Source organism: Grus americana, chromosome 3 (genome assembly GCF_028858705.1).
Source record: "Grus americana isolate bGruAme1 chromosome 3, bGruAme1.mat, whole genome shotgun sequence".
In the NCBI taxonomy this organism is placed as follows: Eukaryota; Metazoa; Chordata; class Aves; order Gruiformes; family Gruidae; genus Grus; species Grus americana.
This window is the reverse complement of record NC_072854.1, coordinates 125,306,628-125,447,674: the sequence shown is the minus strand read 5'-3', so window position 1 is coordinate 125,447,674 and position 141,047 is coordinate 125,306,628. Positions and strand designations below refer to the sequence as shown.

The following is a 141,047-nucleotide window of genomic DNA, read 5'->3' as shown; positions in this document are numbered from 1 at the left end:
GGGTTTTTTTTGCAAAAAGTCATAATTCCCTTTTGCGAAGTAATCATTCCCTTTTGCCTGCCGATGCCATGGGTGCGAGCGTGGCACCGCAAAAAACGGCAAAATTTACCACCTGGCTTAAAACCGGTGGGTAAGTCATCGTATTTTCTCCCCATCTGTTCCCTTAAAGCCCCGGTCTTTGGGACAGAGGCAGCGTAATACCACGTTTCCATAGAGCACCAACCACCGCAGGGATCTCGGTCTCATTTGGAGTCATTTATGCATCCGCATTAGACAATCATTCATTAAACCACAACATAAATAACGCCGTAAGAGACACGGGGAGAGCCCGTGACCTCATTAAGCCCGTGGAAGTTTCTGCCGTTGACCTCGACGAAGCCAGGATTTTAATCAGCGGTCTGGTTTTTTTAAAGTCTTCGGGAGTTGGTCAGGCTCGGATACAATGGGCGATTAAAAGAAAAGAATTACAAAATTTTAATTGCAATTTGGCAGCGCCGTCGCAGCGCCTATTGCAATTACATTGCCGTGCCTTTGCACAGCCGGAGCCTGGGCCAGCGCCCGCCGGAGTGAATGGAGATGTCCCCTCGGGATGCGGGTGAGGGTTTTAGGCTTCGTGTTTGTTTTTTCAGGCGGCGTTTCAGTAAGTGTTTGACAAAATAAGGCTCTGGGGAAGACACCCACAAACCTCCCATGGTCAATGAAAAGTCATCTCCGCGTTTGAATGGGAGGGCAGATCCTCCCAAGCCATGAGATGCCGGCGATGCTACGGGGAGCGGCTGTCTCCAGAGGGGGTGGGATGCTGCGAAGAGGGGGGGGGAAGAAAAAAAAAAAAAAAGAAAAAAGAACCGCCTATTGATGGAAATCAGGTTTATTTGTAGAAAAGATTAATACTTAATACAGTTTATCCTCAAAAGGTCACTATAACCTCGCGAACATCCTGCAAATCTCCTGACTCGTTGCTGAATTGCATCTATTGTAGTTGATGTTTTAAATATTTCACAGAAAGTATTATGTCTCTTATATGGAGAGACAAGTTTTGGGTTTGGTTTTTTTTTAAATTGTAAAAAAAAAAAACCCCTATTTCTTCAGCCAGGAATATGATTTACAGAGTGAAAAAGTTAAACCCATGATATATGTGAAATAGGGAATTGATAAATCATAAAACGGGTTGAGTAGAAGATGGAAAAATACTTAAGCTGGATGAATTCTCCCGAATTAAACCAGGCTATTAAATTGCCTAGCATCCTGCTTAATAAAACTGATATGCTGTTTCATGCTGCACATTTGCAGTGGTAGATGGCTTCCCAGAGCGGAATGCATTTCATCTGCTCGAGAACCTGACGCAAGGCGAAATTAAAATCTTGCTCTAAGGTCTGCAGGCTTTCGTGAAGATGGGTACCGAAACGCTGAATCCTCTGCCCGCAGCTTGACGACACAGCCAGAGCTCCGTGCCTGCTACCAGGGGTCTTGGCTGGGCACGGAGCCCGGAATATAGGCGATGCCTATAGGATAAGGGGCCGTATAGAGTGGCCACAGCCTCTACGTTTCAGCCCAGCAGTTGCCCTGAGACCCAAACGCCACAGCAACGCAGGCGGAAAAGGCGAGGCTGGGGAAATCGCACGACGGAGCCCAGCCGGGGCAAGGAAACAGCGGCCTTCCCCAGAGCCCAAAACCCAGCTGCAGCGCTGCGGCCGCTCGAGCCGTGCCTAGCTGCCCTCCCGGGATGAGAGGGACCACACAGAGGTCCCCGGAGCCCCCCTTGCTGCAGCTGACCCCCCCAGCTGCCCCGCGAACCCGGGCACCAGAGGCGCGTGGAAGGGGAGCCTGTATGCTGCCCGGCTCATTCGGGTGTCTGGGTGACTTGCGCTGGAGGACGCCAAGGGCCGCCTCGGTCCCCCACGCCGGGACCACCCGCTCCGTGGAAGGGCGGGAGAGCGGGGGCACGGCGGGATGGCGGGCGGAGGGAGCCAGGGATCCCGCTCCAGGGAGGATAAGGGTTAAGCGCAGGGATGCAGCGGGTGAGGAAGCAGGAGGAACCGCAGGAGACGTGGTCCAAGGGGACCTTCTGCAGCTGTGCCCCCCCATCCCAAAGCGGGGCGCAGCTGGGGTGGGACCCCCAGCAGACGGACACCCGAAAAGCCTAGGTGATGCGGTGCACACAGGACGGGTCTGTGCGAGGTGGGCTTGGGTCGGATAGTGATGTAATAGCCCTTCCCACCCATCCCATCTACCCACAACCGGTTCTTCTCTGCTCCGGAGCGGTGGCAATCAAGGCCGATTGGACGGATGCGGTAAACGAGCAGAGAGCGAGGACGCGATGCCAGTGACCACGTTTTGCGTGAGGAGCCAAGAGCTTTGCAGCTGAGCAGCCAGGGAGTTCCGGCTGACCTCTTTCGTACCATCAGCTGGGAAATCCGCTGGCGTATACCCGGCAGCCCCGGGTTAACGTGCCCAGCTGCTCGTGGAAGATGTCCACCCATAAAAGCTGGCAAAGGGGACAACTGGCTTCCAGTTTTATTAACTGGTCTAATCACAGACCGATGTGTTTTTCATAATTATTGGTATGGATCGGTGTAAGCGTGATCGATATTAGCCTGAACCGGTGCAATTATCACCTATTTAAATCCCACTTTGAAGGAAAAACATTGGACCGTGCGCGCTGGTGCCTAAGACGTGGTACCCACCACCCGACAGCCCCGCTCCGCGTTCCCAACAGGCGTGTAACGAGCGTAGCAGGTAATTAAAGCTTTCCTGCCTGTTCCTAGCTGACGACCAGAGAGAAGCGGAGCCACCTGGAAGGAGCCAGATATCCTGACAATTCGTTAAAAGACCCTTTAAACCAACACCCGGCAGCTTCATGGGAAACGCTAATAACAACTCCTGGTTCGTTATCTCTCTTCGGGGTTAAATTACCCCATTCATTCATGTTTCGGAGGACAATGAGCGTGGCGGTGGGCAGCCCCAGAGTAATCCTCTGACCCGGCCCTACCTGCAGTGACACGGGGGCGAAGGAGGACTTTTTAGGAGGGTATCGGTTTCCACAGTAAACTTTCCCAGAGGAATTGCTCTTCTGCCCGGGACGGGGAGCGAAGCAGCCCCACGCGTCGCTTCGGCAGGCTGAGCACGGGCGTTTCGTGATGCCGGGGTTAAGGGTTTTGCTGCTCTTCCATTGCAAATGCCCCCCGGGGGGGCCGTAACATCCGAGCTCGCTGCGTTGCGCCCGGGCGAGGACGGAGGGATGCGTGGTCCCGCGGGACTGGGTAGGCTGACGGTCACCCACGCCAGCCCGGCTGGGCTTTTCCTCTGCGTTCGTATAGCAAAAGGGACCGGCCTGGCGCTGAGCCGGGGTTCTCACGCGCCCAGAGAAAGGGTTGGCTGGCCCGGGCGTGGGAGACGTGGAAAACGCAAGCTCGGAGCCGTGCGGGATGGCTGCTGGCAGCGGCGTTGTGTTTGCTTTCCTCAAAGCAGGCATGACTTTTACTCTTTTTTTTTTTTATCTCCGCTATTGTCTCTTCCCATTGTCCAAAGACATTTCTTACCAGCTGGTAATTTATTGAGTGTGTGCTGTAACAGCCAGCCGCAGCCCACGCCACTGTAAACCGACTTAAGTAAACGCCGCTCGCTCAGGACGGAGCAACCGGCCAAGTGCAATTCAGGAACGCGTTTAAGCAGCAAACGCCACCGAAATCGGCACCGGCCCTCGGCTCTTCCCCGGGCAAAGCGGCCCAAAGAGAGCAGGGCTGTGAGAGGGCGCGCGGGAGGAACTATCCCGGGAAGGGGTTAGATGAAGCAGAGAGAGCACGGGGCTTCCGCCCTTGCAACAGCAGAACAGAACTACGCTTGGGCAAAGGGTTCTGGGGGGGTGTTTTTGGCCACTGAAAGTAATTATTTCATCTAAAAATGGAGTTTTAGAAGAAAAGAGAAACTTTTCACACTTTCAGGTCAAATTCAGCTATTGATTTCAGCTATTAAAAAGCACGGATTTCTCTCTTTTTTTTTTTTTTTAAATGTCAAAACATTTCATTTTAGACTTGCTAAAACATTTGACATTTCCCAAACAAAACCTTTAAGCCTTTTGTTTCCAAACTGCATTTGTTTACTTCTAAATTGACCCAAATTAAGAGACAAAAGTTAGAACAAAAGAGTTAAATAACTCAGCAAAGCAAAACAAAGCACTTCGGATTTGAATCAAAGATGATGTTTCAGGTTGACCCAACATGACATGGTTTTGGGGTTTAGATTTTTCTTCCCGCCCCCGCAAAAGCTGAGATTCAACATGTGTTGGGTTTTTTGGGGGGGTTTGGTTTGGTTTTTTGGGTTATTGGGGTTTTTTTTTTTCTTTCTCTGGTTTGGCTGGGGAGCCAAAAAATCCATTATCGGCCCAGCTTGATGAGGAGGAGCTCTTCCGCAGAGTCCCCGGTGGGGAGAGGTCCCTGCTGCTCCTTCCTCGGGATGGGCACGTTGAAGGGCGAGAGGAGCCTCTTGGCCAACGGGCCATGGCGGTTGTCCTCACGCAGGGTGGAGAACGAGACGTGCGGCCGCCGGACCCGGCTGCTGAGAACATCCGCCAGCACCTCTGGGCCGATTTCGGCAGCTTTGGCTGGCTCGAGTTAGCTTCGCGTCGGCTTGCAGCCCATGACGCGGCACACGCGTGTGCATCCATCAGCGTGGCATGACACCGTCGTTAGCAGAGGTTTGGGTAAACACGCTACCCAACTATTTGATTACCGGCTCGCTTCCGGCCTTTGCTTTTGGTCTTTATAACGTCGGATTTCAAATACTTGCTTTGTTTTTTTCTACCTGGGCAGGCAGTTCGTTTAATGCCATAAAACAACAACAGCAAAAAAAGGCCACATCGATGACATATTGCGATTTCTTTTTTTTCCTGTCGCTGACTTTTTCTCCTGAGCTGTGCTTGACAAATGAACAGAAATATGGGGATGAAAGAGAAGAACAGAGTGAGGGAGAGATAGAATAGAAAACAATAATAGTTTTAAGTATAACAAATTGAATAAATATCATAAGGAAATAATCAAAACTAACGTCCCTTGTTCCAGATGCTGAAATGTTTTGTAAATCGCATTTGAAGAGAAAGGTATCCTGGCTTTATTTTCCTTCTTTTTGATGCCGGGACTTCCTCAGCCGGGGCTATCGTTTGCAGGGGTGGAAAAATCCCGTCGGTTCCGAAAGCCAGGATGCAGCTCCGGGTGCTGCGGTCCCACTTTGGGCACCTTATCGCGTGTCCCGCCAGGCGAGCTTCCCGGCTCCGCTCCGTAAAAGCCCCCGGAGAGAGGCGACGGGTGGTTTGCCCAAGGCCAAGGGAATTTTTGCCCCCGGGGGGGGATGTTCCTCGCCCGTTCGCCCCCCCGGGGTAGCGCGTCCTGGACTGGAGGTCTTGGAGAGCATCCGGGGGCGGCGCGAGCACCGACCTGCGGGGAGCTGCTGGGGCACCCTCCTAAGGCGAGCTGCTGGGGGGGGCATCCCTGCTTCCCGCGGCCAGCCCCCCAGTCCCCAGCAAACCTGCGGCGAGCCGGCTAGAGAGCAACCGAGAGTGCTAATTGGATTGTATCAAAACTGCATATTTCATAAACATTACATCATTTCCTTGCTGCTTTCAGCAGACTGATTCAACAAATGTTTTCTATTTTACTCCGGGATTCAAACACGAGATGGGCTCAGAACTTGGCAGTAATTTACTTGCAGCTTAAATTTATGACATATACGAACATTTATATTCATTTAAAATGAAAGGCAGAGCTGCACAAACATTTTTCATCCATTTTTTTACTATATGTGCTGGTTTTACCTTCTGTAGAAATTATTATATGTCTAGTTATATAGCCAAGGGAAAAAGAGGAAAAAAAATAAGTTCTTATACTTCAGGGGAAAAATGTGTACAATTAATATCAGTTTACACATCTGTAATAACATAAAATATATACACCCGAGGTTATGTGTCATGACATAAATCATAAAAGGGTCATAAAGAGTTATTTAAGAACCTTGTAACAGATTTTATTAAATAACATTATCAAATATTAAAGCTTTGTGTGAATAAGTGCTGCAGAAGGGCTGCACCAGCTTCCTTTGCCCAGTGCACAGCTGTAAACAAATTTTCCCAATAAAGACTAGAAAGCTGGGCCAGATTCTTGGCTATCAGGAGCGATCATCTGGCTCTAGCAGGGCTACCCGGGTTTATCCAAGCTGCGGATTCGCCTTTTTGTGGAAAAAAAAAAAAAAAAAAATCCCAACTCCCCCATCGTGGTGTGTGGGGGGGGTGTGTGTTTGTCCTCAGCGGTGCCAGGAGCTCTGGGGTTAAAAAGCTGGAGGCAAACCCTCTGCTTGCACCTTCCCGGGGGGACGACGACACCTTCCCAGCCCCTCGGACCGGGGGCGACGCCAGGACTGCTCTCCTCCCATCCCATCTCGGTTCCGAAAGCACCAGACCTTAAAATCAGGGTATTACTTTCACAGTAAAAATGATGGGGAGTGCTCTCAGAGATCCCCACATTTGCCCAAAGCTTTATTTCCCTTTTCCTCCCTTTCAGCACTGTACGCTTGGTGTATAACGCTCGAGAAAGCTGGCTTTCTGAAGTAGAGGGGTAGGAAATATAGAGCCAATAAAGTTTTATACCCTTTCTCTAATATAGATTTTTTTTAAAAAAAAAAAATTTCTCTGCATAATGTATTTTTCTTTGCAAACGTGGAGTACCTGAGACTGCGGTAGGGTATAAAGATTTTATTGGCACCCATTTGGGATGGTGCAAGAAAACCCTCTCCCTCTCCTTGTAAAAGTTTTAATAAAATAAAATTATAGAGCATTTAGGAGAAAATTAATATCTAATTTTGCTGAAATACCAGAATACTGCCAAGCCTGCTCAGCCCCTCACTAAATAAAGGAGCAAGCAGAGGAGTAAATGAATTTAGCCAGGCCAGCTTCCCAGCCTCCCCGCTGCCTGGCAGTGACCGGATCGCCAGCCCCCACCGGATCGCCGGGAAAAGCCGCGGCGGGGACGGAGAACGGGACTTGCCGGTGCCTAGAAACCCGCCTGCCCCTCTCCCCCTTCCCAGGCACCGCGTCCCCCCAGCTCGCCGGGGACCGGCACGCCCCGGGTGCCGCGGTCCGTGGTTGTCCACCCAACCGCAGGTATCTCTTGCTGCCGGTTCCCTCTTCTCACGGTGCTGGAGGAAGACCAGCATCTCCGAGGGGTGACCCAAGCTGCAGTAAGGTGGGAGGACCTGCCCTGGGGAGGCACCTTTCCTTCCCGTGCTAGCTCAGACCGAATATTTCGCTTCGAGGTGGCTGCCAAAGCTAGGTGAGATGACCAGCACGCTCACGGGAAGTAGCGGCTGGAATTTCAGCCATAGGCAGGAGCGGGTAGACAACCAAGGGGCCGTATGGCATGGGGTTAGTCTACCCAGGACAGGAAAACGTTATTGTTGGTTTATAAGACTCTGCTGAGACCTTCTTTAATAGAGAACTCAGGGATTCGGTCATCCACGTGCAAGGAAGCTCAGCCGGAGCTAGAGCCAGCACAGAGAGGAGCTCCGAGATACCCCGGAGAAAGGAGAGCCTGCTTTGTAGCCAAGAGGAGTGAAAGCCGAGAGCAGATATAACTCCTGTCGACAGCCACATCCCAGGGATGGAGAAGGTCCAGCGAGGCCGGTGCCAGCTCCAGGCAGGTGGATCTCCGCTGGCCCGCAGCTGGAAGAAGGTTCCCAACCATCCACGGAGACGCTCCTGAAGAAATTTCCCACGCAAGCTGTGCTCATGAAAACTCCCACGTTTGCGGGTTTTCGGAGGTTGCGGAAGGTGTAATCCCACCGCGTGGGAGTCTCCCACGCAGAGATGCTCTCACCTGCGCGCTACTTGAGAGAGCAGAAGTTCGGAGAGCGGGAATACTCCACTCTTCCACCCCAGACCCCTTCAGCCATGCCAGGCCGGGGAAAAAGCGCGTCCTCGCCGGGTATCCCTCCTGTTTTCAATAAAAATATGTTTTGGTTTGGTAAATATCAGCACTATAGCCATTCATTATATATATACTGAAAAGAACTTGCTGGTGTTATTATACCAAAGTCATTAGGCATCGCCTTCAATACGCGTACTATATTAATTCCATATAAACCAGGGGGTTAGTAAAAGTGGTCTGACTTAAATAAAATAAAATGGGCTGGCTTCGAAGATATTGGTTGCAGATAATACAAGATTTTTTTGATTAAAATGTATAAGAATTTGAATAAGAATGCATTGTTTGGAATACATTTCCATTGGTCTCCAAAAGAATTCCTACTTGCAGATATATGTGGTTTGAGTTAACAGGCGAAGGATTAAAAAAATACGTTGGTTTGGGCTAATTCTTGTAATTATATATTTTTGGTAAATGTAAATTGATTTGGTATAATAGGTCTGATTGGAAAATTACCTGTTTGAGATGGGAAAATAAAGGAGACTGCTGGACAAGAGTTCGAAAAAATGTTGGGTTTCAGTAGGATGTTTTGCTCTGAATGAAAGTCTGTTTCAATAAAAATGTTGATTTGAAAATTGTGGTTTTTAGTAGGATGGTATTTCATCCATTAAAACTGTATTGGTTTCATCCTTTATGTTTGCCTTTTGTTGAAATATATTGGTACGAAGCATGAAATAAGCATGTGTCAGGCATTACTCAGAATAAATAAGGAAAAAAAAAAAAAAAAGAAAAGAACCAGCGAAGCAGCAGCAGCTATAATTGTGAAAGCGAGCCTAAATAACCCAAAGTGATTTTATACCACGTGGCCCTCGTGCTGGAAAAAGGCAGAGCTGCGCGCAGGAGGCAGAGCCCCGGCGTGATGGGCAGAGGGAACCCAGGCTCCCCCCCCCCCGCCCCGAAAGCCGGGTGAGTGCTGCCACTGGTGGCACTGGGAGCAGGATCAGGCCCCAGGAATGCAAAGATGGAAAATATCTGCTTTATTAGATCAGCCCATCCGAGGGATTGTTCCGCAGAGGACGGGCGGAATTGCTTTGTCTGGCCCAAATTTGCATTATACCAGTGACAGGGATCCCACCGCTTCCCTTGGAGGACTTTTCCACATCCTAATTGATCTGATTGTTAGGAAATTGTTCATAAAATTAAGAATCTTGGAAGTAAATGAGGGAACCCAGGCAGAACTGCTCCATGCAAAGAGCAATAGCCATATGGAACGAGTTAGGCTGGGGAAGGCAACCGAGCAGTATAAATGAGTTCAAGAGACATGCAGATTTATTTCTGGAGAAGGAAAGGGACTGGGAGCGTGATGAAGAAAAGCAGGGAGGTGGGTTTCCAGGCATTTAGAAAGGGAAGGCATGCGCGAGGGGAGGACGTTCACAGAGAGAGAGCTCGGGGGATGTTTTTCTTGGGACTTCTCGGTTTTATTGATGCTCGACACACGAGAAAAATCACGCTCCCTGATGCACAGAAGGTGAGGAAGCTTCCATTTTTTTTCTTGGAGAAGGTTTTATTTCAGGGACAACACAGCGGAAGGAATGGGTCGCGCACTCGAGGCGCCGCTGCTGTCACGCTCCTCCCGCGGCCTCAGCACGCGCTTTGCTGGGGGCACGCACCTAAATCCCTGCAACCCAAAGTTAAACACAAGACCCGCGCACTGAGCCTTGAACACTCGAGGACCCGCCGCCCCAGCTCCGATCAAAGCAAAAAAAGAAGTAAAGCTGATAGCTAGGGCTTTAGATGCTTAGAAACCTCGGATTCGGTGCACGGGGTCCCCGGAGAGGCAAGCTGAGAGGACAGGACGATGGCACGCAGCGTGCCGCAGCCGGAACCGAGCAGCCTGCTCCGTCCCAGGGAGCGGGGAGGAGAGAAGAGCACGGTCCGGGTTGCTCTTGCTGCAGGACTTTTTTGCAGCAAAGTCTGTCCGCCCTCCGCACGGGCAGAGAGCATGGGTACTCGGTGTGACAGGATGCCCGCGCGCAAGGAACGGGAGTTACGCAATTCAGACAACAGGAGAAAGAATAACAACGTTGCACGTACATTGTTCACGTTTCAGCCGAATTACAAAAAAAAAAAAAAATTAAAAAAAAATAAAATCCAACAACTATTGCTGCAATCTTTTCCAAGCGTGATGGCACAGGCTATGCGCAGCCAGGGGCTAACGCGGGGTTATAAACTCGGGTTATAAATAGACCTGCCTGGTGGAAGTGGAGGCACGTCCGTAAGGAGTTACCAAACAAATCACTGCCATTCTCACCCTCGCTGGCAGTCCTGGAAGAAAGGTGTCACCAAAAAAGAGTGGCAGCTCCGTGCTGACAAAGGCTTCCTTTCTCTGCTGTCCATCGCCAAAGAAAAGCATTTCTGCCGCTTGACCCTGCCAGTCACATTAAAAAAAAAAAATGAAAACCTGCCCAGGAGACACACCAAAAACGAGTGCCCCCCTCTGTCTAGGCAATAAATCAGTGTTTGCAAGGAACGGCTTCAGACGGACGATGCTGGCGCAGGGCTGGCAGGAGCCGCTGGCCTCGCTGGAGCTCTGCCCCTCCGCGCCGGGCTGCACTTGACCTGCCAGGCGTGATTAATTCCGCCTGTAACGCAAAAGCCACGAATGCACTTTGTCAAACATCGGGGGGAAAAGCCCAGGCGGGCCAAGCCACCGCTAAAGAAACGCTTCTGAGATGGCGAGGTCTGAAATTCCGAGCTAGCCCTCAGCAAGCGGGCGGAGAGCCGGGGCAGAAGGAGCAAAGGTCTGAGGGGTGCAGAGGATGAACCCTCGGCTGGGGCGACGATAGTTTTGCCGTTTTTACAGTCCGCCTTGCTCACAAAGCGCCCAAAGCGTGCCGAGCAGCTGCAGAAGCCAAGAGGCGCACGGCTTGAGCTCCACCTCGGTGCGTGTGTTGACCAGGGGCACGGCGGCTCTGCCCTGCCCGCAGCCCGCGGGGGCATCTGGTGGCCAAAGCCCAGAAGGCAGCAGCCACGCTGGGCTTCCAGAAACCGGGGCAGGGGTTCACGCCTCGGCTGCAAACCAGGACGGGGTGCTCTGCCCTTCGGCTTTCCCCGCAGGGCTCAGTAACCCCGAAGGACTAACCGAATGTTTAGCTGGAAGCGCCACGGCTTCCTTACGTGCTCCTCTCCACCGCTGTTGGCAAGCCGTCACCCATTTCCAGTAGGAACTGTTCTTGCTGTAATTTAAGACGGTTTCTCCTCTTTCTGTCCACCATGGAAAAGCTATTCCCGTACCCGCCAGGCAGCCCCGTCCCCGCGGGCAGGATGGGTGCCGTCAGGCTTCTCCGCCGTGCACCATCACCTCCTGCCTGCTGCTGCCCCGCTGCCGGACGAGCTGCGGCCCCGGCCCGCCTTCCTTTGGAAGCTGCTGTAAGGAGTGCAGGACGTCCCTCCGTATGGGCTTTTTCCATACGTTGAGGATACCGCTGACCCCATACGCCACCACGCACGTGGTGCCTTCTCGTTGCCTGCAGCGTCACCTGTCCTTCGCAGTTGTCGCCGGCCGCACTCACTGAAAAATCACTTGTGGGTGCAGGTTTTTTTGCCTTGCACATTAATTAAGCTATCGCAAAAGGAGGGGAAGCGCGATAGAAACCTGCGTATCCCTTCCCCAGGCGGACAAGACGCGTTGCCGCCTGCTTTGCCCATAGCGTGCGTTGGGAGGTCGGGAAAGCCGTGCCTAGAAATAACCCCTGGCTTCGGAGCAACGAGGTTAAAACCCGGCTGCAAGGCAAAACCTGGTCTGCTTTCTGCAGCGATCCCCACGGATGGGACCTCGTCCCGTCCCGAGCCGCGTGCACTCACTTAGGGGTGGGCGCGGGATGAGTTTCATGACCTCATTGTCTCTCGCTGTGGGGCTGGGAAGGAGAAATACTCAGGACCATGGTTTTTAACGGGGAGAAGGGATAAATCAGCCAACAAGAGCACGCTGAACGCTCGTTCGGGATCTCGTGTTTTGGGACTGTTAGGCTCTTCCAGGGTGTTTTATTTTCCCACGTAAAAAAGGAGGATGCTCTTCAACGGGAACTTGTCATCTAAAACGTTTGATGCTCATTCAGACCACCACCAAATATTAAAGCCTTACAAAGTCCCGTGTTTCATTTCTTCAGCTAAAGGGGGCTTAGACCGGCCCCCCCCTCACCCCCCCTCCCCCGTTGCTCTGTCGCTGGCTCCATCCGGAGACGAAACCTTTTGCTTTCCAGGAGAGGTGGTGAAGAAAGGCACTCGTTTCACAGGGCAGGATCCTGTTTTTGAAAAAGCATCAGCGGTCCCTCTTAAAAAAAAAAATAATCTGGACGAGTTCCACAATACCACACACTCAGTAATTGCTCTTATTTGACTCCAAAACCAGAATGAAACCTGGCACGCGCTCCTAGCCGCACTCGCTTACATGTGAATATTCCATATTTGCACATTTGAAAAGCGCGTTGCTGCTCGGCTCTGATTTTAGGCCCAGATAAGAGCGCGAGCAACGGCTTCACTCGTTGCCTTGTAAGAAATCCCTTACCGGCATCGGTGTGACTTTGGGGGGGGTCTGCGTTTAAAATAATACAAGGAGGATCATTCCGGCCTCTCTCAGGAGGCTGCAAAACTTACTAAATAATATGCTGATGCTGCAGATTGGCTTAATAGGGTTGAGCTGTAGTTAAGCATTTTAATGCGCGTGTTGTAAATAAATAATGGAGGACACCACTTCTTTAACATAGCAATAATTATTTTAAATTAAACCCTCGTTACAAAGAAATTAACTTTCACTTTGCTGACTCCATCACTTATTCTGGCTAGGTCACGCTTCAGCGGGGGAATTCTTCGTAGCTGGAAAGGGAGGACTGCGCTCGTTTGAGACGGGCATGAATTATTGAAATCTCCATCACAGAGGCAAGCTGAAATTGAGGGCTTTTTGCAAAACGCTGCCATCAAATCCTCACAAAGTTTGCTCCACATACCGTTCGAATTTCCCAAGTTTGCGCCGCGAAAAATCTCCCCCCGTTACGTTCCAGCCAGATTTTTCAGGTGTTGCTCCATCGGTCACCCACTTCTGTTGTTTCAACTTAACGAAAGCAAAATTTCTGGCTCGAAACGTCCCCTCGCCTTGTTCCTCAAAGCTGAGCGAGAGTTGCGGGGGAAGCAGGGCCAGGTACACGGGCGAAGCATCCGCAGAGCTGCCGGATCCCAGCCCAGGTCTGGCACGGCTTTGCTCTGCCTGCTCAGCCTGTTTCCCCGTGCCCCCCCCCCCCCCCCATGCCGATCTTATCCCCCCCCGAAGAAAAAAAAGAAAAGGAAATCACTTGTTTTAGAGGATGGAGATCAAATCGGGTTTAATTCTTTTTTGCTTTATGGCTGCCCCAGAAAAACGCAGGTATTCATCCATCCCTCCCAAACGCCTGGAAACCAACGCGGGGGCGGGGGGGGCGAGGGGGTGAGTCTCCGAATTAACGGTGAGCACCAGCTCTGGGAAACTGCCGATGCCCTCCTGCTCAGGGCTCGGGCGGAAACTGCCCTCACCTCTGGATTTGCCAAGAGGAGCAAGCTGGGAGATACCTGACCTACCCGGGATGTGTCGGCAGCGGGGCTCCCGGTTCGTTTTCATAACCACCCATTTTTTGACCCAAAGGAGGTGAGGCGGGGGTGGGGTGGGGTGTGTGTGTGGGGGGAGGTGATTTCCTCTTTAACACCCTGGGATCTGTTGTGGGACGAGGCACTTCTGTGAAGCAAGGAGAGCAGGGAGCTACCCGAGAGCCCGGAGAGCACTGCCTGCCCCTGGAGGGTGACAAACTGAGGCGTAAATTCGGACATAACGTAAAGGGACGTGACCGCTTCCGCTGACGGTAAGTCCGTGAGCTCCTAACGTGGCTGCTTCTGCTGGCATCCTGCTAAAAACTCGACTCTACCGAGACTTCTGGCAGCTTTGCTCTTGACTTCAACTGGGTTAAGAAGCCTGGGGATGTCTGAGCCGCCTGGGGAAAGGGTCGGGAACAGAAGGTGGACGGTCACTTCGTCTCCCACAGCGAGTAGGGGAGAATACGTACGCAAAATGTACGCGACACCGGTCAATGCAGGAGACAACTCGTGTTGTATCAGCCTCTAAACTCTTCGTCGCGAGCAGTTTAATCATGAGCCTGAGTCTCTGCTGCTGGATGCTGCGTGTTCCTTCGTGCATGCTATTATTTTCGTGCGTGTGGCTATAAAACCGCGGTGTCGCCTTGAAGAAAGACGACATCCTTGCTCCTGCATAAAGGACCTCGGCAGAAGCAAATCCCTCGCCTTCCATTTCTGAGTGGGATCTGAGGACTACCTCAGCTGGTTCTCCGGAAAAAAAAAACCCCAACAAACCCTGAATTTCACATCACTTGCTTGCAGGGGACGGTGACGCTCCCACGACTCGTGGTGCTGGGAGAAGCGGTCCGTTGGGGAAGAGGAGCGGGGTTTTGTGTTTTATTCCCCCTGCGTCCTTGAAGGAGGCTGGGCAGGAAAGCTGCTACATTAAGCCCGGATCATTCCCCCCCGTCCCCGCCAAACCAGCGCTGCAGCTCCGTTTCGCCCCGTCCCGGTCCCCTGCCACGCTGCTGGGAGCTCAGCATCCACCTTTGCCTCTAAAAATAGGTTTTACCCACTTTTCACCGGGGTAAGCAGATTTACAGCCAACGGGAGTCGATTTATTCTGTCCTCGGGAGAAGGTGCTGCACGGAAATCGATGCGCGGTGCGAGGAAGGGCTGCCTTGGTCGGACGGGTGGTTTTAATCAAAAGTATATTGAAATAAAGACTCAAAAAGAAAACCGAGCGTTTACGCACTAAGCCCTTTCAAAAGCATCGCTAACGCGCGCTGCAGGACACACTGCCGACTGCAATACGGGAGTAAAAAAGGGGATATAATATCGCAAAGCGTGCAGGCTCCTGAGAACTGGGCTGCACGAGAGCCACCCGTAAAGGTCCACGGAAGAGCTGGAGGCGTGCAGAGGGTTGCAGAATGGAGAAGCCGCCCGACGCAGGGCCGCGGGCTTCATGGGTGCTCCCGAACAGGCAAAAAAAAAAAAAAAAAAAAATCAGCCCGTCTCGCGCTGGGGTTTACGGCGATGAGGTGAAGCCGCTGAGAATTTTAAACACTTTCAGGCTAATTTGGATGAATACAGCTTTCCTCTGAAGGTTGCCTGTGATCTCCTTTGAAGGAAAAAAGGGGGGAAAAAAAAAAAAAAAAGATGATAACCTTAATCTTTAAAGTAGTTTGAATTATTTCCTCCCAAGCCTTTCTCTAAACAGATTAAACTCCTATTTGAAATGGAAGTAGATGTTTACTCTTGTAAATAAGCATTTTCTCTTGTATCTAACGGTAAACAGATTAAAGGATTACGCTAAAGACCTTTCAAAATTTTAGTATCGGGGTCCTGAATTCTCAGCGTTTGATACCCAACCCTCGCCGTAGCTACAGGCGGGGCGGAAGGTTATTTTCTCCCATCAAGTACATCCTAAGTAAGGAGATTTAAAGGCTTCGGTTTTGAAAGACTCTGTTCTTATCTGCCCTGTTGCCGCTTCACACGAGCAGGGGAGTGTACAGAGCTCGGGGCATAAATGAGAATCAGACACGAAGACTTTATTTTAAAAAGTCACAGTATGGGAAGAATTTACTTGATTTCCAATAATATATAGAACGTACAATAAAGCAGACCACCGTATTTCATCCCCTGTCAAGCAAGTTTTGTCACTTGGTAATTTGTTTTAATATATTAGTTTCTAAATACAAGAGCAGTCAATCGATGCATTATTAATGCGACGCGTACGTGTATAAATATTCTTTTAACTTCCAGGATGGTGGATATTAATGTCGTGGCATTTGAAAGCACGAGGCACTTGAAGCGCTCCGTCCCGAGGCAGGAGCCGTACCGATTGCACCGAGCCCCATTTATAACTCCTCCAGCCGGGGAATGAAAGGGCTTTGATGTAAAGCCTTGTTTAAATGCTCTCGTGAATGGAAAGTCAGGATTTTTTATTTTTTATTCCCCCCCCCAAACCTGAGACAACCTGGCTGTGTAGGGAGGGAGGTGTCACCGTACCCTGGTCCTGCTCCTGCCCCGACCGATGGCGGCTCCAAGAGGCACCACGCCGGCTTAGATTGGCACAACCCAATATTTTTCACGTTAACACCGCTGGGGATGTTAAGGTATCTTCAGATTTACCAGCTGAATGTACGGTACGCGCTAGTGTTACGGATCCGGCGCTCTGTTTTCCATACGAACCGCGCTGGGATCGCGTTTATTGGGTGGGAGGCAAGCGCAGGGCGTTGCACGGCTGCCGTCCCTTGTTACGTTCCGATTTGAGCTACCACAAAAAAGAAGGAGAAGCCACACATGTAAGCAGGGTACACCCGCAAGCTCAGACCTCGACAAAATCAGCCTGGGAAGCAGGAGGACACAAGGAAAATTCCCCGTCTGGCGGGGCTAGGGCCATTAAAAAGGCATTTTTTTATAGTAGGTGGGGACCAACCTGATTCCAGCGGTTGGGCTGGTCCCTTCGGTTGGAAACGGGGGATACCAACGCAGAACTGGGATGAGAGGGAGAAGAGATGTTTCTTTTGGCCTGTTGGCAATAGCCAGAAAATGCAGCCAGAGCAGGGGATGTTGATGGAAGGGTTTCCATTCCGGCACGGGATGCTGAACAGGAACTGCTCCGGTGAAGCGTTGCACGACCAGTAAGTTAACTGGGGTGCAATGGTTTGAATGGAGCTGCCTGAAGAGCCACGCCAACTCCTAACGATGATTTCCACCGTGCCGGGCGAAGCCGTGGGAATAATCCCATTTTCTATTGAGTGGGCAAAGCAGGGGGACAATAATAAATGAAACCTCAGGCATATCCCAAACTATTCTGGATCAACCAGAAGTAAAGAAACCCGCAGTGTTCCCCCGTCCCCCCAAAAAAAAGAAAAAAAAAAAAAAAAAAGAAAAGCAATGTTTGAGTTTGGATTGAATTAAATGCCTTGTTTCACCCCAAATGAAACAAGGTCATTTTGTCTTGGGGGTTGTTTTTCCCCATTTTGCATGCTAAAAGCAAGCAAGCAAGCAAGCAAAAACATTCGCTTTAACTACATTTTTCACTCAAAACTTCATTTTGGCATTACAGTTCAAGACGGCAACGTGTGTTTCGAAACACATTCCCCAAAAAACAGCAAAAACCCCACCCCAAACTGATAACTTGAATCTGCCTTCCTCATTTCAGCCCCTTTAGCATCAGGCTGCGCTGAATCCAGACCAAATTAATGAATAGCTGCGGTCACCCGAAGCTTTCAGGTTTTCAACTGAAAATAGCCTCCTCAGCCAGCAAGTTGTGCCCGTCTCAGCTTTGCCAGGATCTGCAGAAATTTGTGTTTGCCTTCGGCTCCGGAGGCTTTTCCTGCCAGGGAAAGCAACAACTCGGCATCACCCCGGGGACGCTTCTACCCTAGGATGAAGTCAAGCTGCCTCGACTCCTTCCATACTTTAGTCATTTTAGAAGATTTTTTTTTTAAAAAAAAATTTTAAAAAATGTATTTTTCTCGGCTAATACGTTAAAATAGGGGATATTTGTAGCACTCTACAAAAGAAGGTAAGTAAATGTGCAATGCATCTGATTGGCCATTAAAATTCTCTCTATTAATTAAAACTCGATGTTGCTTCATTTTAAGCATGGAAGTTTTGCCTGGGTCAAATTGTGACAGGCAAGAATACTTCACGGTTTTTTTCATAGTAAGAGCAAACCTTGAATTAATGGTTTAAAATATATATATATATATATATATATATATATATATAAAAGAATACAAAAAAGTTTTGCAGTGCACACTACCTGACCTGAAAATAATAAGCTTTTAAGTGTAGTTGGAAGCAGTCACTAAAACCATGGGAGACATGATTTTTATTAGAATTTAGATAAAAAGATTTAATGTTTTTTAATCTACGAGACCACTGGAGGTTAAACTCGCCATCTGAAGTTAGTTTGTGTTTTTCATATACTTTTTTTTTTTTTTCCCCCTTAAACAGATCTGCTCATTTAAAAAAAAAAAAAAAAATAAGCAAAGGTCATCAGAGCCCACTCAATAAAGTATTTGGTTCTCCTTCATTTGGCTTCGAGAAGAGGCCTGTGAAGGAACAGGAGCTGCACTATGTTATAAACATCTTCTGGAGGTTTAGAGGTGGTTTTCCCCCCCTGGATGCAGGCTGGACGGGCTCTGCCGACCCTTTTTCAGGGTGGTTTTTTTTTTTTTTTTGGTGAGCTGGCAGTATTTTACAGGGCTGTCAGCCGCAGCCCGCCTTATTACAGCAGAGACGAAATGATGGTAACTGGAATTCTTTCATCCATAAATTCCACTTGCCATGGATATTTCCACATTCATTAGGAGGAGAATAAGTAGCAGCCGGGCGGGATCCGCAGAGGCTTTTACTGGCTTTTTGATGAACTGAGGCTGAAGGGGTAAAATACCCTATTTTGACGGTTTGAATTCAGATATTCTACCTCTTCAACCGGGAACCCTTTGCCGTGCTATCAAAGAGTGCCCCGTAATTTATTGGCTCTATACTTCGGTTGCTTCGGACCTGATTAAAACCCGCGGGCAGGTCAGCGCGCCGGGCAGTAACGGGGTAAATCAGCGGGGCTCCGCGAGCTTCGGCAGCGCAGCTCTGATTTACGCCGCCTGGGGCTAATATTTCAGGACCGTAGGCTAATATATCAGTACCGTAGGGCTTGGGATAGGATTTTACCATTGCGCAGATGCTCTTTGGACCGTAGTATTGGAGAAAATGATGGAATTTAATTTTTTTTTTTTTTTTTTAGCTGATTTAATTTCTGGGTTTGACTGTGCGGTTCAGCTCTAAGTTACTTTTTTTTTTTTTTTTTTTTTTTAGCCAGGGCAGGCAAAGGTTTTGAGGTTTGCGCGTTGGATAGTGCCGGTCCCGCGGAGCTCTGAGCCCGCCGGTGGCACCGGGGATCTTGGTGCAGGCCAGCAGGTTTCCTCCACGGAGCATCACGTCGCTTGCGATCGATAAACGTGTTCCTCCAACAAGGTCTGGGGTGGGACAACCCCAGGGGCGAAGGACCCCCAGATCAACAGGTTGGACAATCTGCGGACGTCGGGGCAGATCTAGGGCCTGTGCACGTGTGTGTGCGTGAAGTAACTAGAGTGATTTATTGGTGGTAAAGCGCCAAAAGAAAACACACGGCTTGCGGAGAAAGAGGAGGTGGCGGCTTATGTTCGGGGGGCATCTCCGCGTCCTGCAGCCGTGGCTCGGGTCCCACTTAGGGTCCGCACGGCGGGGGGAAGCTGTGGGCCGATTTCATCCTGTTCTCCCGTCCACAGCGACGGCACGCATCTGGCCACCTTAACCTCTTCCAAGAGCAGGGAGAGAATTATTGAATTCCCCCCGTGAATTGGGATTTTGCACTGGAGTCCACGCTTTGCAAGAATCAGTAAGTACAGCAACTCCAGAGCGGGGATTAAAAAATAAAAAGCGACTATTCTCCTGGGTTTCAACCCAATTCCTAACCCAAAGAGTCTCAGATATGTTTGGATGAGTTTCAGAAAAGCATCCCAACTTCTGGACGCAGATCCGAACCGCGCTTCAGGAGGTTTTGAGGTTCGCCCGTCGGTCTGCGTGCAGCTCTTTGCTGCCCTTGTGCTGCTTCCCCGGGAGCGATAGAGGAGGGCTCTGTCCTGAGCGGAATCCCAAATCAAAAAACGGTAAAGCAAACAAACAGACACCCCCCCCCACACCCCCCCCCCCCATCCCCGAGGGAGACGGAGTGCAACCGTAAAAGAAACAGGTACTCGGTTCCAAAACCAGATGGCAAATTTGAAGCATGTCTGAACATGCCAAGATACAGCACGCTACAAAGAGTTCAAACGGAGCATTGCAGATAAAACAAGTACCGATTAAATCACACACTGTCCGCATTTCAATCACAAGTTTGAAATCCATCCATGACTAGGCAACCAGACAGGCTGAAATCGAGTTGAAGGAGCGGAATGCAGAAAATCCGGGTATTTCTTTTAACTCTTGCGGAATCCAGCTACCGTGGCTGCGCTAAAAACCCTCCGCGTCGGCGAGACGAGGAGTTTGACCTAAATTCGCTGCTTCTGGCGAGGTAAGGGTCTTTCCGCTAATAGGGGCCGACAGCAGCAGAGGTCAGAAAGCACGAACGGAGGAGGCGAGCCGAATCGAATGCGTGTGGTGTAAATCTGGAAGGAGCCTGGGCAAGGACCGTGGCCGCCGCTCGCAGCTCGTGGTGCTGCTAGGAGGGCCGAGGGCGACGCGCATCCCTTGCGTAGGACGACATTCCGCGCCTTTGGAGCGTACTTGCTGACGACGGGGCGTCCCTGCAAGAGTTGGGTTGATGTATTTCGTGGGGGTTGGGGTGGTTTTGTCCAAGCTCATCCGCGGATCTCGCCTCCCGAGATCCAGCACCGCGGCTCCTCCTGGGTTACTCCAGGCAAAGGCGTAATTCGTGGGGCTCTTAGAGCAAACCTGGAGCTGTTGAGCTAACCCAGCTTCCAAATACTCACAAAAAGCAGTTGTGGTGGCGGGCCGGAGCAGCGGATATCCTCCACGGGCAGTGGTGGGGGCCGCGGCACCGGTGACCCCTTCCCGTGGCAGCCGCCGTCACAGCTGGGCGTGCAAACGCTGTCTTTTCCATGGATTTATCGCTAGGCGACACGCCTTTCCATTTCTGAGCCTCTGCGGTCTTGTCCGATGCACGGTTTGAGCTTTTAGCAAACATGACTACTCCGTAATTAAATATTAGATACATCGACACGGGTATAAACTATTTCTGCGTGGTATTTAACCTTTTGGACTCAGCAGACCAAATTCCCAGCTCGAAAGCCGTACTGCAAGCGAAATGAGGATCTAGACAGCTAGGTCTTTGTTTCCTCTTTTCCCTCTCCTTAAATAACACAGGTGTGCATCGCGTGCGTTAATTGGCGCGTGATACTTTACGTCATGAATTGGCGCGCTGTTAACGCGGTGGCATTTGTTTCCTCCCAGAAACTAAACTAAAATTGGTTTTAAGAACTGGGATAAGGCACAAATTTCAAAGACTATATGGACCGTATACGACACAGGGGTATAAATTTAAAAATACTTACAGAGCTGGTGGTTCAGAATTGCTCTTCAAGCTAACGGAAGAGTTAAAGAAAAGCTAAACCCCTCACATTCAAAAAAGCGAATTTTTTTAAAAAAGCCAATTATTTTTATCAGCACAAAACTGTTTGAAATAACTAACCTACAGCAAAGCTAGGCAAGCTAGCGTTCGGATTATACCAGAATCGGCCAGACTGTGACAAACAAAAAGGCCAGGAAGTTGTATGGGGTTGGTTTTGGGGTTTTTTTTGTTATTTTTTTATTTTTAATAAAGATCTGCCTGTAGAGCGAGCGGCTGCAGGGCGCGCGTCGCCGCGTCACCCTGGCGCAGGCGGGGAGCCTCGGGGTCCCGCAATGTGCTTCCACTTAGCGGCTGCGCGGAACGTGATGGATGAAACCGGACTCGGCACGCTGCTCGGAGAACAGCTCGGCTCCACCTTGCCCCGTCGCTCTTCCTGCCGGAGACGTGCGGGATAGCCAAGGGGCTGCGGAAGCAGTGCTATTAACAGCACGGCGTTAATTAATACACCTCTTCTCCCAGCCCAGGATGGGTGGAAGCAGAGAAGATCTCAGGGAACCGTACCTTTAAACGGCACATTAATTTTTCAGGCATGTTTTCTGTTAAAGGCAAGTAGTTATACATTTGTAATTAAAGGGGTTTTTTTTTCCTGAACACTGGTCAGTGTGAAACGGGCAAGATAAGTGAACCATTCGCATGAAACTCTTGGACTGTCAACAACAGGTTACCAGTATTCTAGGGTGCCCATCGGTTTTGATATTCCTTTAGATATTCTGCTAGTACTTGTCTTTAACCAAGACAGTATTTGGCTGTCGACAGCACAGAATCTTCAAGGATCATTTAAATTTAAAAAAAAAAAAAAAAAAAGAGAAAAAAAGGAAAAAGAAAAAAAGGAAAAAAAAGGAAAAAAAAAAAAAGAAAAAAGAAAAAGAGGAGGGGAAGAAATTCAACCAACCAACCAAATCCCCAACCCAAGCAAAACACCAGCAAGACCCCGACCGTCTCTGCAAGAATCGGATCCCGCAAAGCCTTGACTCGACGTGCGCTGCCAGGTCTCCGCGCGTTCGAAATGGTGAGTCAGGACCCAAACATTCAAGGAATCAGCTGCAGAGCGAAGGCACTTGAAAGGCTCCTCTTTCCACTCCCCAGTGCTTTTTGAGCCTCACCGGCCCACAGAGATGATATTGTTGAGTTTTCCCGGCAGTCACACGGGCTAGAAACACGATGTTTTTAAAAATGAAACCCAGAAGTCTCATAAGGTCCCACGCTTCCAGGAAACGGAGCTTTCATAAACACGCCGCAACCTGGGCAGGCCCTTTTGCTCTTGACTTAAAAATAGAGAGAAGCTACCTGGACTCATGCAAAAATAAGTGTTTTTAACCTGTCCTTCGGCGGTCACAACAACATTTTCTCATCTCACCTTCACGACCGTGCCCCACCAGCTGCCACGATAAATCCCCACCTATAGCAACGCGGCGCAGAACTGGCAGAGTCGGTCACACCGATGACATCCAAGTGAGCAAATGAGCTCCTGAGCTAAGCGAATTGTGCTGAATTTGCCTGTAGAGCACGTCACCCTTCTTCGGTGCGCTTGCATTATGGATATATTTGAGTTTTCCAAGTTCACTGCCCTGTTTCATGAATTAATGCCACGCTGGACGTGCATAAACTCATAACCACGTCCATAAAGCCTCCATCCTAATTCCCAGGCTTAAAAAAAATGGATAATGGGGATATTTCTACTTGCAGCGGTTCTACCTACAGCTCGTGTCCACCGTGTGATTAGCACCAACCATGGTGCTCACCGGGCTCCAGCTGCTGCAGCATCCCAGCCTTGTTTCCTCCCGGGAAGGAGATGGGTGATGCTGCTGGGATGTGCCATCCTGCTCACACCTCAACTCTGCAAACAAAGTCCAGCCCCCGGGGACCGACCCCGGAGCAAGCTTCAGGGGAGCAAAAGTGGCAGAGCTAAGCTCACACGAAATTTTCCAAGCGGGAGAAATTAAAAAAATGTCCCTTAAGATGTTCTTTCTCCTCCAACCAAAACAGCTTTTAAAGAAACCAATCCTTTTTTATTTTTTTTTTTTTAAAGAGGCTTTAAGTCCATTTCCTTCCCCTTAAAAACACATAAAATCTTTCACTTTACTTCTTCCCTTTTTCCTATTCTTTAAATGGAAAATAAAGGAAAAAAAGGCAGAGGGAAACCCCACAAACCAAAAAAATCCAAGCAAAACATGTGGTATATAATGAAATATAAAACCTCATAAAAAAGAAACTGAGAAAATGCTTCTACTTCAGCTGCTTTAAAAAAACCAAGGACAAATTCCAAATGTGTTGAAAAATCTTTTGCTTATTTTAATTTTTCAAGGAAATTGAATTATTTTCCATGTGCATCCAGTTACCCGCATCCGAAACTGGCAAACGCGTGCAATATTGTCTTGTCTACCGATAGGCAGATACCTTCCTTTTTCTCGGGGAAGCGCCCTCTTCGTTTAATTTTGTTCCTCACGGCACGTTTTGAAAGGAAGTCGCTCCCGAGGTTCAGCTCACCCTTGAATGGCGTCGTTCGGGGGACAGCCAGGAGAACTAGTCAAGCGCTTGAGTTAAAAAACAGAGAAGGGTTCACGGACCACGAGCTGTTTCCCTTATCAAAAAAGAAGATCAAGAGGCGACTTGCTCATGGTGCATAAATACCTCTGTGAAATGAGAAATACCACGTGCTTAAAAGATTTTGGGGTGGTTGGGTGGTTTTCTTTTTTTTTTTTTTTTTTTTTTTTTTCCCCAGTCATGAAGAAAAAGGGATAAAAAGAAGTAACGGCTGAAGGTTAAAGCCTGGCAAACCCAAACGTGAAAGCAAGCACCTGGGGACCGAGCGTCTGAACGACGGGCTGGTCTGGTGGACCTTACAAGCTTTTGAAGTCATGATATCAAGTCTGATTAAAGTAGGTCTTCCAAAATGTCATCGAAATGCAAGTTACTGGGGTTTTTTTCTTTTTTTTTTCCTTTTTTTTTCTCCCCCCCCCCCCTTCTATTTTTTCTTCAACAGTAACTGAGGGGAGAAATTCAATGGGTTAGGTTATACTGGAGAAAAGCCTAGAAAATGTAATGATCCCTTCTGGCCTGAAAAAAAAAAAAATAACCTACGAATCTATTTAAAATGTGATTCCCCATTTGATTTAAATAAATCCCATTTACAGCACAGTTCAAAAATATGCTGGCCTTTGGTAACTTGCCGTGCTGCCAACTCCCAAACTCACCTGCCCTGACGTGTCTCTACTATTTGGCAAAATGTTTTTCTTCGCCGGGCTTGCCCATATATTTGTTTCCAAAAAAGCTTGACAAAGCTTTCTCATTGTATTTCAAAAAGAAAAATGTTCTCCCTACATCTGGAAATACTAAAAAAGTGCTTTCTTACAGTATTTTTTTTTACTACGTATGGACAAGGTCCTGACCCTTATTATTGGAGCTCGAATCCAGATGGGAGGCTGCACGTTTCTAATCATTGGAGGGGATTCCCTTTTGAAGCCACGTACATCTTTGGAGACGTTCGGGCTTTCAAGAAGTTATCATTTGTGGGAGGTCTGTTGGGAAAGCTTTAAACAGTTTGGGAACTTCCTTCTTTCCAAGGGAGACCGAGCACACATACGTGCGTGCCCAGAACATAAGGATTCCCCAAGCGACATCCCCACGTGCCCATATTTTAACCTTTTTTTTTTTTTTTTTTTTTTCCAAGCAAAGAATTCCTCCTTATTTTAACGTGCTCTTCTCCCAAACAGATATTATCTGCCATTAGCTATTCGGAAACGCATCACCGTATTAAATAAATACGGGTTCTGATACCAGTGGTAATGTAAAACCAGAAGCAGCAATTGGGGAGAATATAGCTGAAGTCTGTCGAGAGGGTTTTGATGGAGTGTTTTGCATCAGCAACCGCCATTTCATTAAAAAAAAAAAAAAGAAACTTTCTAGGAGAACGGCCTGCCTTTGAAAAGTTTGTTATAAACCACTGCAACAAAGAGGACGTATCGGAGCGGGACGCCTTGATGGTCTCTTTGGGAACCATTTTGAAATACCTAAATAAAAATCAAGCCAACATCAAAAAAGTGAAATATTCACTTTTTGTCTAAACGACACACTGGCTGATCCAAGATCGTTTTTTACAATGTTGTTGTTGTTGTTGTTGGGGGGGCGGGGGGGAGCGAGGGCGGGGGACACACCAGAAAAATCTGCTGTTTTCTGATTGAGCATGAAAACAAGATGTGAAAGGCAAGAATTTCTTCTGGAGCGGAAATCCGAGTTCCGGCTGCTCCAGAGCGAGCGGTGCTGTTCGGACGGAGATGCAGTCAGAAATACTTTTGCCATGTGCGTCGCACATGGATCCGTTTTGCAGCTGATTATAGCCCATGCCGCGTTTCAGGCTCCGACAGTAAAAAGAATGAAAAAGGAAGCTTTCAAATCCACATAATTATACTTAAAATACAGCACTGTCCACTTTTCACATGGACGGAAGACAAAAAGAGCCTAAAATTTTAAGAGCTCACAAATAAAATACGATATAGCTTGGAGAACTCTTAGAATTACACGGACTACTTTAATTGCCCCTGCCAAAAATAAAATCGCTGAGACTCCTCTGCTCCGGACGTGCTCCAGCTTGGCCAAATTCCTGCCGCCGGCCGGACTCGCACGCTGCGTCTGTACCCAGCAGCTGGGCCTGAAGGACCCAACCAAGTGCCGTTATTTTTTAAGGCTGTTACTCCAGTTTTTCCACAATCATTTGCAGAAGTCGAGGAGGGGAAGCCATCTGGCAGAGCGGCAGATCTGCAGAAGAACCGAAAGCAAGACCTGACGGAGCCCGGGTGGAACGTACCTTGCTATTGCTTAAAAACAAAGCAAAACAAACAAAACCCCCAGGAAAAAACAGGCAATCACGTTTGCATCCGTCACTGGGGGCATTGCCGCAAGACGTGCGGCCCTGCTGAGGACCGGAGCGGTCTGAGATGAAGTACTGCCTTCAGCTTTGGGTCCGCAACTCGGGAAAGACGGGGACTAATTGCGGAAGAACCAGAGAACAGCCCGAGCCCATAAAAAACCTGACCTGCTCGATGGGAGAAATGAATCCAGCTTCTTTCAGAGCAGCCCATGTGTGACCATGGCAATAAACCTTCGGAGATGCGAATGGTGGATGCGGACAGAAGGCAACCATCCATTTTTAGGTCCGCGGCTGATGGGACAATAAATCATGGATAAGACTGCGGGCTGAGGATGGAGAAGCAGTGGAGGACGTGGGCTGGTTGAGTGGTGAGCCTCCGCCGTCTAATGAGGAGGAGACGGGACTGGGAAAGCAGCAGGCTGTTGGGAACAGCCAGAAGGAACCCAGCCTGAGGGAAAAGCGGCTATGACCCCGGAAAACCCCACCGGCTCTCTTCTTAGGGTCCTGATTCACTGAAACGGCCCCAGATCATCGCTCCAGGACGCGGCTGATTTAACCTGAACTCCTAAATCCAGGAATCGCTCAACCTGCGTGAGCATCGCAACCATCCCGGTTTGCAGGGCTGCTTTGATGACTCTCCCACAACCTGGTTTTTAGCCAAAAATTAAATTTCCAAGAGGCCACAAAACCCAAGACCAGGTTGAAGGTTGAAACCACAGCCAAGTGTTCTTACAGGGCGCAAGAAACTAAAATTCGGCCCTTTGTCCCAAGAAGTACATAGTCAGCCAGCACTAACAAATGCCCCGTATCCATTAAGGAAAATTGCGCAGCCTTTGTCTGAATAACGACAAAACAACACGCTGAAATGCTTCAGCAACACTACGGGCACAGCAGGAGGATGTACGTTGCCCCAAAGTCACAAGGTAGAAGGATGGTGTGGACTCACCTTACCAGGCTCTTTTCTCAGGCTGGACCAGGGAATATTTTGTGTTTCAATGGCTCAGAGCAAAACAAAAACAAACAAACAAAAGGGGGGGGGGCAAGAAATTTCAAATATTTCAATACCCGCATGCACCCCCCCCCCCAATTTCCTAAATTAAAACCAGCTGAACCTTATTTTTTTTTCCTCTTTCAAATTTGGTGGAAAAACGTTCTTACCCAGCCAAGACCACATGTGCCAATTTTCAGCTCAGAAGGAATTTTTGGATGCCGGAGAAAGAGGACGGGAGTTGAAGATTTATAGTAGAAGTGCCATCTCAGAAGTATCTGAGCCAGGCTGGCAGGGCTCTGCGACTCAAGTGGGCTTCTTGCTGCGACCACAATTGAAACCGGCTTCGGGAGGTCTGCCACACATCCGAGAAACAGAAAGGGAGCTCTCAGGTTTCGGGACGGCCCCATCCAGGGAGGTACGGAGGCTGGTGCAGAGCTGAAGGCACGTGTACCATCCCATGATCTTCAGCACACCCTCTCAAACCCGCCCCGGGAACAACGTTAACATCACGGTTCAAGGCTTGGCTGATGCAAGACCCTAGAAGAATTCATCTCTAGCTTTTTTATTTATTGAGCTCTGGTACCTGTGGCCGCTTGTTGCTAATCCTTTACATTGGTTCTGGAGGTAATTTCCTCATTTGCTGTTTTCCTTGGAATTTGAAATACAGAACTGACTCCCCACTTGGGATGGGTTTGTCAGCTCTTTGCCTGGAGGGTTCTGGATACTCTCCAACGGTTCCCACCTGAGCCAGTGGGTAACACTATTCAAGATGCCAATGGGAATATACCCGGCTAGTTTCCTATTGTCTATCCCCAATTAACGAATCTCTGCCTGTCCCATGATGTTTGGCAGCAAGAAAGGAGTAGAATCTGCTGGGCTGAGCACTGACCTCCTCCGGACAGGGGCTTCGCTGGCTTCCGTCTATCCAAAACATTCGAGATGCGGGTGTCTAGTGTTGGTCATCCACGCTTTGGAGGTGAAGAACCGTGAAATCGCTGAATCCCACACAGGGAAGAGTTTCTGGAGATGTGTGTTGTTTTCGTACTTCATTAAAGATCCAAATGCTTCATTCTGCATTTGGATTTGTGGTTGTTTTGTCCTTCCCCTTTGAAGTGGCTCACTTTTGAAATCTAGAGAGCGAGGCTTGTACTGCATGCTTTGCAAAGGTCCTGTGCTTGGAGAAAGACACGGACCCACCGGAGAGAGCTGGCGAAGGGCACCAGGAGCGATCAGAAGGCTGGAAAACGTGACCCCCAAGGAAGGAAGGAAGGAGCAAACGGTATTGTTCAACTTCAGAAAACCGAGATGAGAGACGATAACAGTTAAGTGTTAGAGGCTACTGCAAAACAGAAAGGAAGAAGCTTCTGCACGTCGCTATGGACAGGAGAAGAAGTCGTGGTTTTAAGTTGCAGCGAGGAGGATACGGACTAGACAGTTATTTTCTGTAACGTGAGAGAAACTCGGCAAGAGCTTGCCTGGGCAGGCAGCGTGATCTCCATCGCTTCTGGCAGGAGAAGACCCCGGGTACAACGGCCACACCGAGCCCGCTCTGCGGTGGGGCTGGAGGAGAAGACCTCTCCACACCCCTTCCAGTCCTATTTGTCAGGGATGCCATGCCGTGCGTCTCCCTGCACGGGAGGAGGCTAACCTTCTGGAATGTTTGGATAACTGCACACCGAAAAACCCCACATTTCTCTGCCTTGGCAACCATTCGCGGACCTAAACGCAAACAGCTGGATCCCATTTCTCCGGCCTCAGAAGATGAGAGCGGCAAGGTAGAAAGATTGATTGACATTAAAGCTTAGATTAAATGAGTCATTTAAATCGATAAGGAATCAGCCTGAGTTGAATTAAGTCACTTAAAGCTGATTTAAGCATGCCCCAGGAATATTCGGCTACCCTGATTTAAGAACTTGCCTTCAGACCAGCGAGCATCACCGTGTCTGGATGAGAAATTAGATTCATCAAAGCGCGGCTGAGACCTTCCAGCCACAAACCTCCCGGATTTACAAAGCTACGAGCGGAGCTCTGCACCGCAGACAGACAAATTTGTAACCACCTGCCCCGACCAGGTAAAGCCGGTGATCTTTAAGGTCATAAGGGACCGTCAGAGCGTTACAGCAGGATCTTCTGTCTCATGCGCCTGGGAGAGCACATCCCCCCCGGCGCATTGACTAGAGGCTGGAAAAACACGAGATACATCGTATTTACTTGCTCAGTTTTCACGCTCTTTCCCCTAAGCCTTCGCTGCCGGCCGTTGCTCCCGTGGGTCCCTCCGCTCCCACCGAAGCCAACCGGCTGGCCCAGACGGGCTGTCCCAGGAGCAACGGGGATGGGCTCCCGCTCCAGACCAGCTCGTGGCTCGGCATCACATCCCTGCAGCATGGAATCACCCAAACGCCACCTGCTACAGACAGAGATTGCATCGCAATTCTGCAGACCCTCGGAAAAGAGTCGTCTCTCTTGCACAGCGGATCACCGAACCGCCGGGGTTTTCCCCAAACGGCTAGGAAACGATGCGTATGAAGAAGGTGCGATGCACGGCGTCGGTACTGGGACTGCGATGTTTTGGTGACACCCGGAGGCAAGGCGCTGGGATACCTTTGGACCTCTTGCGCGTCCTAGCGAGCTGTCACTCCATCGCATTGCTCCAGAAGGAACCGACCCAGGGATGAAATATTAGGAGAGAGGGAGAGAATGCATCCTTTGCAAGCGGGTTAGTTTGGGGGGGGTGTGTGTGTGTTTGTGGGAGGTTGTTGTTGTTTTGTTTTTCCTTTTTGGGAGGGAAATACTCAAACTTGCCACCGAATCCTCAAATTGCTGAACCACGATCTTAGCAGCAGGATTTCCCCCCCCATCCGATATCCAGAGCCCCCCCCCCCCCAATACGCCTCAGACTCCGGGAATCCACTTCCACGTACCGCTCCTTCCCAAACGCCTTCTCCCCGTTTCCAGGCATCGTCTCCGTACGGATTAGCCCTGGGACCATATGTCTGAAACATTTCATCGCACCGGCACAGCTGAAAGTAGTTGGTGTTTCGTATGATCTACCTCGGGCCGCGGAGTTGTATCATGCCAGGGAACACATGTCTGCTGTTTGCCGGAGCGCAGCGATAAAATGAAACACGCTGCCTGTTATTTACCCTTCAGCTCCGTTTCGGGTTGCCTGCTGCCACTGCTTTTCACGCTAATTCATCACCATCGTGTGCGATTAGATGTAGACGAGCAGTACGTTAACCCGCCAGCATCCTCCCGGCGTCGGATGCCCGATACCACCGGCGCGGTGATTTCAGCCCCGGGAACGTTGTCTTCTCGCACTCGTAACGCGGGGAACGAGCTCAGGGCAAAAAGTCGGGATGCGGCGAAAAGGCAATGAGCTCGGAGGTTGGTAGGAAGCAATTAACGTAGCAGTTCGTGAATCAATAAGCACATGTCGATTCTTTCATTATGATCTGATTTTGGTAAGGGGAGAAGCCTGGAGTAACGAGTATTTGCACAACAGGAGAACTACAGGCACTTGCTCTTTGGTCTCTACTTTCCTAGGGAGACACCATGTCACATTAACAAGGCAAAAAAGGCATTTTTTCCCCAAAATCTGAGTCAGAGGCACCAACCTGCAAGGGAGCAGGATGGTTACGAATTTGACCGGGGCGTCAGAGGAGTCACCTTGCAGAAGACCGTGCAGAAACACCATCTCCGTGCTGCGTCATCTTCCAAGAGAGTCATCAAAAGCATCAGCTAGGGTTTGACAGCCGTCGGCGTTAACGTGACGCTCTGGAAACACTCAAGGCTTGTTTCAGGACAAGGTCCCAGGAACGCCAGGACCATAGAAAAGACTTTTTGCCGTAGGATCAGCAGGAAGGAGACGCAAGGAGAGCCTGCAGCCTACGGTCAAGGGGATGAAGACACTGACGTCTAGTGCAGCCTGCAGGCCAGCTCCAGCCCACAGGACCGTGCCCTCAGATGATCTTCTGACATCATCGTGAGATGTACTCCAGCTTCTTGGTTTTGCTCGTTTTGCTCTATTTTGACTCGTCGTCCAGCTACCAAGTAAACTGCTGCTTTTACGCCAAGCTGTCAAAAACACCGCCGGCTCTAGTCTTACTCCAGAAGTGAGAACCTCGTCCATCGCGACGCTCTTTTCCTCCCCCGAGATGCTCAGCATCCTGCAAACCACCCTCCCGGCCAGTTTGCAAGTTGAGGGTGAGCACAAAGGGAATTAACTCTCTCCTGACCGGAGACTCCTCCCCATCTATTTCAAACACCAGAGCAGCAAATCTCTCCCCTCTGCCTCTATCTACCATCACACCGCCAGGCAGACCCAAAAATCTCATAAAATGCTGTCCTCAGCCGTCAACAAACAAGTCTTCCTCGGCGGGATGGAAACGCCGTTTGGGAAAGCGCCAGAACAGCAGCAATTTCCACGCCGGTACCGTACGTCACCCAGCCAGCCCGCGTGCTGAAACCATCACGGAGAAGTCCAGCGTCCCGCAGGATGCTGCGAAAGACTGGTCTCCGTTGCTCCCAATTCCCTGAATAACTTGGGAAGGTTAATTAAGCTATCTCTTCTTTCCCCTCATCACCGTGTCTGTCTCATGGAAGGGGGAGGGAGGGGAAAAGAAAAAAAAAAAAAAAAAAGAAAAAAATCTGTTAACTTTCTAGACCACACAAGTGAAAACGGTGCTGGCAAATAACTCTGCTTGCCCTCTGACTTCATTTTAACAGCCCTCCAAGGAAATAAGGTCAGAAGTTCACCAATGGCAGGAAAGACCTACTGGTGACTTGGGTTATCCCAAACATTTACTGTACCATTCCCAATTTATAAAAAAACCTACAACAGGTTGAGCTTTTTTCCCCCCTCGGAGCTGGATGAGTTTTCCATCTGGCTTATATTTTGAGTTGCTAGAACTGTCCTCTTCTCGCTGCAAACATGTGTTACAGGGCTGCCTCGTGGTCCCGTATCACGATAATTATTTTAACGGCTGTTTTGAAACATTGCGGTGGTACACCGAGAAACTTCCTCATCAGCACAGTTGGTTAAACAAAAGATTGATCCCCAGTCAATCAAAATGCATCTAATAAGTTGTAGATAAATACATGATTTCATCACCTCCCGTACGCTGACCCCCGAGGAAAAGGGGTGATCTCACTCGATGTGTTGATGTCTCCCAGTAATAAATGGCTTCGTCGTACCATCGCGCTAAGCAATAAATGATCTCACAAGACGTGCTGCTGCAATAAACTGAAACAATAAGAATGTGCAGGAAGGAAAATACTGCCCATGGTGAGCTCCGCTACCCAAAAAACATGTCTTAGCTGCTGCAGACATAAATTAGCCGTAATAAATCTTACTGGTTGTTTCTTTAATGACATATATCTCCTGCCAAAATGGTAAATTCTTGAAAGGACTGTACAAGTAGATTAAATGGTTTCTGTCCTTGGGAATGTGGAAGCTTTTATTTGTTTTTCTTAAAAGACTTTTAAATATCCTCACGTTATACGTCAAACAGATGTCCAGGCTAAATTCTCCTGACCCATTTAAACATCTTTTTTTTTTTTTTTTTTTTTTTTTTTTTAAAAAAAAGCTGGAATTAAAGTCCAGTTTCTGCCGCTCATCTACGGTTAGATTTGCTGGCCAGCACCTGACAAAACTCTGCGACTGTAATGTTAAGGTTTAATGGCTGTATGGTGTGACTTTTAATGGCAACGCTGAGGAAACTAAGATAAATTAAAACCTAATTGGGAACGTTAACAGCTTTACCAGTCTACACATATGGACCCCAGGAGAACGCTTTGAAAGATGTTACAGTTAGCTCCCGTTGCAAGGTCTGCAGCGTTGCACGGTGACCTCAAAACTTGTTCCACTCTTTGTTACCACGATGCCTTCAGAAGCGGATGGAAATACGTGTTTCAGAGAGTGTGCAAATACAACAGAAGTATGCAGAAAGAGCTTTATTTTCTCCTGCTAACAGAGGAGCCGCTTATTCCATGCCTGCTCAGGAGGATGGGTGCATAATTTTTAGATGCTGTTGACACTTTACTGACTTTGTTGAATTGCCCTGATCTTCTTAAAAAAAAAAAATTTAAAAAAAAATCAACGAAACAAAACCCCCACAAACACCCAACCTGCCCCATCAAGAAAAGAAGTTGCAAAGGCCAGAAGTTGCTTCCTGCTACAGAGCTACAACTACAGTTGGAAATACTGGAAATATATGGAAATACAGTTCCAATAAATATCTGGAAGTGTTTAAAAAAAAATACCATTCGACCCTCGCTTAGTGTTTCGCACCGTAAAGTCCCTCTTTGGAGCTGCAAAAAAATGTACCCACCTGCATAGCCGCAACCTCGGAGCAACCCTCCTGCACTCGCAAAGTTAAGGATGCGCTTACGCTCGGCGCAGGTGTATTTCTGCAGGGCTACGGGACCAGCCCAAATCTTTAATGCTGCAAAGCCCCCCCCCCCCCGCCTTAATATTGCAAAGAAAAAAGCACGGCCTGTGGAGAAAATGCAAAAAAAGAAGTCAGAGAAACCTGAGGAAGAAGCAGCTCACCTGGCAAATGGGAAAAAAGGGAGGAAAAATTAAAAACAAAAAATAAAAAATGAAGAGGGACATGGTGCATCATGCAGGAGAGCTGGTTGCCTTCTCTAACATGGTGCCGGAGGGTGAGAAATAACTGGCTGATAAAAAAAAAAAAGCAGGAAAAAAAGCAGCTTTGGGAAGGGCTGTACTTTATTATTCCACTGCCCCAAGAGAGCCACAGCCTTTCATGGGTCACCTCAGCCTGAACCCAAACCAAACACGGCAACAGTAAATTACCCCAACAGGTACCAAATGTCCTCAAATCCAGCCCGCAGAACAGGGAGCAGCAAACAGAACCGCCGCTTACTCACTGGTTACGCGACAGCTTGCCCGCTTGGGCAGCAAAAGGGCATTTGGATTTCACTTAACCTTTTTTTGGTTTGTTTTTTTTTTTTTTAATTGTTAAGCAAAATTTCCTGCAAGGCGGGGGGATGCCCAAATTACAATAATTGTAATATTCCTGTAATATTTCAGCAAACGCCCGAGGCTATACAACACGAGAAGATGCCACCCGGGAGGTCGCTACCAGCAGCTCCAACCTTACTGTCCCAGCGCGGGGGACAGAGAATTTGGGAGCCAGGTCACCCAAAACGACGAGCGGCAAACGCACCGAAGGCGCGTGAGCGGTCTTAGCGCAAGCGAGATGCTGGGCGAGGTCTCTTCCAAAATTCCCCCGGCTACAGTCAAGCCGCACGCCAAAAAACCTCACTGCCATTTGTGATTTGGGAAAAAAAAAATAATTGAACAGGCGATGCTTTTCAAACCCTCCCCGGCAGAGCAGCCGAACGCCGCGTGTGCTGGCAGGGCAAGCCGGGGGCTCTGACCTTCCAAAGAGCCCGAGCCCGGGTGCCCCCCCACCCCAAGTTGAGTTGGGTACCCGGAGACCGGGAGAATTTCGGCCACAAAAATTGCAACGCCTCGATCTTGATATCACCGATGCATTAAATCGGTTTGGGCAGATTTCTAAACAAAGGCGCTTTTATTCCAGGTCTTAACATAACGCAGGTGTCCCAGGCAGCTCCATTAAGGTAATTGGGCCATCTTAAATTAAAAGCACTGCCAGTATCCAAATTTCTTCCCCCCCCCCTTTTTTTTTTTTAATTCTGTTTATTGCTCTGTCCGAAAAGCGTCGAACAAATCTGCCGAAGTATCGGGTTATTGGAAAGCAAAAGAGGGCAGCAAAGGATAAACGTGAGCATCTCCACCGCTGCCAAGGCGACAGAGCAGGGAAGCTCGGAGAGTTCTCGCTAAGGGCAGAAAAGGGACCCCACCGCCCCAGCTCTGCGGCGGGCAGAACGACGGTCCGTCCCATCCACCCCTATGCGGTTTGCATTTCGCTTTCCCATTCTGCTCACGCCAGTTGCGTTTATTGGCTCCAACTCCGCACGAGCTCCTGAAAATTGTCTTTACGGTGACTTTTATTAGGAAATGAGGCATGAAGGCGGAACGACAAACCCCAATCAAGCTCGAAAAAAAAATCTTGAAGTGAGCTCGTGGAATTGATTTTCACTACAGGACGCGAACAGTTTTGACAGGAGATGTTTTCTCATTAACTTAGCATTAACACAGATCACTGCACTGTCATTGCCATCTCCCTTCTGAACGATGCAAGAGCGAGGAGAGGCTAAGGAAACTCGAATACATGGGGGGGGGACACCTCTATTCGCCATAAAAAGTCAAAACGGCCAATAAGAAACACTCCCAAACGTTTTTATCCGTGTTATAACTTACAAGCGCCACGGGGCACGGCGGGCCCTCCGCCACAGAGGAAGGATGCTGTGCACCACGGGAGCGGACGCTGCCGCGGTACCTCCAAGCCCACGCGGAGCGGGGCCGTTCCCTCGAAACGCCCCCTAACTCGAGAGCTAAAAAGAAGCCGCTTACATTACCCACGCTCCCCTATGCCTCCTCTTCCTCAGCTGAGGGAAAGAGGAGATGAATGCCCTCCAAGCGTCTCACCCCAGGGGACCGTTCCCCCGACTGCAGGACCCCGACGCGGGGGCACGGACCGCCAAGCGCCGGGGGCAAGGGCTAAGAGGTTCCGCTCCTCGCGGGGACGGGAGACCCCGCACGGGTAAGCGATGCCCTGAAGACGTTAGCAAGTACCTCTGGTGCACAACCAGGCTGGAGTCAGCACGAGGACTTCCGCAACTCAGATCGGTCTGGGGCCACGAAAACGCCTGTTCTTCTCCTTCCTGTTGTATTCTTGCATTGGCCACGGCCTCGGTCCGCGCCTCAAAACGCCTGCCGTTCCGCGGCACGGACTGTCGCGTAAGGAAGTTCCCTCCGTATTTTTCTTTTCTCCGGTGTGGGAATTACTGCATACCGGAGGTGTTCAAGGGCTGGTCTCAGGCGATGCCTTTAACTGTAAGCGTAACACAAATGGTAAAATACAGAGGGCAACGGCGGTGCCTTCGAAAACATTCGGGCTTTGCCTATTTCGAGTTTTGGATAGGTTTTTTTCCCCTCTCGCTTTCAAGCTGCATTTTGCCTGCTTTCAGGAGTAAAACGTACGTGCAATTCATTAAAATAAAATTCCAGTGTGCAAGATCAACACGGAAATGACACGAAACTATGTTAAATGTTCATCTACCCCACAGAGCTGGGTGGATTAGGAGAAGGCTAGCAAAAATAGAACGACACCAAAACACTCATGCAAACAGCTCCCAGGAGGAGCGGAGCAGGATAAGAAAGGCTAGGAAAAATAAAATGAGGCATTCCTCGCACGGATTTCAACACTGGGGGTTAAGCTGAGTTGAGTTCTCCCTTCCACCCTCATTCCTGTGCTGAGCAGGGAGCTATATCGATTAATCTTAAACGAGGAAGTGAAATGCAAACAAGAAATGTGCTGTTTTGGGGGCTGATCCAAACTCTGTTGAAATCGGGACTGCGTTTCTCATCTAATTCCGCGGGCTGAGCCCTGGCTGGGCGTTTCGAAGGTACAGGAGAGCAACTCATAGCTACGGAGCCCAGATTTTGTCCTCAACTCAAGGCAGGTCACTCCAGAAGGATACCGCCGTAACTGAGCAGAATTTCCCTGGGTCTCCAAAGAGTAGGTAGCCAGGATTTTTATCTAAAAACGTCAAAGCACACAAACGTTTTGCAGGGCGGGGGGGGGGGGGGAAATAAAATATTATCTGAGTAGCTCAACTTTTGGATGAAGGTTGACCGTAAGGTGAGCGGACACACAACACAGAGTTGTCGTGCTCTGATGTGCAATGTTGAGTTTTCCATCCGGAAGCTCAGAGCGCTTCATAAATCCCTTCCAGTTAGGAGCGAGCCTCCATGCCCGACCGGTGCGGAAAGCAATATGGAAACACGAGCACTGCTGGGGAAAGGCCAGGCCAACGGCGGTTTGCGTTGGATGTCCACGTCCCACGGTACCAGCTGCAACGCGCAGCTTGCCGACGTGCTGTTCCTCTGCTTCGTCGCCCCTCGGTGCTTCCCTACCTCCCCGGCTGCAAAGGAAAGTAAAATATTTGAGATGCCAGAAGGGATAAAGGAACAGCAGAACGTGCCCGTAGGTGTTGCTCAACCCAGTAATGAGCGTTTTGGACGACTGGGAAGTAACATCAGCTCTCGAGGTTAGTGGATTAGATTTGCTCCGCAACCCCCTAATAATTAGAATTTTTGCATCTAGAGCAGCGGCGATGGGAGAACACGAGAGCGTGATTTTGGGGTGCGGGGGGGGCTAAGTGAGATTCTCAGCTGGTTTAAATCCAGCCCTGATGATGGACTTTTTCTGATTTCCACCAAGGTACTTGGTCTTTTACCTAGTAATACAAGCCTAAAACTGATGCTTTTACCTGGAAATGACCCATTTCAGCTCAGCCCAGAGAAAGCCGAGATACGCGCTCAGGGCCTTCGTTCCCTCCTGGTTACCACCCAACGTATTTAACTGGTGTACCGGGGGTCCCCGTGACGGCAGGGACGCCGCTGCCGAAGCGATCAGAGCGCAGCGGGGCTGATGCTGGGAGCACGTGCGCGTCGCCCAAAGCCTCTACCCGACTCCTTCACGTCCCTCTCCCGATGCAAACCCTACCACGGCGGATGCTCCAGAAGGAGAAACGGCACAGACGCCATGAAAAGCAGGAGAGGTGCTCCCTCTTCGGCGTGCTTTTGCTTTACAGTTCCCCTCCCTTTCCAGATTAACAAAGCCGGGCGTCTCATGCTCCCTGCAGAGGAACATTTTTCAAGCTCTTTGATCGCTTCCAGCTCTCTTCCCCGACCCCTGTCCAGAAGGAGCTGAGATTTCACAGAAGATGCTCCGTATCCTTATTTCAGGTAAAGTTATGCGCGCGGAATATTTCTCCTTCTCGTTTCTCCTGCACCGTAATGGGAATTTTTCCTCCCCCGCCCTCTTTTTTTTTTTTTTTTGGCTTGTCTTAACCAGATGCCAAGTAACGTGAAATACCAGCTGCATTCACAAGCAGGCAGCCAGCTCTCGAAGAGCCCAGCGTTTCAAGAGGAAGCGTCCAGCGGGAGAAAGAGAAGCACCCGTGGTGCAAAGAGCGCTGGAGAGAGCAGCTTCGGACCTGCTGAGATGCGGAGGGAGCCGGGCGAGAGCTGAAAGGCTGTCTCCGGCCAACGCGACACCCACGGGCTCTTTGCAAAGATAATTCACCATGTTTTCCTTCTTGCTGCCTTAGAGCATCCCCAGTTCCCCGACTGGGAGGGGAATGGGAAGGAGAGGGACGGAGTTTGGCATTGCACTGAAAAGCTAAACGCCTTCTCACCTCTCTGGTGTGCTGCAAAACTACAGTCTGATCATGATTTGGTGTTCCTATTTCTTCCGTTGGTAGCAAATAAAGCATAAACATAACTGATCTAGAGCAATAACACACAAAGCTCGGCCTCTAGCGATTTCCTCTGAATTCATTAATATGCCAGGGCAGCTGAAGGAGGCAGAAAGGGCTTTGAAACAGGCTGATTGAGATTCCTGAACCATTTGATCACGAAACAAGATGAAAATACAATCTTAGTGGAAAAAAAACCCCCAACTTATTACCAGACGATCTTTGCTGAATGCATCCTCTTAAGAAAAATGTAAAAAGCCGTTTTTTCCTTTGCGGAACAGTAGACTGCAATTTTACCTTAGTAAACAAAGCACGGGTTCACGTTGCTTCTGACAAATGCCTTGGACTAGTAATGATTTTAATGAAGTCATTTTGTAGGCGCGTATACGCTTATTTACAAGACGAGCAGAAAGGATGCGCTGGCAGAAACTCTGAAGGTGAAATGAAGCTGTGCCGGTTCACACCTGCCGAGGATCCCATCCCACCCCAACCCCAAGGAGAAGGGCAAGAGGTGGGCGTTGCCTGGCACTGCAAAAACCCACGCTGCAATCGCACGCGACAGGGATGCTTGGAAAGCAGCAGGCAGCTACCGCAGCTTCCCTCGAGTCGAGGTGTCCCCGTGGGGCTCAGAGACCCGCTGCCCTCCTGGGGCCAGCTCCTTCCCCAGGACCATCCCAGGGGAGCGGGTCTTCAACATCAGCTGGGCACCGCTTTTTCCGGAGCGTTTCACAGCCATCAGAAATGCCGAAGCAAAACGTTTCGGTCTTTCCAAAATTAATTCTGCTTTTAGGGAGTTAGAGACTTCCCATTTGGCAAACGGGTGTGACGGTTTGACTTCTTGTCCCAAAAAAAAGGACACCACCAAAAAAAAAAAAAAAAAAGTAAAAAAGAAAGAAACTGGCATTTCCCATCAGCTGGAAACTCCATTTTTTCACTCTGCTCCTCCCCAAGCTCTCAACCCTCTCGGCTCGGATGGAGACACCACTTTTGGCTTTGAAGCTCACGGGGCAGGGAGCAGCCCGGGGACCCGCCGTCCCGGTGATGCTCCATCTTCCCCCCGCTAATATTTCAGGTCTCTCTCTCATCCCGGCTGCCCCAAAGCTCCCCCCCAGCCCCTCCTCTTCCTCGGACGCTGCCCGCCCGGCAGCGAGGGCTCATAACGCAGGACGCCAGGAGTAAAAGTAGCTGCAGCACAGAGAGCCTGCTTAGAATTAATACAGAATTATAACCCTCCCGAGGGAGGATCAAATTTATTAAATTAGCCAGTTACGGCATGAAAAAGGGGCACGAGGGGGTTTTTTTTGGTTGTTGTTTCTTGTTTTGTTTTCAAATCCTTGAAAGAAACATTAGAAGCTGGAAGTCTAAGGAAAGGCACTTAAGATTTTTTTTTAAGAAAATTTCTGCCCTGTTGGCAGAAATACATCTGGACTGCCAGGTTGCAGCCTACTGCGAATTAAATGATGGGTAAAGATCTCGGTAACGGAAGCAAAAATAGATGTTGAAGGTAACTATTCACCTCAAGACCTGCCATAAGAATCCAGTTCGTGATCTTAAAGAGAAGTCCGCGCTTAATACTGAAATAGGGGCAGATTAAGGTACCCATACGATTAAAATAAACAAATATCTCATTTTTTTCCCCTGTATTTCTTTGTCCTTTGCCAGCATGCCTCTGCTCATTGCGAGGGCACCCGTGCACGCACGCCTGCAGGTTCCCCTGGGGCTCAATCGCAACGGGCACGGGCAGCCGAAACCCTCCTGGGGTCAGGGTCTTCTGCAACGGGCTTTGGGGGCGTTTGGCCAGGCTCCTGGCATTGATAAAGTAATCCACAGTAATGACTGTCGCAATTATATCATCATTGTCACAGACCAATACCTTCATCACAACGCAATCGCTGGATGTTGCTTTAAGGCTAAATTTACGGGCCAAAGCAAAGTCGCTTGAAATCAGCAGGAAACCCTGAAAAACGTACGCGCCGTGAAACCTTAACTCTATTTTATTGGTGGCTTACATTTTTACTGCTGTGATGCTTGGCATTTTTGCATCAGCTTAATATTTTAAGAAATCCCCACCACCAGTAGTGAAGGGGCCATTTTTCTTCCTCCTCCTCCTCCTCCTCCCTTGCCGTGGCAATAAAAACGATCAGCGCGGACAAAGTCCACAGAAAGGCTCCCAACGCTGAGCCTGGCTCAGAGCTGCAAAAACACCCAATAATTGATTTTGAGCATCTGACAATTTTAATTCCTTCTTCAAGGCAGAAAGCCACCCCGGCGCGCGGTTCGCTCTCCGAGCCATACGATCCATAGGCACAGAACCGCCTCCTATAGACTCCGCTAACGCCGAAACGCGTGCACGTAGCGTAAAGCGTCGGGAACCCCCCCCCTCCAACCGCTGTGTCTCCCTGTACATCTGCCTCGGGCACGTCCTCTCCCGTCCCTCCAATGGCCTTTGGCAGAGGGACAATTCCTTCGTTACGTTTAATGCGTCTGTTTCTGCGCCACGCGTGCATCTAGGTGTGGAGGTGGTAAAAAGACAGGGGGAATTCTGGCACGATGCTCCAGAGTGCTCGTACAGCTCCGGGCTTTTTCTTGGAGAATTTAAGTGAAAAAACCAATGAGCTTCTCACGTAGCCTTCGCTTGGGTTCTCCTCCTCCCTCTAAATGCCAGCTGTCGCACCGACACGCGAGGGAAACGACGCAACGTTGAACCAGAGGCGGGTTTTGCTACTCCAAAAGCAGTTGCCACGAGAAAAAGGGAAGATCCTTTCACCCGGGTCAGCCCCCCCTCGCAGGTCCAGGAAGCCAGCTCCAATGGTTTTCTAAATGGATCCGGGAGATCGCACAGATCTAGAGGCTGCTAAACCTAAATACTGCTCTAAACCCCGCGCCACTTCGCAGGCATCCCTCTTGCAGACCGCTTCTCACGCCACGAAGCCTCCTGCCCCGCATCCGTCAGACAGGACACCGAAACAAACGCATCCGACGCTAAATAATTCTGCAGAGCACCTCGAACTATCTGGTCTCCTTGCAAAAGCGCCAGCAGCCCAAGCCCCGTAAGTGCAAAAGAAACGTCTTCGAACCCAGCCAAGCCCCTGTGCTTCCAGGTGCCGTTATCCAACCTCCGGAAAGGCTTGCTGGGAGGTGACCTTCAAAAAGTCATTTCGGTAACGAACTGGGATTTTCGTAGCTTCGCCAGTCCCGAGCTGAGCCCTCGCTGCGGTTCTCCATCACGTCTTATCTCCTACAGCTCCAGGGACAGCAACCGGTCTCCTCGCTGACCCTTCCACCCTCCCAAAAGACACCCGTGTTTGCCAAACCTACAAAGCGGCCAAAAAGCAAAGCCTGAAGCTTTCCAGTGAGCAGTCCTGTAACGAACATGATTCATAACAAAAACACCAGAGGAAAGTAGTGGATTTGCTTATTTCTCCCCCGCGTTACTGGCAGGTTTTGTAACGTTATGTACTTTCGGGCTTAGGTCCAGATTAACCACGTTTAAGCGTAGGAAAATAGAGGTTCATCTCAAGATGTGTGGATGGGCAGAGGAGCAAGCCAGGTCCCCAGTCGGGGAGGAACCGTGCCATGAGTTCATCTACCAACTCAAACGATGCAAAGCCGGGTGCTCGGGTACCCCCGGGAAAGGCTTCGGGCCACAGCTCCCTTCACCCCCCCGCCCCCGGCGACGGCCCAAGACGATGGTTTGCCGGCTCATTTTTGGGGTTAGGAGTTGTCGGTTTGGTTCTCAGCTCTGGGAGCATCTTGCGGGGAAAAGGTTGATGCTCACGCCAGTCACAGCGGGACGAGGGGTCGGGCATCGAACGAGGAGGAACAGGGACGGAAGTTGGGTGTCACAACCAGGAAAGCAAGCCCTGAGGACAGAGACCGGTTCCCTTGCACAGCCTCCAGTAAAGCAGAAACAATGCAAAACGTGTTTGTTTTGTCCTGCTCGCAGGCGGTAAAAGCTGCTCGAGCAGAAGCGCAGCAGTCAGGCGCTTTTGCTGGAGCCCAGCTCTAGTACTGTCAGCCCCAGGAGTTCAGAAATCATGAGCTAGCTCCAAAGAAAACAGAGGACAGGCTCAGAGACCAGGCAAATAATAATAAGAAGAAAAATAATAAATCCTGGGCTGTTAATTTTCCTTCCCATTTTTGACTCCGGATCTTTTCAAGCTTTCCTCTACAGCTACAAAGCCGAGAGACTTTTATATGTTCAGAGCATGGTTGCACGTAATAAACACGACGCAAAAGCCAGGGCTTTTTAAAAAAAAAAAACAAAACCCACAAAACGCACCCAGCTTTGGCAAGGCACTTGCTAAAGTCACAAAAGCTCGGATGGCAGCGTTCCCGAGAGCGCTCAGGCACGGGAAGGGTTGCGCGTGGGTTATTTTTATAGGGTTAGTGCAATGGTTTGGACAGTTTTGGTTAAACCCGCCGCCCGGAAAGGGCACCGCGGTCCGTCCTCGTGTCCCCGTACCGCGGCAGTGACAGGGGGTCTCGGGGATGGTGCGTCAGGCGGGGGGACCCAGCAAACGCGGGGTCAGTCCGTGCCTCCCGGTTTGCTCCGGGATGAGCCACTTAACTCCGTCCAGCGCCCTGGTTTCTACGCCTGCGGCACCAAACGGGAATGTGAGCCTCTGAAACACGCGCTACGGCGCGCCGCGCGCTTCTCGGTCACCGCGGTGTGAAAAAATAAGGTGGAAGGAATGTGAAAATGAGTTATTGCCCTGCGAGCGCCTTTTGTTACTCAGACGGCTCTCTGGCATCGCGGCCGTCTGTGTCCGGACCCAGCAAAGCGCGGGGGGGTGAGGCGGCGTCGGCGGGCTGTGCCGGGACGTGGCCGCGTCTGCCGCGCCGGCGCACGTCGAGGAAGGACAGGCTCTTCTCTGCCTCCGCTGATGCTCTGGGCTCTGAAGTTCCACCTTTCCTCTAAGCAACACCTGCTTCCCAGTGACGTGCGGACATCTCGGCACGTGCCTTCCCGACAGCGTTTTGGAGCAGAGAGCTGCGCTCCTGGTAGCCAGCGAAAACCTTCTGCACCGTTTGGCACTCGTATTCCCCAGCTGCGCTCTCGCTGGCAGCTTTCCACCCAGGTTTCATCCGACTGCATTACTGTTGGACTGGGTTACGTCTTTTAATGGCATTAAGCCTGAGCTGGAAAGAGCCTTGACGACTTGGAGAGGTAGCAGAGTTGCAAACGACGGCGGGACTTTGGGGAGCAACGCGCAGGGACGTAAAAGCTCCAGCGGTTGCTCACCTCGTGTTCCCCGGCGCCCACGCCGTCCGAGCTGTTGAGCTGAAAGGCTTCCAGAGCAGGGGTGCTCCCAGAGCCCTTCGCCCCGCCGTGGCGTTCAGGAGGCAGGATGCGAACGGTCCCGCACGCCTCTGAGATACCCAAATCCGTGGAGACAAGCCACAACTGATACTACCTTGACAAGAGCATCGGTCTGACTTGTCACCACCTTCCCCACCCTTGCTCCAGGTGCCTTCTCCAGGGCTGGATTAGGGAGTAGCCCACGGCAGCCTGTGCCTTTTATTGTGCCACCAACCTCCGAAAAGTCCAGGTTGGAGATTTAGAGGTTTCCCTCTTCTCTGCTTCATGCAAAGTCCAAGGTATAGCGGTTCGCCTATAAACCTACGTGCTCCAGGATTAACTGTTAGCCGAGGAGGAGGAGGAGGACGCGGCTGCAGCCCCCTGCGCTGGAAGATGCCTCATGCAGAGTCAGATGTCCCGGTGCAAAAGGCTGGAGCTGGGACCAGGTTTGCTGCCTGCTGCTCCCACGCCGTAGCACTGGAGTGAGATACCCCACAGAGCCAGAACAATAACAGCATCCTGAGTTTTGGGGCGGGGGCGGGGATGCCAGGACCGGAGCATCCCCGCCAACGCTGACGCCGCGTGGGCATTGCCGTTTTCCCCACCGCCGCAACGCGTACCAACTCCAGCCGCGGCATCAGCTGGAATAAACTCCCTGCCTTATGGAAGCTCTTAAAAATCCTCATCTAAGGCAAACGCGCAGCTTTGCTTTACTCGAACCCGGACGCGCTTGGGTTGGGCTGATTGAGCAGCTCCTCGGACAGCCCTGCTCTGCATCTCACCAGCTCCTCCTGCTGAAGGCAGCGCGGCCGAACCGTGCGCCCCAGGGGTGCCGGGAAAGCGGTCCATGCAGCCGAGCAGCCCCTGGCCGCTCTGCAAAATAACTTCTCAAGCTGCCCCGGGCAAATCTGAGAGAGCCTGCGTCACGGAGACTTTGTCCTGCATTAAAGCTCTAAGCTGGGAACAGATCCTAGCGACGCTGCGGAGGTCAAGTCATAAACTGCTTAGTTTTCTTTTTTTTAATTCCCATAACACTTCTGGTTATGCAAATGCTCAGCCCTCCCTCTCCTCGCGAGTCCGTGCGCTTGTGCTTGTCGTCGTTTTAACCCCGTGCAGGACAGCAGTTTGCCAGGCAAGGGGACCCGAATTGAACCTAGAGAAACCACACGATACCCCTCCGACAAGTTAAAAATCGGAAGCTACATTTATCCCGGGACATTCAGCAGGTACCGTGCGCGGGAGGAGATGGGTTTACGAGGGAAAGAAGAAAATCTGCTCGACAAATTAACGCGTCGCAACTCTAACGAGGTTTCGTGGCAGAACCGACGCGTCCGAGAGCGGGGACGGTGCCCGCCGGCTAGAGAACGCGTTTGAGATCGAGAGGGAAACCCTTACATCTGCCAGAAGGGACGACACGAGAAAACAACCGCGACGTAAAAGACCACACGAAGCGGATGACATTTGGGCCAAAATAAGTTTAAGACGAGGTATATTCCTTTGAGCTTTTCCTCGGGGGTTTTTTTAATCTGCTACTAAAGACGTTGTCATGGGGTAGTTTTGGGCTCTGTTCCCCGTTACTGTCTAGTTGCTGTGTTTTCAGTTCAGGGGATTCGCCTGCGAGCGGCCGCAGGAAAGGGAACCGTGCACCAGCACGACTGCGAGTGGCGCTCGGCCTCAGCTCAGTCCAAGGAGTCTTTAAGAAACAAACAAACAAACAAACAAAAAAGCGGGTTTAAAGAAAAAAAAATAAATCTGTTTTCTTATGGACACCGTAATTTTTATTTTGCGTTGCCTCCTCTCCCTCTCTTTCCTTTGAATGTTGCCCTTTTTTGGTCATAAAAAAGCAGAGGAAACAATACTAAACCAAGAAGGTTTTGTTTTCAAATCCAAAATATTTCTAGCAACCACTCAGATAAGTCTAACGTAGCGAGCTTAAGGCACCGATATAATTTTGTCTTCACACTTTTTAAATTCATTTAAGAAAAAAAAAAAAATCACAATTTTTTCAATCGCATCCAGGCCAAGATCCCAAGCTTTTTTTTTTTTTTTTTTTTTTTTTTCTCTAGAGCCACAACTATTTGGCTTTTGGAGGGACCTTTCAAGGTCAAGCCAGGTGAAAGGCAGACGCCAGCAGGCGGAGCAGCAGCTTGCCGGGCCAAAAAGCAGCAGGTAGGTTTTTTTCCTAAGGATGCCAGAAGATGCCCATGGTTAGAAGCAGCGAGAGATGAAAAGAAAATACCAAGAGAGACCGCCTCGATCAAAATCTTATCTCCCATTTTATCCTACGGTGACTCTTCTAGACCTCAACTAGGACAAACCAGCATCTCCGTGTACAGACGCTGTTGCCGTCTCTATTTCTCTTTGCAAGCGAGTGCAGAAACCCGAACGCCAAAATTCCAGCTTAATTCTGTCTCTGGGTCAGGACAACCGACGTTTTGCTTTTAATCTGGACCTAAAGATGAGCGTTTGCCCAGGGACTGTCCGCTGCAACACCCGCTGCTGGCCGAAACGACTAGCCCAACTTCCAGCGTCGCTAGCAAATTTAGGTGCCTGCCTCGCGCGAGGGAAGCAAGAGCAAATATTCGGTGGAATTCCAAAAAGACACTAGGAGTCTAGATCGTAAGCCATACGCTTTCCCCAATTTCTTCCTTATTACTGCATCGGGGGGGGACACGGACGACACACCAGCCCGGAGGGACTCAGCATCATCACGGGAGCTTCGGTCCCACCACGGACCACCACGACTGCCCCTCACGGGGGAGCACCGAGGCCGCCGCCTCCTCCGCTCCAAACGGGTCGCCCACCACCTACAACCCCTTTCCCCGCATCTTACGGAAGTCTCCAATGGCTGAATTTGAGCTGGTGGGAACTGGCCCACCCCCATCGAGTCCAGTGGGGAATCGCTGATTTACACCGGCTGGGGAAGAGATGCTACCGAGCAATCATCATTAAATCACATCGTTCAGGACCAAACTCCAGTCGCCGAGGGCCAGGCTAAATGAAAACTGTCTGGCTTTTACACAAAACCGCACAAACCCCGGAAAATCAATTTTCTGGGTTTTGTGTAATTTTCCACTGGGCAGAAGAGAGAGCCTTTATTACATCTGGCCTTTGGAGCAAGGTTAGGGACTCAACAAGAAAGAATTCAATTGACCTGAAAACAGAAAACAAGTTTCAAACAGTGAGACAGAACTTGGATTTCTTGACTGTTTTTTAGCAGAAACGCTATTAAAAAAAATCCAAAACGCCGAATCGAGAAGGCATCCGGCGCTCCTCCCTCCCGTTTACCGACTTCTCATCCCAAAAATCCACCTTTTTTTGGTTCCGTTAGGGAGTCAAGGAGTACTTTGCTCCCCAGGAGGTTACTCCTGAACATTTCTGGAGTCTCTGAACGTTTCGGCATCCTGCCGGATTTTGGGTTTGAGCAGATGGAGAAGAAATAGGGAGGAGGATGAAAGCCAAGGGCTCGGCGGAGACCCGTTGCGTGCAACCCAGAGCGTGCCGTGCGCCTTCGGGGAGGCGGGGGGGACACACGCACACGCTGGCACGGGGCCGATTTACACCCCCCCCAGCACACGAAGCAAAGCACTCGTCCGCAGAGCGAAGGAAAACGCTGCCTGCCCGCGTTCCCTGCTCCGCTGCCAGCCCGCAAAGCCGGCGAGGGCCAGGAGGCACGGTAAATCAGCAGCCTGCGGCAAGGCAAAGCACGGCGTGTTTACCCGCTTCGGTCTAGCACCTGAGATGTCCAAATTCCAAGGGGAAAAAAAAAGAAATAATAATAAAATAAATAAATAAAAAAAAAATCAAAGCCATCCTCTGAGTGCCAGAAGCATGGGGCTGGCCCTTCGGCTGATATAAATCAGTTTTTTCTGACTTACACCAGCCGCTGAGTTGTTTGGCTTTTTATTTTCCACCCCCTCCCCTCCTTATTTTTTTCAGCAGAGCGTGCTCGCCCTCGCCAAGCGGCCTGGAATGAAAAACAAAGCCCAACGTGCCATGACGGAGGCTTCTAGGCATCACCGCAACGCGAATAATAAATACTGGGAACAACCCCCCCCCGTCGGGTGGGATCCCTCCCCTTGGCTCCGCGTCGGAGGGCGGCAGCGCGGTCCCGTATTTTGTACGCGAGAGCAGTTAGCAGGGAAAAGCCCGAGACCACCTTCCCCGCAAAGCCGTACACCTAAGCCTGGCTCAGAGCTGCAGACGTCGGGCAGGATCGTGCCCACGCAGCCGACGCCAGCGCCGCCACCCCCTTCACGCAGGGAATAACCCCGGGCGGGGGGGGGCGTTGAGCGTAAGGATGATGCCGTCGTAGGAAAGGGAGTAATTCCGTCCCAAAGCAGAGCCTGGGAACCAACGGGCTCGGAGAGGCTCGGCTCGGTCGTGGCGGTTCCCAGTAAGGGAAGCAGCGGCGAGGAGAGCTGAGCGCACGGTCCTGAGGGCGACTTGATGCGTGCACGCCCACGGGAGCTTTGCAAACACGTTGTTGTACAAAATGCACTTAGGCACAACAGCCACCAAAGAAAAAAAAAAGTAATTGCCTTTTTTTTTTTTTTTTTTTTTTTTTTTAGTATTTTGTTTCTATGGAGCTGGCTGGAAACTGAGACTGCGTCCTTGGAGAGCGCAAAGCAGGGAGGCAGCCGTAAATCTAACGGTGTTTTTGCAAACAGAAGGCAGGATTTGCCCCACGGACGCTGGCACCCATCCCCGCGGGCAGCCCCGCTGCTCTCCGCATCCTTTCCCCGCCAGCACCGAACCGGCGGAAAAAAACCCACAGCTGCGCTCCGATAACACACGGGTTACAAAACCGCAACCGGCCAAGCCCGATTTAGGTGAATTTATCCCAGGAAAGAGCAAAGCGCGGGAAGGCCAGCGCTTGCTCGGCGTGGCGGACGGCCCTGGCTCCGGCCGAGGGAGAAGGGGAGGTCCTGCCCCTGCGGGGGAGTGCATGGGGCTCCCCGTTTCCAACCTTAGCCTGGCCAAACCTGAAACCCCGGAAAAGCCATTTTCACCAAACCCCTATCAGTTTGCACTGAAACAGCGAGGAAAAAAATTAGAATAAACCGTGCTCCGACGACTGCAATGTGACTTTTACTCCTTGTATTAAATATTAATCTTAAAATGTAGTAAAAGAGTATTTAACGTTCAGTTTTCCAGTTTGCCGCCTTCTCCTGCTGACGACCTTTCCCCAGCCAGTGGCACACGCCGGCGTGACACCCGCTCCTCGTTAGACCCGGTGCTCGCGTATCGGGTGTTTCCCGGTTAGTAAGAAATAAATATTTGTGAGCTCGTTCGTTTGGGGAAAGGGAGCGTAGAAACGCGCGTGTGCGTACGCATGCTTACATAAATACGCAGTTATGTGACTAATAAACTGTTTTGTCCGACGACAGGAAAGAAAAAAAATATAGCTTTTTACGCTCGATATTTCATGTGACGTGAGCCGGGGCTGCGCCGGGGAGCGGCCGGCGGGGTTTCGGGGATGCTGCACCCCGCCACGGACCTCAGCCAGACCGGCTTCCGAGTTATCCCAGCCCTCCGAAACTGGAAATGCCATGCAAAAATAAAATAAAATACGTCGGCAGCCCCTCTCCACCGCCTGCCTAGCATCTCGAAAGGCCGGGGGAGCGTTACACGCCGTCGCCCCTGTGACTTAAGAGAGTTGCGGGGCCGGTGGGTATCGGGGGAGCGGCTGCTTCAGAGAGCGGCTCCGGGTAAACCCGTGTGAGCCGGCGAGCAAACCCGACGCGAGCGCAGCCGCTGGACCCGCGGAGGAAAGCGATTGCTTTTTCTCCAAAATAAAAGGAAGAGTTTTGCTCAGGGCAATGTGGAATGCAAACGTGCAACTGTTCCGCATTAGCTGCAGCATTCTTCTTTTTACCATCCAATTTTCCCTTTTATTCTACGGCAAACAGTGGAGGTTCTCTATTGCACGTTGGGGGCATCCAAACTGGAAATCATTAAAATATAGATTTCGGTCATAGTGGACCTTCTGTGAGTGGAAGGAAAGATTGCCACAGCTTCCTGAGTATATGATTTAATGATGTGTTCTGCATTTTCTTAATTTTCCACATTTTAAAGGCCTCTGTTCTCTATTTGGCGGAGGAGGGATCATTCAAGAGGCACGGCAGACGCAGTTGCTGGAAATGTAAAATCCAGAATGCCCCCAAACAGGGCTCGGAGAGTCGGGGCGGTGGTGGCGGGGGGGAAGAGGAGGCACCTTGGGGCTGGGTCATTTCTTTTCTTACAGAGGCACGAACCCTGCGAACAGCAAAGCCTTTAGCCAGGTGCCTTGGTTGGAAGCGACACCATCTTTAAACAAAACCCGGGGCTGAAAGCAGCTCGGGGACCGCACGCAACGCCGCAACCGCTCCGTGCCCCCCCCTCCGACCAGGTCCAGGGATGCCCGGGGACATCCCCTGCTCCTCCGCTGCAGGACGCTAAACGTTCCTAACACCTCGGTGCCGATGCTCCGCGCACGAGGCAACTCGAGGTTCACAAGCGGATGCGGCTCGAACACGTACCGGTACTCCCAGGATTTACTCTCCAAAAGAAATACTGATTTACGCTATACGTTGCGGACCCATCGTTCGGATATAGCCCTAGAAATCTCATATGGATTTTCATTTCGGCGTGAGCTGAAAGTGCAGTGGTTGGCTTGGGGTTGTTGTTTGCTTTTTTTTTTTTTTTTTTTTTTAAAACAAATAGTTGAAAAATATGGAGAGGAAAAAAAAATGCTATCGTTTAAATAATATATATAATCCAGGAATGAGCTGTGCGGAGTGCATGTCTGTTATGTATAACTTAAATTTATACCCATGGCAGAATGAAATCATCACTTAAAATAAAGTCAAATGTCCATTTTTCAGATTTAATTAAGACATCATTTTGATGGAGGCTAAGCTAACATAAACAAGCCAAGAAAGGCAACATGAAGAATGAACTGCACGGAAAACCTGGAGCTCGTTTGTGTGCCTGAGCTGCATGACGGGAGCCGAACGGCGCAAGCGTCTTACATCGAGTCACAAGTGTTTTCTGCTGTGGTTTCACGTAAGGAAGGTAAATACAAAGGGTTATTTTTAAAAATAACCGTCGGAGTGAACTCTGGGAGCCTTGCTCCCTTGTTTTTATCTCTCTTGGCTTGGGAGGGCTTTACCCTGAATGTAAAGCATCCTCGATACTCTAAAGCATCTGCATCATCTGCGAGGGCAGGGAAGGTCGGGGAGGCACGCGCTGCGTCCCTTGGCAAGGGAGACCTTAAACGTACGCATCTGAATTTATAGAAAAAGCACGAAGGGAAGCCGCGCAAAGCTTTTCCTTCCTCCCGGCTGAGGGTCCGAAAATCCGGAGGGAGGCAGGCTCGGAAACCCATCCGCACCCATGGGACAATTAGCAAGCGCTGCGGTAGCACGAGCGATGCTGAAATCACATCGTTACCAAACAAACAAGACAAAATCATCTGAGAGAAGTACCCAAAGATGCCCGGAGGTCCGTCGGACACGAGGGTTGGCAGTGCCCCTCCGGCTACACGGGCTGTTTGCAACCGCCGAGGGCTCCCCGCTGGCTCTTGGGGCTTCTCCTGGAGCTTCTGTGCCCCCCAGGAGTACAACAGCCCCCCACGAACCCAGCGAATATTTGCCTATTTTGCACCACGTACACAGCAAAGCAAAAAAAAAAAAAAAATCGCTGAAATCCCGTAAGCCGTCACCCAGGACAGAGGTTTTCGGAGCAGGTTTTTCCCTCTCGTTCAGCGGGAGACGAGGCGCCGGGGCTGCGATGGAGCAGGGCGGTCACGGGCTCCGAACCGCTTTTGCCTTGGTTGGTTCCTTCACCAAATCCTTAAAGGATAAATCGAAAGGTCACAAAGACACCCGCACCTATTTAAAGGGGCATTTCTGGTTCCCTCCCGCGGGCCGTTGTGAAGAATCGGAGACGTTTGCATTGAACCGCTCGACAGAAACAGGGAACACGCAGCGTTTTGCAAAACTTTGTCACCTGCAATTCCCACCGGCTTGGACTTTAGTTAAAATAAAAAAAAATAATAAAGATAAAAAGGCAGGGAGACACTCAAAGCACGCCAAAATTAGAGTTTGATGAAAATGAACGTGGTTTCAGGCAAACCCCGAAGCCCCTGGGAGCGCACCCAGCGCCGGTCGCGCTCCCCCCGTCCCCCCCGCGGCAGGTCCGGCGGGCGGCCACGGGCAGGACACCCTCGCCGGAGGTGTCGGCGCAGGTTGCCGCTCCGGGCGGCTGGAAATGATTTGTGGCAGCTTTGATTCCACGTGGCTACCATACACTTAAACTATTTCCGAAATAGTGAAATTACTGCCAGGCGTGGGACCCTGGCCTTCGTTCTCGGCGACGGCTGTCGTAAATAACCCATGCCTTGTATAACGTAATTCACGGGTTAGCTACCAGGCGCTCCCGTGCGCCGCGGAGCTGCGAGGTACGCCGCCAGAGACACAAGGCAGGAATTCAAGCCACGCGGAGGTACATTTGCTTTCCCGATGACGCTTGCAATTATTTTCTGCGCGAATACCCGCCGCTTCGCCAGGAGCGTGGCTCTCCATCAGTTCCTCCCTCTCCTCAATGAATCCCATCGGTCTTCGGTGACTCGACGGACCGAGCCACGAGGGGAGCGATGCCTCACGATGGAACGTGTTTCCCCGGGAAGCGGTACCCGGGGGCTGGGTGGGGGTTTTCTGGAGTACGTCACACGCGCTACAAACGATAGCGTGGGGAGGGCGAAGGGAAGGCGTTTTAAACCCGTCAAAATAGAACAAGTTTCAGTGACCCAGAACCATTACTCTCCAAACCTTCTGAGCGCGCGGGCTATTGTGAAATAAACTTTTTTGCCCCAGCTGGGGGCTAGAAGAACTTTTCAATACTCAAATATTATTTCCACAGCGGAAAATGCATTTCCTGCTTCGCGCAAACGGAACGGAGACAAGCAGCCTGCGTTCGCAAACTCGGTAGGAGCAGACGCGTTCCCTGCACCGCTCGGAGTCTTTCCCCACGTTAGGGCAGCGCCGCGCGACGCGTCCAGCGTTTTCCCCCCCCCCCCGCTGTTTCCCCAGTGCCAGGGCCCCGCCTGGGTTCCCCTCTTGCGGTTTCGCTGAGGTGCAAGCCCGGTAGTTTGGCTAAGCCTTGGCAAAGCAGCAGCCTTGCGGGAAGGGCCGAAGCGGTTCTGTCTCCTCCCCCCCCCAGACACGTGTTCCCGTTTAGCAGACCCTCGCAGGCAGCCGAGCAGAGCCGTGCGCGGTTTGGACAGGTAACGGAGGCTCTCGCGTAACGAACTACCTTTTCCCCCATTAAACAGAAAAACCGAGGCTGCAATAAAACTAGCAGCAGCGTATTTTATGAAGTGCAAACCAATAAACCAGTGCCTTTAGATTACACGCGGTACTTCTCCTACAGCGGCTAATGGAGTGCAATTAGGACAGAGATTTTTTCCAGCCCCCGCAGTCCTGAAGCGTTATTTTAACGTGCCTGCAGTATGCCCCGATGCTGGACCAGCCTTGTCCCCCCCGCTCCGTTACCGTGGTGGGGCTATTCCAGCGAACCCGCTGATGGGGATGCTGACAAATATCTTTCCAGAACCCTTTCCATTTTTTTTTTTTAAATTTTTTTTTTTGTTGCGATACGGACGTCCTCGCATCCCGCTCGAATACCAAATCCTCCGTAAAACCTCACTCGGTTCCTGCACACCTCGGGGCAAGCGGTTCCACCGGCTAAACAATTTCTCAAGGCAAATAGGTGGGGGCAGAGGCACGCAGGGTGCCCCCCCCCAGCACCCACCCACCTTCTCTCCTCCCAGAGAGGGGGAACATCCCCAGGAGTCGCAAAGGAGCCCCGGGGGCGTTTGCGTCACACGCCCTCGCTTCTCCGCGTTCGTTTTTCAGCGCATCTCTAACGGCAAAGAGTATTTTGGGTAGGAAACGGGGCGGCCGGCGCGTGTTTCGGATTAACGGTCTCGGCCAGGTAAAAGAAAGGATTGAGCTAAAACAAAGAGCCTGTCCAAATATCAGATATTAACCGGCCGTATAAATCTCTGCAAGGGGAATAACGGCACCTTATCGCCTTTTCTCCTCCCCCCGGCTCTGGGTTTGATGTCATCCACTTCTAACATATTTTATCTTTTTTTCCCCCGTGTATTTTTCCAGTACTAAAAAACCTCTGCTTTTTTAAGTCCTACCTAGAAAATTTTCGGTTACATCATTTGCACAAATATGTTGTTGTTAACATTGAAAAACCTCTTTGCTTGCAGTTGTATATTTTATTTGGCTAAAAATGTGCTCATGTCCAATACATCACATGTCCTCTGGCGATACTATTTAAGCTAGAAATTCCAAAACTCACAAATACCGAATAGCCAAATGTTCCAGAGCTGTACTCGTCTACTAAACATGTAATATATCTCCTCCTTCTCCAAACAGAAATAGATTTCTCTGATTTGTTTGATAAATTCGACCCAAGATTTCCATTTGGAGTTATTGGAGTTCCTACTGTTTTTCTGCGTGTTGGTGGGCCAAGCCCTAATCACCCAAATCTCCCCGGGAGGCCATAAATTACGGCAATGAGATGGGGCTTTGTATTCCTCCGGCCGCAGGAGAAGGCGAGCTCGCAGCGGCGTATTTTGACAGGCATGAATTTAATTCATTGTTTTATGACGGATGGGGAAAAGCGGCCACGCTCATCGCGGAGATTTACGATCCTTTGGGTCTGGAGGGTTCCGTCATTCGCCAGCCGTGTGAAAACAGATGGACGGACAGACAACCCCCGGCACACACGGGCTGACCTGGACGTTCTCACCGCCGCTTACTAAATGGGATCCATATGCCCGCCGAGATCTTCATTAGCACAGCCTCCCCTTTTCGCTGCCCGCGACACCGCCGCGCTCCCCTCGTCCGTCGCCTCCAGCCCCAGCGAGTTCGCCCTCGAGCGTTAGAGCCGCCCGGTGCTTATCACACGAAACGTCCGAATTCACGCAGACGGGCGCGTCGCCTCCGCCGCTTTACACGCGTTACGGGGTGTCGAGCAGCGTCTTTTCCAGGCGCAGCTCGACACTGCGAAACGCCGCTCGTGCCCGACAAGCGAAGTAAGGGCGACGAGCACGCACGCGCTTGAAGCCTTCCCCGTTACGTGCTTGCTGGTAGAGGAGGGGGGATGCGTTTTGTTACTACCAACAAGAACATAACGTTTAATTTTTTTACCCGTTTAAAGACCGCAAGGCGTGCAAAACGCGCGTGTAAGGTCACCTAGTGAATCCCTTTGAACAAAGCGGGCCAGAAGCTCTTGAAGGCTGAACATCCAACTCTGCTTTCCGTGTTACGACTCACCTTACGTAGGAAGACGCGTGGCAACGTCTGGAAATAACGGGCTGTAAGCAAGCGCCCCACGTGTCGAAGGGCCGGGGGGGTGCGTTTAATACTGACGTACTGCTTCGACTGAAGCCTGCTCCTACAGAAACCAGCTTCTCTCCAAAGCACCAGCTCAAATCTCATCGATATCCAGCAAAGAATTGAATTAAAAAAAAAAAATAATAATAAATCCGAGCCCTTCACCTGTGCCATAACGGAAAACTCCGGGCTGGAGCAGCCACGTTCCGGGAGCAATGGGGTTCGGCTCTAACGAACTGGGCTGGCTGAACGCTGCGCAGCCCCCCTCGCTCCCCGGGGAGGTTTCCCTGCCTGCGAGGGGGATTTGGCAGCCGGGCATCTTTTGGCAGCCGGGCGCTCCGTGGGACACGGCGGGTGGTGGAGCCGGGGCTTCGTCACAGCTGTGGGCAGAAGGGATGCCCCGGCGATGATGATGATGATGATGCCCCAGCAATGATGATGATGCCCTGGAAGCGAGGAGCTGGTACCCGGGCTGCCCCAGCGCAGAGCCCAGCCTGATGTTGATTCACATCTCTCAGTAGATTAAACCGCTGTGCTTTTCAGCCTGGAGTTTTTAAAATGGGCTGCAGTCAGAGCCAGTGCACTTCAGTGCACCAGCTGGAAGCCACGGTGCCTGGTGCCCGCGGCAGCCCCAGGGCCGGCTCCCAAAGGCCCTGGGAACCGACCGTCCTCTCTGCAATTTAGGGGGAAAGCTGCTTCTCAGTGACTTCATTTTCTTTTCAATCTTTCCCCTTCCTACTCCTGAAGATTTTAAGCTGTGCAAAGCCAGACGCAAGATTACCATAGGAAAAATATCAACGGTCCCTCCTAAAGCGAGTTAGCAGTCCCTCTCCTTCCTCAGCATATAACAACATATCTCAGAGGGAAAAAAAAAAAAGTCTCTGCTGCCTTAATCGCCTTCAGAAACAAACATACAGCGAGCTATGGGGGGAATAAACTGGCAGCACTGAGTACAGCCTTCCTCCAGGAGAAATCCACCCTCCCGCCCCAGCGCAGCTTCTCCACGCATTTGCAGCGCCCGCGGTGCTGGCTCGGACGGGCGGGTAGAGCAGCACCCTTGCGTTACCTTCCCAGCCATAGGGGCACATCCAGCATCCCCAAAAGATTTCATCTTCAAATGGAAGAGGCTCAGCTTCTCCCAGCTCTCCATTTTTCATATTTCTATTAAGCAAAATTCCTAGAAAATCGCTTTAAAGGGAAAGGAGAAAAATCTCGAATAACATGACTCCAGGACCTGGGGCTTCGGAAGAAAATTACTACGATGCTCATGACAAGCACTACATCGGCAAGCAGGCACGCTCACCCATGGAAAACATCGCTCTGAGCGATTCGGAACTCAACGGGACGTGGAAGGTCCCTGAAAAAACCCGAGCCAGCTGCCAGTGAGAGCCCGCAGCGGGCAGAGCAAAGGTACGCTGGCAGCAGTTGTTTCATATCGCTTAATACAGCCCGGGGTAAAAGGAGCTAATGCCGTGCTGGAAGTCCCAAAACTCTGATTTACCAACCTAGCATCGCGCTGCCCGAAATGCAGCCTCCCATACGTTTCTTCCAGGGGCTTTTAGCAATCGCGCACCTTTTTCAGTTATCGGTGAGATTGGGGGGAAAAAAAAAAAAAAATCCATACTCCTCTACGTAAATCCACGATATTTATACACCGAATAAAAAGGCTCAAGCCAGCCACCACCAGGAAATTCCCGATTCTGGAAGAAATTCCTGCCTCTGCCTTGCTCGTGCCTGGGTGAGGCAGAGACGCCGCGCTCCAGAAAAAGGGTGTAGCAAAAGGTGCCGTTTCCAGATGTTATAAGCATTAAAAAAAAGTTATTTAAAAAAAAAATTATAAAAATAATAAACATCTATTAAGGATGGGGAGGTGTTAAGCTCCAGTCGGAGGGGCTTATCCGAAGAGCCCAGAAAGGACGTTTCTGAGCGTAGACGAAGGCAGGCGTTCCTAGCGTGTGGTATTTATTTCACACCGCTGCGCTCCTTACGGCTCGCCAATTAGGTGTGCAACACCGTGCAAACACAAACTCGGTGTGTGCGGGGACAGGGCGGAAAATCAAGGAATAAACCCTGCAAGCCTTTGTCCCAATTAAACGGTATTCTACCGGCGGCGCTGCCTTTCTCGGTAATTAAATAAGTGCAGTTTTGGTAAAAACGGGCCTCGTGCAAGCATTTCGCTCCCCCAAGTCGCTGAACAAAACTTGCTTCTGCCTTCGAAAATCCCCGGTTACCTCCGCTGCAAAACGAAAAAAACCATCACGCGCCGTTGTGTTTCTGTTAGCGTAATACTTTGGGTAAAATACACCCAGCTATCATTTAAAATAAGAGGTACTCTCAGCTGAACGCTGGCGGGCAGCGCGTGCCATAAATCCTCCCTACCGGGGGAAAAAACCAGGGAATTTGGTACGGCCGTATTCCAGCATAAGGTACTAAGATTAGACCTTGAGGAAGCTTTCCTACATAAACACATTTCGATCTTTTAAACTGCGGCTGATCGGGGAGCACCACCATAAAAAAATAAAATAATAATAATAATAAAAAAAAAAAGACCATTTTACTGACACTTGCAAAATTTGCCCTGGCGTCTAAAAGACAGAAAATAACCTGCAGCTTTCCTCCTCGCTTGCAGTTTTCCAGATTCCTTTTTAGTTGATTCTATTTCTATCTCCCCAAAAGGTTGACAGCTCTTCAAAAAAATAGAAAGCGTGTTTAATATTTCATGAGAGATCCATTTGCCAAACAGCCGTGCTGTGAAGGTAAATAAATGCAAGGTTTCTGAAAAGGAGCCTATAGGAAACCATGCTTTATTTTTCTATGATAAATCATTTACTTTGCAAACGATCTATATTTTATGAATTATGAACATCAGCTGAATAGCTGACTAGCCTGCCTAGCGTTCGCCTGCGCCATTTCTTCCCCCCCCCCCCCCCCATAGGAGAGCTCTTTGTCGCATTCATTTCGTTATTATTAACTACGAGCCGTCGCTGGAAAAACAACGATCCGGCCATCCAGCGACGGAGATGCAACGCGGCCAGGAGAGCGTCCGCAAGGACAGCCTATCTCCCGAAAGCAAACGGACCGTATTTTTAACCCGGGGGGAAAAAAAAAAATTTAAAATAATCAGAGCTACGTCCTTTAAAAATAAATAATCAACATTTCCTTATTTTATACTGATTTTCTTCAAGCGCTTCGATTTCCCAGGGCTTTTGTCGGCTCCTCTCCCCACGCCTACAAGCAAGGCGTTTAAAGACTCGACGGGCTGCTCTTGCAGCGGTGAAGCTGGGACAAGCGCTTGCAGCGGCAACCTGTTGCAGACCGGGGAAGGACGGGGCTCTGGGGCTCTCCACCGCCGTTTTGAGCCTTTGGCTTGCGTGGTTTTCAAGCCAGAAGTCTCACGGATTGTGTTTTGTTGTTTCTTCAGGCTGTTTTGTCCGGATTGTTGACCTAATAGCCCTTCACCTTCTAAAATACAACGCTCCCTCTAAAAAAAAAAAAACATCTCTAAAATACTATAAAATGCTTAAAAATAGCATCAAACCCCTGTACGCGGCTTGCTCTTTCCCCCCTCCCGCTCTTTGCGGGTATTTCGAACTCGGCCACGCGCGGTTATAAAGATTTATTACGAGTCTGCGGGAAACGTCCAGGGCTTTGGCTTTGCAACTACCGTGCGCCTAGAGAGCGAGCCACGACCAGCGCTCCGCGCTCGTTTGCGCAGGGCATCGGAGTTGTAGCCCACGCACCCTGCGAGTACGTGGTGTGGGCGGGAGAGCGCGGGTCGGAGCCCGTTTTCGGGGAAACGGGAGAGTTTTCGGGGGATCGAAGCGTTGTACGCGAGGGAGCAGGTGCTCCAGTGGAAGCGACGTCCTGAGACGCAACGGTTGGAAGAGAGCAGAAGTCCAAGATGATGCTGGGGGGCGTTTCGAGACGCCGGGATTTATTTATTTCCATTCTCTTCCTTGGAAGTTTCCAAAGCGTTCGTTTTACACTATTTCGGAATGAAAACAACGCCCGAGATGGCGACACGTCCAACCAAGTGCCAAGTCCAGCCTGGGGATGGTGAGCAGGACCCGGCGTCCCCATCCCCGGGCCCCCAGCTCCACCCCCGGGAGCTCCAGAGACGCCTTTTTCATACGGTGGGGGTCCAGGGGGAAACGCGGCCGACGGGTTATGGAGCTCTAAAAACGCAAGGGACCTTCACAGGAAGTCGTCTCCTAACAAAAATCGGGGGAGGCTCCGCACGCTTCGAAATCCACGTCGTTACATTGCCCAATGGCTAATTGCATACGGTTCCATTTAACCTCTCGACGTTAAATCACAGCCGGAACCGTACGGTCTGCGAGAACTACCTGGAAAGAAAACAAATGGCATCTGCAATCCCCTGAACTTGGAACCCATCTCGGTTTACAATATTAGGGGTTTTTAAAAGGATATTTGAAACAACGTGCAGCAGTTAAAACCCATTTAGTTAGCTATTTACCTTCCAATCTTCCTCTTTGCCTTTTCCCTAAGCCAAAGGTCTCATAAATGCAAAAAAAAAAAAAACCCCAAAACCCCAACTGACATATGGTGGGTTTATAATGCTGTGGAAGGCGTGTGACTTAAAATCTCGAAAATTTTGAAAGCGGAGCCCATTCTGCTAAGCACAGCTAGACCTTGCAGCCCAGGCCAAGACACGAATTAGAGTTTATAGTGCTGCAGAGAGAATAGCAAAGAATTAAAAGAAAAACATTTCAGCTTGAGTAGGAAAATTTTCTGTATTCTCTTTTACAGCCAACCATAACTTTCACGAGATGAGTTATGCTTTCTGTTATTGGCATGTTTCTCAAGTTAAATAAAAACTGTTTTCCAGGAGAGGCACTGGTGAATCTTGCTTCCCAAATCACTCTTCATTCTCTCAACCACACTTTCTGCTCAGATCGTGGTTTTCACTCAGTTCTAAATAATAAAAATAATAAATCTTGTCCCCCTCCCTCCCAGAGGCTTAAGCATCTGCACCGGGGCACTAACGCGGGGAGGGCTGGTTTGGGGGTTTTGGTTTGTTCGTTCGGTGGGGTTTTTTGGTTTGGTTTGTTGCTGCCGTTGGGTTTTTTGTTTTGTTTTTTACTGGTGTCTTTTTGTGGGCTCCCAGTCTATCGGGATTAAGACTGGTCCTTGTTCTGAGAAGGGCATCGCAGGCAGAGCAATGCAACCCTGTACCTGCCGCTAGCTTCGAGCTCAGCATCGCTCAGCATCGCTGGGGCGTGACGGAAAGGCTGCAGGAACCACAGCAACGTACTGGTCCCCGACCATTAAACGGCGACGGGACAATACAGCCCTGTTACCCCACCAGTAAACCTGCTCCTTCTGGCAGGCTCCTGGTTGAGTCGAACAGCTCGACGCGGCAACATCTACCGCCTGAAAAACAAACCAACCCCCCCCAGACAAACACCTGGCAACGCTGGATCCCTCATCCCACCCAGGCTCCGCTGCGTGCCGGCCGGACTGTGCCAGGAGGAACCACCAGGCAGAAGAGACCAGGAAACCGGGCTTGGAGAGTCCAGGATGGGATGCAGCGGAGCCGCAGCTTTAATCGGGGTGAAGGTAGAGCAGCGATGAAACTCCCACCTCAAATCTACGGCCAGGGAGACCTGCTCACACGGCCTCATGCCAGAGGGTGAAATCCCGCCCCCACAAAAGTCCGCGGAGAACCCAAGGCAGATCTTTGCAGAACTGTTTTCCCACCTTCTTACTTTGAAGCATCTAAATCCGAGACCCCGAGCGAAGATGGGATGACGCCCATTTCAAAGCAAGGTATATTTAAAAAAAAAAAAAAAAAACCCAAGGCAAAATTTTAACTCTTATTTGACCCCTTTCCCCCTTGCGCACCCTCGCAATGATATTCTCTACAATAGGGAAGCGCGTTTGTATAACGGGCACCAGCCACGGCTCGAGCCCCGATATCTCCGGTTCGGTACGACTCAGCGCCACGCTCCCTTCCAGCTCCCGGAGACGCAACGCCTCCGCGGCGTTGCCTGCGTAAGGCGACGTTTGAACAGAGAACGCAGCGCGATTTCAAGCTGAAACAGAGCGTGCGCGTGGAAGCGCGGAGCGGTATTTCCTAACAGCCACCTTGATGAAACGTTTTCTGCTGAAAAGCTTTTTCATCAGAATAGGCAGTTCCATCAAAATCAACGTCTCTGCGGGAAAAACCCGACTTCAACAATGTTTTCCTTTATTTTATGAGAAGATATTTTAAAATGAAATATTGCACTTCGGAACGTCACTGGAGTCCAAACGTTTCAGGCTTGCATACCCTAAAATATTTTGTTTAGAAAACAGGGCGACTTTCCTATAACATAACCTAATTCTGCACTTCTCGTGCCACCAAACGCATCTTGACCCTCCGCTCCGATCTAGGGTAAAACCCCATCAAAATCCAGCTTTTTTGCCATTTCTTTAACGCGTTGCACATCTCTGGCTCCACGCAGGGTGAGAGCGCTCGACGCCCGTCGCACCTACCCGGCGCCGTGCGGCTTTCCCCAAACCTGGGCAGACCCAGCTCAGACACCAACGCCTCTTGCTGCCGCCCCGGTGCATCGCGCGGCACCGCTCCCACCTGCAAACCCCGGCAAACTCCCGTGGATGTCAGCTTCCGTGGCGGCAGCGGAGCAGGCGTGCTGGGGGGCTGGAGGTGCTGGGGCACACACGCACCCGGCGTAGCTCGCTCACGCCGCTCCTGGACCGGCTGATGAGCCGGAGAGGAAGCACCCCCGGACCTGGTGTCTCCTACGCACCGTCCCTAATTTTTTATCACTGACCGGTAGCAGCCACAGGATGCTGGGCTGAACCAATTGTTGCTCTGAGCCAGAGCCTTTTTTTAATTTTTTTTTTTGTTGTTTGGAATTTTTTAAATTTTTTAATGCAGTAGGAAGACAACGGCAGCAAAGACGAGAGAGAAAACCTTACCTTCTCTCTGCGATGCCCACCCCTCCGGTGGCCAGCAGTGATCCCCTCCTAGCCCTGGTCCCGCACAGAAAGCCCCAGTCGTTCAGAAACGTTGCTTGGCTGGTCCTGGAAGGAGACAGATAGCAAAAGGGTGAGAAACCCAGGAGAAACTGGAACGAAACGGTCGGTTTGAGGGATAAACTCATCTGTTTAGGATATGACTGCTCCAGTGGTTTCGAGTCTTTTTCCAAAAGCCAGTGCTGGGATGAGCAGTTAATACCAGATGTTCAGCCGCTCCAGACACTTGAATGGGTTTTGGACACGAGGGAGCAAAAAAACAGTGTATTGGAGAGCGCGGGTTTGTGGTCACAGCACTGGGCTGGGATGCAGCTCTTGTTTCAGAGCCCAGCCCTGACACAGATTTCCTGCGGGCACGCTCACGCCGCGTGCCTCAGCTCCCAGCCCGCTCCTCCGAGCCTTCGAATCGCGGTAAAAACGCAGGGCAGGGACAGCTTTGCGAACCGTACCGCTTATCTGCTCCGTCCCGGACAACGCAGAAACCTGGCTTGGTTTTTTTTTTCTACTCAGATACACAAGGTTGTCGAGGTAAATATGAGTAATACCTCCTGGGTTGAACAGAAATCTAGCTGGATGATGGAGCAGAAACCAGCTGAGATCATATTTTATTTTATTTTTTTTTTCCTCCCCCCCTCGGTGGAAGTCACTGCCCAGCTCGGAACATCTAGAAAGGCTCCAGCCCTCAGGCTGCGTAACCACGGCCCCGTCGGGCTGCGCGACGGGGACCGGACTCGGACCAGCGGAAGAGGCTGGGAGCCACCGCACGCACACATCGCGTACCTCGTCGGTGCCCCGAAAGGGCTCAAAAATAAAAATTGAGCCTCAGCGCACCGATGCCAGCAGTGAGCTGTACGTAGGCGCGCAGGAGTTCCTGCTCGCAAGGTCCACAGAATAGAGAATGCTGTTTCGGGTGAAATCCCAGCTTTATTGAGATCGGCGGCAGGTTAGCCGCTGACGTCAACAGGCCACGGTCTCACCCTTAACAAAAAGGGAGCTCCACAGGGGGAAAATTCAGGTTTTAGTGCTGCAGTGGGGGTATCTCATAATAATACAAAAAAGCCTACAAAAGCACCAAACGGGGGAGCTAAAAGAGACTGAGACCGTTTTGTCCATTAGCCCTAACGAAGGACTGACGCTGGCAAATGGCAATTTTAACAGACAGCTCTACCAAGAGTAGCACTCATTTTTATTCGCCTTGTTTTCAAATCTCTTGCCACACTTGCACTTTCTTAGAAAAAACACATACACACCCCCCCTTTTTTTCCTCTTTTTCCTCCTCCTTTTTAAAATAGCGGAGCCTCCTGGGTCCCTTCCGCAGCCTGCACAGCAGCTACCCTGCAAGCTCCGCCGCAGAAATACTCGAAGCACCTTTCCGGAAGGCACCCGAGCGGGGTGGTGGCAGAGGAGCCCCGATCCCACCGCGGAGCTGGAGACGGTGCTCCTCTGATGGGGGGGCCGAGTCCGATTGCACCCCGCCGTCGTTAACCAGCTGCCCCCTGGGCTAACGAGGAACCGCGGTTAAAGGGGGCAAATGAGAGCTGGCACAAAAGGCAGCTCCGGGGCCCTGCATGGGCAAACCCAGGGAATTTGGATTTTGGGGGTGCCTCTATATTTTCATTTTTTTAGCAGCACAGCTTTTATTTTTAGAACACAGGCACCATTTACCTTTTATTTACTCTTTTGCCAATAACGTTAACTGCCTGCGAGTTATAACCCAAATACAAAACACAATTAAGTCACCAGGGACCAGAAAGCAACCTGGAATATTACGAGCACATCACGTAGAGCGCGTTTAACCCTCCTCACCCGGGGCGAGATCCAACACGTTTCTGAGGTACATACGAATTCAGGCACCTAAATTTGGGGGGCCTGAGCCCTAGAATAGAACCAAATTTTCCCGCTGTTTGGGGAGCTTCGCAGGACCCTCTCGGCACGGGACGCGGAGCTGGCGAGCAACAACCCAACGCGGACTGCCGCTGCGTCGGGCACAGGACGGGGCTAACCCCGCACTAACGGGGTCAGAAATCCCCGATTGACATCGGACCTCAGAGCAAGGTCAAGTGCATCAGCCAGGAGATGGCAGAGCTGAGTTCTGAAGGTGCCTGAGCCCCTTCTCCCCCTCTAAGGCAAGGTTCCCTCTGTGCTCAGAGCAACGCAGAACCCGACCAAAGCACCCGTCCTTCCCTAGAGAGCAAACAGAAAGACGAGCTTCCCGCGAAGCGCCAGAAGGTGCCTCTCCCAGTTGCATTCAAGCCAATAATAAATATTTTTGATTTATTTTTTTTTTTTAAGATACCTTGTATCATCATCCTAACATGTATTGCAACAAGTATTTAACGGGAAACTAAACGTCTGCGCAGGCACGTCCATGCTCAGCAGCAAGTTAAATTAATTCTCGCACAGACATCAGCACCTTCGGCGCGTCCTGACAACCCATTTCTCCCGACCTGAACCGTCCCTTTCCCCGGGAAAGATAACCCGGAGCAGCTCCCGCTCCGCACGTGGCAGGGAAGAGCCCCCGTGACGGTCACCGGAGCTGTCAGCAGCACACCCGCACGGCACGGTGCTGCTCCCGCGGGAATAAATCCCACGGGACCCGGGCGCTCGTAAAACCACGCCGTGGGTGCAAACCCCGAGGACGGGGAGCTGCCGTACCCCCACCCCCCACCCCCCCGCGCCCCCAGATGTGTGTGTGGGGGGGGAGCTCAGAGCTCATGCTCAACACATCTGGAATAAAAATCCCACTTGCCCAATTCCCCCGAACTCGGAGCTCTCTGACACAGACGCGCTGGGCTGTAATGGAATAAACAGCGTCTGCATACGCTGAGCTTTTTTGGAAGCTGCATTTTTACAGGCTGCCTGAGGTCCAAGCCTACGAAGAGTTCGGTTTGGAAGGACAGAAAAGGGAAAATTATAGTTATTTTGCTAAACAGCGATCGTCCCGCCCATGCGCAGACAGTTGATGTATTGGAGCGGTTTATTTTCTAAGAAAATAAGTATTGTGGGCTTTCAGCCTGGCTTCCCAAAGAAACGAGGTTTGTGTAATCTCTCAAGTGTACATCTCTCCACCAAAACCAAAGTCTCTCCCCGTAGCGTTGCAGTCTGCTCCTCGGCCCTAGCCAGACAGAAAAGAGAATTAGAGCTCCGCAAATTAGGGCGGGGGAATAAAATGAAAACCAAAGAGAGACTACATCAGTGGTCCTGCTAAAAGGGAAGGGACGCTCCATCCCTGCGGCAGCCAAGCCGTGGCATCCGGCAGGCAGGCCGGGGGATCTCGGCAGCCGGGGCGGGAAGGTTACGCCTTGTGACGTGGTTTTTTTTTCACCCCTCGAGGGCAAAAAAAATCCCAGAGCCCGGAGGAAACGTGATGCGGCGGTACAGCTGAGCTGCGGGAACCGGTACCCGTACACATGCGCGTGCAAGCGCGCAGGGCTCCAGGCTTCGCAGAGAGTAGGGTCTGCTAAAATAAACTCAGTCACGCTGTACAGCGGCACATTTGAGAGCCAGGTCCTCTGGAGACCCCGGGCCAGCTTCCAAAAACTCACTGCGAGTCACTGCTCCTTATTTCCAGAAAAAAAAACCCCAAACCCCATCGATCGGGTCCGCAGCGCCGCTGCTCGCTAACAAAACCAAGCCTTAACCCCAGGAGCCCTGCGCACAGTGCGGCAGGACTGCCAGAGGCTCGCGGTGGCCTCGTCCCTCCAGACCATCGCGCCCTGCAGAGGTGACAGCGAGGGGAGGAAGGCTTCGACAGCATCACCCCCGGCACGGCTCAGCGCCCCACGCAGCCCTTTGCGGAGCTGCAGTGATGCTCTGCGCGCTCCCAGTGTCCCCAGCGCGTCCTCCCAGCAAGTCACAAATACCGAAGCGCACAGGTTTTATCATCCGCCTCCCCTCCCTGCCGTAGGAATGAGCTGCCCAGCTCCTCCCGACGCGGAGCGACGCGGCGTCGATGCTTACTCCACGCTTCTACGCAGAGGAGCTGCGGCCCCCCCCCAGCTACCAAGCTGGCAGCTCTTCAGTGCTGTTTGTGGAGGCAGGAGCAGCCCCCGCGGAGGCAGCACCACCACTTTGCTCCTCTCAACCAGCACCAGTCCCCGCTTCACCAGGGAGCCGCGCTGGGACTTTCTCAGCCAGCCCGACAGCGTGCAGCAGCCCAGGCACGGGCTCTCCAAAAGCCCTCCTGCACCCACCGCCCCCTTGCCCCTACCTTCCCGCCTCACCTTTGCTCAGCATCTGCTTCAAAACCTTTCCTCCTGCTCGGCCACCGCCGCCTCCAGCAGCCCCCACGCATCACCTCGGGGCTCTGGAACCTTAGCGTACCCCACGAAAGGGAAGGTGTGACAGAGGGGGGGGGTCAGCCGAGCCCTGGCACGGAGGGCAGGAGCACAGCCGGGCTCCAGGAAGGAGGGCAGCAGCATTAACACTGACAGCAAACACCTTGGGCAAGCCTTAAGTAGGCTCCAGGGCAGCCTGGGCGAGGTTAGGCGCAGGTGTGGTGAATGGGGGATTAAACCCTTCCTAGCTAGGCTGGGCTGCTCCCTTGAGTCTGAGCCCTTCCCTAAATCCAGACTAACTGCAGGTGGCTGGGAGTTTAGGGGCTGACGTCCTAGTCCCGGCGCAGAGGTGGGAAGGTGCTTGATGCGGGGTGGCACTCCGGGAGCCAGTTTGCTCCGAGCTCCGTTCGGTGCCGTCGCAGGCAGCAGGGCACCTTCTGCTGACTCAGCAGCATCTGCTCAGGGGGTGAGGGAAATCGCTTTGCTGCACACACTTAAAGTTCAACATTTTGGGAAACACCACCCTGGATTTTGTTCCCCTTTTTAACTTTCTCACTTTCCTCGAAGGTTGTCGACTTTATTTCTTAGATCCTAAGAGGGTCAGCTTGCAGCAGGGGTGGGGACGCGTGGAGTAAATACACGGGACAATAAATACACGGGGTAAATCCACGGAGCGAAGGCTGCTGCGGGAGGTGCTGCCCTGGGCCGTACGGGCACCCCAGGGCAGAGGGACGAGGCAGGTGACCGCCCGTCCTTCCCCACCACCCTTCAGGGGTGGCCCTGGAGACGCAGCCGGTGAAGGTGCCACCACGCTGCTCTACAGGGACAAGGTCAAAGCCTCCCCGGCGCACGGAGCCTGCCGCGGCTGAGCCGCACGTGGCCTGGGGACGCATCCAGGACCTGCAGGCATCCCGCCCCGGTCAAAGCCGACCCTCGTCCAGCTCCTCGTTACATCGCTAGGATTTCATCTTTCAACGGGAGGGCGGCGCTTACACCGTGTAGTAAAGCAGCTACCCATCGCCTCGTGGAAAATCATCTGCTCGTAGACTTTTCCCTTTTTCTCTGTTTTTTTGTTGGTGACCACCCATCGCCAAGGTTCGGCTCTGGCAGGGAGCCCACTGATGAGTTTTCCAAATGCCAGCAGCTCGCTGGCAGCTAGGAAGATCTGCCTCCAGCGCCCGCGCCGTTCGGGAGCTCTAGCTTTTTATTTTCCTGGTCCGGGGGCGTGTTTGTTCTTCTTCACCTTGATTCCTGAAAAGTCAAACGGCTGAGGCTGGGGTCACGCTGGAAGGAAATGACAATCCCAGCTGAAGATGCCGCGTCGCCCCTTCGCCGTTAAAACTCGTGTTATAACTTGTGTTTCCTCTGCGGTGTTAAGCAGCCTAGTATTAAGAACAAAAACGAAACGAGGAGGAAAAGCAGGGGTGAAAAAGCAGCGAGCGGCAGCTCAGTGCGGCTGGGTAGCTTCCCACCTAACCGGATGGCACGCGCGTGAACCCGCCAATAGCTACAACGGCACAAGAAACGCGGGGTCCCTTCGCTCCGCTTTTGCCATCTTCCCCGAATTTTCCGGGCTGCGAACCAGGGGTGTCTTTCCGAGCTCCAGGTGAGCAGATTACCATCTCGCTGGTGCCCTTCTTTATGTTCCCCCCCACCTTTTTTCCACCGCTTCAAATACCTGGCCAGGACTTTGCGCGCGTGGGGCGGCTTTTCCCACAGTTAATGAAAGGTTCCTGTTTGCCCCTCGCCGCCTTTGAAGCCCCAACCTCCCCCCCCCAACGAGCAGACCCAGGAATTTGCCGGTGATTTACGACTATTTGGACAAGTGGTGAGCAGAGAGGGGCTGGGGGGCGGGGGGGGAGAACCCCGCACCTCCCTGGCAGCCGGCTCTGCCGAAAGGGGGGGCTGGGCTCCCCCCACTTGCTGACACGTCTCTCCAGGGTCCCTAACTGAATGGGTTTTGGTGGGACGGCTGCGTTTGCTGCCGGCGGGACAGCGCAGGTGCCCGGGCAGGTTGGAAAGACGAGAAGGTGCGTGCCGTTAGTTGTCATCACGGCCGGCGCGGCAGCCTCCGTCCCCGGCGGTACCTTGGGGACAGCCGAACGCATCAGAAGGGAAGGCTGGAGATCAGGAGGATTTAAAAAAAAACAAAACAAAACCCCCATAATATGTATAAATCGCACTGGCAAAAATCATACTTGTCATCCTCAATTATTTCCGGAGTTTCCAGCACAACCCACAGGGTGGAGAACGTCACCGCGTCCGAAGGCAGGAGTTCACGCGCCGTCCCGTGACTCCGGGAGCGGGGAGTTTGGGACATCACGAGAATAACCCTGAAACCATCGGAAGGAAATTGCCGAGGAATCTGACCAAACTGCGAGGACTTGCTGACCGGTCCCCAGCCCGTCCGTCCTCGGCGGGGGTGGCACGAGGCGGGGGCTGTGCCGCAGGGCCCCAGCCGTGCACGCTTCGCGTTGCGCCGCTCCCCTCCGCAGCCCGACGGCGACGCTCGGGAATGGCGAGCTCCCGAAGAGAGCTGCCGTGATTTCACCCGTCTATAACCCATCGTTCGTTCGGCCTCAGAGCCTCCGGAGGGGATGGAAGGGGCTGCTCCGGCACGGCCGCCGGCTCAGCCCAGCAAGTCTCTGCCTGAAGATGCTTTCAGTGTGACTCCGGGCAGAGGAATTTTTGTGTGAGTGTTTCTTTTGCCAAAGTGGAAACAGGAAATCAGAGCTGGTAAACCGATTTTGGATAGAGAAAAACAATAAAATTAAAGAACTGGGGAATGAAGGAGAACGAAACCCTCTGCCACGGCTGGCAGAACCACGTTTTACTGGTCAGCCTCGCATTCCTCCTCCGAGCCCAGATCTGCTTACGCTGCTCACTTCAGGCTCACTTCTCCGCTTCCGCCCCGGCTGAGCCCATATTCTCATTTCTCCCGCCACGCACCACGCCGAAGGCGGCCAAAGCCCCTCTCCCCAGCGTGTCCCGCACCTCCCGTGGTTCCCCCCCCGCGGGCCCAGCCAGCGCGAGGATGCTGCTCGCTCCCGGCCCCGCTCCCTCCCGCACGGCTCGTCCAAAGCTCCGCTTCTGTTTGCTAATATATTTTAAATCCTCAGATTTCCAGCAGTTTTGAAATGCACTCTTCGACCGCCTCCTAATCCTCTCCAGCTTTAATTCCCCAGTTTGAAATACATTTTAAAGGAGATTAAAGTTTACTTTATCGCTTCTCATATGTTTTAGAATTCTGATATCAGCGGAAGGCCGATTGCCCTACCGGCAAACCATCCCCATCTCCGACCGGCTGTCGGCACCCCAGCCGGGTCGCGGGCTCCGCGCATCCCCCGTGCACAATACTCCCCAAGAAATTTTATGATGTTTCTGGCAGTTTAGGAGGAAGAGTTCAGATTAGGGTAAGGCTGTTTTCTCTCAGTGTTATGAATTTCTTTTCTCTCTCTTTTTTTTTTTTTTTTTGAAGAAGCAATAGTACTGCGCTTTTATTGGGAGCTGGGTTGTGTTTTGGGTTGATTCGAGTTTCGGGAGGAATTGCGAGCAGCTAAGCTTTCTAGCTCTCTGGCAGAGAGAGGTCAGCCACCACGACCCCCCCCGGGATCCCTCTCCCTGCCCGGCTCCCCCCCCAGCGATTTCGAGCCCCTTTTGCGCATTCGCTGAACCTGAGCATCTCCAAACACCGATTCGCTCCAGACTCGGGCGAGCGGGCGAGGGAGATGCTATTTCTGCCTTGGCCGAGGGCAAGGCTGATGAAGGAACACCTCCCCCGCGGTCGCGGGGAAGCCAAGGATGCGGTTCCTCATTTCGGAGAGGGAGAGGATGGTGCCAGCGCGAGGCGGGCAGCGTGCCTCCGTTCCCAGGGCACCTCCTGCTCAGCATCTGCCTGCGGCCCCGGCCTCCCGGTCCTCCTCCTCTCTTTTCCCCTCTCGCAAGTACAGATTATCTGAAACTGCTGCATCCTGAGAAAGGAGAAAAAAAAAAAAAAAAATAAATCCTCTGTACATTCTCCTTTTTCTTTCAAATAAAAGAAAATATGATATTGGAGTTTTGCACTAAAATTATTGTAATATTCTTTCTTTTACAAGCGCCTTTAAAGTTCATCTTTATGGTTCCGATATTGAAACCATTGCAAAGGAATTGTTTGTGGGGATTATTTGACTTTTTATTAAAAAAATCAAAAACAGGTGGGTTCCTCGTCATCTGCACTTAAGTTTTTAATAAAAAGTAAAAGTTCTGGCACATCACCGACTCTTTTTCATTTTCATTCTCTCTTTGGCCAAAGATAGGACACATCTTTTTCCCCTTTTTTTCTTTTTTTTTTTTTTTCCCCCTCCCTGCGAGAGAAACCCGGAGTTCATCACCCCAGGATTTGCTAGCTGGGTCTCCAAAGGAAGCACGGCTTTTGCAATATCACGCTGCCTGCCTGCCTCTAATTCCCCTGCCGCTGCCCCAAATAACTCCCGGACCTTTTGGTGCGAGCGAATTAGGCAGAGGAGCTGCTGTCTGAGATGGATACGATGCGCCCAGGGGCTCGGAGGAGCCCGAGAGGGGTTGTCCAGCCGCGCCGCGTGAGCTCAGCCCTAGTATCAGACACCGGAGAAGCTACAAAAGCCGTGACCCAGCTCCACGCGGACGGGGCTCTCGGGAGGCACCGCGCCTGCTGAAGCTTCGCGCGGCTTCGGGGAGAGGCTGGGCAAACGTAGGGGAAAGAGCTAGTGCTGAGCGCGGCTGAAAGCATCACAAATACCTCTAAGCCAAGGAACAGCTGGAAAGCGGCCGGGGAGGGGTGGCACACGTACGCACCTCGCTCTGGCACCCTCCTCCGGCCAAGGGCACGGCGATGGAGATACGGCCCCGCTGTCCCCAGCCCCCTGCCCGCGGGCTTTCGGGATCTCGGGACCCTGCCACGGGAAAGCGGGCTCCCCCTGAGCTCCCAAGCCCACCAAGCATCCCCCAACGCTTTCCGTGGGGTGGGGGGGGGTGGTCTGGAGAGCAGCCGCTCTGGAAAGCCCGGGCAGGCTCGTGGCCCCGGGGAAGGGGCTGGTTCTGGTTTGGGGACGGCGCTAACGCCCACTAGCTGTTTCATTACCCCCAACTCTGCTTCTTCCCAGCGCTTTTCCTCCCGCCGCAAGAGTTTCCTGCATCCTGCTTATCGTGTTTTATTCCGTCTCCTAAATTCAAAAGGAAATAAAACTTGTCTGAAGGTAATAAAGTTCATATGAAAGCCCGAGCCCTGAAATGACTGGTGGGGCCGGGCTGCCGCACAGGCGCCCGGGAGCAACCAGATGGGGGGGGGTTCAGCGGGCAGCAGCCCCCCGGGTGCCATTCCGGGGCTCCACGCACCCCGCAATGGGGTATTTTAGCCCTGGATAAAAACTTCCCTGCCACAGCACCGCGGCCCACCCGTCAGCTGCGGGTTGCCGTCCTTGTAGAAGCCGTGGGAGAAGGGGCGATGCTCCGGAACCCTCCGGACACGGGAATTTCTTCTGCGTTTATCGCGCCTTTTGTCAGCGGCGCTGGCAGGTTGGAGCTTTCCTCGCGGGTTACGCTTTCTGCATCTCGCCTGCTCTCTGTGGCTCCTCCTGGACTCCCTCTCAGTCTTCCCCACCAGCCAAATGGGCTGCAGTAAAATCACTGCAAATACCAACAAGGGGGATGCGAAGCTCTCAGCCCCCCGCCGCGTGCTGCGCTGCAGACCTGTCCTGCCGTGCGCCGCGGCCGATAACGCGGCTGCCGCCTTCCTCGTGCCCGTCTGAGGGCTTCCTCTGCTTACCTGCGCTAGAGATCTGTATTTCTAAAAACTCAACCTGCAGCTGTGCTGGCTGCAAAAATCGGACACGAATTTTAGCCGTTGGAAAGCCTCGGCGAAGGGGTTCGCCAGCTTCGCAAGCAGCTGGCCGGCTTTCCGGAGGATGTAAAAGAATACGACGCCGTTTCACAGAGGAAAATCAGGACGGTTGGTACAGGTCTGCGTCGGAAGGCAACCGTGTCGAAACGCGAGTGGAAGCAGCGCATCGGGGGAAAGGAGAAGGGGGGCCCCAGGATTATGCGGTTCTGTGAACACGACTATTTGACAATTCTCAACGCGATACACACACACACGTGCCAGCGTTTTGAGGCCAGATAAATACGAGTACGTAAAGCAAAACTGAATCGTTTTTAAGATCTCGGCCAGCTCTTTGTTAACCCAGCTGCAAATTACTTTAACTCTTCCCAAAGCTAAAGAGGGTTACGAGAAGTCTTTGCTCAGCAAGCCTGGGATGTGTTTCTATTAAAAAAAAAAAAAAAAATAGCATCTTCAGAAGATGACAAATCTTTCTATTTGCATCCCGACAGCCGAACGCCCGCCGTTAACGTTGCTGTTGGAAGAAGCAAGGACAGCCTTCCAAGCAGAGAGCCCGTGCGAACTAGATTGCCGCTTGTAGACGCGTAGGTTCCTCCACTGAGCTCAGTAAACCTGCTCTGGTCCAGCCCCGAGACCTGGCCGTCACATCATCCTAAGGACGGTACCTCCTGGGTTTTATCTAACGGGCTTGGACTCTGCCACATCATTTATGTTGTCCCACAGGTCCTGTCTGTACTTCTGCCTAGGCTTGGTGACCGAAACCTGGCACAACTGCTGGGGAATATTTTTCAGTCATCTGCCTGGAAAAAACCCTATAAAACAAATAGTTCTTTGAGGTACGGTCAGGTCTGTACAGGGAAGGGAAACAGAAATATTCGTGCCGTAGCAGCAGAAGAAAGATTAGGTGATACTGAACAAGCAAGCCTACAGTATCACCAAAACCAAGCTCCAGCTAGTTAATGAGCAAACCAAAATCCAAAATCAGTCAAATTCAACTGAGTTTCCACAAAGGGATCCTGTTTGCTGCCAGCTTTCATCTCCTAGAGCTGACGGTCCCGGTGCGCGCTGGAGAGACGGTGACTCTTGTGAAGTATTTGTGGTCTGAATGGAGCAGGGAAGCAGCGGGGAGGAGCAGAGACCTTGGCCCGCAGCTGCAGGTGTCCGAGAGGTGGGAGAAGCTGCTGGGTGAGGATGTGACTTTGCAGGTCCTAGCACCGATGGGTTCCTGCAGGGCACCGCGCTCCCACCTAGCAGCAGCCAGGAGCAAGGTTGTCTCCATCGGACCGGGGGACTCCGCTCTCTCTTGGCAGATGAGGACCTGGCCATGGTCATTCATGCCTTTCCTCACCCGGGCTGCATGGAAGGAGTCAAAACCCAGGCATGAAGCCTGCAAGACTTAGGAACTCCAGCTAGACGCGACCAAAGGCTAAGGCAGAAGGAATATGGGGAGTATCTTACCTACCGTGTTCTTCCTCGGCTTCTGTGGGAGGGACCCGTAGTTAAACAACCGAGGAACGAAGCGTAAGAGGCATTTGGCTGATAATAGACCAAAACCTCTTCACTCTCACCACTTAATTACTGTGAGAAACTGGACGGTGGTCAGCACATGGAGGTGGCCATCCTGGGGCAAGAGCCACGCTAAGAAAGCGGCCCTTTGTATCGAGGGAGGGATCAAAGCCAAAGCAATGATGTGTGGGGCTCTTTGTCCAAAAGCCAAATGCCCACTCTGAGAGATCCAGTCTTTTTGGGCCATTTCCACATTATAAACCCAGGAAAAGATCATGTTTCTGTTGCCTGAAAGCCATAAATGGCCATTCTCTCTCCGTGCTCCAGCACAGGCTGTTTTCTCTGGCCGGAGTGCTCGGCTCTGGTCGTGCCTCGTCTTGTCTACACTGGGGCTTGGGTTTGGCCAGGAGCACCGGCCGCTGAGGCGTGAACCGGGGGGCATGAGTGAGACACCGGCTTGATTCGAGCCGGGGGGACAAACGGGTGTCTGTACGGCTGGGACAGCTTGGTCCAGCAGAAAGCCGGAGCGATGCTGAGGGTTGTTCTGCCACCAAGCCATCGCGTGTCCTGGGGACAAACCACCTCATCTCCCTGCCTGGGGCATCAGCTCCTCTGGGCGAGGAAGGCTGATAAAAAACAAAAACAAAAAGCAAAAACCAGAAGCAGACCATGCCAGGGCAAAAGTATGGAGTTGTTTTCCTTAAGATGGTTATTCTTCAACAGGATAACTGACCTGACGGTGCCCCGGGGACACCGGATAGCTGGCTGTGCTTCTGTAAATGCAGGTATGGTGAGGGTGGCCAGATTTTAGAAGAAAATAGCTTGGGCTGGTTGGTTTCTGAATTATTGTGAGCATCCTAATTACATTTTTAAGCGGTTGAATTCCAAGCGAAGCTTTTAAAACTGAACCTTTTGTTGGTTGCATCTGAAGAGCTTTCCAAGCTGTCGGTCCCCTCCAACTTTTTCCTTTGAGATTCCGACTTTTCAGTGCGGATCAGAGCACACGGGAAGTGTTTGAGGTCTCGTAAAACTTTGTGCCCAGCTTTTGCACTGAATCACGACTCCCTTTCGTTTGCGATTAACATCTATACCCAGGAGCAAACTGTCTTACCTCATCACGCCCCGCGAAGAGGGAGGATGCTGTCTAACAGTCGCACCAGAACGGGGTTACCAAAGACAGTCAGAACATCTGGAGAGAATAAAACCTCCGAAAAAAAATCCCTGTTCCCAGAGTAGACAGTCCTATAAAACAGATCTGCTGGGAGCCAAATTAAATAAGAGGAAGGTGTAAATGGATTCCTTTCTCTGCCTGGAGAAATGGGAAAAACCAGTGGAGGGTTTTTTTTCAGCCTGGTTCGCAGGGAAGGAGCAGCTCAGCTCCCGCTGGCAGGCGATGCCCAGGAAGGATGCGCTGCCGAGGGACGGTGACGGCAGGAGAAGCGCGAAGCTTCACAGAGAGCAATGGAAGGGAAAAAAAAAAAAAGGGTCCTGAGAGTAGATGGATTAAGCGATGACAGGTCGGGAGATAAATAAAGGGTTATTGAGTGATAAAGCTGCAAGTCTGCCCCTTCGGGGGATGCTGCTGGTGGCAAGGGGGGATGGAGAGCTGGCTGCCGTTTGAGCTGGAAGGGGCTTCTCCGTGTCCAAGTTTAGCTAAAGAAGTCACTGTCCCTTACAGGGATAAGGGAGATAATTACGTCAATGCTGACGGGAAATTTGGGGGGAAAAACAGCCCTTCTAATCCTGGCTGCGTTTTATAGCCTCAAATGTATGATGAATTCTGTGTTCCTGGGCAGAACATCCTCTTTTGGGGGGAAAAAAAGAATTAAAAGAAATAATCAGTATTTTCAGATACGTCTATGAAAAGGCCCAGAAAAAGAACCCACAAAACGTAGGCAGGGAGTAAAGGCAAAACCACACGGAAAATGTGCCCCCAGCCAGCAGTTCCTATTCAGATGGCCACAGACTTCCCCAACACGACCCAAATCGGGGATTTCCAGTGTTCGCTACCTGAGGAGCCCGTTTGCCGGTGCCACCAGCCTCGGGCTCTTCTCCCCCTTTCCCACCTTCAACCACTTTCTGCCTCTCGGAAGCCTCGTCCTTCCTGGGCTTCGCGCAGCACGCGCTCCCCTGCCTGCCTTTGCCTCCTTGTCCAGTGCGATCTCGGGACAGAGCAGATCCAGAAGGGTCCTCCACTCTCCGCCGCTGAAGAACATGGGGGAAGAGATGTTTTTAGCGTGTCTGTCAGTAATTCAGGGTTTTGGTTTTTTTTTTTTTTAAAAAAAAAAAGGAGGGAGCAGGTCGGAGGCAGAAGCGGAGGCATGTCCATCTTCCACAGGACTTCTCCAAACACAAAGGATGCCTTAGGTTGCCACCTAGTGACTCTGAAGACGAAGGACCTGCGCTTTCAGAGTCACTTTGTGGATGCCCGAGTGATGGGCACGCAGCATCACCCAAACCCCGCCGTGCTCCCAAAGCCACCGAGGCAACAGACGGCGGTCCCTGGAGCTGCAGGTCCGCTGATGGGCACCCGGAGAAAACATCTTTCGGCCAAAAAATTATAACGACGGTTTGGCAAAGAGTTTTCATTTCTAAATCTCTCTTTGCTTTGTTGGTTTTTGTATTTTTAAGTGCTGAGCACTGCACCTCCAGCTGCAGGAAACGGCCGGCTAGGTGTGAAAGCGAGCCTTTCGATTGCGCACTGTGATTTCTTTTACCTGGAGAGAAAAAAAAAAAAAATAAAAAAAAAAAAGAAGTGTCAGAGGGGGGAGCTCCGGGGTTTTCCCGTGTGCCCACGCTGTCCCCGCCGGCTGCGCGCTCGGCCCGGCCGCCCTCCCTCCCCGATGCGGTTAATCAAAGGCGCTGATGGCTGCTGCCATTTAATAAAGCCGTCTTTATGCCCCAGGAATGGCCAGGGCTGGGGGTTGGGGTTTTTTAATTTATTTATTCAGGGAGGGGGTGCTCGTCCCCATCGGTGAATGGGGGGGGGGGGGGGTGACCCGCTGCCACCCGGCACCCCATAACTCCCGTGCCCTGACAGCACCCACAACTCCCCTACACCGCCGGCGACAACCCCGCGCGAAAGCTCATTCCTCGCCTGTGCTTTATGGGGCGAGGGGTGACGCGAGGGGTGACGCGAGGGGTGACGCCTGGGCTGTCCTGCCCCGCGGGCGAGCTGTCAGCCGCGGGGGCGGGCTGCGGCCGGGGGGAATACCTGCCGCGGGTAATTTAATCCCCGCTACATGGGAGTACCTGCTGTAATGAGGCTCATTATGAAGCTCTATTTAAAGCTCCATTTAAGCCAGACGAAAAATAGCTCTTTCTGCGGCGTGGAGCGGGTCAGCGGCCCCCAATTAGAGGCGTGCTGCTGACGGCGGGGGCTTCCTCCTCCAAAAAAAACAAAAAAAAAAAAAAACCAAACAACAACAACAAAAAAACCCTGCAGGAACCCACACAAGTGATCTTCAAAGTGACCGGGCACAATCAGCCGGAGAAAGCAGCATCGCTAGGAGAAAGCGAGACGGAGCTCCCGAACAGGGCGTCTCGGTGCCCCCGCCTGGGATGGGCGAGGAACGAGAAGCGATGTGATGTTTTCATACGGGAGAGATGCTGGAGGAGGAGAGGAAGCCGAGAGGTCGTGTCCCTGGGGAGATCCGGGGGGGGGGGGTGGGAGCAAGCTGGCACCCAGCTCGGTCACCAGAGCGCTGGGGACCGCCTTGGCCTCGCAGCGGCACCGGGGGCTTCTCCAGGAGCGGAGGAGCCATCTCATTCCTTTGTCCCGAACAAATTTCGCAGCGAATAAAAAAAAAAAAAAAGGCTGCACAAAGTATTTGGTTATTTGTACGTTGCTCCTGGAGTGATGAAATTTCAGTTTCCTCTAAAATATTAGACTCTCCCTAAACTCTTGTTTACTATGCACGGATGCAGAAGGAGAATTACTCAAGTTTTCGCAATAAAAATAAGCTCGGTTTTGTGAACACCTGCTTTCCGCTGTTTAATAATGCTGAGCTCCTGTCTTGTATGCTCTTCTGTTTACTCTCCCACAAATTATTTTTGTTCTCGGTTGACAAAGATAAATGATGGGATTAATATATATTGGAGAAGTCCCGGCGAACAGTTTGCTAGCAAAGAGAAAGGATTGATATTATTTCCCTCAGGTAACATAACACAGACAAACTGGATTAAGAGTAATTTGCTGTGGGGCTTATATGTGATCGTGAGCCATTAGTGGAACACCATTTATGAAAATTGCTTTTTTCTAAAATAAAAATTAGACTGACTTTCATTACCTTGCTGGCACTGGGCAAAAAAAGAAGCGTTCCTTTTCAGCGGGAGAAGAAAAATTAGCGATCACTAACCGTGCCGTGACAGATAACTAGGAGCTGCTAAATACGAGGGTGGGATAGGAGAAGAAAACCCGGCATCTCCGCCACGAAGCCTGAGTCAGGAAGGTCAGTTGTGACCGATCTATAAGTAAAACTGATGTTTACCTACTTTTCTTTTAACAGCCCTGCATGGCCTGGGCCTGCTATTCCGACTCCAGCGAGCCTCAAAGGGTAATTTTTTTTTTTTAAGCTGTTTGCTGGAGAAACACACTTCTTAAAAATGGAGAAAATTGGGATCTGCTGAGCAAGAGGAAAGAAAAAAGCGGGAGGTCACAGGCCAACCCTTTCCCATCTCCCAGGGCATCACGGAGCGGCTGCTGCAGACCCCGGGATGGGTTTAACCCCCCCACCCGTGAGCCCTTCCTGAGCCAGGCTTATGCCATTAGAGAGCTGCCAGCCCTGCCCCACGCTGCCGGCATCCTGCGCGCAGGAGGAGCGTCCCTTCGGCAGTTAATAATATTCTGTTTACTTCCAGAAGTTTAATAAAGACGAGACGAAACCTCGCCTCAAAAATGCCAAATTATATAGCATTCACAGGAAACTCCTAAAATAACAGGTTTTAAATGTGGTATCGCCCAAACCTTTAAAATGCAGGCTTGCTTTGTGCGGCCGCGGGGAATTTGTTCACGTTGGGAAGGAGGAACAAACTCTAAAAATAAAATTGGCCAAATAATCAGAGCTGAGCTGTCTCGTTAGTCTCCCCGATACTAACGCAGAAATCAGGAGTTTCCCTGACTCAGCCAGCCCAAAAGCCTGGGTTTTCGGGTGGCTTTTTTTTTTTTTTTCCCTCTAACCGCCCGATTAAAAAAAAAAAAAATATTCGCCTCCCTGCACAAAGCCTACGTGGCTTATGTCTCTCGAGCTTGCCAGGCACGGTGACACCGCTGGTTTAACAATAACCCTCTGCACTTGGACAGCCCCATCCTGCCCGGCGCTGCCTCGGCGGGAGGAGGATTCGCTCACAGGTCGCCCTGCACCAGCCTCACCTCCCGCGTCACGGCGGGGATGAAATGTTATCCCAGCCCGGCCGGCCAGCCTGCAGCAGATCTACGGCTCCTGCTCCCGCAGGGACCCACCCCAGTAAATCCTGCGGGAGAGGCGAGCGGTGCTGGCCGGGAGAGCTGCCGCACGGGACCGGCGGGTCCCGGAGCCCCCGGGGGTCCCGCTGCCGCTCTGCCTCTCACCCGGGATAAAGCTTGCATCCCTTTTAGCTTTAACACCTCCTCAGGCCTTGCTTTTTGCAGGGTTTTGGCAACGCAATAACCAGCCACCGGGCGGGGTTAAGGAGGAACGCAGGCGGTGTAAAGTACCTCGGGCTGCTTCGCTCCCTGAAGCTTTCCTTCACCTCCTGCTGTCTTAACCAGGGTCCTAAGGCAGAGGGGGGGGCGAAACACTTGGCTTTTGTGTGCTGCGCCTCAGTGGGTGCTCCCCCAGGTGAAGGCAACAGCCCCTGGCCCTTCCACAGGTGGGGAAACTGAGGCAGTCAGCATGGGGCGGAAGAGCCGGGGGCAGCTCTGGGCTCTGCAGGGCAGGGTGTCACACCACGGTGCTCGGACCGAGCGCGACATCCACCCGTGGAGGGCACCCAGCCAGCCCCGTGCCCCCCCCCGCACGCAGCCTCCCGGAGGGGTAGCGGGGTGTTACGGACCGTCACGCAAAGACGGCTGCAAAACCTGTGATTCCTCCTTTGCCAAAGCACGCCGGCGGGAAGCAGGCCTGAGCGTGCCGGGGTCCCGGGCCGGCCGAAGCCCCCGGCACGGCGGGGTGCGGGATGGTTGGCATCCTCCGGAGCCCGGCACGGACGCTGCGGCTGGCTCGGCACGCTGGCGACGGCGGTGCGGTATCATAATTCTGCCAGCCCTGAGGGCTTTGAAAACAATACTGGAAGTAATCCCTTTTGATCTGATGCTAATCCCAGATAATTGCTTTCAGGCTTAATAGGAAAACTGCATTTTCTTGGGGGGAATCGGTCAGTTTGAAAGGGCTTTGATTGAACTAATGCTGTAGGTGCTTGTTTTAGCAGAGGGAGCTCCATTGTTCCTGGGAGTGCGGGATGCCAGGAGTAATGACAGGGGCCGTGAGCCCGCAATTAAACCCGTCTGCCTGCAGACATCCCGCGCACGGGCAGAGCAGCCCCCGGAAAGGAGCCTTGCTAACCCCCCCCGCCGACCCGCGGGCACCACCGAACACAAGGCGCCTTCGATATCGATGAGAAATTAGGAAAAGTGCTGCCGCGGGATGCTGAAGAGGTCAAATACATGAGCGGTTTAAGAGGAGATGGGATAAACTCTCGGCTAAACATACACGGGCAGCTCGGGCCATGTGCCCCTCCCCACCCCTCTGCCTGGGGGTGTCTCAGAAGCGCACCCCATTTTCAGGGTGCAGCGTGGGTTTGGGGTACATTCAGCCTCCTTAGGCACCGTGACCCGCCCGCAAGCCAAATTTCAAGCTCTGAGTGCGCCATAAATTACAAACCCGAGCAACCCGGAGGTGTAAAAGCACTGGTCCGAGCACCCGTGTTGCTTTAACGGGAAAGTTGGTTTTGGATGGCAGCTTGTGGGTCACTGTGCTCTTAATCTGTTCCCCCTGAGACCCAGAGCCACGCTGACAGCGCGCATTCTTTCTGCCTAGCCTCTAAAACTGCCGAACAATGGGTTTCCCATTGTTCATTAACCACGGGTTCCCATTTTGCAGCTGTGGGTGTTGAAAACTTAGTTACGGCCCGGGCAAGAGGAACAAGGTGATTTTGTAGCCACGTGAAGGTGGCACATCGGGGCGGGGGGGTTTAAGAAATATCGGCTCTCCGAGGAAGAACTGGTTTGTGATGGTTTATTTAGGCAGTGAAGGTCCTGGCTGAGGCTTTGAAGGTGATCGTGGGGGTGGGTGGGTGTGGGACCCCAGAAATGCACCCTAAAACCACCAGCGGGTGGCCTGAGACCTCCGGAGCGTGGGTCAGGCTGGATTGACCAACGCCAAACAAGCCCCAGCAAAACTTAACTTCCCTCCTGCAGTTAAAGTAACATTTTCAGGCGGATTTTTTTTAGCAGGGCGAGCAGGGGAAAGCAGGCTGAGCCTTTGGGTGCCAAACCCAAGCTGGTCCCAGCTCTTTTGGCCGGGCGAGGTTTGCCGTAGGGTCCCGGAGCAGAACGTCGGAGCGGTTCTGGTGCCTCTGCTTTGAGGTCCTTTGCCCACTGGAGGGAGCATACGGCCAGCGATTTGCTACACGGGACGCGGCTTTGGAACGGGTTTGCATTTGAACGAGGGCTAAGGAAGCAACAGAACAATAAAAAATAAACTGAAAACCAGAGAGAAGTGCGATTTGTTTAATTTTCCGGTGTGATTTCTTGCCTATCAAAGAGCTTTTCCTACAGGGAAGGCAGTTTGGAGTGAAACTCCAGGCACCCCATGGAGCTCCCCCTTAATTTAGTTCATAACTGCACACAGTTACCTTGATTTTTAAATAGACGTAATGAAACCAGCCAAAATCCTGGAGGAGCTATGGAAGTCACCGGCTCCTGCGCTGGGGAACCTGAATAATTTCAATATTTTCCTTCTGGTGAGCCACGCATTAGCATACGCTTCCGTTTTACCCAGTGGTAAGGCAAAATTATGTGCTGGTCCTCACCTTTACCGCCACGTCCCTGGGGGCCTCAAAACCTCCAAGGAAGGGGCGTGTGGAGCGGGTGCTGGATGGAAGCCCTCTCCTGCGTCCCAGCAAGGTCTTCCCCCCGCCGGAGCCTCACCGCTGGTTTATCTCCGTGAATGCCTCCGCTGCTTCGGCTGCCTGAGGGGGCTCAAGAATTTGTGGGCGGCATCCCCAAACATCCCGTCTCGGGCTGCGGCGTCCTGTGCAAGCGGGAAAAGGGAAGAGCAAAGAGGAAGGTAGCAAACCAGTAACGGGATGCGCGCGTTCAGCCTTTCTCCTCTGAAAGGTTGCTGCCCTCTCCTTTTCCCTCCGAGGCCGATTCCCCCGCTCCATTAGGATCAACGCTCGCTGGTAGGAGCGCAGCGGAGAGAAACGTCGCGCGTGGGAGCCGAAGCAGGACCTGGCTGAGATGCGCCGTCCATCCGGCACGATGCTGGCACCTCCGTGCTCCTGAGGAGCGCGTGATGGTGCTTCAGGTGGCTTTGTCGGAGCCCACCTCGCTTGGAAGGTGTGTTTTATGCCGGTTTTGACTGGGGACGTGCAACGAGGAAAAGAAATCCCCAACCGGCTGTAGCGGCCTCGCAGTAACGCTGCGCATGGCACCACTCGCCGTTATGCGTACGGTAGCCTGCACAATATTGATTCAGAGGCTTTGTGGTTTGCCAGCAGAGCTTGGTTGTTAGCCGTCACACCGTTGCCTGACTCAGGAACACACGTTAAGTCCCAAAGAGTTCGTTTACACTTTAAATAGTTGGGTTTGTGCGTGTGAGGGAGATATATTTATTTGTATTAATTCAGGTCACATCTCCCTCGAGACGTCGCTGCCTCCGCGGGGCTGATCCAACGCCCGTTGGCGCCCGGCGGAGCCCTTCCAGGGAATTCAATAGCGCCTGGATCGTGGCCACCAGGCCACCATTTTCAGAGGTGCTGAGCAAACACAGCTCCCGAGGCCTTTAATTCGCCTTTGTGAGCACGCCGGCCTTTGAAAATCAGGCCTGATACCCTCTCCTTTATCTAGGCATGTGGTTTGAGGGTAACAAGCTGCCTGGTTCTTGACAGGTTGTCTATTAAATAGAGATGATGCCTTCACATGCAATTGTCTGCTGGATGTTTTGGGAGGAACAAAAGGCTCCTATTCACAAGCTCTGGCATGCCATGCGGGGATGATTAAAAAGGTTAAGGCTTAAAGACAGTTCCCGATTACTTCAATGACTGCGGGACTATGCCTCTAATAGCCCTAATTAAAAATTAGCCTGATATAATAGAGTTATTATAATAGAGTCTGGTTTTATTTCATTTTTTTGGGATCCACGTGATGCCGCCACAATAGCCCTCATTCTCCGGTGGTGCCTCTCCCCCGCGACTCACTAGCGATGGAGCCGAGGGGGACGATGCTATTGAGTAATGTGCTGCGTCCCAGGGTGACCCCAGACCTCGGTGTCCACGGCCATGCGTAAACCGAGAGACGTGGAGCAGCCACGGTGTGCTGTAAGGCACCGCTCAGCGCGGAGGAGCTGGTTCAGGGACAAATCTGGAGCTCCCCCCGTCCCCAGTTACCCACGCCGAGGTCTCAGTGTCATGGGTTTGGGGAGACGAGCAGGCGTGGGATGCCTCTCCACTCCTCTTTCTCTGCCCGTTCGCATCCCAGCTGAGCACCAACCACCCCATGAAATCGGGCTGAAATCGCGGGTTTCCCTCCCCGATCGTCTCCTGCTCCAGCGCCTCGCACGTGCAGAACAGACCCCGCTCGACCAAGGCTGTGCCCATGACCCGGAGCCCGTCACCCCGCTCCCGTCTAGCGAGCGGATGCCCCTGACTTAGGAATGAGAAATAATCCAGGGCGCATTTTATTTCGCGTTCCCCATCGTGGTGGAAAATGCCTGAAATCCCCGGCGTGAGCCCTTGCCCCGCTCCCCCCCGTTCCCCGCTGCTGCTGGCGGGATGTCCCGGCTGGAGATGCTCGGCCATCGGCAGCTGGCACCGGCCCCGCTCCCCGGCCAGCGCTGCCTCTCCTGCCCCCCCCGACAACCTCTGCTACGAATTTCCTCCCTCCTCGCTGCAGCCTTCGCTCTTTGATATCGGGTTTTGATCGAGAGCTTCTTGCAGCGGGGCCAACACCTTTCAACTCCCATCGCTTGTGTCAGAGACTCCCCATCGCTCTGGTGCCGTATTTTCTTTACCATAAGATATTCCTGGTGCGGAGAGCAAACGCTTTTTTTCCCAAGGAAGCAGCTGAGACTCAGCTGCCCTGAAAGTCCTGCCGCCACCGACTTCAGCCTTTTCCTGTACCAGCCTTTAACAACCAGAATGCATTAAAGCTGCCGATCGGGATTGCTCTCGCTGGAAATAGGATTCTTGTTCTTGGACTTTTAGCATCTATCTTCAAGCCTGTGAATGAGTGACCCGCTCTCCAGCACCTTACGGAACACGGAGACGGGTATAACATCGTTTAAAGCCTGGCATCCTCAAGCCTCCTCAAACGTGCCCATAACTGAAGGTCTCGCGAAGGTCTTCCGGCTCAGAGCAAAGCCTTGAAATAGCCCAGCTCAGCCCGAGGCTGCGACACCGCTTTTTTATGTAATAAAACATTAAGAAAGCACCAACATTTCCCAACCAGGTGCGGCCAGGATTGCCGCCGGGCGCGAGCGGAGAAGCAGGGAGGGAAGCAGGGCAGAAGGTCCGTTTTGGGGAAAAAAGCCTGTCCCTACCTGCGGGGTTTGCTGGCACGTGGTGGTGACAGCAGTGCAACCCGCCCCGTCTCGCTGCTGGCACCGGCGGGGGATTTCCCACTGGTGGTCCCGCGCATCTTGACGCGATGGGACGGTCGGGCTCTAGGTCGGTTCCTGGAGATGCAGATCGTGAGTGCACAAAGCCATATGTTGAGGAGACGCGAGAGCGTCTGCATAGCGTGTCTGGTACCTATCTGGCATGGAAAAAACTTCCAGATCTTAGTGCTCATTGAATTCGTTTAATAACGCGGTTGATAAGCTTAATTGCAAACATATTTTTCCAGATTCCATTGCTCCAGACGGAAAGAGGCTGTGGAGAGAAACCTGGGAGCAGAGCCGCGGGTAGTTATTAAATGCGGGGCTGGGAGCAGCAGTTTCTGCGACGGCTCTGGCACTGGGTATCCCAGAAGTGCTCAGCACTAATTAGGAAAACACCTCCCGGTAACTCCAGCTTGCTGTTGCCTCTAAAATAAAGCTTAAGGAAAACAGGCTTTCTTTGCCTGGTGCCAGGAGCGCCGTGGTTACGGCAGACCCTCGCACCCTGCCAGAGGGAATCACGTTCTTGCCCCGGCAATACAAGCTCAGCTAAGGCAACGCCAGCAGCAGGCTGGAGAGGGTGCGGGCAGGTTAGGGGCACAGCTGGCAACACCTGGAGGCACCCGCGGCCCCGAAAGGGCTGCCGTCGCAGCTGCTGTCACCTCACACCGCCGTGCTTTCGGAGGGACCATAGCCCTTCCCGCACCAACCGGCCTGGGGTCCAGCCCTGTCCCTCCCCGGTGCCTCTGCTACAGCCCAAGGACGAGTTCCAGATGTGCCCGGGGGACTTCCAAGGGGAGCTTCCAGCATCCCGCTTATCTCGATGCGGTAAGCTAGGAGGTTGTCTGGTTTGGAAACCGGGAAGGTCCATCTCGTCAACGGAGTACGGGCAAGGTAACATTGCAAAAGCTTGTGTTAGGAATCCTAGATTATCTCCGAGCGGAAGGGACCCATAAGGATCACTGAGCCCAGCTCCAAGGAAGAGAATCTTTCATTTGATTTGCCTTTTCCGTCACCAGAACCATGGGTTGGGGTGGGGAGAAGCGCAGGAGAAAGGCCTCCTCCCGTCACGCGCCCCTTTCCAAGGGCGGAGAGGCTTTCCCTGTGAAGACCCCCGGGCAGCGCCGGCCGGAGTCCTCTGCCGCAGCCCGGTGCTCCCGATGTTTTAACAAGGGGCCCCACAAATATTTAACTCCAGCAAAGGGAGAAAACCTGGTGTAGTGGGGTGGGATGGAGATGTTTGCCAAGAAGAGAGGGTGAAAGACTGTGGAATTTATTGATTGGATTCCCGTTGAAACACAAATGCCTTCTCATAACCCAGGAGTAGATAATGGCTTGGCAAACAAGGACGTACTGAGTGCACTTGGCTGGAGATATTTATGTTTTGTCCCAGGGAACTGAAAGGAGAGGGAAAGGTGAGGACCCCGTTTCGCTCTCCAAGGATGCCCTCTCATCTGAAGGGGGTGGGCGCATTCCCGGGGGGGGGGACGAGCTGCTCCCCGGCGGGTCTCCCCGTGGTGCAGGACCTCTGTGGCAAACCCCGCCTGCCCCCAAAGCCCGGGCGGGCAGCAGCTCCGGTGGGGATGCTCGGGCTTGAGTTCAGCATCCCCGTCGAGTGCAAGTCCTGCGCATCTCTGCCGAATTTCTGCTGGTGCTTCTCGTCGCAGGGGAGTTGGGAGAACGGCCGGGAGGAGGGAGCTGGGGAGAGGAGCTGCCCATCGGCAGGACCGCTTGCGCTCATTTTCCTCCCGTCCTTCCAGAGTCCCTGGCTCTTAGGAATTTTGCATCGTTTTCTGCCCAAATTCCCTTGGTCCCGAAAAGAAAGCATCCATCCGAGAGCGTGCCGAGGCTTCCTGATCCTCCTGCTGCACCTCTGCTGGTCAGCCTCGGGCTGCTAGCGGCACTCCAGTTTAAACCAGTTAGCGACCGGAGGAGGCGCAGCAGGGGACAGCGCTCCTGCTCTGGTGACCAAAGTTGAGGGCAGCGACTCTGTTAGCAAGCGTACAGAGGCGCAGCCCCAGGCTGGCTGAATTTTCAGGGGAAAAAGCCAGCTTTACCTAAAAGCGCACATCCAAAGGGGTTGCCCCCAAAACGGCGAGGTGGCTGGGGGCGGGGTGTCTGACTTTCGGGCACGTTCACCCGTTCTCCCCTCCCTGTCTCCACAGAGACACCTTTGTCTGCTCATGCCTGCTGCCAGCTTTTTTCCCTTTTTTTTTTCTTTTTTTTTCCTTTTCTTGTCCTTTTCTTATTTATCCCCCGCTCCAGTCCACGCCTTTCCATGCAAATCGCCCGAATTTCCATCTCGTGAACGCCACCTCTCTAAAAGTGGGCAGACCTGGGGCTAGTCGAGAACATCCCGAGGGAAACGCTGCGCCGAACCTAAATCCATCGGCCGCTCCTCGCTGCCGGCAGCAAACCGAGCTGGTCCCTGGGTGCTGGAGGAGCCCGGCTCTGCCCGCCTGCTTCCCGGGGGGCAAACCTCTCCCCACGCCCGCTCCCGGGATGATTCCCACCCTTCGCCAGGAGGTTTTGCGACCCCTTGCCTGCCTTTTGCACAGGCAGGGCTCTCGGGACAGGTGCAGGCAGGAGGATGAGGGGGGAGGAAGGGAAAAAAAAAAATTAAAAAAAAAAAAATAAAAGGAGACAGGACTGACCTTTAAAGTTTTGTTCCAGCTATGTCTTCCTGCTGAAAGCATACCGGCTTACACAAATAACTTTTGACCTCCGGCCCCCTCGCTTGTGTCGCAGCATTGTGCCAGGAGCATTTGTCTCGGGGCTGTGACACACGGCCTTTTTGTCTGGGGGTGCGAGTGAAGGCTGAGGCATTGCAACTGCCAAGGGAGTGAGTTATCGGCGCGCCGGCTTCTCCTTTAGCAGCCCCTCTTTGTGGATGCGGGAGTAGACAACGGGGAAATGCAGCTGTAAGGGAAAGAATTAAAGGGTTACTAAAAAAAAAAAGGAAGAAGGAAAAAAAGGAAAGAGAAGTTGCATTGCGATTTTTCGGTGGTGGCTGCAGGCGGAGGTCTGCGAGGCATCCCCGCGGCTGTTCGGCGGCAGAGTTAATGCTTTCATCCCATGGAGTGGGTGTTCGGTGGGGGTAAATTAGTGGGGATGCAGTGACATCCATAGGGCTACGCTGAGTTACACCACTTTACGAGCTGACCCGGGGCCCCGGGGGGGGAACGGTACCAATTTACACCAGCTGAAGGTCTGCCCTTTCAGCGTCGCCGCCGCGAGAGCCGCCACAAATCAACGCCTAGCGCCCGCACGTTGGGCTCGTCTTAGCGAAACTCTTGATTTGCCTTGGAAAAAACATTCCTGGCATTCGCCGGCATCCTCCGCGCAAGCAGCCCGCGCCGGGGCTGCCGCGGACAGGAGTTATAGGACCAATCTCGGCGGGCTGGTGTGATTCATGCCCACCCAGGAGGCGGCTGGAGGCATCCTCGCACAAGAGGAATGTGCCTGTTTTCAAGACAAATGCCGTCTCCATAACTCAGGGGGTGCAATAAGATGCTCCCGGAGCAGCGGCGGCGTGATGCGGGGGGCCGCATCCCCTCCCGAGTCCCTGCGCGGGGGAGCAACGCGGTGCTCGGGAAGCCCACGGCGGGGGCAGGCTGCCTTTGAGAGCACGGGTGCAAAGGGCTGGCGTAAGGCCTGTGTTTCGGAGGGCACCTCTCAGCCCTCCGCAAGCGGCGGGAGATGCCGCCTCTCCTCTCGGCTCGCTGAAAGCCGCAGGCGTCTATCAAAGAGCTGGGGGCGTAGAGGTTTACAGGATTACCCCTAAGCACCTGCAGACCTGTGTGAGCCCGGCCCGTGCCTCAAAACGATACGATTCATCCGTAACTTACACTCCAATTAGTCGCCAAGCGCTTCTGGTTTTAACAAGGGGGGTGCCGGCTCGGCCCGTGGCTCGCTCGGCCGGGGACCGTGATGCCACGGCGGCACACGGTCAGCTCGCCCGCGCTCTGCCCCGGGACAAGCGTGCTGCTCGGTGGGTTCCCGGCTCTGCTTCCAGCCGCCCCTCCGCTGATCTTCCTTTCCCGGGCAGGGCATCGTTTGCCGTTATTTCACCATGCCGCTCCTTTCCCGTTCCCTTCTGAAATTAAACAGCACGGTAATTTTCAGCCTCTTTGTGCAGGGCCCTAACGAGATAACGTCGGCTTTAATTTTCCCCATCCTTCCTTCAGAGTCAGTATATTCCTCAAAACCCAAACCCGCTCTTTCCAAGACCTCCGGGCACGCTGCCGTTGATGTAATACCGCCTTACGAGTCGCTGTAATACGTACAGGACCAACCTTACAACATAAGCCTCCTGTTATTTCTCTTTTTTTTTTTTTTCCCCACCCCTCTAAAAGGATTATTTCAAAGCCAATTTTTATAATCGCATCCCAGATAAAGAGCGTGTCCCCCAGGGGCGTTTGGCGAGGGGAGCGAGGAAAGCGTGGCGAGTATTGCCTGCTCGCTCACCGTGCCGCGCGGAGCATCATCCCGCGGCTCTCCCTGCCGGCTTAACAGCCGGGATGATGCCCGGCTTTTCCAACGTCAGCCTCCAACTCCCGCTCCTTGGCATTGCGTCCTGCTAGGCGGCACTTTCGGCCACCCGAAATGCAGAGGAGCCAACCCTGCCGCGCGGCAGAAAGCAAACATGTCGTTTGAAGGTGTCCGTCCCCGTCCCGTCCCGTCCCGTCCCCGAAAAAACTCTGAGCCGTCACAGGCCGCTGCTTGCATAAATGAAGGGAAATAAAGATAGTTTCGTAAAAGTCAGGCCCGTTTAATTTCATAGCATTTAAGTCAGCGAAAATGCATCGGACAATTATATTGCACTTAATACTCGGATAATGGAACAACGAAAGATGTATGTTTGCATTTTGTAAAATTAAACTGTATGCAGTTATTTATCTTTTACCTTAATTGTTTGAGCTTGTTTCTAATGTAAACTGTTGTAATTTTAAATAAATATAATAGAAAAAACTTTCCTAGGTATCGGAAATCCAGAGTAAATTTACTTTGCAAATAGGCTTTGTTAGGTATGTTTTATGCCAAGGATCTCGAACTGACACTTTCATTCAAAAATATTTTGAACACTTCAGCGCAGGGTCTGTCGATCCCCATGGGCTGTGGAGAGCTTCAGAAGAGGAGAGGAGGCGGCTGGGTGAAGGACTGCGGGTGAGATGGACCCCAGGGCAGGTCCATCCTGGTCCTCGTTGACCGAGAATGCACAAGGTGGTGCTGGGTCCTGCAAGCAGGGAGCCCCGTGCCCAGGGGGGGCCGAGGCGGACGGCCGTAACTCTGATGGTCCCGGGTGCTCCGGCTCTTGACTTGTTGACCTTCGCATCGCTCTTTCACAAGAGACGCGTAAAAATAGGGCCGAGGCGTGGCGGGTTTGGGTGGTTGGAAACGAAGGACTCCAGGTCTTTCATCTTCCATTGCACCACAGCCAAATATTAATGGTTTGGAAAACATGCCCGAGCGCGTCTTCACGATGCCATCGGGTATCTCGAACGCCCGCTTTGGTTTGGGCAATGACTTTCGGACTCGCAGCAGCGAGCAGCGATGTTAGGATAACTTTTTCAATGAAGTCTATCATCATGCCCTGTAAAATCCCAATTATCTGTACTGGGAAAGTACAGTTACTGCTTTGTAGCTCTTTGAGGAGCTTGAGAGATGATCTTGGTTAAGCCCAAGATGTTGATTAAGGAGGTGAATGCAACTGTTGACTTAGCCCTGAGGGGTTGTTATAAATGTGTCTGTTTGTTTTTCCAGTACCTCGAGGGAAGGCTCCAACAAAGGAAACGCGCTGGGTTGAAAGGTAACTCGAGTGATTAATGACATATACATTCAGCATGACGTCTTTATCACGGGGTGGTCTTATTGATTTCGAGTTGAGCAACCCGGGAAGTGGAAAAAGAGGTTGTAAAAGTGAAAGCCCCGTGAAAATTAATTAATTGCCGAAACAAAAGTGTCAGCCTTCTTCACGTACCTGGAATTCGGCGGGCAGTCCCATCTTGCAGGGTTCTTGTGGCGGCTCTGTAAATCATGACTGATGTTCCTTTCATAGCGTGCAGTGAGTCAAAAAAGGTAAAATAGGAATGCTGGGGTTGGTTTGGGCTTGTTAGCCGCATATGCCAAGAGGATTTTTTGGATGACTGCAGCCCTCTTGACAAAGGGAATGCATCGGGGGGGCGGGGGTTTACGCTGGGTCGGAGCGCCAGCAGATGTGCCCGTACGTTGACTTGGTTAGCTCAAACTGGTTAGTTTTCTGTGGAGGTCCCGGTTCCCGGTCCCTATAGCATAACCATCCCCGACGCTCCAGCGAGGCTATGGGGGCAGGGCTGAGCTTGTACACATCGGGTACGGGCACTTCCAAAACCTGATCCCAAAGGCCTGCACTAAGTCCTCTGGGATCACGACCACTTGGCTTTGGGGTGGATGGCCCTGCTTTGCGCGGATCGAGGATCCCAGCCAGACGCTACCCTCGATTTCCCTGGTATCAGCTACGTACAGGACGGAAACGAGAAGGTGCCAGGAGGAAAACACCCTACACGCTCAGCTTTGTAGGGAATAGGCAAATCCCATGCAAATGAGGGCCCCCATTATCTTTAAGGTGGCATGAAACCATCAAACGCCCATCAGAAACTTCCTCTGGAGGCCTCTGCTGAGCCGGGGCCCCGCTGCCGACCAACCTCACAGCCGCTGAAATGATGCCACGGGTCCCTCCGCACCACCTCGGCGGCGGCTGCTGCTCTTCTTTGCTTCGGTTCCTTTAGATGGCACCATCCTCCTGCGCTGGCGCCGCACGGGAGCCCGTCTCAATTAGTATTCACACTGCAAAAAGAGGAAAATTCCTTCATTACGGGGCAGCGGGTAGCGCGGCGGTAATTGAGGTGGTGTCAGCAACTCCATTATAAGTCCTGGTTTCCACCGGGGAAAAAGGTTCACGCTTGCGATGCCGAAAGCCCAGAGCAGCCGCCTTCCTCCTTCTCAGAGGTATCGCTGGGCAGGATGATGCTTCAGATATGACCTTCCCGTACGGCGTGAGCAGCCTGCGGGACCGGTCCTGGTTTGGGGAGAAAGCCGGTGGGATTATGCCGGCTACAGAGCCGGGCTTTTGGCGGGGAAGAAATGGGAATGGGCAGCGAAGGGCATCCTGGACCCATCCGGGGCAGTGGGTGCCGGGGGCTTCAGTGAGATATACCCACCTGTGAGAGGGAAGCCCTTGGTGAGGCCAGGCAGGTTTCGGCAGCGCTTGCCGGCCCCTTAGAGTAGCGAGACGCTGGATGAGTACTGGGGAGGAGCAAGAGAAGCAGGAGAGAAGGGGCTTTTGGGGCAGCTGGTAAATGCATACATCCCTCCGCGGAGACTGGGAACGCGCCGTGGCCTGGCAGGGTGCTCCAGGGTGGCCTTGGTGTCCTCCAGGGCGGGCCCGAGGGGTGAGGAGCACCCGGTCCCACGTACACCACGTTCTGGGTGCTCTCTGCGGAGCTGAGGTTTGGCTGGTCCTGCCTCTGGCTGGCTGCTGCGGCAGCAGGCTTTGGGAAAGCCACCTGGGAGGGAGAGGACCAAAGCAGAGGGTTTGGACCATCGTGGATGTGGTTGGTCTATAGGGACCATCCTCACCTGAATTAATGGACCTTGCTTCATCAGGCGTCCTCTTGATTCCTGCCCTGGATCTGAACGTCAGCAAAGTCCAAATCCTCCTTTCTCAAATCCCACCTCGTGCGTTGCACTCCGGGAAACAGGCTCTCGCCTTTCTCGCTGGGAAAGTAGCTCATCTCCAAAGAGCACCTGTAACATCATCATCGCCAGGGCCCACCTGGCAGAGCCCTCGCTCGTACCTCGTCAGATTAAGGCGCAGAAATAGCAGGTATGACCTTCTGCAAAGAGGGTAGAGCCGTGGCGAGTCGCCTTCGTGAGCAAGGGGGTTCAAAAGGAAGAGAAGCTGAACGCAGGTGGGTTTTGCCCAGGTCGGTTGGGCTCAGAGAGAGCAGCTGAGCGAGCATCGCGCCGAGGCAATCGCCCACCCGAGGAAATCCCAAAAAGGGCCGCGGGTGCTGGTACCTGCATTACTGCAGCCCCAACGAAGCGCGGGACCAGCTGTGCCAAGGGGCGGGTGTCCCTGGGAGGGAAGAAGAGGAAAGTCACAGGTTTATTTCCTTCAAAAAGTTCTTTTGTCTCTCTTAAAAACAACAAAAAAAAATCATAATTTTGAAAACATGGAGAAGTAATCTCATTTGCGTGTTAAAATTTAGGGAAGATGTGGCCGGCACAGGAGCAGGGAACCCTGGGTCTTTCTCCCAGGTAACTTGTTCCCTCTCCTGGGATTTTTTTATTTAAATACAACATCAGAATCGACAACGCATAAATATTCCTACCCAGCAGAATATGATTTTCCCCAGCTGGGGAGGATGCGTCCCCTCCCTCCCTCCCTCCCTCCCGGGAAAGGCAAAGTGCCCCCTTTTGCTAATTCTGACTGCCCCGAAACAATGCAGCAGCGGGAATTCCCGGGGTCAGCCCAAATCCCTTGTTCTCCCAGCCTGCTCCCGGCCTCCAGGAGCTGCAGCCTTGTTCAGGCTTTTAGAAGTGCAAATAATCTCTATAAATGGGGGGGGAACAGATCAAGCGATGGGGCAGGACATCTCCCCACGCAGCCTGGGAGGGCACGGGGCTGTCCCGGGGAAGAGCTGCTTCTCCCTGCTTTTTCATCTGCTTTGGTTTATTTTTCCTGGGTTTTTTTGTTTTGTTTTGTTTTTTCTTTAAATGTTTTCTATCAAGGGGTTAGGCCGGCAGCTCCGAAGCAAGCGGCGCATCGAGGCTGTAGCTCCATACGGTCTCTCTCCCCTATAGATCAAGGGCCAAACGTAGGCTGACAGGTCTCAGGGCTCTGCCTCCGCACCCAGCCCTGCTCCACAGCACCCCGAGTGGGATTGAACCCATCCCCGCTCAGTATCGCAAGGCTTCTTGGCTTTGCAAGGTTCCCTCATTAAATCGATACCTGCGAATTAAAAAAAAAAAAAAAAAAAAGGGTCCTAACTGCATTCTGGGCCCAGGTAAATGGTAACCGCAAAACGTTAGCGTTACAGCTGTGGCTTGGGCTGGCCTTAAAGCATGAATCAGCCCCAAATACATGGCCTGGACGCCAGAGTCTGGCGCGTCACCCAGACTTGGTACGTTTTACCCGCGTTTACACCGCCTGAGAGCGAAGGGTCCACTTGTGGAGCAGCACCCACAGGAGCCCAGTTCCTGCGACCCGGCCCCTGGAAATGCAATTACAAAAAGCATTAAATAAATAAATAAATAGCATTAAAATCCTGATGGTTTTACGAACAAATAAGCAAACCCCACTAAAGGACCCCATCCGCAGCAAGACCGGCGACCCCGCACGAGTCGCCTTTCTTTCCCTCTGCCTTTTGTTCCCGTCCAGCCTTTGTCTCCGCCGAGCGCAGGCAGCTCCCGGGGCCGGGGCTGCCGCCGGAGCAGCCGGTGCCCGGGCTTGGCAGGAGCAGGCAGCGCCGGTGCTGCCTCCGGGGCGCCCAGGGTGCCCTGCCTGCCTTCACCTTGCCCTCACCTTGCCTTCACCTTGCTCGGGGAGGGGGGGGGGTACGGAGCCAAATCACCCCCCCGCTCGCTGCCTGCTCCGTCCCGTGCCTTGCAGGCAGCTCCGCGTTTCGGGGGAGAACCCACGGCGTCGTTGCAATAGCCGATTTATTTAGTTACCTGGGGAAAAAAAAAAAAAAAAAAATAGCTTACGCTTCCTCTTGCTTCTGTGTGTCAGTCCCGATTACTTTCTTGTTTATTTGTTGGGTCGTTTTCGCTCGTCTCTTTGTTAAATACACCGAGTCATTTATCCAGCACCGCGCTCCGCGTTCGGACCCTTTATCAAGCATCGCTTAGCTGGCAGCGGGAGGAAATCTCCGTTCCTTGCTACATTTATTTTCCTTTTTGGATGATTTGACGGAGCAGGGGGTAAAAAAAAAAAAAAAAAATGCTCAGTGTGGTTTAAATAGCCTGGAAGTATTTCTGTGCAGAGGAAGAATCCCCATTTAGCGTTAAAGTTTCATGTTTCCTCCTCCGCAACTACAAACCCCAGAGCAGCAGCAAAGAAAGAAAGAAAGGGCTGTCGAACTGTGCGTGCAACCCGAAGTGCAATTATTTGTAGGGGATGCTGAGTGAAGGACGAGTGTAAATTTAAGGAGAGGGAAAGAATAACGGCCAGAAGGTAATACTAATAATAATAAAAAATCAAAATACCGAATGTAGCGTTTTAACATAATTTTGTCCAAATAAATTTCGCCCTCCCCGCATCAATGGGGGCTGCTGCACCACAGAGTTTGCAACTGCTCGGATTTCCCCTCGAGCCTGCGGCCGGCAGAAGGAGCCGGGATTTCGGGAGCGGCCTCGGCGGGGGAGGCTCCTTCCCCTTCCCAGCCGCGGCGATTTGCAGTTCGGAGTCGATCGGAACAATTTTGTCCCGGCGACCCCGCTGTCTAACCCTGTTTGCTGAGTTACGCCGGGTTTGCTGACAACTTCTACTTGAGTAAATTGTATTTAGACAACAATATATTTCATTCAGGTCTTTTGCAATGTCTGGACCAAGGTCAGTTTTATATTCTACTGAAATCATAAAGTGACACTTGAGATAAACAGAATGTTTACTCTCTCCATGTGAGCCGAAGCTGATATGTAAATTTATCCTTATTCTTTCATCAAATTTGCATTTACCCTCTTAGTCAAACACTACAGGGTTCCAAATCAAACAGCTTTAATGGTGGTCAACCCTTTATGACCGATTGCCATATCAGAGAGAAAGAAACGGCAATTTAGATTAAAATGAAAAGAGTAACACAACATAACGAGCGTCATCCGGTTTGCCATAATTGGATAAACTTTTCATAGGAGTGCCTGTGTTTGGATGCTCGGCTGCCCGGGAAGCAATTGCCGTATTCTCCCGGTGTTATTCTGGTCCCTTTATCTGCCCCGCACAGACCGTGCTCACCTGTCACTATTTTTTCCTTCTCATCAAACAAGCCAAGTGCCACTAAACAAATTCTGCCGCGGGTTTTTTGTTGGGTTTTTTTCTCTTCCCCCCCCCCTTTCTCTTACATTTCCATAAAAGAAGGGGACTTGATTCACTGCAACAGCCACCGGGCTCCCTGCTATCTGTAAGGCTCGGCTCAGGACGGAATAAACCGGGCAGGCTTGGCAGGGCAAACGGGGAACCCGCTTTCAGGTGCCGTTGGTTTTTAAGGCAGGATTACACCATGCCGGTAGGCAGCTTCTCTCCAGGAATCGCAAGCTGTGTGGTGTGAACGGGGCCTGACGCTACGGGGATGGGCTGGGGGCGGGCGGAGGGGGAAGAGGTTCGAGCGAGAACTTCTGAAAAGTCTGCCCGTAAAATAACAGACGGGAAAACACAGCCAAGGACGCAGAATGACAATAGAAATGCTCCAGAGAAAGAAGGGGGGGGGGGGAAAGGAAGGTATTTAGCACCTGAGCTAATTATGGGCATAAATATGGGGTTTATGAACCAAGAAGGGCGGTTTCTGAGCTCCGAACAGCCCACGGCGCTAAGCTGAGACCCCACAACTCGTTTCACAAGTGCCTTGGACCCGCGCTTTCCGAGGAGGAGGGTCACTATTAAACATGCACCCCCCAAAAAAGGTTTCGGTTTTTACTTTTTTTTTTTTTAATTTTTTTTTTCCCCCTCGCAGCTAACATTTCGGGGGGGTGCCAACATTTCGGCTGCCCTGAGGACCGAAAGAGCAGCGGGGTTCGGGGCCGCCGGGACGATGCGGTAAGGGCACCGTCCCCGACCGGCGCTCCCGGGACCGGGAAGGAAGGGCCTCATCCGGCACCGGAGCGGGCTGTGCCCAGCCGCAGCACCACCACCCCCTCCCTCGAACAAAACGACCACCAAAAAACCGAAAACAAATCACGAACCCACAACTGAGGCAGAGAAAGAGGAGAGGGAGAAAAAGAAAAGGGCTAAAAAAAAAAAAAAATAAAAAAGGACTAAAAAAAATTTAAAGGAAAAAAGCAGGAGGAGAAGGGGGGGAAAAAAAAAAAGAGGAGAGAATTTTCCTTTTCAGCGCGGCTGTCAAATGGATATCTTATAGTGGGAGGGCTGGGAGGGAACAGATATCTGCCTCTCTCCGGAGCCTGCAAGTATTTCTGCCATTCATGAAGCCAAGGGATGCCACACACATTCTGTTTGTTCAACATAAGCAAACAGATTGTAAACTGGCTGATAATTTTTGTACTGACAATGTCATTTACAGCTGTCAGCCTTTTGTCTGTCATGTTTGCTTTATTCAAATATGAACCAAGTGGACCTCCCTTCCACCGCTTTCTTCTGCATTAAAATCACATCAATTCCGTTCCATTCTGTCTTATCTAAAATTCATTGGAGGCCAATCACTTGGATGAATGCTTTGGGGTTTCCATGGAGGCAAGAAGTCTAGTGTGGACTTCAGGGGATTAGGAAGTTTCAGATTTAAAGCCTTGAAGTGCACGTTTCTTTCAGTTCTTTCTTTTGATTGCAGAGGAAGGGGAAGGGGAAAGGAAAAAAAAAAAAAAAAAAGAAAAAAATCAGGAAATTTCAAGATAATTTTATTTTTCGCAAGCGCCCCAGCACGAAGCAATCCCCCCCCCCGTTTCGGCGCATGTGCGTGCGCGCCTGGACGCGCTCAGCTGCTGAGCTTTTGCTTAAGCACAATTTATGGCCGTGATCTTTCCAGCTGAGCTAAAAGGAGTTTACTGTACCGGCATCTATTCCCCCCCAGCATCCTCAACAGGATGCCTGCCACCGGCTCCTATAATAAATTCAGGCCCGTCTTCAATTAGATTGATTTGGATCCAGCTGCTTCCCATGGTGCTGCCCGCAGGTCTGGAAGCATCTCCCTTTGTTAATAGAGGTCACGGCACTTTGTGTTAAATAATTCACGTCAGACTATCTGTCTGTCTGTCTGTCTGTCTGGGGGCAGCTGCAGATGTTGCCCGTTTGTGCGGAGGCTGCGAGCCCCACGCTCGCCCGCGCACGCACCTGTGTAATAGATAGCGGTACGCAGAGGATATTTATTTTATATTTGTTGCTCGAGCGCTGAGCTGATGTAAATTGGGAGGGAGCCAGCGCAAGCGGGATGAAGTTGTGTTGACTCGTCTTGGTTTGTTTTTTTTTTATCTTTGAGCCTTCTGATGTTATTTGGGGTTTGCAGGTTGGATTTTTGGTGCTGGGCACCGTTTTGGAGCTGGTTCTCCTGGGCTGTTGGGGAGCCAGACCCCTGCTGCTGGTCTCGAGCTAAGACAGCCAAGAGCGGAAGCAGCCAAATCACAAACTGTGCACGAATATCTTGGGTTTACGTATCGTGGGCCGAGAGGGAAAGCAGGTGTTTGCCCAGGGAAAGGCAAGGCTGGGGAGCACCTCTCCTGCACGCACCCCCCTCCTGGCTGTCCCACCAGGGAGAGCACGCAGGCGACAATTAAAGTCACCCTTTTCCCACCTTGCCTCGTCTTCCTTTCCCTACGCCCAGTGATTAAAAACCTCCAGTCAAACCTCAGAGAAAAAAGCCCCAAACTGGTTTGGTGAGTATGAAACCTTAAAAAAATGTGCCTTTTATTTACCTACCTGGCCCTGAAACTTGGTAAGTGCTCTTGAAGCACAGCTTGGAGCCCCCACCACCACGGCAGGGACACGGGCAGCCGGGCCGGGCGGCAGAGCCCAGCTTCCCGGCACAGCACTTGTCCCCCGAGGCACCCCAGCTCTCCTGGCAGCAGAGGTTGTCCTCCGAGCCCACCACCCACGACCTTCCCCCTCCTCCTCCCGCCAGCCCACGGGACAAACGTCGCCAGGTCAGTCTGGTGGAGGTTCCAGCCGGGTTCTGGGAGGGGATTGGGGAAGGCTGAAGGGTTTCCCTGTGCCTGTGGCTTCCTCGGAGCTCCGCAAAGTACATCTCAGGCGAAACGAGCGCTGCAGTGACCCTCCTCGCTGATGCAGATTGAACGGAGAATGTAAATGCCATATCTATCAATCCGGGCAGCTTGCTTCTCCTCCTCCACGCCTCCCTATAACCCCACTTACGCGTCAGCGCAGCGTTGGGTCAATAAAGCCTACACACACCTACAAACACACAACACACATCAACAAACAAACAGGCCCAAGCAAACAGGCAAACAAAAACTAATCAAGACTTTTCTCCCAGCATCCGGGAAGGAAAGGGAAGACCAGCGTTGCATTTATGATTTCTGCTTGTATGTGTGCCGAGCCGCCCGCGTACCAGGTGGCGGGATGTGCCCCGGCCGATATTAAAGGTCCTTTCGGGGATTTCTCACGGTCCTTGCCTGCAGCGGCTCCGTGCTCCACCACCCAGCCCTGGGCAGAGGTGATGCTCTAGCTGGCAGTGGGATCAGATGCTCTTCCCCATCGCATTTACAGTTTGCTCATTAACAAACCCATTCAGCTAAGGTTTATGAAAGGACCCCAGAGGGTGAGGCGGCGCGTGACAAACCCGCCCGCCCACGCAAACACCTTTCCACGCTGAAATTTCCAGGCCACAGCCGTGCTCAGAGGTGACGCGTCACATCAAGGGTAGGTCCCGCGAAACCGGGACGGGAGCTCCGGCACTCGCAGCATCAGGGCTTGCTTCAAGAGGACCGGCCCGCGGCAGCGGAAGAAACTTTAGAAGAGGTTGGAATAAATCAGCGCTGCAAGGCGGGGAGGCTTCATGGAAAAAGTCCCTGAGAGGTACTAAATATTCCCAAACTGCTTCTGGCTCGAGAGGTCCTTTCTGAAGGCTTGAGGGATATTTGGGAAGGAAACTTCGTGCGCTCACCCTCTGCCGAGGGCTGTCCCTGGAGCATCTGCCCGGGGTTGCTCTTGCAGGTGGGGTGGGCTGGGAGGGACCTCAGGCGTGATGCTCGTGGCACCCATCGGCTCTCTCACCCCGTGCTGCGGGGAAGGGACCTGGCGGGGGCAGGATTTTAGGTGCCCGGGTGCTCTGACCACTTTGAGCTCCTCGGGGCTATCGATAGGGAAGGTAGGGGCAGCAATAAAGTCCTCGTGAAGCTCCGGGTGAAGTCACGCCCGTCTCAGATGGGACCAAGGGTAACTCAGCTGTCAGGCTCTGTTCCAGGTCAAGACCACGAATAGCTGGGCTGGGGGAGGCAGGGCCCCCCCTCAGCATCGGCCCATCTCCAGGGGCGCAGCCGCAGAGACCAAGGCAGCACACCTTCCTCTGAACAAATCGTCCTAAAAATGAACCTGAACTTTGAGTCTAAATTCACTTTTTGCATTTGATGCCTCATATTTAGGAATTGTCATTACTGCCCCCTTTCCCCCCCCGCCCCCTTCGCCTCTTTTCCTTTCTGCAGCTCCTCAAGCTCAGGGAAACTTTGGAAATGACAGAGATTGTTCCCTTGTCACCCTGGTGCATTTAAACATTTGAAAATCCCGGCGATGGAGTTGCTGATGGGTTTTGTTCCCTTGCTGCTCTGGCTCATCTTCCTTTCAAGTTGGGGTCTTTTTTCAAAATTACAAAGGGAAAAAAAAGAAAAGGAAAAAGTGGGAAGGAGCTTTTCCCCATCATTTGTCTTACCGCGTATAATAGCGGAAAAGAATGGGGGGAGAAGAGAGGAAACTTTTCCTTTGTTTCAATAATGTCTCATTTCAATTTGAAACAAAACTCGATATGCGTGTGTGCTGCTTTATAAACTCCAAATCGGAGAGAAAATGCCAGAATGGAAATGTCACCCTCTGTGGATGTTAGCTGGAGAAAAAGCCGTTCAGCTGGGTCAATCTGAGCGTATAGGTTCGAAGGCGGTGGCCGAGGTATTTCTCCTAGCACAGATTGCTCTGGTTTCTCTGGTTCAGGAAACCACGAAATTCTGTTGCTCCGGTACAACTCGCTGCTCAAATATCATCTCTTTGGAAAACTGTATTTTGTACCAATGGTACCGTTTTATTGATAATCTTTGTTTTCCGACAAGCCGTTGGGATGCTGCTCAGCAGAGCAGCGCTAGGCGCCTGTGCCTGTGCCTCTGGGACCTCCTCATCTCCATCTCCTGCTCACGGTCTGCTCCAGCGTGCGGGATGGGGTGGCCGTGGTGGGAGCGGGCCAATAACATCAATGGGATTCGGGATTGCTGGGGGGGATGCCATGTGCTCCAACACGCCCCAAAAAACTGGCTCCGAGGGCTCTTGCGACCAGCACGGAGCTCGGTAAGACCCTGCCCTGGCTTTGATGGGCTTTAGGTCAAGACTTCACGCTGGTAACGCGTCTTCTCGTCATCCTGCCTGCCCAGATTTAAAAGCCTGTCCTCCACTTCAGGTCTTGGAAAGCCTTGGCTTCACTTCTGCAGCAGCTCAGCCTTGGGGAGGGGAAGGGAGATCTCTGAGCCTTTGAGGAAACCACTGGGTGATTGACGGCTTTCACCCGCCTGGCTCCTTGATGGCCGTGAGTGATCCCACAACCGCAGACTTACAAAATCACCCCAAAATAAAGTTTACTTTCTTTTTTTTTAGTAGGGTTTTTTGGGTTCCCCCCCCCCCCGCCTTTCTTTTCTTTCTTATTTTTCTTTCTTATTTCTTTCTTTTCCAAACAAAACCCCAGCAAACCCTGCTTGGCCGCCAGGCCGGGCTGAGGGCTCAGCCACATGCCGTACAATGCCGGCCGTACAATCCAGCCCCACAATTCCTGTCCACTCCTGGGATATTTACGACATATCCCACAGTTGTCATGTCAACACGACAAGCGAGGGCGGCCTTAAATCAAGCTGTCAAGGGGCCAGAACAGTACCGCTATGCAAAATCACGCCGCTGACTGACACCAGGCATTGCATCTGTCATTTCGGGAGGTTTGCGGCTGCTCCCTTGCTGGGTTTGGGTTGGTCCTCTGGAAGAGGAGTAGGGCAGGGGAAGAATATCAATGAGACGGTGAAGATGGCCTCTTTTTTAAAGAAAAAAAAAAATTAAAAAAAAAAAAGGGAAAACTAGAGTCCGTTGGAGTGCCAGGTGGTTATTTTTCCTTTGGGTGGGATTTGTTGCGAGCTCTGTGCTGCGTGTGCTCCCAGAATGAGCGCGGCCCCGTCGATAATTCTGCTGGTGAGCCTGGAAGACGTTTACCACCAGCCACCGCAACGTCTTCACTGAATCCACGCGCCTTGGACAGCCGCAGAAGGAAGCTCCTCTTCATCCTCACCCTGCCCAAAGCAATCTTCCTCCCTCACGCCTGAATTTTGTCAAGCGGTTATGAAAAAGCACGTTTTTATTGTAGCCAGCCGGCTTCCCCGAGGAAAAGGAGCAAATACGCCGATTCGCAGGGCGGCCGCCCGTCGGTCCCCGTAATAACTCTGGAGGCAGTAGGGCTCTCGCGTACATCGCGCTCCTTCGAGTTTTGTGCAAATCCATTAGCGGGCTGGAGGAGGGGTTTGCCGGGGAGCGGAGGAGAAGCTGCACCGGGGAGAGCATCCCCACCGCGGGAGGAGCCAGGAGCTGGTTCCAGGGAGAAGACTAGTTCTCTATACGCTCGTACAATTTATTTTTAATTTTTTTTTTTTTTTGATGAAAAGAAGAAATGCCGCCTGCATTTCAAGCCCCCCTGCCCCAAAAGAAAAGACTATTTGGGCAAAATAGTTCATGAATGTTTCTGAAGCGCAAAGTTTAAGGGGGAGGTCACAAGTTTGTTCACTACGTGATGGCATCTAAACCCCTTCTGCGTTCACCTAGCGTGAGACACGCCGCATTTTTCAACGCTGGAAATGTATAGTCAGGCCTTTAACCAAGCTAAGCTTGAACGTTTGAAGACAGATTTTCCAACACATATAAAAGCGCCTGCACAGGTTAGGTTACCCGTGACTATTTATTCCCATTCTGCTCACTGCGATGCCCTTTCACTCAGAGGGTGCTCACACCCTGAAACACTTTACCATACCCCTGAGCCCTGCGCGTGCCCACGTGCTGCGCTGGACCAGGGCGCCAGCCTACCCCAAAACCTCTGCTTTAGTACAAGACTTGCCCAGAGCGACCGATTATTCCATCGTTCCGCATGTTTTGCTCCACAGCATCGCTAGGAAAGCGGACGGTGACCCAGGCGGGCAGGAGTTTTGTTTTCACCAGTGCTACGACCTCTTACAAGCTCGTCGCCGCTTTGCGGCAGCGCTCGCCCCCTTCCCCGCAGCTTCGCGTTCGCTTATTAAACCGTGGGCAAGCCGAGGAAATCGGCCTGGGCCGTAATTTGCACCATTAGCAGAAGTGATAAACCCAGCGGTGGGGGGGGGGGGGGGAGAGCGGGGACAGACGGAAAGGTGTAAAGCAATTAGGGATCCTGCCAGCAGCCCTCTCCCTTCTGGCTGCTCCGGGGCGGGGGGGGAGCACAGGGCTGACCGCCGCTGCAGCCCCGAGGGCCAGCGAGGGCAGAAGTGGGTCCCCAGCGCTTCGGTCAGCCTTCGCGTCGCGCCTGGCTTGGCTTTCGCCGCCGTGCCGCTGATAAACAGATGGCTCCACAGGCCATTACAGCTTGGGGTGACTATTTTGCGAGCATGCAAATGATATTGCTGTGTTGCATAGCGCGGTTATTTACTGCTAATTGCTGAGCTGTCGATCATTATTATATTCTGCGGTGACAGGGTTTGTATTTGCATAGTTTAAGCTATCCATCCTATCTAAAATTAGCATGTGGCTTTTTTTTTTTTTTAATAAAAAAAAAAAGTTATCAGTGCTAAAAGCAACCATCACCGAATTGACTGGGGTAAAATATCTCGGGGCTTTTTTGTATGCGTACACCGACACTTATCTGCGAGGAGGGTGAAACCCAGCGCGATCTGACTGTGAAGTTTGCAAACGACATCCCACCCCAGGGTCTGCATCGCATTTCCCTTTGTGTCCTGGCTAAGGGCACGGAGAGGATCACAGACCCCATCCTCGCGCTGTTTACTTTGGGAACAATCAGTAATGTATGAATAATAATGCCACCCTCTGACCATGACTAATTGAATTGCAGCATGCTGCGGAGGCAGGCAGAAAGCTTTGCTCCCCGCTAGTCTATCAGCGTTGGTTTTCAAGTAGCAGCAGACAATGATTGATGCTGATGTGCTTTCAAACGAGTCGCCTTAAACACCTAACGCTAGCACGGATGGACCTGCAGCTCGAGCCCCTGTTAAACGTGAGCCGGGATTTATCCGTTTATTTATCTATTCTGCTACAAGTCCTTCTGGAGGACAGCTTTTCCCCTCGGACAAGGTCCCCTTCACAGGATAACGAAGCCTGGGCGATCAGGGCCGGCTTTCCGCAGGCATGGGAGGAAAGGTGGGGTGGCATCGCCGCCCCTTCCCAGCGGAGAGCTGCCCGCAGTCCGGCAGCGCCAGCCCCGAGCATCCTTCAGCCACGCTGGGAGCAGGGGGAGCGGGGAAGGAGCGTGAATTTTGCTTTAATATCTGTCTGTCTGTCTGTCTACCAGAGACGCTGAGAAAGCAGTTAGCTCAGAAATACAGAGGTGAAACCGGGACGGATGGAAAAAGCCAACCGCGGCCGTTCCAGCCGCTTGGCACAAAAGGAGCATCCAGGACTCCAACCTTCCGGCTCAGCGCCGAGGGTACCCGAGATGCTACCTGGGGGCTCTCCGCCCTGGGAACCCCCAAAAGAGTGCCCAGGAGAGCGCGGGAGGGGACCTCCGCTTGGAGCATCGCTGTGCTGGAGGTGGCATTTCCCCTTCAGCTCAACGAAAAAAAAAAAAAAGAAAAAAGAAAAAAAAAATCCTCCTTTCTCCATCCCAGACTGGCTCCAACACAACGCACGAATACTGCCAAGAGCAGCAAGGCGAGCCGTAGCAGAGCCCATCTCCCGAGGGCACACGGGGCCCCGGGCAGCCTCAGAGGACACGGGCGGGACGTGCATCACGGCGGCAACTCCCGAGCCTGCGGCTGTGGCCCCCAGCGTCTTAGTTTGGGGTCCCGCCCCAGGCCCACGGGGCCTGAAAAAGGAGGATTTGAGCCCAGGGCGGCTGGCCCCGGCACGCTCTCCAAGTTGGCTCCCTCGCCACGCTGGCGAGGCAAATGTCCAGGCTCGGCCCCGTGCGGGCAGGATATTCTATTTGATTAAAAGAAGGACGGGAAGTCCATTAAATCCTTTCTTTAGCAATACGATTAAGTGAAACGTTAGTGATTTATTTTCTCCTTCTGTATTTGGGTTTTCAGGCCCTGGGTGCCAGCCGCCGGGGTCGGCTCCAAATCTCGAGCGCTGGCCTTGTTTAGGAGTCAACAAAAGCCGTGTTTAACAACCCAAAGCCAAACGGAAATCCGTACTTTGGACCAACTCTAACGATGCCTCCTCGGCGGGATAACAAGTCTTGTGTCAAAACCTTTTGCTAAGCTTCACCTCAAAGTTGGGGTTGTTTTTTTTTTTTCCCAACCTTTTTTTTTTTGGCCGTTGCCGCACAGAAAGCATTGAATGGCAGCCGGCGGCACGGGCACGGCCGCTCGCCCCCAGCCCCGCTGCGGCGTTACCATCTCGGCATCCTTATGCCTCAGGGTACCCCGCCAGCAGACCGGCTCCGCGCAGGCTCCTGCACGCACCCGGGGCAAAACCCTGGGAGAAAAGAGCTTTTTTTTTTTTTTTTCCCCCTCCCGGAGAAGGGGGATGAGGGAAAGATGCTCTGGGACGTGGAAGATAAGTTCAGGCGGTTGCTGGAGCATCCCAGCGCGGGAACATCCCGGGGCCGGGGTCCCTGACGCCTCGGGGGAGCCGGGGATGCAGAGCATCTCCATCCCAACGGGGCTATGCCAAGATCTGCCCTTTGCATTGGAATAAGTGGGTTTCCCCCCCCTTCCCCGAGCAGGTGACGCGTTTCGGGCCACGAGGAGCAGCGCCCGGGCAGGGGGCTCGGTCCCCGCAGCAGCATCGCCGCGAAACTCGGCGCGGCGAGGCCCTCGCGTCGCCCGCACTATATGTACACTTGGTCAGGCTGTGTAAACTTTGACATGTGGATGTCAATCTTTCTCATATTTGCAGATGGCTTTATCAGAGCGTGATTAGTTTCTAGAACAAATTTGAGCAAAAGAAAACATTACCTACAGTATGTAAGCCAACAGACCAGCTAGTTTTCAGATTTGTCTATTTACATGGGCACTGGGTGTTTTGCTAAGGCTCTCTAAAAGTGATGGTAATTGAACAGTGCCAGTGTGTTAGTGGAAGCTGATGAGTTGTAAAGGTTTTATAAACAACCACGGTGGATTTGGCTATAGCCTTTCGAGTAATGTTTGTTAATCTCGCCGAGCAAGTGTGCACCTAACGCAATGTAAATACTCCCGAATTTGGAGGTGTCAATAGTGTAACTTTTACTGTTTGTAAAATCATTCTCTGATATCATCAGTAAGTTTACCAAACGTCCCGTGGCCAAATATAATAAAAGCTTAAGGAAGCGCTTGCAGAGGAATAGGGGAAAACATGTTTGCTGTTTTTATTTCCGCTGCCTGTTTGTTAAAGGATCGCAAAGAAAATGGGACCCCCGCTAATAAATACAGTCGTTATCCCTATATATTCGGAAGCATCCGTGGGGCTTCCCGGTCACTGCACGGAGAGGGCGGTGCGTTCGGAAGGCTGGGGGTGACGTGCCAGACCCGCTCCCGCTTTTCCAGGGGAATCCCCGGGCAAGGCGCGCTCCTGATGAAGCCGTCTCTGCCGGTCTCCGCTCGCTCGGCGATCGCGTTATCCAAACGCGGTCCCGGCTTTGCCAGGTGGGAGCCACAGCCGCGCAACGCCGCCACGACCGCAGCGCCAGGGAAATACCGATATTTTATCCAAAAATGGCATTAACCACTAGAGGGCCCAAAAATTGTGCAGAGCAAGTCGCCCGCGGCGGGGAGATGCGCTTTCGGAAGGTCTTTTCCCTCTGTGGGGAAGTAACTCTGGTTTTCCTCTTTTTTTCTTTTTTTTTTTGCTAATAAAAAGGGGTCTGGAAAGGAGAAGCGCGGCGCGCGCGCGAGGAGCCGGCACCGGGGGTTAATAAACAGCCCCCGTGGCTGGAAGTATTGATGGCAGAGGGAGATGAAATGGCTGTGACATTTAAAGGAGGAATTTGTGAACCACAAATATGAGCATGACTGACACAGCATGGCAGCACATAAAATCAATACAAATAACCTAAACCTTAATACCTTGATCCTGGGGAAGAGCATCGCATTACCGGGGACTCGGAGGAGCGGCAGCCGCCCCGGCCGGGTGCTATCGACTGTCTCGCGCGGGGGCAATGACAATTAGGATGCTCTTTAGGAGGGAGGCTTTCCCTTCGCTCCCCCCCCACCCCGATCTTCGGGGTGAAAGGCAGAAGAGGAGACGGCGGCGGCAGGACCCAAGGGCTCCCTTTGCTCTTGCTTCTCCCCCCCCCCCCGAAACGCGGGGCTCGTTGGTTCGGTTCAATATATCAGGGCAGATTTTCAAAGGAGATCATCTCCCGCTTCATTCCGTAAGCGGAGGGGCCCCGGGGGAAAGATGGGTCTTGGGGAAGGAGAGGCTCGATGCCCCTCCAGGCGTTAGAAACACTCTTGGAAAAACCAGAGCTCAGGCGGTACCCGAGGCTCCTCGTACCCGCGAGCAGCCCCGCTGGGTTCTGCAGAGCTACGGTGCTGCCGGGGGTATTTCCAGCTCTCCATGGGTCTGGCCACCCCCGTCACCGGGACCATCTCCCCGCAAGCCACCCCGCTGCTCTGCCGCTGGCCAGGGCTGGGCAAACCTCTGCCGTGCTCCTCATCCTCAGCGCAGAGCGGCGAGGTCCGAATCCTGCTCGCCCTGCACAAACTCTTCCTGACTTTTCGGGACCCCGAGGGACAAAACCCCTGAGGACGTGCTGAGCCCCAGGGCTGTGCACCCTGCGGAGGGTCCACGGGCAGGAGAGCGGGGGGACGGAGGAGCACGAGCCCTGCGCAGCGCAGCCTCCCCGGCGCTGGGAACCACCGCCAACCACCACGCCGACGGCCGGGTAGAAGACGGAGGCAGTGAAAAGGTGAAAGCAGCCATCATCCTCCGAGCTGTGTTTGTTAATGTGTGTACAGAGGAACTCTGTTTGTTTGTAGGTCCTTAGTAGAAGTGTGTCTAATGTTGACTTTTTGAGTCTAATATTGTTTGAATTTTCTATCACGAGCCTAAGCCACGCTACCCGAGTGCTCTTTCCCTCCCATGTTTGTACGTTCATTACCTTTTAAAAAACATCCCGGAGTAGCAAAAGAGCCGAGCGGGTCTCCCGGCCACCCCCCTGACCCCCCCAAGCATCGGTGGGCTCACCGCCCCAGCACGGCTTGGGCTTGCGCTAGCCACCGCTGCCGCAGCCGTTGCCGTCCCAGGCTGAACGTGGGGCTCCTGCCGGGTTTAACCTGCGCCCAGCTGCAGGCAGGGACCCTGCCCGCGCGCTGCCGGCATGGGGCTTGTCCCCCCACGGGGTTCAGCCCGGGCCAGGGCCACGCTTGTTTTCAGAGTCAACAGAAAACACGCTGTTCTAGCCAATTCTCCGCTAATCTTAAAGTAAATACGGAGCTCGGGCACATCTCTTATCCATCCCCACAGCTCTTTTAAGGTAAAAGTTTACCGTGCCCCCCCGATATCGCGATGGCTGGGGGAATATTCCGGCCCTCAAATCCGCTGTGATACACCCCCTCGGCTCTGCAGTTCTTCTGCAAAATTAGGAAACGCAGCCCCGTGCGGAGGCAAAACTCCTCATCGCTGCGAAAAAGCTGCCAGGGCGCAGGAGGACCCTTCTGCGGGGCACCCGCCGCCCCATCCCGCTCCCGAGAGTTGAGTTTCCTTCGGAAATGCTTTGCTGCTGACAACCAGCGCTCGGAAAGGACCCCGCGAAACTAATGCCCGGTGATGGAATGACCTTTAAAAGGACATAATTACAAATAATCCTGGATGGGGGTAATTTTTACTTCCCTCCTGGGTTTTGAGGATGACAAAAAAAAAGGGGGGGGGGGGGAAATAAAGCTTACTTTTCTTTGGGTGAATGGGAGAAGCTCATTGCAGAATGAGACGACTCTGGAAACTGGCATTTTAAAACAAGCAAAGTATGACAAAAAACCCCCGAGAAGTGCAATAATCTCTACAGTCACAGCCGCCCCTGCAACTCCTGCACCGCACATCGGTGCGAGAACGCCGCGGCGGCCCGAAGAAAAACTGCCGCCAGGTTTGCACCGTCTTTCGCTGCCAGGGAGAAAACATCTATTGCAAAAAACGGGGAGCGAGGGACCCCCCAGGGGAGGACGCAGCAGGGGTGAACCCGGTCACCGGCTGTGCCGCGGGCCCACCGATGCCGGAGCCCCCTCCCAGGGCAGGACCTGGGGCCACAAACGCACCCGGTGCCGGTGGTGCCGCTGTGCCGGGGAAGCCCTGCATCCCCCCCGTCACCTGCGTGCAAACATCTACAGGGGGAAAAAAATATATAGGGACAGCGCGGTTCCCAAACATTCAACTATGTATTCCAAAAAGAAAGCAAGGTTTGCGTAAAAGTGGGAAAAAAATCAGCATTTCAAGCCGTTTCCATCGCTCGACCTCGCCACCGCTACCCCGTATTTAACCAGCCAAACGATGCCTAGGCAAGAACCCGGCAAGCCAAGAGATACCTGGTGTCGCAGGGCCCGTCCCCCCCCAAACTGGGGCACCCGCAGCTCCTGCGCCCCCCGAGCTGCTGCCCCCAGCCCCGAGCGCTTCTTGGCCCCAAAAATCCCGGCCACCCGAAAGCCAGCACAGCCCCTGCCGAGGAAGGGGCGGCAGCGTTATTTTTATGCGGCCCTCCGCGCTCTGGCATCAGGATTTTAACAGCGCGAACGTGTCTCACCGGGTCGGGGATGAGGCACGGTCGATAATACCTCCCGTGCAAGGCAATGGAAGGGAAAAAACCCAAGACAATGGGAATATAGGGATATTTCTTTTTTTTTTTTGTGCCACACAACAAAAGCTGCTGCCTGTAAATTACCGTTGTGACTAAGAGCCTAAAGCAGGTGCTTAGAGAGCAGCTGTCACATAAAAGCCAATATTTAAAGCCATTATGTTTACATTACAATTATATTTACCTTTATCGTCTTCTGGGCATTATTAATTTCCTCCATTATCACCCGGTTTAACATTTTATTCTACGTAACGAGGCTTTTACCCCTTGGTGGGGTCCCGAATCGCTCCCCACCGCCGCCTCGGCAGGGAAGGCGCGGGAGCAGGCGCCCGGGATAAGCGTTTTGTGGCGGCTCCATCGCTCCCGGGGCGGCGGGATGCGGCGATGCCGGCACAGGCTGCCCACGCGCGGGGGTCACGGCAGCGAGACAGTAAGGGGACTGCTGTGGCGGCCAGGTTTTTGGCCAGGAACCCCTTTGAAGCTGCCGGGCACCAATATTGATGCCAATGTGACCCCCACGGGGACTCGTCCCAGCCCCCACGAGCTGCCGGAGCCAAAAACTGCAAATGCCTTGATCCCGCTTACAGAGCAGGGATGGATAAAAGCATCTGTGCGCGCATACATACACACAAAAAAAAAAAAACCCCTCACCACAAAACCTGAAATTTTTTCGGCCATTGAAGGCGAGTTTTAGAAGGGCAAGCGAAGGCTTTGTCGGCCCCCGCGGTTCCCGGGCAGAGGGCTGTGTGGCGAGGGCACGGACACCCGTGCCACAGCACGCCGGGGCTGGGGAACCCAAGTTTGTTAGGGTGGATTCTTTTTCTTCTTGAACTGTCGTCTTTCATCTTTCAAGCAGAGAATTTATTGGCTTGCTCTGCCATCCCAGATTATTGAAAACCCCAGCTTTTTTTTTTTTTTTTTTCCCCCCTCTCTCCATGGGAAGAACAATCCTTAGTGAAGGAGAAAGTATCTTAGGAACAAGCCAAATGGGTAGGAAGGGAGGGAAAAACCCCTCTCCCAAGCTGATGTGAGCCGAAATCCAGGTCCCCCAGCCCGGCACGAAGCCACCAGCAGCCCCAGGAGCAGGACTTGGTGGTGGCACTTCACAGAGGGGCATTTTCCCCGTCCTTCCCAGGCACGCAGGGCCTCCGGGACCTCATCCGGCACCGCATTTTCCCGTGCACGCACCACTTAGCCGCCGGGTAATCCCATTAACCTCCTAACGAAGGGCCCGGAGGGGAAGGTGACCCGCGTCTGGCTGTTTGGTGGGATGGAGGGGATGCAGCAGGACCCGGCTCCACAGGGATGCCTCCCCTCCGCCGGGCCGGGCCGAGTGCTGGGGGTGCGAGGGAAGAGAGGGCTCGCACCCCCCCTCCCCGGTGCCTACGTGTCTGAGCTCAGCCCCACGGCGGGGGACCGGGGGGACCCATCCCCTGGCGATGAGGCGGCAACGCCTGGCTCCCCTGCTTCACCACGCTGCAGGGATGGGATTCGGGAGGGGGGAGAAAAAAAAAAAAAATCAGCACCCCAGTGAAAACCCACCCCTTAGCATGCTGTGCTCAGGCAGCCCCGGCCAGAAACCCCACGAGGACGTTAAATAGTCCCAAAGCACCAAAATTGGCTGCTTTGCGACGGGGGCCCAGCCCGCTGCAGCCAGCTTCACACCAAACACCGGCTCAGCCGGGAGCGGGGGCCCCGCGGGACTGTGCGGGCGACTCTAAATGCACGGTGTAAGTACAGTATATCTCCGTTAAATTATGGGCACTCAGATTAGCATGTCCTTGTCCTTGCTCTGATAAAGGAGCCCAGGGGCTGGGTTAAATTATAGGAGCAAATCGAGCCTTCTTTTGATTCTGACCCTATAGACACAAGAGTCCCAGAGGGTCCCAGTTTTCTTCTGCCCACTTGCCTTTATTTATTGCTAATTTCCCCTACTACAATAAACACGTCCAGGGTCATCTGATCCCCATACTGTTGGTGTTTTGTAGACGACATAAACCATGATCGGCCGGCGGCATTCCTGCTCCCTGGTTGCCGCGAACCAACAGAAAGTCCTTTATGAACTGGATGGGGAGACAGAGGGTGTCAGAAGGAGCAGGGGCTGCTGAATGGATGGCATTTCTTTCTCCCTTTTCAGAGGCCTCCCTGAATAGATTTGTTACGGGACAGCTCGGACTGGGAACGGGGCAGGACGGAGCCGGGAGGAGTATGGAAATACCCGGCAAGAGGCCGGCTAGCTTTATAGGTCTGAAAAAACAAAAAAAACCCCGAAAAACAAAACAAAACAAAAAAAAAAATCCCCAAACCCACGCGTGTTTGGAAACGGGGGGGCTTGCAGGCGGCCGGCGTGGTTGTGGGTGTTTAACCGGGTGGGAGAACCTCCCCTGGGAAGGTTTTTATCGCGGCAGGTGGGGACGGGATACCTGTGAGCCAGGGCACGCCGGCTCCCGGCACGCAAAACCCCGCAGCCCCGGCAGCCACCGTCCCCTTGCCTTCAGGGCTGGATTTCTTTGGCTACCAAAAAAAAAAAAGTAAAAGTTATAGTTTGCACCCTTTTCCCCTTTCACGGGCTGGGGGAGGCTAGGAAATGATTGCACGAGGTGATTTCTTGCAGAGGGTTACTACTTGCGAAATAACCAGCCAGCGACGCTCTCAAAGCGTGTTTCGGAACACTGCGAAACCAGTTTTCTCTCCCCCAAACGGCAAGTAAATCAACTCGAAAAACCCCACCCGAACAAACGGAGCGCTTACTCGGAGCTCCGGGTTTGACGTTTTCAGCTTGCCTAAATGACTTAGGAGCATAAGTCCCGGTGGCTTTCGGGGCTCCTAGGGAACCAATTTTAAAGGATATTTACATGCCAGGATGGCCAGTATCCAGGGAGCATTTCCAGCATACCCCGCTAAGGCGCGAGAAGCCCTTTAAAAATCGGGCCCCTCACCCACTTTTTAGAGTGAAACCTGGGTGCCCAGAAGAACCTGGGTGTTTTATTGACATTTTCTCCTGTGATAAGTTAAAGTGGGGCGGGTTTTTTTTTTTTTTGGTTTTGGGGGCTTTTTAAGCAAAAGGCCTCTTGGTTTAGAGAGCAACATCCCCTGACTGAAACACCAGGAGATTTGGAAAAACCAGGAGACTCGAGGGAATTTAAAAAAAAAAATAAAATAAAAATTAAAACCAGCAGCCTGTTTCCAGTGAAGACGCTTCGGTGCAGCTTCATCCGCTCGGTTTTGGGTTGCCTTTGCCCTTGAGACCGACAGACTCATTGCTAACGCGTTCTTGGCCCTCGCGCGGGTGTCTGCGAGCACTGTCGGGGTCACCCCTCGCTCTCCTCCCTGCGGCTCGGGTCCCGCTGGGATGCGCTTGCCCAGCCTGGTTTGGAAGCCCAGCACCACGGGCCACCTGGGAGGAGGATTTTTGGGATCCAGGTGCTAGGGGTAAAGGCGCGTTTATGCAACCGCGGCTCGAATTCACTCGAACATCACCCAGGAGGGTCGAAAGTTCATAGAGCCAACGCCAACACCATCGAGTTTTGTTTCCTGCTCAGGAAAGCGGGTGAAGGAAAGAGCCCAGGAGAAACAAGAAAGAGGAGAGAAATCCAATAAACGCGGGGGTGAGAAGGGAGAGGGGCAGGCGGTGAGAAAAGCAAACAAGGGCTGCAACAAAAGGAGGAGAAAGGGAACGAGAAGCACAGAAAGCAAGAGGACGACAGGTTAGGAGGAGCCGGAGGGGCGGGCGAGGGGCACGGGGCTGCTCGCACAAGCATCTGAAAAGCGGCAGCCCGTACGTGGCAACAACGTCCCGGCGGCATTTGGAAGCGTTTGCTGACGCTTTTGCCACCGTGAGCCTGGTTTTAGCGGGTGCCACCGCCCCGCCGTCAGCTCTGCTGAGCCCTGGGGCGGCCAGCACAGACCCGTGGCCCCGGGGTGCCGAGGACGGGTCCGTTCCCGTTCCCCTTCCCTGGGTCTTGACACGGTCTCCCTGCAGCAGCTCTTAAGGAACACGACGTGCAGATGGGAAGGGGTGCCGTTTCGGCCAGTCTTGCTCCTTTTTTTTTTTTTTTTTTTTTTTTTTTTGCATGAACTACTAACCTCATCGCTTCCCACCACCTGCATCCTTCACGCTCCCCGCTCCTCCCACCCACGCACAGGCTGGACCTCGGCAAGGTGCGGGACATCTACCCCGCTCCTCTCCACACGCAGCGAGAACTTTGCCGCAGCAACGTCACGTTCCCAGCATCGCTGGCGGCGGGGAGAAGCTCCGTGCTTCCTCCCTCGCCGCCCCCTCACCGGCACGGTGTCCCTTTTTTGTGCCTCCTCCTGGCACAGACACCGGCTGCTTCTCAGGTTTACCGGGGGTGGGATGGTTCATCAGGAGAGGAGAGCATGTCCCAGCACGCGTGCGGGCTTTGACGAGGCGCTCGTACGTGGGCATGTGCACCTCGGAGGTGGAACAAAGGCTTTACGGCTCTCACGTCGCCGAGCCCTGCCAGTGGCCTTCCCTGCGCTCTCCGGCGACCTTGGATCTTTATTGTTCCTGGGAATGGACCCTTTATAGGCTCCAGATGGAAAGTGTAAAATTAATAACCCCTGGTTGGCAAACACCCATATGTTTTCCACCTTCTCCCGAGATACAAGTTGTTTATAGTGACATTTATTTAATGCAAATTAACATATAAATGAAGATACATGGCTCTTCCTAGAGACCTGCAGAAACTGCTTCGCACTGGTGTTAAAGCCCATCGTGTCTAACGATATAACCGAGGGGAGGGGGCTACAAAATAAATCAAAACGTTTCGCTGGGCCAAGCCCCTGGGTTGCAATCCCCCCCAAAACAAACACCCCCTGCCACCACCCCAGACCTGCCCGGGGCAGCAGCCGGGGTGCACCAGGACCATGCTGCACAGGAGCAAATGAAAGATGGGATTTTATTTTATTTTTTTTTTTTTTTTAAAAAAAGCTTATTACTAACTTTTCTTCCATCTTCAAGAGACCACAGCAACTTGTTTACCAGAACCTAAATCCTGGCCTAAAGCTGCAAGACAGATAGTTTTGTTGCCTGATTTTTCAGAAAAAAAAACCCCAAACCCAAACAAACCCAGCACCTCCAAATCTGTAGGAGAGGTTTCCTTTGAAATAACCTCGGCTTTTCTTTGCCTTCTTTCCAGGCAGGAGGAATTTCGCCAGCCTCCTGCGAGGGCCCTTTTCTTTAACAATATATACCAAGCCAGCCTAGGAGGTGCTAATTGCTTTTTATCTAAATGGACTGTTTCTCCCCACGCCACCAGCGAGCGCTTTTGGTGGTGGAAGGAATACAATGCTTTATCAAGGAGCGAGATACATGCGTACAAAGGGTGTTTGCTTGCAGGAGGTTAAAGATACCGCACAAAGCGAGGGGACCCTGTTAACTAGTGATGGATGAACCACCAAAAGAAGAAAAGCCTGAAAGCCGTGAGCAGATAAGACCTTATCTGAGCCCGTGGGTACCTCCTGGAGGTGCGGCCACGGTGGATTTCTGAGGTCTCGGCCCAAAGCAGAAGGCTTGGTGGACCTGGGGATGACCGCCTGGGAACGGGGGTGGCATCAGGTTGGGCTGCCCTGCAGACCAAGGCGCCTGGCTGGGTTCGTGACCGCTTTGGGTGATGGACGTGGTCTCTGCGAGTCGTTTGGGCGCCTTGGGGCGTTTTAGTCCTCTGCTGCCTGCCCGTGGTGATGTTCTCCTCTCGAAGCAGTGAGAAAAGGGCTTGGAGAAAGGCGGGGGACCAGCCGGTGGCGGGGGGTGAGCCTGGCACAGCAACGTGGTAAGAAAAACCCGAGTTCCATCCCATTTGTCCGTCAATGACCTTAGTTAAACCAGTGCAAGTTTCTTCATTCAGAGCCAGCCTAAGCCTTTAAAAACTGTTGACTTTCCAGAAAAGCAGGAAGCGGGTAAACACGGCAATTGGCCGCTCTTTCTACTGCCCACATGTCACCATAAGGCAGGGGAAAAAAGAAATTCTATTAGGCTTTTATTTAACATGAATTTGAATGTATTCCAGGTCACTGATCACATAAGCAATCATGATATGGGTAATAAAGAAGTTCCTACCATACCTTTATTTGCTTTCTACCTGTAATAAATCTTTATCACACACCGTGCTGATTGCAACAGTATCGCTTCCTTTTTCTACCCCCCTTTTTTCTTTTCTTTTTACAGAGCAGTGAAAAAAAATGAAAAAAAAAAACCAAACCCCACAACTCTGTACATCTGCGAGCACAGCCCAAACCCTCTGCTTTGCTGCGCTGCCGAACGGCTGGGGCTGGGACAGCGCCCTGGCTCACGGTTATTTCCCAAAAAGCTGCTGACGGGGGCGGGCAGGGATGTTGCAACACCCGGGGTGACTTCCCCGCGGGTCCTTCAGCCGGACCGTGACAACCCCGCACGGGTTGCGGAGCTCAGCGTGCCTCATCCTCTGCCCATCCCTGCCTGCCTCCGGACCCGCTCCAGTTTCTCCATGCCCTCTCCGGGCCACGGATCCCGGGATGAGGCAGAACATCCCACCCCCGGGTCGGGCAGGTACCGACACACCCGGGCAAGTCCTTTCACATGCGTTGGGAAGCGAAAGCCAGCCGCACGTTCCCCCAGCTCTGCCTGTGCTGGAAACCGAGCGCGGCTTGGCTGGACCACGCTTTGCATCACTTCTCCATGTCCTCCCAAGGACCGGCTTTGCAAAGAGTCATCCTTGTCCCGAACGAGCCAGGTAGAGACGCGTCCAAACCCGGAAAGCCCCCGGGAATCTCCCCAGCTGGGGACAGAGACCAAGCGCCCTTAGTGCCCGCAAGCAGATAAACTATCATGGGACAAAGCCAAGAAAATCCCACCCAGAGGGCCTGTAGTCACGGGGAACCCAAGAAGAGAGTGGTGATATTTAGAACTGTATCAGCAACCATTCTACGGGAAGGAAAATTTGGGTCTGCTTCACCTTTGCACAATGCTGGGAAATATTAACCTGCAACCTTTCTTAGGAGGCGACGACTAAAATGGTTTTATGAAAGATCCAAGTGGTGATGCTACGCTGGAGCGGCCCAAGGCACCCCAGACCCAAGCTTCTCTCTTCCCTTCCTGCAGGCCAGAAGCAGCAGGTCTAAGGGAAATCTAGTCAGACTTTCAGAGCCTGTCTGATGAAGAGGAAGATTTATGGAGGGAAGAGAACCTGGCACCTCGGTAAAAAAAAACCTGAGAAAAAGAAACTGAGCAAAAGCTGTGTTCGACACCTAGCCACCAGATCCACTGTAACTGCTGCTGGAATAAAGAGGAATAAAAATATATAGGAAAAAATTCCAAACTAGAAAATAAATCGGAGACTAGAAAAGAAATCAGAGACTGCAGCTGTTTAGCTTAGAGAGGAGGCAAAGGAAGGGTTAAACTCTACCTGTGCGCGCGCTACAGATGGCAAACCAGAGATTTATCTCTGGCCTCTCCGAACATACAGACGGGGGGCACTGGCTGGCACTGGGGGGAGTGAGGCTGTAGTGGGTAAAAGGAAGCGTTCGGGGGGGGGGTCCCACCGGGATACTACCTGTAAAATTCCTTTCTATGAATTCTATCCTCAATCCAAAAACCGACTGCAGTTCATAAAGCGCCAGACATTGCTTTCACTAAGCAAGCATCCGCCGTCTCGTTAGCAACAACTAGATTTCCCAAACTAAGGAAAAACTCTTCAAAAACCACGCAAAGAACTCAAAAGCCAGTATGACAAGCCACTCCTGTAGATTCTTTTTACTTTTTTTTTTTTTTTGCTGGAAAGCAAAAGTTCCAACACCGAAAGATTTGGTTCGAGAAGAGAACTGCTTTTAAGCTCCTCCTTCAACGGCCACGTGAAGCCCTGGCTCGACTTCCAGGTGGGGAAGGCTCGCCGGGGTGGGGGGAAGCTCTTGGCAGGAGACCCCACCACGGACGGCACCGGCTCCGTTTTCCCCAGGGGTGGGACGTGCCCCAGCACCCCTGGCTGTGATAGACCCCCGAGATCTGGGGTGTCTCGAGGGGCCGACACCTCTGCACACAGTTTTCCCACTCTGCGTCACCGTTCCGAACCCCTTGGGCGAACACAACCCGAGCAGTTTCCCACTCTTCCCAGCATCACGCTTTCCGGATCCCGTTCTCCCTCGGCCCCTCGTGCTTAATCTGTCTCGTTTGGATGATTTGCATCCAAATCTCCCCAATTTTGTCCTTTCGTTCTCGAGCACGCAATGTTAGTTCCTGCTAACACAAGGGCATCAATCGCCTTCATCTTTTCCTATTTAATGATATTTATCCATCATCGCATGGGAGAGAAATTGGCTGCAGCTCAATTTGGCAAAATAAATTGGTACCAGTTCAAGCATAATCTCACTAAATACACAGATTTTAATTTCCCCCCTAAGTGAACTATGCTGCATCTGCAATCGTTGTCCTTGGTACAAAATCTGGACACTGGTTTCAAACTCCTGCATTTTTCACTGCTCGTAGAAATCCACTTTGGGATTAAACTTTCCCGCTCGGTGCCGTCGGGCGTTTGACCTGCAACGCTATCGCAAGGGCAGGTTTGCAGACGCGCGGTCGCTCTGCCGGACCCTCCCGACGATGCCATCCAGTAGTTGAACCACGGTAACTTTTTTTTTTCCTGCTTATACAACTTTAATCCACTTTACATTAAGTGACTTCATCCGAGGCAAGGGATGCTACCACCACGCTTGCCGCGGGCTACCACCGGTCTCACGGATGCTTACGGGACCTTGCCGGGCTCGCTGGGCGTTTGCGGCCAAAAGGCTCACACGCAAGCCCGAAGCAAACTCTTGGACCTTGCGGATTGGAATCCTCCACCCTTTGGGGGGGAGTTAATCCCATTTTGGGGAGGTTCGACCTTTTTCTTCACAATGATAAAATTGAGGGAGCGCGGCCTCGCCGCCCCGTGGCGTTTGGCAGCCCCCCCCGGAGCCGAAGCCCGAGGGGGTCCGCGGGAGCCCGGGGCGGTGTGGATTATTGCAGGTCCCCTCCCGCCGTTAGCTGGACGCTTTACTCCTCCTTCAAGGGCCCGGAGAGGAGGCAGCATTTAAATTCAATAGCACAGCTCGGGTACGATTTCACCCCTGTTGCTGTTGTTAATTGCCCGAGTATCAGGCAGGCTGATATAGCGATTATTTGTAGACATTTATACCATCCCGGGCCTTCGTTTTTATAACTTTATTTCATTTTCTGCTTGTTTACTCAAAGTACCTTTATCATCGCACGCTGATAGTCTGTTCTTTATTGCCCCAGCGTGATTGCAAGGAGTCTAAGCATAGTGCAATAACACACATATATAAATATTTGAACAGGAAAAGAAAGTCTGTCTGATTTGCGCTATGGAAGGAATAAATTAAAACAAATAATACCACTAGAGGGACCTTCACTCTGAACGGCGGCACCGGGGAGGTCACACACGTAGTCCGAGGCGTAAGTCCCAGCGAGCGATGGCAAATCCACCCCATCACCCCCCCCCCCCCCCCCCCCCCCCCCGGACCCCTTCCCTTCTCCCTCCCCACCCCAACGCCGCGCCGGGCTTATTAGAAACCGCAATCGCAGCGCCCCGCGCATGTTTGCGGCACTTTGTGTTTGCCGAGGATCACTAAAATAATTCCACTTGAGCACAATAAACGCGCTTTGTTTTTGCAGTTAAAGACCCGAGTAGTTTTAATTAGTTTACTCGGGTCTCCTGCGTTCGGTCCCCGCGCAGCTCTGCGGGTTCAAAGAGCCTTTCTCTGTGTTTTCCCTTTTCTTTTCTCTATTCCCCCCCCACCGCCCCCCCCCCCCGTCTTTTAACGCTGCGTGTGAATAGTCGAAGACAGGAGCGAAAGACGCCGGACTTAGAAAGTAAAAATCTCCGGGAAGGGGGGGGAAAAAAAAAAAAATGGAGGCAAACACAGGAGCTAATTTAGGCAGGCATAGCTGGTGGTGTTTGTGGTTGTCCCTGACAGCGCCGCTGACTCGAAAGCACCTGTGTTTGCTCACTAGCTTTCCCCAATCTGCTAGAAAATGGCCCAAGCATGTCACATGGCAGCGAGATAGTCCCAGCGCCATGGGAATAAAAAAGCCTGAGCTTTTAGCGGAGTTAATCATTAATGCGCCTTTTCTTTGTCCCATTCAGGAGTGCTGACAAGCGCTTTGATATTTCATATTTGCCATCAGGTCAGCGGCAGCCATACCCAGGTACTAATGAACAGCCTGGCTCACGCCTCCCCGTTTCATTGCCCGCCTGCAGATCTCCGTTCACCTGCCCTCAGCCCCCCGGGCATCTGCCTATACGTGTGCATACGCCTATACGCGTGCATACGCCCGTACGCGTGCATACGCCTGTACGCGCATATATAACCCCTTTCCCAGCCGGGTCGGGCTCCCAGCAGGTCCGAGCCCACGCAGGAGGGCTCCCGTGATTTTACACCGGCGAGCACGAGGTTTCCTCCGCTCCAACCTCGGACTTTTTCCCATCCATCCTTCGGGATAAAAAAAAAAAAAATAATACAGAGCTGGCGCGTTCGAGACATCAGCCTGCGGCTCGTACGCTCCATATTGGTCATCTGAATACAGCGCTTTGTATTTCTTAGCAGCTGTCAATTTGTGTGCGCGCGCGTACGCTTCGGGGTTGAGCAAATAATCCCTCGCAAATAATGTATGGATGGGGAGGAATGCAGGCTGCCTCGCTCCGCTCCTCTCCTCCCCCTCGTGTCACCAAGGGGCTTGAATATTTTCTGCGTTGCATTTCTTTTTCCAAATTGTTTGCCCAGGGCCTGATTCTTCCAGGTGCTGCCAGGAGGGGCGGGGAGGAGGGCACAGATTTTAGGACCTCACCTCTCGAGGACGTGGTTTAAGAGGGGACTGACTGGTCTGGCACACTGCATTTATTTTTTTTGGTACCGGTTTTGAACAGAAACCCCCATTCTGCAGCGTAAAGGACAGGTAGGTCTGCAGGCCCCATAAAGCTGCTGGGAGGAGGTGATTTGTGCCAGCTTAAACGAGAATCACAGTCAAACTTCAAGGTGCTTGAACTTTTCCCTTGACTCCGTCAAACCCTGACAGCACGCTTTGCTCGTCCGCCCCGAAAGCGGAGCCTGCCAAAACCGCCTGGCGACGGAGGAAGAACCGCGCCAAGGGTCTTCTCAGCGTTTCGTTCCTGCATTTGTACCATCCCGACGGGAAAAACGGGACCAAATCCCCGCCGTGCTCCCAGCTGGAAAGCTTCCCCCTCCCTACAAAACACCTCGGCGATTCCGCAGCTGAGAGCCACCAACGCAACGGCCACACCAGCCTCCAAGGAGCAAACGCTCCCGATTAGCTGCTGCCGCTGCGCGTAGGAGAGCCCTGAGACTGCACGTGAGCACTGGCAGGGTGGAGAAGCTCTTGCTCGGCCGGAGCAGCGATGGGTGGGTGGGTGGGTGGGTGGGTGCCCCTTTCCCCTCTGCCGTTATCTCCAGCTTCACACACTCAAGTACCTTTAAGGACTTCACGCGAGCGAGGTTTTCCTCTGGCACCCCTGCGGATCAAATGCCAAATCTAACGAGCAATTAAATGGTTCCTTAGCTTTTTGGTGCCCTGTTGCTGAGAGGTGCTACCCACACCCCTCCTGCTCTATGGAGGCTGGATGGAGCACGGTGGGTCCCTCTGTTTGCCCCACGGATTTACGTGCTGCTCACCCTGGGATGTCCATGGCCCAGCTGCTGAAAAGGCGACCGGGGCTCGCAGATCATCCCTGCCCTGGCACCGCTCGCTCTGTTACCTCTGGGGCTTCCCTGAGGAGGTCCCTACAGCCAACTTCTCGCCCAGCACCCTGCGGGGGACATTGTGAGGGCTCCGGGGCTGTTTGGGGTCACACGTGGCCTGAGCACCCTCTGTCACCCCAAGCTTGTCCCCACTCAGCAAGGACAGGAGGGTCTCCTTGCTCGAGCACAAGCTATGGAGAACACTTCTCTGCAGACCGTCCTCCTGGCAAGAGGAGACACAGGAGCTGCGCTCAGGAGATGCAAGACAGCTGAGAAGTTTCTACTCAAGCAGGTTTTGGCCCAGGGAGCCCTGCCACCACATTCCTCATGAAGCTGGCACACCCCAAAGCCACCAGAGGAACGTGGGGCCAGGCCACCAGTTCCTTGTGCCAGTTTTTTTTCAGATCAAAGAGGAAACTCCCTTGAATGTCATAGATTTGTAAAGGCCAGCTAATGGTGACTCACAAAGATAAAGTTCTCAAGGACATTGAAGGAGCCTAGAAGCCTCGGTACCATGAGCTTCCTATGGGACAGAGCCACGTCTGGAGAAGTTGCCAAGGTCATTGGTATTTAGAGAGCACTCCGCCACTGGCTTCGGTCTCTAAGGCCTCATGGGATGAAGCACCTCATGTGTGGAGGCACCAGCACCATTAGTTCTGCACGCGATTCAGGTGTGGGATGTACCACTGGGCTCAGAGGGGGCTTGTAGGCTTGGGGGAGGGAAGAGCACGTGTAAGAACATAAGCATTACCCAGTCTGGTCAGGCCGGAGGAACAAATAGTTCCTACCTGGCCTTTCAGTGGTACATAATAGATATCTAGAGAAGATTAGAAGGACAGGGTGCACACAGCGGTATTTTCCCCGAGTGCTCATCCTCACACCTAGAGACCCCAATGGTTGAGAGAGAGGGGAAAGATTTTGTACGCAGTAGCCCCTGGAAACATAACCAACCCCTTGCTAAACACAAGCACCTATAGTGTCAGCACAAGCACCTATAGTGCCCTGCACACCTCCTTCAGACTCAAGTATCCCTGGCACGAGAGCCCGCGTGCCGTGGCTCGTGTCAAACACACGGGGACACGTCCTGAATTCAGAGCAAGTCCAGGGCAGCACCACCAGTCCGCAGGCAGATTTCCTAAAAACCAGGTAAACATTGCAGCCCCAAGGCCACCAAGAGCTTTGATCTCCACCTTCGGAAGCATCCAGGCAGGCACAGCTGTTCTGCAGCAAGGGCAATGAGAACAGCTGGAACAGAGCGCGCAAGGTACAACGCTCCTGCTAAGAGCCAGCTTGCATCCCTCGGAGGCAGTAAAGCCACCCGTGAGGCCAGGTCTTGGGGGCTCCGAGCCCCCCCACATGAGGGCTCTTCTGTCCTTGAGAAAGGTCTGCACGCTCACATCACAGCCAAGGGCTCGTTAGCAATGACAATGAAGTTTAACGCACTCAAAGCTGCAACTCCTGCACCCCCAGCTAGGGCAGGATGGGTCCCTTTAGTCACTTGTGCTTACTGACTCTTTTACTTTAAACTTTTTAAAAACAACCAAGTAAAGTCAAGGGCTTTAAAGTCAGGCTGTGGGCAGCACCCAGGCGCTAGCTCCACCGCGCCGAGCAGGATGGAGAGCCCTGCCACAGAGAACAGAACCACCAGAACCCGGCGCTTGCTGCTACTCACAGTCACATCCTCCCACCTCGGAGCCACCAGGCAGGTACCAGCTGCTGCATCCCAGGTGGGTGAGGATGCCTGGGCCCTCTTTGTAGGGTGGGGCTCTGCAGGATTGGCCAAGAGGAGGGTGGGAAGGGCTGGACCAGTGTTTACACTCCCTTCTGCAAAGTCTCAGCACTGTGGAGGTGGGAAGGAGGTCTCTGGACCTCTGGCTGGGCAGCCTGTAGCTCCCCACATCCTCCTGCCCAGAGCCGGCAGCAGTGCTTGAATTGCAGCTCTCGCTTTGCTCAGTTATTGAGGTGCTGCAGCTTGCTCTGCTCCCAGTCAAAGCTTTCAGAGAGCCAGGGGAAAGATTTTCCTTGCTTTCCGTGGGCTTTAGCTCGGAGCTGGCTACGTCTGCCGTACGCCGAGCCGGGCTCTGCTGCAGAGAGGCGTGAGGTTAATGCAAGGCTGGAACAAGGAGGCAATGTGCGCCGCAGGCGGGGACCTGGGGGCTCGCCATCAAGCTGCTCAGAAACATTGAGAAATGAGTTGGCTGGGGGGGGTGGGATCGTGTCGTGTCCCCCCCTCCCCGTCCCGGGGAGAAAAGCCAGGGTGCTAAAAGGTTCTTTAATCCAGCGGGGAGAAGATAAATGGGAACCAGTCAGCAGGACCTGCTCCCAGGCATACCCAAACTGGAAGTGGAGCACAGCTTTCTAGTAGCACAAGTGATTAATGAGCACAGCAGACTAATTACGGTCCTCTCCGGCCACAAAGCTCTAATCTAAGAGGCGTTCTTAATGAGTTCCTGAGGCTGCGATTGGACTTCTAGGGTAAATCACTTAGATTTTAACACAGGCGTAGGAAACTGCTCTCCGAGTTAGCAACCAAAGCTCATTCATAATTGCTTGTTTAAATATTTTTCCTTCTTCATCGCTGCAGTCAATTTGCCGTGTGCATCCTATGCAGAGGTGAAGCCAGCCAAAAAGGAAGCTTTCCTGGAAAAATAACAAAGGTACTTTCAGCCACAGAAATCCCCATCTCGAATCCAAACAGGGAAGCCTCTGTCCCTTGCCAGCGCAGGCAGGGTTTCCGCCTGCCTGTTATTGGGCACGGCAGAAGAGTTAGCTTAGGCAGGGGAAGGGGAAGGGGCCGCTTCTCCTGCTGCGGGGTGGAAATCCTTTTCTCTCTAGATGCTCTTTCTAAGCTCAAGTCTCGCGCTCGGTGCTGACGGGCTGTTTATTAGTCCCTGCGTTGCCTCACCGGGGTGGATAAGAGCTGAAGGCGATGCAAACGCCCGGGGAGCGGGCCGCGGGCAGAACGCCGCTGCCCGGCGATGGCGTGTTGCGTGGAAAAGCCGTGTCACCCCTATTAGCTGCTTCGTTTTGACCGGAGGAACGAAAAGCTGGGGGCTCGGTCGCAATTGCCCGGCTGTTTGCAGGGAACGCGCGCTCGCAGCACGCGTGTTTGGGCTGCAAAGAGAAAGGATGTGGGGATGGATGCTCAGCTTGCCCCTGCGATCGCCCGCGCGTGGTGCGCCGCGTCGAGCAAGCCAGGGGCACGCAAGGGAAGGGACGTGTCCGCGGCATCCTCAGGATCAGTCCCTCAGCGCCAAAACGATGCCGAGCCAACAAATGAATCTGAACCCTTCCTAGCATTGCTAGTGACCTTCTCGGTGACCCAGAGCCACTCGGTTAACCTCTCGTGATAATGAGATAATGAGAGCCTCCGATGGGTAAATATGCAATTACAGGGGCTGCTTCAGGAGGGCAGGGGTGGCCGGGCAGCGGCCGCTGCAGCCCGTCACGTGCGCAGGTAGTCCCGGGCACCCTCCGGCTCGATTAATGGGGAAGAAAAGCATCTTTGCCCCCACGGCGAGGCAGGCCGGCTCAGCCGGGTGGCTGGCAGGGACACGTGAGCGGGCCAGGCGTGTTTGCTTTGCTATCTTGTATTATTAATACGGGGCTGGACATTTCCCACGGCGCTCATTACAGCCACGGCCAAGGGAGAGGGGAGGGCGAGCGGCGCAGACGCGCTGCAGGAGCACCCTGGTTTTGCTCAAATAAAGCTTCTCGGCTCCTTTCTCCAACGGGAGGGGACGTACCTGATGTGGCCGAGATCAGGGAGCTTCGGCATCGGGGGGGGAATCGCGCAGTCGCAGCCGCCCCTCTGTCCCGCAGCACCCCGAGCACCCATCTGCTGGGGGTCCCGGATCCCCTCTGTCCCCTCGCCCGCACCCCGCTGGGTCTGGGAAGAAAGGGTTTGGCTCATTTTTCAGGCAACCCAGGCAAGCATCGGTCATCTTTACGTGTAGCACCAACAGTTTTCACGGCAGCGCCCTTTCAGAGGGGAAGTTTCGCAGGCTCGAGAGGACGCGGAGCCGGTGCGTGAACGCTGCGGCATCTCTAGGTGATGCTTGTGACCCGCCACCCCTCCGTCGTGAGAACTGGGCGCTGCAAAGGAAACCATCGGGTGCTGGTTTCTGAAATCACACGGTGCTGGGCGCTTGGGTGGATCCCAGCGCCACGAGGTACGGATGTGACCAGAGGTGCGAACGACCTTCCGCAACATTTGCAACGAGACGAGTCACGGAGAGCAGGTCCACCAAGGGTGGTCAGGCACCAGGAGACACCAACAGCTTGTTAAAAAGTCTACAGCGGCACACCAAACAGCCCAGCGACCCCCTCGGCAGGCGGGGACGGGAGCTGGGGGAGTCCTGCGGGTGCCGGCCATCCTCCCTCCCCGCCGGGGTGGCCGGCTCCCTGCTGCGCAAACACGGCCGCGTGAGATAAGGCGTGTGTGCACAGCGCTCCGACAGGAATTCGGGGCCCGGCCCCCCCCACCCACCCCCCCCCCCGCCACGGCCGCCTTCCCGCCAGCCACCTTCGCCCGGCACGTTCCCCGCAGCAGGGCTGGCCTCCCGCCCCCTCGCCCTTCGGGGATGCTCCGAGATGCTCGCGCCGTCGCAGCGTCCCCGCTGCGAGCCGTCGCGCTGGGGCGATGCGGGGGATGGCGTGGGACGCGCGGCCTCCCCGAAGAGAAGCCGAGGAGAACACGAGCGCCCGCGGAGCGGGAGGGAGTCGGGATTCGCCGCGCGGCGTTTGGTTTTTAACGCGGGCGCGGGTATCGGGCATAAGGCAAACAGGGAGCCCGGCTTCCCCGCTCGGCGGCAGAAACGCCTCCTCGCCCTCCCGCCGCCCCACTGGAGGACTGGGAATAATAAAGACCGGTTTTAAAATTAATATAGTGATACCTAGGAGATTAAGCTGCCCGATAAGCAGACAGCAGCGTGACTGAATAGGCCCGTGGTTCAAACAAAGGTTTCTGTTGAGCAGGACCAGGTAAAAGACGGATGATGGTTCGTTAAACATTGCCAGCGTGCTTTGCTAGCGCCGTTCCCCGCTCACAGCTAACGGCAGCCGGGGCTTTGTGCGGCAGACGCGGTTGCTAATTTCAGCCAACTTAAAGGCTGTTTCTTATCTTTGCTGGTCTTGCTGAAGTGAAGGTGGTTTTGGGATTTTTGAATGCGCAACACTCGCGCATGGAAAACGTCGCTGACGGTCTCAAGATGTTAAAAAAACCCGAAAAAACCCAAAAAAACCCAACCCCGCTCGGTGCGGCTGGCCGGAGAGGAGCAGAGCGGGGTCTGCTGGCCCAGGGGCTCCCCGGCTTTTGCAGCAGAAGCAATTTGGGGGTGGCGGCACCGTCCTCCGCTTCGCCTTCCCCCTTCCAAACGCCCTAGGCAAGGTCCAAGGAGTGTCCAAAATGCGTTGAGTAATTTGGACTTTGCCGCTAGATAAGGGCTGTTCGTCCTCCCCGGGGAGCTGCTCTGCCTTTTCCCCGGGGGCCCATCCAGCCCGTGAAAGCAATTCTCCCTAAAAGCTGGAGAAAACCGTGGGACCAAAATTGGCTTTGCAAACAAAATTGCCGAGTTTCTTATTTCCCCAGCAGCTCTGCAAGCGAAAGCGCTCGCAGGCTGGCTCTCCCGGGAGAGCAAAATCAGGGCAGATCGCATCAACTTCTCTGCTTCTTCATCAACTTCTCCGCTTCTTCCTTCCCCGCGTCGCCCACCAGAAATTAAACACTAAAGAACGGCGTGTCAGGGCCACTCGGGTGCTCTTCAGCATCAATTATCATCACTCCAAAGGTCTCTGCGGCTCGCACCTATGTAAGAGCCCCATCTATTTTGATTTCCACCCAGACGGGGTTTCTGGTGTCACCCTGTCTGTGCGTCCCTCCCCTCCTAACCCTTGAACTCCTTGGCTCGTTTCAATCAGATTTGTCAAGACAATAGCCGTCTGGAAGCTCGTGAAGTCCTTAGGGGGTGCGGACATAGGCATCTGTGCGCAGGCAGGAGGCTGGGGGATGGCCGCGGGGGTGACCCCCCCCCCCCCCCCAGGACCCCTCTCCCTTCCCAGGAGAGCAGGAGCACATCGCCCCGCCGCCTGAGACGCTCCCCAGCTTTTCCCCCTCACTTTTTGGGGGAGTTTTCTCCCTCCTTTGAATCCTTCTCCGTATTTTTCCCGGAATCTGGCGCTTGCAATATCTCTTTTTTCTGTAGCAAGGCAGCCGGGATATCTAGGAGGGATAATTAATGGCATTATATCACTTTTTATTACTCTCTTAGGCATCCTGACAATGCTGAGTCACCCCGGGGGATTGAGAGAGCTGCAGGAATATGAAATCCTTCGCAGGGCCGGGCCGGCGGGCTCTGCCAGCGGCAGCAGGCAGGCGGATTTCGGCAGGGTCGGAGGCTGGGGTGTCCTGTGGGAGAGCATCCCTGCCGGGCAGAACCTACCTGGGACGACACGAGGCCGATCACGCGCGTTGCTGGATATTTCCTGCATCGCACGGTAACGCACGGAGGAGATACGTGACCTGTCCTGACTCCCCCGGGTATTTCCTCCGCAGCCCCCTACACCTGGGACCAGACCCGGGGTGCCCAAACGTCACACGAGCTCAGCGGTGCCTCCGGCTCAGGCACCCCAGGTGCCTGGGGGCAGCCAGTCATTAAATGTAGGCTCTCCAAAAACCCCAAGAGAAACATTTCCCCAAAGGCTAGTTGATTTATTATTATTATTATTGTTATTATTATTATTATTATTGCTGGCATGTTGTTTTGTTTTGTTATTGTTGATGACGTTATTACTACTCTTACTAGTATCATCCCTGCGTTGGCAGCGGAGCAGAACCCCCTCAACGTGGACATAAACTTGGCTCCGCGTGTTTGCATTTTGTTCGGCTCCTCCGAAACGGCTCGTACCCGTGGGCGCCAGCCCCCCGTGTGTGCAAGGGGCCGGGTGACGAGGAGCTCTGACCCAGCTCAGCCATGCCACGAGCCGCTTCCCCTTCTCAGCTATAGGTTTCAACGTATAGCAGGGAAGAGGAGAATGAAGCTTTCCGGAACTGCGTGCACGTGGATGGACACGCATCGCCGGTCGCTGTCGCGGGCCGGCCGGCTCGGCTCGTGTTGTTGCTGCCTTCATCTTCAGCACCTTCAGCATCTTCTTCAGCGCCTTCAGCATCTTCAGTTCAGCTACCGCCGACACCTCTGAGAAAATAAAGGAAAATGGCTGACAAGGGTCTTCTCTCCCGCGTCTTCTCTACCGTTCCTCCCAGCCGCGCTTCTCAGGGAAAACGGCCGGAGGCAAAGCGATACGTGCTCGCCCTCGCCCCGTCCCAGCACCGCCTGCAAACGGGATGCACGGGACGGCTCGGTGCGAAGAACAGTTGACGCTATTTCAGCACATCCTCTTCATCACGGCTTGCTTCTCCCACCGGCTGCCCGCCATGGCGTTTGCGGAGGGACGAGCCCTCCCGGAGCGAGGCGACCCGAGGACAGAAGCAGCACGCCCCAGCGCAGCTCTGCCCTGGCTCGACGAAGCCCATCCCCGGCCCCGGGGCGAGCGAGGGGTCCGGCGGGGCCGGGTCCCAGCAGCCAGCCGGGATGCGGCCGCCCCGGTTTGGCGGGTGAGCGAGCCCTGGCACCGCCGGGGCGGTGGCGGAGACGGTGCCTTACGCCAAGGCACCTTATCTCGTGGCAGAGAAACCCGCCGCAGAGCTGTGCTGGCAGCCTGCTCCTGCCAGAGGCATTATGTTCGCTTGGAAAAAAAGGCAGAAGAATTCAATTGCCAAATATATTGTTCCGGTAACTGTAACAGGAATGACTCTGGGTCTTGCCAGATCACAAAGCTCCCGTTAAGCAGCTCCTGCCGGGTTGCAGCTAATGCCTATTGTTATTGCACAGCACCCGTGCTCCCGTTCAGGATCACCCCGCTTTGAAGTAGGTGAGGCGGGCGGCTCTTTCCTCTTTGCTTTGCTTTTTTTTCTTTCTTTTTTTCTTTTTTTTCCTTCTTTTTTTCTTTTTTCTTTTTTTTTTCCTTTTTTTTTGTTTTTTTTTTTTTCCCCAAAGCCCAAGTCTATGGTTTAAGCTGGAAGCAGAGCCTTCAAAAGCAGTGGGGAAATTTGGCAGGCGTCGACAGATCCCCCCCCCCAAGAGTTCGTGCTGCACAGGCACGAGCGGGACACAAGTAGCGTTGGCTCCGGCTAGAGAAGCTCTGGGGTTGGATTGTTGGGTTTAGTTCTTATTTTGGATGACCAAGACGGGGACGGGGAGTGCCTGTGTGACCACGAGGTGCCAGGGTGAGGGGGGGGTCAGAGGGCTGTCGAGTCTCAGAGCAGGGGTCGGGAAGTCTCCAGCGGGGCCGTGGGGATGCTCTCCCCACCTTTCGAAGCCAGGCACAGGGTTTCCCCGCGCTGGATCTCCCCTCCGAGCGGTTGCACGACTGGCCCCGGAGCCCGGGTACCCTCCCGCACCCAGAGCATCCCTGGGGAAGGAGCTGGGGCAGAGCTGCTCCATGCTCCGGGGCCAGCCCCGCCGACTTCCTTTCCGATGCTCCTTCTCCCAGCTTATGGCTTTTATCCAATTTAAATGGCGAGGATTTAAAATGCCACCTGAGTTAAAAGGACCTGATTAAAACCGTAGCCTCATCATATTTCTTAAACATGCAGTTGCATTGCTGTATTTACATTAGTGTCAACTTTAATTTAAATTCTGCATAACTATATTTGCTCCCCTAAATTCATTCGCCGGGAACACAGCGCAAATTACTCTGCACTAACTGCACTTTCTCTTTGTCTATGGCGGAGCGGTTTGGAAATTAGCGCTGCGAACGGTGGGAAGTGTCATTCCGCCTCTTTAATGTCTCGTTAATTAACCCGTCTGGGCCGGGAGCAGATCGATGCCCCGCGGTGGGCGAGGTGTGGGTCTGGCGGGGGCTGCGAGCCGCTGGGGTTATTCTGCTCCGGCTGTTCGCAGGGCTGCTCCAGCTGAGCCTTCGGCCTCGTTCCCCTCACCCTCTCGGGTGGCCGGTTGGGCTCAGTTTGGGCAGGTTCGTCCCATTTTAGGGACTTCAGGGGCTGCTCCCTAGCTGTCAGGTATGAGGCTCAAGCTGTCGGTGAAACGGCAGACCCTGAGCGCCCTAAAATGAACACCAGCATCGGTTTTTCTTTAGTGCTGTGCCTTCAAAATGGAAAGCAACGATCCTTATGGGTCCCTTCCAACGTCAGATATTCCATGAAATACAAACACAACTAAATAAAATAGAGTACCCCATCCAGGAGGGGTGATAAGACACCGCTCGGGCATGAGAACACTGCCGCTGTGAAGTCATAAAAACTCTTTTTTTTGTGTGGCATCGCACGGCCAGACACCTCTGGACCACCATCGCCCGTCCCACGGACGCGGGGCTCGTCGGGGCGGCGCAGCATCCCCGGGAGCGGGGCACAGCCAGGTGCTGGGCGATTTCAGGGGCACGGGGGGGGGGGGGGCAGCTCTTCAGGCAGACAATAGGAGCCCTCCTGCTTTTCAGCCCATCCTCCTGACCACCCACCAGGGCAGAAGGGGGAAAAGGGGCGGGGGGGGAAAACCCACAACGCCCGACAAAAAAAGCCCCGTCGGGTTGTCAGATTTTTGTGAGAGAAGCAGTGTTTAAACTCGGTGTTTCCTGCAGGTGTGCTCCGCGACTACAAACGCTGAAGGTGATCTCAGCCAGGCAGGCATTTTCTTTAGTCCTCAGCGTTTTGCCTTTTCACCTCGTAAAACCCTTTCAAGCTAAACAAACCTTAGTACAACAGAACGGCGCGGTGCAGCCCGGCTCCCAAAACCGACAGCCTGGGGTAGGACAAAGAGTAAAAATAGCGAAGCATCCCCATCGGCATCAGTGCTTAGCTCAGACCGTAAGACCAGCCTGTGCCGTAGCGTCCGACCTTGCTACGTATTTATTTTTAATTACGCCATTTGCCTGCCCGATCAGCAATGACATCGTTAAAGCGAAACAAGCGGTGCCCTGAGCGGATTAGAGGCGGGAGGGTGATCTTCAGGGACGCGGGGCGCAGGGAGGGAAGGGGAATGCAGCAGGACCTGCCCCTGCAAGGGCATCGCCACCAACGCTCGCCGTCGCTTATATCCAGGTAGCGGGAGAGACGTCCCACCGCTGCGCTGCAAGGACGACGTGCGTCGATGCTGGTAGAACGCTCGAGGCTGGTCGTGCCCGGTTGAAAGGTGAAATACTGCATTTTGCAGCTCTGCGGCTCCGGCCCGTGATGGCAACGTCCTTTATCTTTTGGAGCACGGCGCTTCTGGAGCTGGGACCGCTCGCTCTGAACGAGGATGCGATCGCGCGCACGCGCGTAGGGACGGACGGGCACGCACGAGGAAAGGCGTGCCAGGGCGCCTTGCTGGTGCCGTGGTTTCTTTCCCAGCCGGGCAGCCCGGCGCGGCTCGGTGGGAGAAGGGAGACCCGAGCGGGGGACGAGGGTGGGCAGTGACAACGGCGGGTGCCCGGACGGGCTTTCCGAGCCGGCCCCGAAGAAGCGAAAGCGAGCTGCGGGGCGTGAGATGCCCCCCGAGCGGAGGCTGCCGGGTGGCCCTGGGGGCGAACACGGCATCGGATGCAGCGGGGAGGGCGATGCGCGGGGGGAAATACAGTACAGGCGACCCGAGATTTGGGCGGATAAGTAGAAGGCCTGACTTAGCCGCCACTCCGCAGCTGTGCTCTTATCTGGCCGGAGGAAGAGGCTGAACAACAAAAGGGGCTAAGAAGCCGGGTTGATGCATGGGAAAGCCATTGGCCGAGCATTGTGGCTGCCCTTCTGCTGAGCAAATAGTTCAAACTGTTCATTCCCATCTCCTATTCTCTCCCTGGTACATTGTTTGTGTCCTTGCATTTCATTCTGCGAGGAAGATTGCTCTCTGGGCCTATAAGCAAACAGTCCAGAAAAGAGCCAACTATCCTCTCCTTTTCCCTGGAGAACTAGCATTTTTATTTCAGCTCCAAGCTGTCAAAGAGCTGGAGAGTTTATGTCAGCATCCTGAATTAATTGCTTTAAGCTGGAGCAGCCTATGCCAGCCACCAAATGTCCAGAAGATGTTTATTAATAATGTTTCCTCTCGGTTTTTCGGTGGGGTGTTGGTTTTTTTTTTTTTCTGGTGGGTTTTTTGGGGTTGGTTTTTTTTTTTTTTGTTCCAATCTGTGCTCTCACATACAGTGCCCTCTATTCACCGCCTGACGCCGGGCGAGGGTGGCGAAATGAAAGCCGCTTATAGGGAATTAATAAAAAGCTCCCGAGGTATTGTCAGCCCTGGCGCTCAACATGTCGGCGCGACGGGCACGGCCAGCAGCTCGGAAATCTCCCGTTAGGACTTTTCGGGCGAGGGGAACGAGAGGAGGCAGATGAATTGCTGGAGGGATCGAGAAGGAGCGAGCCCTTGTTTAAACACAAATATCTTTGGTAATTAACAAAAGTGGCGAGGAAATTACTGATGGAAAAAAAAACACATGAAAGGTAAATGGTTTTGTGTTTAAACATGATATATTTTAAAGTGTTCCCCAGTGTGAAAGTCCCAGTTTAAGGGAATGAAGTAATAAACCAATTTATATACCAATAGAAAGTCGAGATCCTGAGTGCCTTTGTGTAAATTTTCCACTTGACTTTTCATTATCTACCTGAACAAAATCAATCTATATGTATGGGATCAACATGCAATATGAGAGATAAAAGACGAAATAAATGTGCTTTGCATATCCCGCAGATAAAAGCCACCGGGCTCCGGGCGCTGCCTCCTTTCCAGGCAGATGCATTTTAGAAAATAAATCATTTTGCAAAGGAAAAGAGAGCAAAGCAGAGTGGCGCTTCTTAAGTGTTTACTCCCTCGCTTGAAATATTGATCTGTCAAATGAACAGCGGTTAATAAGTAACTCGGGGAAAATATGCCGGCTCTGTCTCTGCTCCCTGCCGTAGCACCGACCCAGCTCTCGCCCCGCTCCGGCCCCCGGGCAGCGTGGCCCTGGAGCGCCCTTGCTGCAGGCTGGACCTCTGGGCAGAGCCCGGACGCGCTTGCAGGATGGAGCAGGTGAAAAGGAAGGCGATGGAAGCGGCAGAGCGGGGACAGACCCCTGCACCCCGCAGGAAGCCCTGAAACCCCAGGGCATTTCGGAATCCCAAACCCTGCCACAACCCAAACCCTGCTGCATCCCAAATCCCGCTGCATCCCAAATCCCGCTGCATCCCAAACCCTGCTGCACCCCAAACCCTGCCGCATCCCAAATCCCGCTGCATCCCAAATCCCGCTGCATCCCAAACCCTGCTGCACCCCAAACCCTGCCGCATCCCAAATCCCGCTGCATCCCAAATCCCGCTGCATCCCAAACCCTGCTGCACCCCAAATCCTGCCGCATCCCAAATCCCGCTGCATCCCAAATCCCACTGCATCCCAAATCCCACTGCATCCGAAACCCTGCCGCACCCCAAACCCTGCTGCATCCCAAACCCTGCTGCATCCCAAGCCCTGCTGCATCCCAAACCCTGCCGCACCCCAAAGCCTGCTGCACCCCAAAGCCCACCACGTCCCAGCCCTGTTGTTCATTCCTCACGGCCTTGCCTGCCAACGGAGATGGCATCCCATCGCATCGGCAGCTTGCACACCGAGACAGCTTGCCCTTGCCTCGCCCCAGTGGGAGCCACTCCTGACCCAAAATATCCCCAGTTTCATCCGAAGGAAGAGCATTGCTGTCGGGTGGGGGATCAGCTCCACTAAACTGGGCTAAATGTGCAAACTGGAGTAACCTCTCTGGGGCGCGGGAGCAGAGGACGCAGTGCAGCGCAAGGAAGATACTCCCGGTTTACCAAACGCATCAAGGAGCACGGATTTTGCTCAAGCAGCCTCGGCGCTCCCAGTGAAACCAGCAGCTGTGTTAACAGCAGCTAAAATGCCCGCACCTGCGATGCTATAACCCGGATCCTCGAGAGCCCGGAGCAAGTGCCCCGTCCTGTCACCGCAGCTTGGGTGACTTCTCCCTCCACCCACCCCTTCCCCTGCCCTCTCCCTCTCCCAGGACCTGGCTGGCGTTTGGCTTTTTGCCACAACAAAGCTTGTCTGCTTTCATGGATCCCAACGTCTTGGAGAGCTGGGTAATAGCATCCTCTTTTTTTTCCTTTTTTTTTTTTTTTTTTTCTTTCTGGTCAGGTGAAGAGGCAGGAACTCCTCATGTGGTTTTTTTTTTTCCCCTTAGTAACAGGATATAGAAAAGGTTAAGAGGCACTTCAGCAGATACAACCCCCTCCTGGGCACGGGGAGTTCTTATTTCTGCAGAAACCCCAGCCCCATTTCTGCAGCAGCAGAGCCTGTCACCCTGGTTGATGTATTCCTCCTCCGAGCATCCTCGTGCCAGGGGAAAGCACTACGCAGCCCCGCTCCGGCCGATGGGCAGCGAAGCACCTGCCTCCCGCTGGTTTGGTTTCTCTGAGGGTCCCTACACATCTCCTGGCTCTGGCAGCCGTGCTATGGGGTCGGACGTGCTCATCTCTCTGGGTCGGGCATCTGATTTTTGCCTTTCCTTGCGCAAAAGACCCTTTCCAGCCTTTTTCCTTCCTCTCCCCCTAAAAATCCGGACAGGAGGGAAGCAGTGGGGGAGGAGGGTTGGAAAGGAGATGAAACAAAGAGAAAACCAAAGCTGGTGACTTTCCAAACCAAAGAGTTTGTCAGGATGCTCCTGAGAAACACGCTCCCCCATTGGCTCAACATCTGCAGCTATTTTATTAGTTTGCTAATGATGCCTCAGATGGGACCCAGGGGTGACAGAAAGTCCTGGCAACCCCTTTTGAAGCGAGCCTCACCTTCTGCCCCCCGCCCCGCTGCCTCCCCCCGCCAGGGCTGATGGGTTTGTCCCCCCCGTCTCCCAGGCCATCAGCTCCGGAGCGATGCGCAGCCCCATGCAGGGCAGGAAGGCAGCTCCACCGCTGCAAACCTCTCGTGAAGAAAACGGGTTCGTGCATCTGCACATCCGTCCCTTCCCATGGGATGGACACCCATTTTCTTGCCACTGGGCATAGAAATATCCGTGCCATGTACAATGAGCTACCTGGTGCGGAGGAAGGCCGGGAATGCTCCGAGGTGGGGCATGGTAGAAAAGCGGTGGCATGGGAAGGGGTTTAATCATCACTTTGGGGATATTTCTGGCTGTCGGAGTTTGTTCTCCTCTCCAACGCCTTTCCTGAGCTCCTCTTAGCGTGGCACCAATGTGCACCCCTCAAAGAGCACCACAAATTAATTCACTCCTCAACTTTCTCAAGGTGCTGTTATGATAATTTATTTTTTTTCTTTGAAGCCTAAAAGGATCCATCCTGGCAAAGCACCTTCTTAAGCTTCCTCCAGGCCAGGATAACGCTTCTCCCCATTCCTGTCAGGAATTACTGGAGCGTGACACAGGTATCGCACACAAGTACAGACACAAGCAGGCAATCGGAGATGGGAATCTGTGGCTTTAATAGGGGATGCATACACGGCAGCAGCACACTCGGTGAAGCCCAGAAGTTTGCCCCAGCTACCCCTGACACTGATGCCTTGTGCCATTATTAAAATAAATAAAGGAGAGCCAAGGGGAGCGCAGGTGCTGGCAGCCAGTGAAGCACCGCACGGCTGCTGTGCTGCATGCAGAAGGCTGTCAGCGACAAGCAAAGCATTTCAAGGTCTCCAAAATCCTTCAGTATCGATGCCTTCCGTACCAGGGTGGGAAGTAAAATCAGCACATTTACACTCCTCCGTGCTGTTGGCACTTGGCAGCTGCTTTCCAGCTGCAGAGGGATGAGGCTCATTCTTTTTACCGCTTGTGTGAGTCAAAAACCTGTAGAAAGCCACTCCTTCCCCAGCCAGGGGTGAGCACCCTGCTGTGACCTTACACGGATGGCGCTGGCAGTGACCGACAGTTTGGACAGGTAGAGATCTCCCATCAGCAAGGATCTGGTGCAGAAATCCACGCTGCCTGCAGCAAGTGGTATGTTGAGGGCTTTCCTGCCCCCATGGTTTATAAAAAAAAAAAAAAAAACCTCCTGGCAGGTGGAGGGAAGCAGGAGGGACCTGCCGCTGCGGTCCTTGCCTTGGTGCCCATCCCCGTGGCAGCGGGGCTGCCCACAGCCTCACTGGGCTGCCAGCTGCTCTGTGCCTTTCCTCTGCCCTGCCTGGGGAAACAGCCCCTCTCCCCTGGAAAAGGGGTTCCCTGGCCAGGGGGAACCGGGGAGGGTGGAGCGGAGCGAGGTGGGCTGCGAGGAGGGGTGAGCTGCTGGCATCGCGGGGGCAAAAGGGAAAGAAAGGGAGGAAAAGGAAAGAAAGGGGGGAAAGGGAAAGAAACTGAAAAAATGGAAAGAATAGGAAAAAAAGGAAATAAAAGGAAAGGAAGGGGGGGGAGAGAAAGAAATTAAAAGGAAAGGAAAGGCAAGAAAGGAAAATAAAGGAAAGGGAAAGAAAGGGGGGAAATGGAAAAACGAAAAAAGAGGAAAGAAAGGGAAAGAAAGAGAAATAAAAGACATTGAAATAAACGGACAGAAAGGGAAATAAAATGGAAAAAAGGAAAAGGCGGGGGAAGAGACAAGTCCACGGCCACACGAGAGGCCGCGGGGCTGTCCCCTGCCCTCGCCGTTCGCGCACCAGCCGGGGGGAGCCCCGCGGGCTGCGGCAGCCCCTCTGCGGGACGCTGCCCGGCACACCAGCGCACACGCGTGTGCAAACGAAAATTCCCGCTTCGGGCGGGGTGGGGTGAAAGCAGGAGCCCCCTCCCCGGCCCCGCTCCAGTGGCTCCCCCCGAGGAGCCGCCTCCGCGTCATTTGCGTTTTTAAAAAACTTTTTTCTTTTTTTCTCTTTTTTTTTTTTTTTTTTTTTACATGCAATTTCACGCCCGGCTGCACCTGCAAACATAACGGCCCGGCCGAGCCGCCGCCCGCCGCTCCCGACCCCCCCCCCCGCCGGCGCCGCGTCGCCCCGAGCCGCAGCCCCGCCGGCAGCCGAGCCCCGCGACCTCCCGCCGGCTTCCCAGCCGTTTTGGGGGGCCTTTTCGTTAGCCCTGCCCGGTGCCGCTGCCAGGCTCGCCCGTGCCCTCCCTGGAGCCCCACGGCCTGGGGAAGGGACGGGCCCTGCGGGCAGCAGCGGCTGAACAAACCGCTGTCCGTCCCTCCATCCATCCCTCCGTCCTTCCATCCATTTATCCCTCCATCGCTTCCTCCATCCATCCATCCATCCACCAATCCCTGCATCAACCCCTGCATCCATCCATCCATCCCTCCCTCCATGGATCCCTGCATCCCTCCATCCGTTCACCCGCCCCAAAACAACATCCCGAGCTCGATGCGGCTTTTCCCGTCCTCACGGACCCGGTTCGCACCCCCGGCTCTGCCCGGGCATCTCCCCCCCGTGCCCTGCTGTGGCTGGGTGGGCGCCGTGCCCCCCCTCCCCGTGCCCTCGGCAGCTCAGGTACACGGCAGGATGGCGGGTCGAGCCCCTCCGACCGCCGAAAAAAACCCCAAATCCGTTGTTTAGAGCCGAACCTCGGGTTTACAGGGGTGCTCCGCAGACCCTGTGTCTCTGGGGACAGCCCGACCCCCCAGGGACACAAGTGCTCTTTGAATAATTGGGGGGAAAAACCCAGATTGCGGTGCCTGGCCGGGGCTGCGAGCGGACTCATTTCTTGTTTAGGGTTGGGTTTGGGGTTTTTTTCCCCCTTTTTTTGTTTTGTTTTTTCCCAATAAAAATAACTACCTACCAAATTCACCTCCTCCTCCCGGCCGCCCCCCCCCCCCCGCCCCGGCCTCCGTCAGGAAAGGATAAATATTTCACTTGCCACCGTGGGAGCCCGAGCCTGAAAAACGACCGCAGCGAGAGAGCGAAAAAAATAACCCCAAAGTGCTCCCCTCCCGAAACCCGCCGGCCCCAAAGCCCCGTTTTTAGCTCCATTGGCGACGAAGCTGTCCCGTAAATAAGGAGCCGGCAGACTCTGCATCATCCTTTAATATTTACTCTTTTGAAGGTTAGGCAGGGCAGAGGTAACAAACTTTGAACGATTTTTTTTTTTTTTTCCTCCTCCCCTTTTCCATCCTCTTCCCTACCTGGTTTTATGTGGTTTCTGGATTAATCTAGTGCGGAGCAGAAGCGGACTTTACCCGGCCGAAATATAGGATTAGGACTATTTCTAGAAGAAAGAGGATAGTGTGAACTGCCTTTAGCCTGCAATAGTCTAAAGCAGAATTACAGCTTGTAAAATAGGTCTCCATCAGTTTCCCAGGAGACGAGTTAAGCCCTACTTGGGTGTTCCAGCTCTTTTTAGAACCAGCAATAATTAGACTCATCTCACCCCCGAGTTGTCCGGTGTTGGGGTTTTTTGTTGTTGTTGTTTTGGGTTGGTTGGGGTTTTTTTTTTTTTCCGGTTTGGTTGTTTTTTTTTTTTTTTTTTTTAAAGATCATCAATAAATGCACTTTTGGCTAGAATCCTGCCGGCGGGCGCGGGCAGGGCAGGGCAGGGGAGGGCAGGCAGGGCCGGCGGCTGCCCGCACCGCCGTTATCCCGGGGAGCAGGCAGGTTCGGGGGGCGTTTGGGTGCGGGCAGCGAACCTTCCTTTGCCCAACGGGGCTTGCCCGTCAAACTGCTGGCTGTGCCACCTTCTTTGATGTCTTTTGAGCCATCGCTGCATGTCATTAGGGGCCCGAACAATTAAAAGAAGTGCCTTTTCCCCCGCCCTCCCCGAGGATGGGAAGTCAAGAAAAAAAAAAAAATAACCGAGGGAAGGCGAGAGGTTGGATCGGGGCTGATTTTGGGGGTCAGGCCGGCGGCTCCCAGGTCCCCCCTCCCTGCCCGATCCGGTTCAGCCCTTACAGACGCCGGCCGGCGCCATCGGATGCCACTCGGTTCCCGCCCGCAAAATAAAGCCGTATTTTGGGGGAATTACCGGCAGAAACGGAGCCCAGCGCTCTGCCCCGCTGTTAGCGGGGGGAAATCAAGCTGAGGGGCTTGAGAAAGCTGAGGATGCTCGGCTGCAGGAATGGGGGGGGGGAATAGCCGGGAGTCGCGGGCAGAGAGGCAGGTTCCCCCCCGCAGGGCCCGGTGCACCGGGAGCGGGGGAACAGCGCCCGGCCCCGGTGCTGAACCGCTCTGCCCCCGTCTCGCCGGGGCCGGGGCAGCGGGGCACCCCCGGGGAGGGATGCTCCGGGATGCCGCGGGGCCGGGCCCTTCCCACTCGCGTCCCCCTCCCCGCGCGGGCGACAGGCGTTTAATGAGAAGTAATTGGCGAGCGCGCAGAGCTGCATTACGAGCGGGCCGGGCTGTTATGAATTATTGAGAGCCCATTAGCCGCCGTGCGCCTTCCCCTCTTGCCAGGGAGATGTAACCTGTCACAGCAACGCGGGGCCGGGGACACACGCACACGCACACGCACCCACCCGCTCCTGCCCTCGCCTTCCCGGGCTCGGATACCGCCGCCCTCGCACCCGGCCCCGGGGCCACGTCCCCTCCCCGGGCCCTACAGCCTCCGCGGGAAGCATCCCGGCGGACCCCCGCTCCGCTCCTTCCCAGCGTGGGCGATGCCACTCGTGTCCGTGGCCGGTGCGGGCGTGCAGAGCGGGCGACCCTCGGGAAGGGCCGGCGTCCCCGCTGAAAACTCCCGTTTTCCACTGTATCGAGGAAATACGGGCAGGGAGGGGGATTCCCCCCCCCATTTTTTTGCCCACGCGAGTGCAGGCCGTGTCCTGCCCTCTGGCACCGGCACCGGCACGGGCGGCGGCGCTTTCCCGGTGTCACGGACACGGGAGAAATGCCCCTCCGCGGGACGGACACGGCGTGGTCGTTTCCAACCCGGAACAAAAGAATGCCACGGAGCCGGGGAGTGGGAAAGGGGGGGGGGAAAAGAAGGGTCAGAAATAAAAGACAAAAATTAAAATAATTAAAAAGTTGGTTGATTTTTTTTTTTTTTTTTAAATAAAGGTGTCCGGCTCGCAGGAGCGGGAGAAGGGCGGCACGTCCCCGTCCCTCTCCCACCCTCCTCCGAGCGAGCCACAACGACTGACCCCTTCGGCAGGGGGTTTTGGTGCTAAAACGGGCAGGAACGGCGCTCCCAGCCGGCCCGGCCCCGGCCGCACCCCGCTCCCGCACGGGCTGCCCCCCCGCACCCCCAAATTACACCCCTTTTCTCCCCTCCCCTGCTCGCCATCGCGCTTTTCCCTGCTCAAACGGCTCCTCGGCCGGGAGAGGAGCGGCGGGGTCAGGACCCCCCCAAAAACGCGGGGGCGAAGCGGCGGGGAGCATCCATCCCCATCCCCCCCCCCGCGCCCCCCGGCCCCCGCCGCCTCCCCGGCCGGGCCAGCTCTCCCCGCCGGCTCTGAGGCGAGCTGGGGAGGAGGAGGAGGAGGAAGGAGGAAGGAGGGATGGAAGAGAAGCTGAAGGTGGGAGTTAAAATAGAAGGAGAAGCAGGAGAAGGAGCGGCGGGTGTCACCTACCTGCGCCCCGGCCGCCGGCCCAGCCCGCCGCGCCCCGGCTCTGCGGGAGCTGGAAGCATCCCGGCATTTATTGGAGCTGAAACTGTGCTACTGTTGACTTTAGCACAAAGCAAAGATTTCGCTGCCCGCTAGTTTAAAAATGAATATTTTACCAAGATATCGATCAGCTTTATAAAATTCAGTTAAGCACAATGGCTCAAAAGGAGGGGGGGGGGGAAGGAAAGGGACGCAATATAATATCTGTGTAAATTTGCTGAAGTATGACGTGGTGTTGAAAGTTTACCCTCCTGGAATTTGGATCTAGATTCCCCCCCCCCCTTTTTTTTTTTTTTTTTTTTTGTTTACTGACTTTGTTTATTCACAGATCACGGTTGCTTAAACCGGCAGGAGCAGAATGCACTTGCAGCAAGGCTGGGGGCGGGCGAGTTGTGTGGGGAGGGGGAGAGAAAAATGCCAGAGGGTG

The 141,047-nt window shown here is 53.0% G+C and overlaps 1 protein-coding gene across 18 annotated transcripts; it reads right to left on the bottom strand.

Moving 5' to 3' along the window:
* Positions 1 to 76,337: 76,337 nt before the first annotated feature.
* On the bottom strand, positions 76,338 to 140,769 carry LOC129205056 (putative uncharacterized protein DDB_G0277255). Of its 18 annotated transcripts, XR_008576585.1 has the most exons (10): positions 140,585 to 140,769; positions 94,268 to 94,455; positions 93,708 to 93,774; positions 92,138 to 92,636; positions 91,720 to 92,064; positions 91,204 to 91,577; positions 88,369 to 88,616; positions 87,175 to 87,439; positions 81,735 to 81,955; positions 76,338 to 76,441 (listed from the first exon to the last, which is right to left on the bottom strand). XR_008576585.1 is itself a non-coding variant. In XM_054822048.1 (3 exons), the coding sequence occupies exons 1-3, from the start codon at positions 140,649 to 140,651 to the stop codon at positions 127,417 to 127,419; spliced, it is 612 nt and encodes a 203-aa protein (XP_054678023.1). In that variant the 5' UTR covers positions 140,652 to 140,769; the 3' UTR covers positions 127,381 to 127,416. The 18 variants fall into 18 exon arrangements, 2 of the variants coding, with proteins under 2 accessions (XP_054678023.1, XP_054678022.1); XR_008576571.1 differs by lacking the exons at positions 76,338 to 76,441; positions 81,735 to 81,955; positions 87,175 to 87,439; positions 88,369 to 88,616 and adding exons at positions 89,281 to 90,317; positions 90,501 to 90,569 and having other exon boundaries at positions 91,720 to 91,776; positions 91,866 to 92,064; XR_008576586.1 differs by lacking the exons at positions 76,338 to 76,441; positions 81,735 to 81,955; positions 87,175 to 87,439; positions 88,369 to 88,616 and adding exons at positions 89,281 to 90,113; positions 90,287 to 90,317 and having other exon boundaries at positions 90,501 to 91,577.
* Positions 140,770 to 141,047: the final 278 nt, after the last annotated feature.

Excerpts from the sequence above, each read along its gene's own strand:
- LOC129205056 (XM_054822047.1), bottom strand. The coding sequence starts at position 140,651 with ATGCCGGGATGCTTCCAGCTCCCGCAGAGCCGGGGCGCGGCGGGCTGG. Across the intron at positions 128,322-140,584 it reads GGCCGGCGGCCGGGGCGCAG|AGGTGTCGGCGGTAGCTGAA; the intron begins GTAGGTGACACC and ends TTATTTTCTCAG.